The sequence below is a fragment of the Cupressus sempervirens genome, chromosome 10, assembly GCF_028749045.1.
Source record: "Cupressus sempervirens isolate cs-2001-9-10 chromosome 10, ASM2874904v1, whole genome shotgun sequence".
Classification (NCBI taxonomy): domain Eukaryota; kingdom Viridiplantae; phylum Streptophyta; class Pinopsida; order Cupressales; family Cupressaceae; genus Cupressus; species Cupressus sempervirens.
In genome coordinates this window covers 388,011,138-388,155,316 of record NC_143127.1, presented here as the reverse complement: position 1 = coordinate 388,155,316, position 144,179 = coordinate 388,011,138, and the positions used below count along the sequence as shown (strand labels likewise).

Below are 144,179 nucleotides of genomic sequence, written 5' to 3'. Positions count from 1 at the left end.
GGGGATGGCCAAAAATTTTACAAGACATCATGCTTGGATGCTACATGCTTGTTTTGTGGTTCTTTGCAACTTTTATCAACTTGTGAACATATGGATAGTACACATGCAACTAAAAATGAAATAGTAGATTAGAAAAAATATAAGATAGCACTTGATATATGCTCTAAAAGATGGGAAATAAGGTAAAAGATGTGATTTAGTCTTTGAAAAGATTCAAATGTATGAGTTCATGAAGATTTTTCATGAATAGATTATTTATGAGTATGCAAGGCATACAAATACAGCTCGATGGCTAGATTTGTAATTCAAGTTGTGCAAGGATGCATTTTCACTAGATACCATTGTTTCGGTTGTAGACTTCATAGAGAACTACACGGTACAACCATAAAATGAGGTACAAGAAAAGTACTATACTTCTCAATAAGTTTCAATATTTGTTCACATAACATTCATGCATTTACCTACAAGTGTAGAAGATGACAAGAAGATTTTGAGGGAGTACCATTTTCACATCAACGATGATCAATCACATTCTATAAAGTTTAAATATGGTTGTTTTCAACTATTTTATGGAGATTTATCTAATAGAGACATACCATATCATCAGCATATTATTTGGTCAGACAATTGTGCATCTCAATTGAAGAATGCACAGATGTTTTGTTAGTTGAGCAAGATGCACAAGTTGTCTAGAATTCAATATATGTGGAATTTCACAAAGGTTGGTCATGGAAAGGGAGAGTACGATGGTGTAGGCACATGCATCAAAAAAGCCTTAGCTCATGAAGAACTAAAGTACAAAGATGGAGCAATATTGACAAATGCAAAATTCATTGTCCAGTGGTGTAACACTACAATGGGTCCAAGTAAGGAAGGTGAGTCTATAGTTTGTAGATTTTCTGAGTTGATAGATAATATTAACATTGCACCATATGAGGATTATTGCACATTAACAAGATCAAGTGAGTTGCACTCTTTTAGAAGCTCTAATGCAGGTTCGTGGAGTATCCAAACACGAAAAATGGCATGCTATTGTCAATCATGTGCAAAGGAAAATTGGGATGAGTGTGAGTTGACTGAATAGGTGGACAAATGGGATATATGGATTTTGGACCCAATTGACACCTATCATCCCCACAAGCACTGGAAATGGTAAAGATGGATTCATCCATTGAATTTGATCGCTTATCTAATCTAGTGCAACCTGGTTATATATATATATATATATATATATATATATATATATATATATATCTTTGTAATTTTAATATGTAACTTTATAACTTTTACCTAAGTATTTTTTGAATTAATGACCGCACTTTGTACATTTATCACTACAAGCCATGTTTTTGTTTTTATTGCACCTCAAGACAATGAAGGAGTGATAGATTATTATTTGTGTCATTGTGTCCAAGCCAAAAAAAATTGGATCACTTGGTTATAGATGATGAAGGTTTAGAGTACCATATCAGTGTGCTGCTAGTAACTGACATATGGCTTAGATGATATTCTAAGAAGAACCCTAACTTGTGGTTATTCTAGGATTGGAAAACAAAGAGGAAGATTCTTCATTATTTGAACCTTGTTGTTGTATCAAATGTCCACTTGATAAAATATGGTGGAAAACCACATAATAAGACTCTTTGGAAGGTTCACGAGTCAGACCACGAGGCAATACTTGAGACATTAAAATGTAGAGCAAATCTAGCTGGTTCATTAGATTGAATAGAGAGAGAGAGAGAGAGTAGGGGATGCATCGAAGAGATGCTACTCTTGATGAGACGTTGAAAAGACACAACCCTACAGTAGGTAATAAACAATCATTTTGAGAATCTAAAGCAAGTGCATCCAATAGAGAAAAGGTACATCATTGAAGGATATATATGCATATATGAACATTAACTAATAAAAAATATAAAGGAATACCAATATTGAGTATTGTATACAACAAAGATTTTTCCAAACCAAAGGCAATAAGTCATTCATAATAGTTAGAAAATTAAGAACTAGATATATGTGAACCAGATTATTCTTACATATGTATACAATATTATTGACAAAATTAGAATTAGCAAAATGATATTACACATAATCTCCATTACAACAACATGGAAGCTTTGTGATATTAATAGTTATATTCTTTAGTCGCAAAAATGGACATTACAGATATTTCTCACTAATCCTTTACAATAGAAAATATTTATAAAAAATGGCATGTACTTGTTTGAAGACATTATATATTACAGAAATCCCACACCGAAGCAACTAGCTAGCCGCTCAAAAAATAGTAATTGAACGCAAGTGGGATCATAAAGATACCTTAGTAAAATAGTATCCCCTTTACTCAAGCAACATCTTGGTCATCTACTTGACTGCGACATGTTTGGGAACTAACAATCTCCATTTAAACTCAAGTCTTTGGAAGCAATTATAGATGATAGTTGGTCATCGAAATGATAGATGAAAATTTGTTAGGATTTCCACTTCTCTTTGATTGGGATACTCTTTGATCATGGACCTCCTGGTATTTGGTCACCTAAATGATAACCTTGAGATTTATTAGGAACTACATGAAAGAAATCAGTACCTTGAGAAGCTATCCATTTGTTAGCTAAATTAAAACTTTGGATTATAGATGGTTAGCCTTCATTGTAAAAGGAGTAAGACTGTCTCACCAAAGTTGGCAATGGGATTTTTGTTGTTCTATTAAGATCATTAATATATGTTTGAGGGATCATGCCCAGCTTGAGTATCCTAGCTTCCCAAGTCCTGTAAATGCAAGGCCATTGATGAATAGGCATTTCTAAGTGGTGTTAGAATGAAGTGTGTGACTAGATTCTTTGCCTACTAATGAGTCAATTTGAGGCTTCACTTCACATTGCTCCATGGATGATTCTATAGCACTTGTTACTTCTCTATCTAAAATTTTTGTGTCTATGTACATGTGCACTCTTTCCCAGTAGCTATAGGTTTTTTCTCTTTATCCTTAGTAATTGGCATACCCTGGATGGCACCAAGATAACCATTTTCTTCTGAAATCTCCTTTTCTCTCAGATTATTCTCTCTATTAAGAAAGTTTTCTATATCTTCCTCTGTATATTTAATAGATGTAGTTTCAATTCCTCTATATATATTCCTTTGTAAATTAAGCTTTCCTCCATAGGAATGAGAAGGCATGGGAAGTCAGGCCAATTATTAGTCACTATATTGAAAAAGTAGTTCTTGGCCATGCTACTGATGGGAATCATTTAAATCTTATTTTTAGAATCACTACCTCATTGTCTTGAAAGAATAATATATTATTTTCAATGTCTTTGAAATATTTGTGGATGGTAGCCAATTGCTTATTCACTTTTTTTTCTTTCATTACATAAATATCAAGTGACATTTCATATCACCATTCATTTTACAGTTACTATCAATTCATCACCTTTGAATATTCATGGGAAACTAAGGTATTTGGTTACCTAATAGGTCCTAGGAATCTTAACTAGGGTCCTAGAATAGTCCTAGATGGAACCATTTGAACTAAATATGTAAACAACAAAAATTGCTCAAAAGTTGCAAAGTTGCCCAAAAAGGTGCTTGAGCAACTTTTGCAATTTTTACAAAAAGTTTAAAATGGAGGTTTGGGAAGTTGTAACTATCCATGCTCGGGTATATGAGCATGGGAAACATATTTTGGAAGGTTAGAAGGTTTCTAGTTAGATTTGCATTTTTAAGCAACTTTTACAACTTTTGCAATTTTGCACAAAAAATGCAACTTTTGCAAAGTTCACTAGATTCCACTTCTAGGACTTGGAAAAGGTTCCAAACTATTAAAATGGCCTAGGATATCTTGACCAAAAACTCAAAAAAACCCAATTTTTTCTAATTCGCAACTTTTGCTTATATCTTGCACTAAATGGCCTATGCATACATATCTTGCTCATATCTCTCTTACCATTTTTCATGGGATCAAACTATCTATTTTGTTAGCTCTGAGTGCCTAGATAAACCCTAGTCCCAAGATCATCTCATCCCGTTGAGTGCCCAAATTTTCTTGGGCATGTCAAATCAAATTAACCCTAAGAGTCACTAAATGCCATAGAGCAGCGATCTTTGACCATGTTTCCAAGACCTACACTAACCTCTCTCACTTTTTAGAGATCATATTCCATTTTGATTTTGTGGCCCCATCTCAAGTGATGCTAAAACTTGTAGTGTTAGCCAGTACAAAGTTGCCAACTGTCAAATCCCTCGTACCATTTGTCGTGGGATCAAACTATCTATTCTATTAGCTTTGGGTGACCGGTTAAACCCTAGTCTCAACCTTGTCCTATCCTTTTGAGTGCTCAAATGTTCTTGGGCACATCGAACCAAATTGACCCTAAGAGTCAATAAATGTCATAGCATAGTGATCTTTGATGGAGCATATCTCAGAGCTCGTGCATGTTATAGATGTAATTCTAAGTGTTATAGGACCATGTTACTTGGACCTACAATAACCTCTCTCACTTTTTGAAGATCAAATTTCGTTTTGATTTTGCAACCCCATCTTTGATGATGCTAAAACTTGTTGTGTTGGCCAGTACAAAATTGTCAACTACCAAATCTCTCTCACCATTCACCGTGGGATCAAATTATCTATTCTGTTAGCTCCAAGTGGTCAGGTAAATCATAGTCTCAAGCTCATCCCATCCTGTTGAGCATTCAAACTTTCTCGAGCACACCGAACTAAATTGACCCTAAGAGTCACTAAATGCCATAGGGTAGCAATCTCTGATGGGGCATATCTTAGAGCTTATGCAAGGTATGGATGTGATTCTACATGCTACAAGACCATTTTTCTGAAACCTACAATAACCTCTCTCACTTTTTGGAGATCAAATTCTATTTTGATTTTGCAACCCCACCTCAGGTGATGCTAAAACTTGTAGTGTTGGCTAGTACAAAGTTATCAACTGTCAAACCTCTCTCACTGTTCGTCATGGGATCGAATTGTCTATTGTGTTAGCTTTGGATGGTCAAGTAAATCCTAGTCCCAAGCTTGTCCCATCCCATTGAGCACTCAAACATTCTTGGGCAACCCGAACCAAATTGACCCTAAGAGTCACTAAATGCCATATGGAAACAATCTTTGATGGGACATATCTCAAAGCTCGTGCAAGGTATAGATGTGATTCTAGGTGCTACAGGACTATGTTGTTGAAACCTACAATAACCTCTCTCACTTTTTAGAGATTGGATTCTATTTTTTATTTTGCGGCCCCATTTCAGGTGATATTGAAACTTGTAGTGTTGGCTAGTACAAAGTTGCCAACTATCGAATCTCTCTCACCATTTGTCATGGGATCAAACTATCTATTTCATTACCTCTAGGTGGTCGGGTAAACCCAAGTCTCAAGCTCATTCCATCCTATTGAGTGCTCAAACATTCTTGGGCATGTTGAACTGAATCGACCCTAAGAGTCACTAAATGCCATAGGGCAACGATCTTTGACGGGCATATCTAGAAGCTCATGTGAGATATAGATGTGATTCTAGCTGCTACAAGACCATATTGCTGAGACCTACAATTACCTCTCTCTTTTTGAAGATCAGATTCTATTTTGATTTTGTGGTCCCATCTCGAGTGATGTTGAAACTTGTAGTGTTGGCCAGTACAAAGTTGCCAACTGTCAAATCTCTCTCACCATTTTTTGTGGGATTGAACTATCTATTTTGTTAGCTCTGAGTGGCTAGGTAAACCCTAGTCCCAAGCTCATCCCATCCCATTGAGCACTCAAACATTCTCAGGCATTCCAAACCAAATTGACCCTAAGAATAACTAAATTCCATAGGGCAGCGATCTTTTGATAGGGCATATCTTGGAGCTCATGCGAGCTATAGATGTGATTCTAGGTGCTACAAGACTATGTTGCCAAGACCTAAAATAACCTCTCTCTCTTTTTGAAGATTGGATTTTGTTTTGATTTTTTGGCCCCATCTCAGGTGATGTTGAAACTTGTAGTATTAGCCAATACAAAGTTTCCAACTATTGAATATTTCTCACTGTTCATTGTGGGATCAAACTATCTATTCCATTAGCTCTAGGTAGCTAGTTAAACCCTAGTCCCAACCTCATCTTGTCCTATTAAGCACTCGAACATTCTCGGGCACATTGAACTGAATTGATCTTAAGAGTCACTAAATTCCATAGGGAAACAATCTTTTAAGGGTGCATATCTCATAGCTTGTACGAGTTATGGATGCAATTAAGACTTTATTTCCGAGACCTACAATAACCTCTCTCATTTTTTGGAGATCATATTCCATTTTAATTTTGCGGCCCCATCTTGGGTGATGCTAAAACGTGTAGTATTGGCCAGTACAAAGTTGCCAATTGTCAAATCTCTCTCACCACTCATCGTGGGATCAAACTATCTATTTCATTACCTCTAGGTGGTCAGGTAAACCCAAGTCTCAAGCTCATTCCATCCTATTGAGTGCTCAAACATTCTCGGGCACACCAAACAGAATTGACCCTAAGAGTCACTAAATGTCATAGGGCAACAATCTTTGATGAGGAATATTTCGGAGCTCGTGCAAGGTATGGATGTGATTATGGCTACTATAGGATAGTGTTTTTGAGACCAACAATAACCTCTTGCTTTTTGGAGATCAATTTTTTTTAATTTTGCGGCCCCATCTCGGGTGATGCTGAGACTTGTAGTTTTGGCTAGTACAAAGTTGCTAACTGTCAAATCTCTCTCACCATTAATTGTGGGATCAAAATATCTATTCCATTAGCTCCAAGTGGCTAGGTAAACCCTAGTCCTAATCTCATCCCATCTCATTGAGCACTTGAACATTCTCAAGCATGCTAAACCAAATCGACCCTAAGAGTCACTAAATGTCATAGGGTAGCAATCTTTGACAGGGCATATCTCGGAGCTCATGCAAGGTATGGAAGTGATTTTAGGTGCTATAGAACTGTGTTGCCAAGACATACAATAACCTCTCGCCTTTTGGAGATCATATTTCATTTTGATTTTGCCGCCCCATCTCAAGTGATGTTGAAACTTGTAGTATTGGCCAATACAAAGTTAACTGTCAAATATCTCTCACCGTTTGTCGTGGGATTAAACTGCCTATTCCATTAGCTTTGGGTGGCTAACAAAACATTAGTCCAAAGCTCATCTCATCCTATTGAGTGTTTGAACATTCTTAGGCATGTCGAACTGAATTGACCCTAAGAGTCACTAAATGCTATAGGGATGCGATCTTTGACGAGGCATATCTCAAAGTTCGTGTAAGGTATGGATGTGATTTTGGGTGCTATAGGACCATCTTGCCAAGACCTACAATAATCTCTCTCACTTTTTGGAGATCAGATTTTTTTTTGATTTTGCAGCCCTATCCCGAGTGATGTTGAAACTTGTAGTGTTGGCTAATGCAAAGTTACCAACTACCGAATCTCTCTCATCATTTGTCGTGGGATCGAACTGTCTATTTTGTTATTTCTAGGTGACCTGGCAAATCCTAGTCCCAAGCTCCTCGCATCTCGTTGAGCACTCAAACATTCATGGGCACACCAAACCGAATTGATCCTAAGAGTCACTAAATGCCATAGGGAAACGATCTTTGATAGGGCATATCTCAAAGCTCATTCAAGGTATGGATGTGATTCTAGGTGCTACAGGATTGTGTTACTAAGACCTATAATAAACTCTCTCAATTTTTGGAGATCAAATTCCATTTTGATTTTGTGGCCCCATCTTGGGTGATGCTGAAACTTGTAGTGTTGGCTAGTACAAAGTTACCAACTATTGAATCTCTCTCACCGTTTATTGTGGGATTGAATTGTTTGTTCTGTTAGCTTCGGGTGGCCAAGTAAACCCTAGTCCCAAGATCATCCCATCCCATTGAGCACTCAAACATTGTTGGGTACACCAAACCGAATTGACCCTAAGAGTCACTAAATAGCATAGGGCAGTAATCTTTGATGGGGCATATCTCAGAGCTCGTGTAAGGTATGGATGCAATTTTGGGTGCTAAAGGACCGTGTTGCCAAGACCTACAATAACCTCTCTCTTTTTGGAGACCAGATTCTATTTTGATTTTTTGGCCCCATCTTGGGCGATGCTAAAACTTGTAGTGTTGGCTAGTACAAAGTTGCCAACTATTGAATCTCTCTCACCATTCATCGTGAGATCAAACTATCTGTTCCATTAGCTCCGGGTGGCTAGGTAAACCCTAGTCCCAAGATTGTTTCATCTTGTTGAGCACTCAAACATTCTCAGGCATGCCAAACTAAATTGACCCTAAGAGTCACTAAATGCCATAGGGATGCAATTTTTGATGAAGCATTTCTCAGAGCTCATGTGAGGTATGGAAATCTTCCAATCACCTATCAATACTAAACTATAAACTATAAACTCTCAAGGAGCTCAAACAAAAAAACTTCAATACTCCATTACCTTATCAAAACCTTTCCAACTACTGACTTTCAGGCTCGTAGTCATTGAGTTGAAGGCAGATTCTTCAAACCCTTGTCTTCAAAGCCTTCCAACACACATGCAAACTCTAACCAAACCACTGTCATGTTTTCAATTATTGATTCTCTATATTTTTCATGCAATCAGAAGGTATTTACTTATTCTCAACCATATCCATAATAAGAAAAAAAGGTATGGTGTCAACTTATAAGATGGTGATCTAAAACAACCAAGGGAACCATTAAATCTTCCTCCACTTTATATAGAGATAACATACAGATACTGTGATCATTTAACCTGAAGAAGCATGTAGTTTACTGCTCAATTTGTGAATACAAAGAACTTTGTGAGATAGTTGAACAATATCTTGGACGGATGGAATAGATGAGAGATTGAAGTTTGTGAATATTTATCTTATTTAGCAAGGAAACCCTCATTATAAAAAGGGTTTGGAGGTTTCTATATCTCCTCAACAATTAGGACTTCAAAAGTCAGAAGTTTGTAAGATCTTGGTAAGGTAAAATTATAAACAAGTTCATTTGTTATTTTTATTTGAAAGTTTAATGAGTTGGGAGTTAGTCAAAGGTATGTTTTAGGCCTATTTGTCTAGATTTGGGCCTGGAAGTTATATGCTTTATTAAACAGTTGGGAGTCTATGTTTTTGGAATTTAGTCAAGCATAGTATTGGGTATCTTAATCCCTCATTGGTTTTGGTATTTTTTTGGAGAGATTTTGATTTCCTACCTTAAAATCTCAAAGGAAGGGCTACAAGAAAGAGCCTCTTTAGGTTTGTTTGTGAGAATTGATGTTTTGAAGTTCACTAACGTGTATAACACCTTATGATGTTGAAACCTAGAGGGTGTAAGGTAGTGGAGGTGTTGGGTATTGTGAGAGGTGGTTGGTTGAGTTTGTGAAGGGTTGGGTAGAGACATTTGAAATAGGCAATTTTCCTTAAAAGTGTTCTTCTTGGGAATCCACTAGCTTTTGGTGTGACCACTCTACATCATTTTGAATGCAAATTACAATAAAATGAAAAACATGAAATGTACTTAAAACGTAAACGAAAAAAAAAAGATATATATTATGATAACCAATAATGTCATACATGAACAAACATATACTATATTATGATAATCAATAATGTCATACATGAACAAACATATAATATATTATGATAACCAATAATGTCATATGAACAAACATATCATATATTATAATAACCAATAATGTCATAAGTCTAATAATGTCATGCATCAAATATATGTCACACATCAAAAATAAAATATCATGTATACATCAAATGTATGTTGAATATGTCCACTAACATAAAATCCAAGATATATGTCCACTAATGCCTATACATGTGTGTCTATCCCTATATATTTTCCTTCCCATGAGGTGAAGGAAACAAATTCCTAGAGGTCTTTGGTCGTTGCATTGAGGGAGATGATGGGGTCTTCCTCAGATGCTCACTCGTCCTCTTGTTTAGGCTCCTCTCTAACTAGAGCTGATACAAATAAAGTAGATATGATTCAATAATTATTGTAAATTGAAATCAAATATATGTACACACAAAATAAATTATTTTCTGACCACCATCAAATAGTCACTCTGTACATCCACCTCAAAGGCTTGCAAACCCTCGGGTGTAACAAGGCCCTACAAAAATTCACTCAATATAATCACTTATAAATAACATTTGACATTTCTATACTAACTATTATAAATAACAACTAAAACTAAGAAAACTCTTTCATACCTTGGTCAATGGCTCTGAACTAGCCATCGCGGCAGCAACTCCATGATCGATGGACTGGCAAAGATGAGGAGTTGTCTCTAACATGAAAAATTGCATGTCATATAATACTATTTACATGAAACATGAAATATGAAACAAATATAATCAAATGAGTTAAATTAATATAAAACAAATGTACCTCTACAAAGCTTGTATCATGCCTAGGCTCAAAGTCCCTTGTGAATGTTGATGATAACTAATGCATAATTTTTTTTCTCAATCCTTCATATGATTACTTAACAAATATATGTATTAATTTAAATGATTAAATAGATACATACCTCTCGGCTCATCAATGAGATGTAAGATGGGGTCGGGGAATCTGTACTAGGGTCATCAATACTCTTACCCTGAATTTTGAACAATGTCAAGACATGATAATTAATTAGTCATTCACTGTACATACAAAATGTGATCAAATTAGTTTATTATAATTGTAATTTACCAGTGTGTCAATGCCAAATGTGTTGCTTAGGAACTCATCAGTGACCAACCCATCATCCATATTATCTCTAACATGACTGCCAAATGTACATAAGGATCCACATGATGTGCACATGTGACCATGATGCAAAGAAGGCTCCTCCTCAACTAATGGACTAGCTCAATGAATGAGGGTCTGCATCAAAGCATTGATAGTCCCTAGAGTACTAGTGTCTACATGTCCCTTCACAACTGAAGGAATAATCAAATGCTCACCCTGTGGCCTAACAATAGGTTCCCTAACTATATTAGGGTCACGACATGCCCTTGACCTCTCAAATGATGATCCCCCACCTCTACCCTGAGATTCTAACATATCAAAATAATTGGAGATCTCCCCAAGGACAAATTCACAATACAATTTCTTTACAAAATACATTGGAACCTCGTGATTATTGCAGGGAGGGGCATCAAAGACCATTCACGATCTATCCCAAAAGTTATTTCTAATATCATCATATATGCACCAATGGATGGGGAACCTTTTAGTTGTATGTTTAATAGTGTCTTGTTCTCTAGGCATTTTAAACAATGCCCAAATGCTACCTTTTGCTATGTCCTTTTTTCTTACATCTTTATAGGATAATTCTTTTGCATAATATCTTCTCTGTTATTCTCTCTTAACATGCCAAATATCCAACTAACCACTAACAAAAGCTACATGTCTCATAATGGACTCAAGGGAGGATGCCAATTGTGCTCTCATAGGATTGGTTTTTCCACAAGCTTTCAACCTACCAATGATTGCTTCTAATTCATTTTTCCCTCTTTCTATTTCATTCATTATGTTGTCTTGGGTGCCAAGAGGAGGTATTTCAATTGGTGGAGGTTACAGAATTTCTTGCTCTTCTTTTGGAGGGTTTTGATTTTCATCTTATGGAGGGTTTTTAATTGGATCTTGTGGAAGGTTTTCATTTTGATTTTGTTGATTAGGCTAGGGATTTGGCAGTTGATTATACACATTTCCTTATAAGAAACCAATTGCATTCTAAATAAATAAACAAATTTTAAAAAAAACTAAAAAGCCTACAAAACAATGTAAAAACTTACAAAACAATACAAACACATATAAAACAATGCAAAAACAAGAGTAGAAAACATAATACGTGATCCTGATCTTGATCTCCGACTATGAGAAGACATTTTGAGGAGGCGAGTGAGAAAATTCTTCAAGTTTTACAAATCATGTGCATGTTGTTGAGGAGAAAGAAGGTAGCAGCAAAAGGAAATGGAATCGGTCACAGGTTTGTAGCCCATATATGAAAACTTGTAATTTAAAAAATGGCATGCGTGCTTTTAGAATTTCAGGATTTTGTTTTTTGTGTCATGTTTTTGGCACTACAACTTGGTGCATCAACTCACATTTAAATATGAATTTTATGATGATACAAATCAGGCTAGTACAAGTCAAAGACCAATGATAAATCATATTAAAGAACATGATCAATTCTTTTCATATAAAAGAACATGATCAATTCTTTTAATTAGATGATGGAATATAGGTATAGATTGAAGAACCTATAGAAGAGAAAAGAATACCAAGATATGTTGCAAGGAACTATCCAAACAAATAGATCGTTAATAATGCTAGCAGAGGAGTAATCATAAGAGGTATGGCAAGAGAAAAAAATTCTTTGGTTTCACAAGTTGAACCTAAGAGTATTGATAAATCATGTAAGCATGAATTTTGGAAAATTGCAATGAAACAAGAGCTTGAGCAAATAAAATAAATCATGTACATGGGAATCAATCCTATACCTAAAGATAAGACTGTTATTGGTACAAAATGATTTTTCAGGAACAAAATGAATGAGCAGGTGAAGTTGTAAGGAATAAGGAAAGGTTGGTATGTAAAGGCTATTCACAACAAGAAGGTATATATTTTGAAGAAATATTTTCCCATGTTGCAAGATTAGTGGCTATAAGAATGTTTTTGGCTTATGAATCTAACAAAAATTTCAAAGTGTATCAAATGGATGCCAACTCATCTTTCCTAAATTGTGAACTTGAGGAAGAGTTTTACGTTGAAAAACCTAATGATTTTTTATAAATTGAAGACAAGGACATGGTATGCAAGCTAAAGAAGGCATTGTATGAATTGAATCAATAACGTAGAGTTTTGGTGTGCTAGATTGGATTAACATTTATTGAGTTTGGGTTTTAAGAAAGGAAATATAGACACTACCATGTATTTGAGAACTAATTTTGATGGCTTGTTTTTAATTTAGGATAAAAGAAGGTTTTGAGGGGACCTAAAACCTCAAAAAAATATTTTAAAGGGGATCTAGAACCCCACCAACAAGAATCTCTGCCACCAGGTAAACAAATAAAGGTCACAGTCCACTACAATTTGATGAACAATAACCAAGAGAGACATAACAAAGATAGACCAAGGAAAGAAGTCCCAATCAACCATGAGGAATAGAAACCCTCAACCAAATAAAACATGGAAAACACAAGAAGTTTCCTTTACCTCCCTTCTTTTGAGAGAAGATATTCATATCAAAATGAGGAGAGGATTTCTTATGATGTTTTCCAATAATAGGGATTCACCCCTCCTTAATCAATGTAATCATCACCTATGATTCAAGAATAAGAAAATATGTTGTAGAAGAACTAGTAGAGCCAACAGAGGGACTGGCTCTGATAGTGACAACTTGGGTTGCCTCTGTCAACATAGAGGAGCACACAACAACATCTGAACTTGCCACCTCACAACCCACAGAAACACAAGTAGCAATAATATGAACATGATCATGGTCAAGAGAAATAGGAGAAGAAGACTTTATTGTGGGGTAAGCCTAAGAAAGCTTCTTAAAAATAGTATAGTGTTGAGAAGAAGACCCCTTCCACCAAGAATAAGCTTTATTAGGTTTTTGGCTTTTGTAGATGATAATGAGATTATTTATAATTGAGGTATTTATTAATAATATTATTCCGATGACTTGTTTAATTTTTGAGGTTTTTTTTTTTATATTTTTTTTGGTGGAAATGACGAGGCAAGTAAAAAGTTTTCTAATGAGATGAAAAATGAGTTTGAGATGTCTATGATTGGTGAGATGAAATACTTTCAGGCATCGTGAGTAGCGTAGCTTAAAGATGGAATATTAATATCTCAGAATAAGTATCTTAAAGATTTTTTGGTGAGATTTGGTATGAAAAATTGTAACTCTAATGGAACACCTATGGTAATTGAATGTAAGTTGTCTGACTTAGATTATTCACCTAGCGCTATAAAAATAAGGTATAGATCTATGATTGGTGGATTACAATATTATACTCATAAAAGACCATATACTGCTAACACATTTGGAATTGTGGAAAGAGTTTAAGTACATCCTAAAGAAACACAATTTGTAGTAGTAAAAAGAATTTTCAGATATTTGAAGGAAACAATACATATTGGCTTATGGTATGATAGATCTAATTATTTTACATTGTATACATATATTGATGTTGATTTAGAAAGAAATGTTGATGACAAACAAAGAGTATGTGTAGGATCATGGTGGGCCAAACTATACCCCTACGTGGTAGTCTAAAATCAGCAAACTAGGTTCATATCAACTTGACATACAACTTTGAGCTAGTTATGAAAATTATATTAAAAAGTTGTACCAATAGAAGTTGTAGAAAATTTAATGTAGTTTATAAACTATTAGGCTTTATTTGAAAATAATTTAATCTAATAGGTCAAAATTTTGTATTTTAGTGCAATAGTGCAAAAATTCCAGGACAAAAATAAGTAGGTGTATTGTTTACCACCTTAATCACAATAATATAATAATATTTTTTTATAAGATTCTAGATATAAGTAGACTTGTGCATGGATGTGACGCATATTTATGGGTTATTTTATTTCAATAAAATAATTAATTATGAATTCTCTACTACAACATTTTGAGAAAAAAGGCTTGTGTCTGACCACCTTAACTAATTCAAAACATTACTATATTTATTTATTTTTAAAATATTGTAGTAGGCAAAGCATAGAACGTGACACATCTTTCAAATTCAAAAATCTTTTACGATTTTAAAGTTATAGCCATTTTTCAATCAATATGTAAATCGAAACTTTATAGATATCTTCATTTAAAAATAAGTAATGATTACCTATCGAACTCATATTTTAACAAAAAGTATATCATTGGAAAGCTGAGAACATCCTCAAGCAATCATTTTTGTTTTAACAAATTCAGTCATATTAAAAGTCGTCAAGTACCTCCTCTAAGTCTAGAATTCACCTAAATAGGGAGAAATCATGTTTTTTGAGCTAACCAAGGAGGCATGATAATTACCAAGCCTAATCGGATACCTGATATATCAAGTATCCAATACTTCCCGCCTAAATACATAAAGGAAACAAACTAAAGATGGAGGGAAGGGATTGAAAGTTAAGGAAGGTTCCTCATTATCCCATCCATGATCCATGTGGAGTGTTTTAACTATTACAAATGGTATTTTTGTTTGTGTATTATAATATATATTCATATTATACTTTATTAAATTATATTATATTAAATTATGATATATTACATTATATTATTATATTTTATACTTTATATTTTAATATAATATATATTATAATATATTATGAATTAAATTCTATTATATTCTAATATAAAATAAATTATATTAAATTATATGATAAAACATATGTCCCTAAGGGTCGACTCCTAGGGACATACATTGTCATGAAATGTGTCAAAAGGGGTCATAGGTTAACCTATGACCCATTTTGATCCATACAATCAATTAGAATATGTCCCTAGAGTCATTATGACACCTAGGGACATATGTTGTCATAAAATGTGTTGAAAGGCATCATAGGTTAAGCTATGACCCCTTTCAACACATATGATCAATTAGAATATGTGTTGTCATGAAATGTGTCAAAAGGGGGCATGGGTTAACCTATGACCCCTGTCAACCCATACGATTAGGGACATGTTGTCATCAAATGTGTTGAAATGGGTCATAGGGATATATGTTATCACGAAATGTGTCAAAAGGGACCCATACAATCAATTAAAATATGTTCTTAAGGGTCCTAAGACCCCTAGGGACATATGTTGTCATCAAATGTGTTGGAAGAGGTCATAGATTAACCTATGACCCCTTTCAACACATACAACCAATTAGGATATGTCCCTAGGGGTCCTACGACCCCTAGGGACATATGTTGTCATCAAATGTGTTGTAGGGGGTCATAGGATAAGCTATGGCCCCTTTCGACAAATATAGTCAATTAGAATAATCCCAAGGGTCCTAGGACCCCTAGGGACATATGTTGTCATCAAATGTGTTGAAAGGGGTCATAGGCTAAGCTATGACCCCTTTCAACCCATACGATCAATTAGAATATGTCCCTAGGGGTCCTAGGACCCCTAGGGATATGTTGTAATCAAATGTGTCAAAAGGGGTCATATTAAGTCATGACCCCTTTCAACACATACAATCAATTAGAATATGGCCCTAGGTGTCCTAAGACCCCTAGAGACATATGTTATCATCAAATGTGTCGAAAGGGGTCATAGGTTAAGCTATGACCCCTTTTGACCCATACAATCAATTAGAATGTGTTCCTAGTGGTCCTAGGACCCCTAGGAGAATATGTACAATCATCAAATGTGTAGAAAGGGATCATAGGTTAAGCTATGACCCCTTTTGACACATATGATCAATTAGAATATGTCCCTAGGTGTCTTAGGACCCCTAGGGACATATGTTGTTATCAAATGTATCGAAAGGGGTCATATGTTAAGCTATGACCCCTTTAGAAACATATGATCAATTAGAATATGTCCCTAGGGGTCCTAGGACCCCTATAGACATATGTTGTTAAAATAATACCATTAAAAATAGTACAAGATATTGAAATATCAATTTTTTGAAATGGAGCAAAGACTAACCAATCATGGCTCAAATAGGAGAATTATACAAAAGATTCAAAGGAAAAGGAAATGCCATGACATGGGATTACTTCAAGAGCTTCCAAAAGGAAATGAATAAAAAAGAACAGATACCCACAAGCCTGGTGGAAAGCTACAAGGACAAGATTTGCTTTTTAGCAAGCACAAACAAGTTTATTTTGTGTTTGACACAACCAAGAGTCCTATGGCTAACACCCTTTGGACATGAGGTAAAAGATGAGGATGCCAAGTCCTACATAAAAGAGTTATTAGCTTTAGATGAAATAGTTATCCTACCAAGGTTTGGTACTTTGTGCAGAAATAAGAAACATTCTACTCCTAGAACAAAAGGCTACACAAAAACCCACACCGCAAAGAGTAACAAGGAGTCAAACACCAAAGCACTTTAGAACTATATCATTGAATGCAATGAATGTTAAGGAAATGGAAGAAGAGTTAGAAACCAATCCACCTCACATGGGTCCAATACTAGAGAGAAGAGAATCATCCTTAGAGGAACCGGAAGCTGAAGAAACATAATCTGATGATGATGCAACAAGAGAAGTTGTAATCATGCAGGTGACTAAAGAAGGAGCAGAGGCATCACCAACACCACAAAAAGGTAAGAAGAAATCTAAACCAATTGCTATCGGTGTAGTTGTGAATACAATTGTAAAGAACCATGATTATACTAATTTGAAGGATAGATTTGCAAGGTTTTCTAAAGAAAACAAAGCAAAACTCTTTAGTGTTGTGTTAACTAGCTTAATGATAATAGAAAGAAGGCCATATGATGTCGAGTTGCAATTGCCCAAAGATTTGAGAAATATCTTGAATGATAAGTGGAGTACAGGAGTGAAAGACTATTAGAAAATGATAGAAGACTCCCTAATCAAGATGGGACTTAGGATAACTGAGTCTGAAAAGAAGACATTCATAGAAATATACAAAGGTATAACAACACAAGGGATATAATAGACCTAATAGTTGGTCGCATGAACCAAACCCAAGTCAACATAAGCCAAAATATGAAGGAACTTTATTCAGATATGGATGCCTACCTAAAGACAAGTCAATTGCCAAAAGGCATAGTTGAATCAACTAGTCTAAAGGTCAAGGGAACAAATGGGAGTGAGCTAGCAGAGACAACAACTAGCTCTGTAGTTAAACTAGGTAAAAGAAAAGCATAAAGGAGGGAGGAAAATCCTAGTCCTCAAAGAGAGGAAGATGTGTCACAAGAAGAGGTACAAGGAACAATCAATATGACTCAAGAGGAGTCAATTGTGCCCAATGGAAACTTATGCAGAAAGGTCTAAAAGTGAAGCAAAGAAAGATGAACAACTAATCAATGTCCCACCAGTTACAAGTTTTGGTGAGCAAACAACATAGGAGCGAGTCAAGTCACCACAAGGCATGACTCAACAACAGATTGATGAGACTATCAAAACTCTGACCATATATGTTGACTCATCGCCAGAGAAGGATAAGGAAAATAAAATTGAATCAACTATAGTGGTAAAAATACTAGATGATGAACCTCTAGACGAGAAATCCCAAGAAATGGAGGAAGATATAGAGTCATCAACCAAGCAAGGTAAAGAGGAAGCGAAACCTAAAAAAGAAAGACAATAGGCATAATAACAATTCATGCATCTTCATCAAGAGTGTCTGAGAGTGAGACACATAAACATGGAAGTAGAAAGAGAGCACCAAGCATGTCTAGAATAACTGGTAGAGAATATACTAGAAAGAGAAGAAGGTCAATCAAGCACATGACGACATCATCATCCTCATTGTCTTCATCCTCATCTTCAAGATCATAAGATGAAGGAGAATTTTATGAAAAGGATGTGGGACTAGCTAAAGGAAAGATCAAACTAGATGTTCTCATAGTTGAAAAGAGAAAAAGGATGAAAGACATATGGATCTAGAAGAGATCAATAAGTACAAGAAGCACATGAAAAAACAAGGAGAAATCAAAAAGGAATAATGCGCTAACAAAACATCATTGCAAAACTAACGGCTGATGTCCAATATGATCCTAATATGGATCTCATTAAACAACTCTCTACATTGGTTGTTAAGTTCAAAGACGAGCAAGGAAGTGTTGAAGCACTAGTCGAGAAGAAGCTTGAGACCAAAAGAATGAGCACATTGCAAGAACAAGTGGCAAAGAACCATATGACCATATAGGAAACTAAAGAAAAGCTTAAAGAAACTTTGCAAGCTTTAGCCCCAGTCATAAAGAAGTCATCAGATCCATGTGCCCTATCACTAGATCTAGAACAAAACCCACAAGAAGCTACAAAAATTGAAAGATAATTACAATGTAGTCACTAACTCTGCAGCTAAATATCTGTCCAAAAATCAAGGGATATTACATCTCATACATGAGATCAAGGAAGAGCAGAAAAAGTGATCCCTCAAACTCATAGAAGTACAATGCACACTGTCACCAATGATAGACATCATCTAGAAGAAAATTGTATATATAGAAGTCGTCATCAACCAACCCCCAAGAAACACCTTGACTGAATTGGAAACACTCTTGAGAGAGATGAAAAGTGGGACCATTGCTCTCACAGTTCTGAAGGGATCCTGGGACACCCATCTTGCCACCATATAGGGCCAATATATAGATATATTTAGCAAGATGTAGTGACCCGACAAAAACCTTTGTCATTGATGAAAAAAAGGGGGAGGATAAGAAAATAAGAAATGACAAAAGACAAAATGAGAAAAGGACAAAGAAGGGGAGAATGACACAAAGATAGGGCAAGCAACAGAAATAAAAATAAAAATAAAAATAAATAAAAAGGAGAGATAATAGATGGTGAATATATCGAAGGGGGAGAATACATCAAAAGGATATGAAAAGCAGCAAGAAAGAAATAGGGGGGAACATGAACACAACAACAAAATGGAACCATAACAAAAGAATATACAAAGAGACAGACATTGTTAGGGGGAGCATCTAACATAATGTGACCAAGTCTATCTATCGGCATGGTCTACAAGTACACACAAAGATATTGTAAAAAATGTTATCATGGAAAAAAATGTACCTAGGTGGTGAAGGTTATTAGGTCCTTTGATTGTTGTAGTATGTCATGTTAATACATAATTATAAATGACATATAATTTATGTGTGTTAATTATATTTGAGATATAAGTTAATAATTATATGAGAGAAATATATATATATATATATATATATATATATATATATATATATATATATATATATATATATATATATATATATATATTTGTTATTATACTAATTATCTAATTAACAAATAGATGTCTCTTCATGGCTTATGCTCATTATAAATACAAGAGGTTGTTGCATTTGGCAAGCATATCCAAATAGACAGTGCTTAGTACATTTGTAGTGATCCTAAAAAATGACATTGTATTAACACATGACTACAAATGTAAGAAAGTAATCTATAGCCAACAACAAAGCCTAACTGATACGAAGTCTTATAGTGAACCACTGTATCCCATCTAGCAACAAGAAAAGAATCACATAGAGTTTGAAGATGAGGGTACATGGATAAGATGGGAGGATAACCATCCCAAGCATCGCTCCAAAGCAAAGCCTCAAGCCTCCCTTGCATATCTAGAAAATGCCCCTCTTAACTAAATTAGCACTAGTCTTGAGAGTATGCCACACCATAGAACCATGACCTTCAAGAGGAAGCACACAAATGGAAAAAGGATCAACACCTCTAAAATACTTATACAGGCCCAAAGTTGATTTTTTTCCAAAGCATCGTCATTTGATTCTTTCCAAAGCATCGTCACCAATAAAGCTTAGCGGATAATGGTTGGCTACTCAAGATAGTAGATTGTAGACCAAGACTGCATGCCTTCTTAGGTCTGCAAACAATCTCCCAAGTGATCAAGTTCCATTTAGAGTTACGCAAATTACCACTCCAAAGGAATTGCCAAGAAAGAGCGTCAAACTCTAGCGACTCTTGGCATCTTGTTTCTTTCTTAATGTCAGGTTTATGTTGTGTAACCTTTCACTACACTTCATAATTGTTGACAATTCATAAGTATAATGAGTGTTGTTTTTCATATTCTCTCGACATGAGCTTGGTTGTATTGGTTCAAGATAGACAAGCAATCATGCCTTTGAAGAGTCTCTGAAGCTCTCTTTATGCAGCATTAATTAGAATATGGAAGACATTGATGAACCATGTGTAAAAAATTTATAGTGTGTTCACAATTTATTGTGTTGAGACTCTACAATATCAGGCAAGACCTCTAAGTGTTTGAAGAAAAAAATCTACGACGTCTCTTCTACAACAGTCATGGGATAATTATAAAAAGACCATCACACGGACTTGAAACTCATAACATGTCCTTCCCTCGTAGCAAACTTGAAACTCATTATTCGTAATCTTTTATTCTAACCAACCCCGTCTCATTCAAATCGAAAACTTAATTACGACATTGTATTCCTTATTAAGCCTTCTCTCATAGGTCTTGTTTTACTTCATTCCTAAAACATTTTTAAAAAACAAATTTAATTTAAAATAAATACAATTTAACATTAAAAAATAAAATTAGTAGATTATTTTTTCAAGCCTTTAGTAAGATCCTCACGACGTCTATATATTCATATCTTATTAACCTTCTTGTCGGAAAGGAAGCCTTTGTGCTCATTACAAACAAAGAACAATCAGAAAACATATATACACATTTAAGGCAGGGGGATGCTAGAGAAAGCTTGGTAGAAGCCAAGGACGCAAGCAGACTGAGTTCCAAGTTACCTTGCTTGAGTTGTTTGAAGAAAACAATACTGCACACCCAAGTAACGCTTACATTTCTTTCCAGTAGACAAGCAATGTTGCTTTCATACCTTCTTTATCATATACGTGCAAAATGGCTAGCATGCTAGTTTAGAAACTTGGAATGTTAAATATATAACAGAAAAGGTTCAACAAATATTTCATGTTAATGTTTCTTTGAAATTGTAATTTCATAGAATATCTACTTCACTTTCTTGTTAAATCGATTCAATTTGGCTCCAAGATCTTTAATAGGAACTTGACGTTAATCCAGATTTAACCTCTCTTGAACTCCTGATGTTGTTCACTGTTGTGTCCCCATGAGAGTAGAAGAAAACAAAATTATTGTTCTAGTTCTTCCTTGGTATCTTGTTCATAGGTGATAACTAAAATTGGAAATTTCAGTGCCAAGATAAGCTCTCAGGAAAATTTGCTTAACGTCTTGAGTTTTGGCAATGCCAATTCTACAACCTAGGATGAGGCCACGACAGCTTACTCGAAGGAAGAATCTTCAACTCACGGAAGATAAATCAACTCACATGCTTGGAATTTGTAAAGATAACTAGGGACTCAAACCTTAAACTTGTCTAAATTTTGCTCCATCTGACAATAATATATATTGTCTAAACAGACGAATAATAAGTCAAATATAGCATCAATATATATTAGCACTTGCACCTTTGAAGGGTGCAAGAGTTAAGTTGATAGACTTGTATACTTTTGATGATGCCCTTGAATAGTTATTACCATGTTTCTAGTTATAATTAAGTCTTGTAATTTTAGTAAAATATTTGATAAAGCATTTTTACTTTTTATTTTTTTGTATAGTTGGAATAATTAAATTTTAAATTTGAAGTGCAATTTCCTCTTTTCTTTATATAATCCTATATAGATTACTCTACATTTTGGAGTATATGTCAAAGTTGAAAGTGGATCAAATAAAATTATCGTCTATTATTTCACTCTAGATATCACTATAAAAGTTGGACCTTGTCTCTTAATTGTTCCAATATCCACATTGTATTTTGTAGCATAAGCCCTTGGAATTGATGTATAGTGATAGCTCAAGACACGATGATTGGAAGTTGTCTTCGATTTCCCAAAGTGATAGTTACTATTGGTAAACATTTAGGATCTTAATGGTTCCATGGTGACCCATTGTAGTTCTCAAAAGATGATACAACATACACAAGCATGTCTAGTGGCCTACAACTTGACTTGTAAATTGTATCAATTATCTCACTTGTAGTTCTATAAACAAATCTTGCTTCTATCTAAATATTTGTGTAAGCATAATATGTCACCCTGTACAAATGAGTATATATTTCTCTAATAGCTCATCATGTATTTGTTTGCACAATTTATCATTGTACTTATTGTAACTAGGAGATTCAATGATTTTTTACATCTTTTTATTATGTAACTTTACTGCTTCATTAGTAACAAATAAATGTATATATCTATCAAATTCTTTGTTGTCGTCGAAACTTAAGTACACAGATCTATACGAGTCATTAAAAGCCCTCAATCATGTTGTGTTGGGTTTGCATCTTGTATGTACTATTGTAAACTAGTCCCATAGTAACTTCTCATTTGAATGTGATGTGTAAATTGACATTTCCATAACATGGGTTAGTTGTGGTAGTTGACAAAAAAAAGTTGATACTCCTCCAAAGTGTAGTTGTTGATGCATAAAAGCCCTTCCGTCTCTCTCTCCTTCCAAACACCATTTTTGTATAAAAATACTCTTTATTTATTCGCTCTTTTCACTTTAATCTTAAGGCAAAACTTAATTAGTCTTGCTAATTATTATAGATATTTATAAATTGATAAAAATTTATAAATTATAAATTTAATAAAGTTCTTGTCAAAAAGATGAAAATAAAGAATGCAGACTTAAGAAATAATAAGATTTACCATATATTAAATATAAATATTTCTTATATATTATGAAAATGTTTTTAAACCATCAAAACAAGATTTATTCTCAAATCAAACCTAACATAGTTTTAAAAAATATGTCAATTATTTTTTATTTATTTTTAATATAATCATAAATAATTTTAAAACACATTTTTTGTAAAAACAAATCAAAACTTAGATATCTACTAATAATAAAATTATATAACATTTTTATATAAAAAAAATATTGACATTGATTAAATGTTTAAAAGAAAATCTCATTTATACGCAAAAATATTTCTTTAAAATATTATATAACTTGATTGACCTCACATAAACTCATTTGATAGAACATAAATGTATTGATTTTTTTAAAGGAGCATTTTATGATTAAGTTTTTTTTTTTTAAATAGTATATACTACATTGTAGATATAAATCCAATAAATAAAATGGGTCGGTTTGTTAACTCTGCTTGTAAGGGGAGGTGGATACAGCAGCGGTCACAATAGCATGTGGACTACAAAAACCACTCACAGATTTCTATTCGCCCATAAAAATCTTCGCCACCGTATTGTCTGCCTCTTGTTTTAATTTCTGCCCAGAATGCTAAATTACATTTATATTTATATTCCTTCCGTCTTCTCATTATCTATATTTACATTACCCCAATACTCTCCTAATTTGTCATCGCTGAAAAGAATGGGTATTTCGAAGGCATTGGTCCCAGTGATTGTTGCTTTCGTTCGTGGATTCAGAGATTGAGGCATTCATTTCAAACATTCAAATAGCAAGATGACTGAGCTTTCATTTGGTGCTTCTTCCTTTGTTTTACTCCACCACCATTCTCATGGGAGGAAATTAGCGAAGAAGTAGAAGCAAAAATCAGATAGTGAGGACTCGTTAAAGCGTATAATGTACAACTGTTAATGTTTAAATTTTCAAATTGAATCTATGTCCCCTCTCTATAATTGTATATTATTCTCTTCACTACCCACTGGAAGCAAATATATTGTAGAATAATATCAGTTGACATATTACTCCAATCCAACTAGCACTAATTTTGTAATATTTTGTGAACAAGTTAACAGATTACATTCATCTTCGTTTCAATTCATTCCATTTTAACTGCTTATGTAATTTCAAATAATATTTTTGTTGATAGAGTGGATCGTCGAACATGCAACATTAAGAAATTTACTAAAAATCTCTCCAGAGTAAAGATGAAATTTTGAAGCAAGTAAAATTGAGCTTATTCATTCTAGCAAACGCATGCAATAGAGTTCTGCACAAAGATAGCTTTCTCTAAACACTATCCTTTTAAGCGATAGACACATTGCATTTGCATTGCCCGAAGATTCTCAGATTAAAAAAAATTGACCACATTTATTTTTCCAAGCGTCTGACAACATCAAAAAGTCAGAACATTTTGATGGCATTCTTGCTAGGAATAAGCCTATCAGCTTAATAATGGAAAACATGAGTGACTACGCATGATAGGGGTGGGTTACAATTAATCCTTCCTTTGGTGACCATTAACCATACCAAATCTGGTAGAGGAAAGCACTCGCAAAGAGAAAGCAATAGGATTGTTAAAATCTCAACCTTATATAAGGATTCATATAGGAACAAGGATCCTCAGAACATTGGATCAGGGCATTCAAATTTAATACCAGAACCGTAAGTAGAAACTAAATTTGTATAAGAGAGAAGAGTGAGATGCTAATACTATCTATTAAAAAATAGAACTTGGCCAAGGCACGCTACTAGATGTTTCTCATAATGAGATCATCAGATATAGTCGGAGTCAAGTGACACATAGAGTTGGTAGATGAGCTAATGGGTATCAACAACTAAAAGTGTAAATCGTCTTACACCAGATCCATATTCTTGTCGCAACTATTCACTGTCCCTTGTGGAGGATCGGGTTTGTTTTACGAGTTGAAGTAGGCAAGGGGGTCAAGTGTGATCCATGGTTAAATGGATAAACGCTCGAGTGATACCTTTTTCCCATTATTTTTTGATATCTGCAACCAAATCATCAAGTACACTCAAAAAATTCCAAGTCTTGTAAGTTTTTATATCTTGCTTAGATGAGAAGCATTTCATTTCAGTATTTCATTTTGTTTAAAAACAAATTATACCTTTACTTGCAAAAAGTTTAAGTTATAAATGTAATGTTCCTTTAATTCTTATTGGCATGATTAGATTTTTATCAAATGCAAAGTAGACTAATTTCTTGTTATAAGTTATGATGGAGGAACATCTATCTTGGATTTTGTGGAACTTATGTTTTGCACGGTTAGGGTTGTGTTTGAGGCATATTGGTGGACCTTGTCCTATGTGTGCATAATGATAGGAGTGACTATATTGAATTTAGAGCCTTATAGTGGTTGTTGGTAACATGTTGCTATGTCTTGGGTAGGCTTTGGAGATTGTTTTTTATTGCTTCGATAAGTGGGATTTGACTTATATGCTTTTGGATTTGGATCAATGGATGGCATGTGGACCTATGTCTAAAGGTAGGTGTGTACTTTTATGATGTCATATGAATTAGTCATGCATTGTAAACCTGGGGCATTTCCTAAGTATTTATTATTCTATCTATCAGATTGACTTGTGGCTAAGTGTTTATTTACTGTATCTTGTTAGGCTAACTTGTGGCTTGGTTTAGTATAAGTAGAGAGAGGGTCTTGTGATGTCTAGACTCATTCAGTTCAACATGGAGTAGCTGAGAAGAGCAAAGTTTTAGCAGAGCTTGTAGCTAAGTGGGGGTTTGAGAAATGAGAAGGTTGTTTGGTGGCTTGCGAGCACAAGTTTAGATTCTTCTCGGGGTTTCTACCTGATTGTGGTTCTCGACTAGCTAGTGTTGGGATTTTGCAAGGTCTTGCAAAATTGTTATTATAATTGTTTATGTATTTGGCCATAACCCAGAAGGCCATACAGTTGGACATGTTGGATGTTAATCTATTGATTCTATTATGAAAATATGTGTTGCAATTGAGCTAAATCTCTAAGTTATTATTATTCTTTCGTTGTGTGGTTATTTGTTGGGGGCTAGGTTATCTCCTTTGGGGATACACCTACCTTGCACTGCATCAAGTGGTACCAGGGCTAGTTGATATTGTGGATTTGTTGCCTTGTATTTTTGAAGATTTTGAAAGATGCTTTCGAAAAGATTGGACCTTGGGGAGATCACTAAGAGGAATCCATCTTGGATTGAAATTATTACGAGGATATTGAAGCCTTGTTTGAGTTGGAGTCTACCAATCAAAATGAAAGTTGTTTGGCTAGTTCAGAAGATTGTGCAAAGAAGAAGATAGATCGTGAAAGTACATGATAATTATGTTGAAAATGAAGAGGTAGGTGTGGTTGGTTTTGTTGATCAGTTTGTGGAGTCTAATATAAAAGTTGTAGAGCAACTTGTGGTTATTGTTGAGATACATGAGCTTACCGAAGAGGTTCCTAACCTTGTTGAGACTGGAAAGTATATTTGTTTTCAAGAGCAGATGGATGGATCTGGCATGGAAATTACAGAGGTTTTGAGCAATGAGATTGATGATTATGAGGATTTGTATATGGATGAGGATTTGCATATGGTTGTTGATATGGATCTGAATTCATATGTTGGTGTTGAGATGATTGAGGATGTACTAGTTACTATTGATATGGTTTATCTAGATTTTTGTATTGTTGTTGATGTGAATATGGTTTTGGATTCACATGTTACTGCTTCTATGGTTGGAGATTTTGTTGTTGATGTAGATGTTGCTACTGATATGTAGTTGGATTTACATGTTGTTGATGTAGATTCACTTGTTAGTGATGTGGTTGAGGATCTACATGTTACTATTGATTTGGATTTGCATGTTGTTGATGTAGATTCACTTGTTACTGATGTGGTTGAGGATCTACATGTTACTATTGATTGGATTTGCATGTTGTTGATGTAGATTTTCTTGCGGTCGACATGGTTTAGAATTTACATATTGCTTTGGGCTTTCATGTTGCTAATTTGGTTTTGGAGTTACATGATGTTGTTGACATGATTTTCATGTTTGAGAATGTTAATTTTGTTGGTTGTGATTAGTTACAAAGATGGTTTGTGAAGCATTGTGTTGTTCAGTTTGTTCCTGGTAGTGACTATGTTGATTAGGTTGCTGATATTCATTTGATTCTTATTTTTGAATGGATGAAGCAGAGATGGTTAATGTGCAAATATGTCTAGTGTCCTTGATGGATTGGAAGTCTTTAGTGAAGATGAAGTTGAGTGCAGATATTTCTTGACATCAAAGTGTAGGGCACACTTTTCTATTTATATGGGGAGTTTGATGCATGAGCATCGAGCTTGGATTTTGTTGACCGTATGTTTCACTCAGTTAGGGTTGTGTTTGAGATATACTGGTGGACCTTTTCCTATGTGTGCATAATGATTGGAGTGACTATATTGAAATTAGAGCCTTTTTGTGGTTGTTGGTAATGTGTTCCTATTTCTTGGGCAGAATTTGGAGATTATTTTCGCAAGCTTCAATCTTTTGGATTTGGCTTATGTGCTCTTGGATTTGGATTGTTTGATGGTGTGTGAACCTATGTCTAAGGGTGCGTACTTTTATGTTGTCATATGAGTTAGTTATGTATTGTATACTTGGGGCCTATCCTAAATATTTATTATTCTATCTCTCAAGTCAACTTGTGGGTGTGTGTTTATTTAATGTATCTTGCTAGGCCAACCTATGGCTTGGTTTAGTATAAGTAGAGGGTCTTGTGATGTCTAGTCATTCAGTTCAGCGTGTAGCTGAGAAGAGTGAGCAAAGCTAGTAGCTAAGTGGGGGCTTGGGAACAAGAACGTTGCTTAGTGGTTTGCGAGCACATGTTTAAATTATTCTTAAGGTTTCTACCAAATTATGGGTCTGGACTAGCTGGTGTTTGGATCTTGTGAGGTCTTGCAAAACTGTTATTGTAATTGTTTATGTAGTTGGTCGTAGCCCAGAAGACCTTACAGTCGAGCATGTTGGCTGTTGATCTATTGATTCTATTATGAGAATATGTGTTGCAATTGAGTTGAATCTCTGAGTTATTATTATTCTTCCATTGTGTGGTTATTTGTTGGCGGCTAGGTTGTCTCCTTTGGCAATACACCTACCTTGTTTTGCATCAAATTAAAATTGACTTATTATTGTTGGTTAAACTAGCTGTTGTTTGTTCAAAACATTTAGTCATGTTACATTGATCTTCATGTGCTTTGATTAGAATATGTGTTGCAATTGAGGCAAATCTCTGAGTTATTATTATTCTTCCATTGTGTGTTTATTTGTTGGGGGCTAGGTCATCTCCTTTCGAATACACCTACCTTGTACTGCATCAAGTTAAAATTGGCTTATTATTGTTGGTTAAACTAGTTGTTGTTTGTTCAAAACATTTAGTCATGTTACATTGATCTTCATGTGCTTTGGATTACAATATGATTGAAAATGTCCATTTCTTGTAGTGAATTCCCAAGCTGCCGGGTGCTTGTCTCATCATGTTTCTCCTTTTTTTTATCAAGGTATTTATTAGTAACATATATAATATTTATTAACTATCATTCATATTGTTAGAGTTTTAAGTGACTCTACAACACCCCAAGAAGAAATGAAAGACCAAGATAACTCACACAAGAGATTGGCAAGACAATTGCATTAAGGTGTAAGATCGATATTATTAATAATGGAATTCAATGAATATCAATGAATTGATTAAAATGTACATAATAGGCCTCCTTATATAGGAAAGGCGATAAAGACAATGATAAGGAGAAGATAACATATCACCTACACAAGGTGGAATCAAATGTTCAAGAAAGGTAGATTATCCTTTCTTATGCAATCAAGTATATACCATCATGAGTATGGTAATGTGATATGTGCACTAAAGGTGGATTGAGATAAGAACTATCACCACTTAAAGTAAAATTCTCTTAGACCATGTGCTTAATTGAGGTGCAAACTCCTAGGTGTCTCAATGACAAAGTACTATGAAATGCATTATCCTAAATGAAATTAAGTAAAGAGTAGTTAGTGAATACTTAATTACACTAACACACATAATTATTTATTATTAACTATCATTGATTAATGTATGTATTAGTATAAAAATTTAAATAAAGAATCAATTATATACTTATTTGAAACAGTGCATATTTTAAACAGATCATATGTGCATTAAAATATATTTTTCATATATTGATTACAGCTCATGACATACACCTTGTGAGCAACAGATCAATGTAAACTCATAGATTTGTATTGACAGTTCAAATATTTATCAAATCCATGTTATACATATAAGAAATGATTGTGACAGGGTAACTTCATCACTAAAACGAGAGAAAAACATTCCATTAGCCATAGTCAGCTCAACAGCACTTAACTTCATAATGCCGTACCAAGAATGGTACAATGTTTGCACAAGTATTTATTTTTAATTCATAAGTATTTCTTTTTTTTCCTGCCATATTTTTCTAATAAAGTACCTTTCTGGATTTCTTGGTATATGCCTGTTTCTAAGACTACTTAAAAATCAAAACCCCAAGCCATAGATGCACATGTATTTATCTTTCCAGTTTCCACTAGAACTCAAAAATACTTTTTAAGGGATGACAACATATTCAAACTGAATTCTTCTTAATCTACTTTGCAGGTCAAACTTGACAGAAGAAAACATAATCCATTACTGTAAGAAGGTATTGATTTATCTTCTTTACATATTCCTTCGAAGCAAAGGCATGATTCTTTAGTCTATGTTGTGGAGAATTTGCTTGAAACAAGAAAAGATGCAGAAGAATGTGTACCACAAAATTCTGCATTAACAGTTCACTTGGCTTGAAAGTTAACATAAATCAATGGCATATATTTTTCAATGAGATTTTTAAGAAGCGCAATAGTTGTTTGGAGAGATTTTTGTAATTTCTCATTGTGAATTACTCCATTGCATCCCCTTCAATCACTTGCACTTGCTTTCTCAAAGGGATTATCTTGGTTGACAGAACCTCTGCATTACAAATGGTAAATATGTTCAACCAAGAAAAGTCTAACAAATCTAATTTTAACCTATGAATGAGAAAAAATTTACAAACATGATATTTGTTAAAACACTTCAAAGACAAAAATCAATATTCAGACAAAATCTTGATGTGGCATAGCCCAGCTTAGCAGATCTGTTTTCATGACACGTAGTTTGAAACATGTACTGTAATTGGTGACTTGCGGTAGAGTATACCCGTTACAACAGTAGCTCAAAGAAACTACAGAATAATTGCCAGCTTTAATATTATCAGTGCCTTGTTTCCATAAAATCTCCTTTGCTCACATGGCTAATTTATACTGGTACTTGAATCATATGATTTCAATCTGACCACTTTGGAACTACCACATTTAGTTACATTTACAATGTTTTGGTGTTTGTCACTTCTTTAGACCCTAAGATTCTATTTTAGTACTTCATGTCCTAATTGACCTGCTTTCGTCTTTTGTGAACATTGATAGAATGTATTTGATTCATAATTCTTTATTCCTAATAAACAAATTAGACAACTTTAAGACACGATTAGTGAAAGTCTATACAAGCACTTTGTCATTTCTTCAAAGCTCAAACAACTCTCAACTAGACAAATACATGCATGCGAGATAGAGCAACAGCAGCCAGTGATAATGTGTCGTTGATCATTTACTCCAAAGATACCTCTCTGTTAGGATTATCCAATTTAATACCTTGGCTTCCATGTGTGCAGAAATGTCATATGCTTCTACAATGCTTAATCAGAATTTTTTTTTGGGAAGTGTTTATATCCATATTATCTGCATGACTCACTATGAGGGTGTATGACATAATGACTAAAATTATTGAAATGTTTGAGAGTCTGAATGCATTTGAATAAGTTTAATTGTTTCTAAAGATAGTTAAAGATACCCTCTGTTGGATTAAAAAGTTATTGATGTCAAAATATACAGATTCATTCTATATATGTGAACAGGTTCTGCATATGTGCGGTTCGAACAGATGTATATATTCCGAAATTATCATTTGTATATATCTCAGAAGGCTAAATAATCATATACTTAGGACAATATATTGTAGATAAACTGTAAGAATGAATATGAAAATGATCTTATGGATTAACAACAAAGATAAATATGTTTTACATATTTGTTTATTACAAGGGCAAGACTTACAATTGTTTTACTCATCAGAATCTTCTGAACCACCTTTGCTTCATATGAGTTTATCTGTGTTATCACAGTTCGATTTGTGTTTCACAAACTTTCAGGCCAGTCTGTATGTCGACGGAACTTTTAAAATACTGCCTACAAAATGAGAAGAGTTGGGTGACGAGTGTTACAATGTCAGAATCAAAGTTTGTGTCTGCACAGTTATCAGAGTTAGTGTCAGCACAGTTATCAGATGTGGGTTATGTGTTAAACTAAATCATCTAATAAGACAAATAAATAATTTTGTCTCTACATGTATGCATCCAAATTAGATTGCTGACAAATGTTGAAGGTTGTGTTTTGAGGGAAGGTTATCGGGCAGACAGACCAACATAGAGGTCATTTATGAAAACTTGAATTTGTGTCTTATCGGGCAAAGACAAAGGTGATTAAAATAAAGTTTGTCAGCATCAACAAATTTTAACTAGCGCTTGCACCCGGAGAGGGTGCAAGAGTACAGCCAATAGGGTCAAGCTGTTAAGTTCGCTCATATATGTTCAAAAAATGTGGCACTAAAAGTACATTTCAGAACTTTACATTTCCATTCAACAGTGGAATTGTTGCAATGGTGAGTGGATTTTCGAAGAACGTGCTCAAACTCTTCTTGAGTAATGGGGAAATGACTCCAACGCTAGTTTCAAAGAATAAGGACTTAAGCTACAGAAACTCGTATCGTATTCAATGCATTCCATTATTACTATTTTTAGTATTGATTATGAATTTAACATTAGGCAGAAAGAATATATAAGCAGTGCCAGCTTGAACAGGGCAAGCACACCACTAAACCGCTAAATGATTTCTCCATACACCCTAACAATGCACCAAGCGGTAGAAGAAAACAGGGCAACCCAGATACTGTTGGTGAGCTACCTACTAGGTAAGATATAACAAAATGGGTTCAAATCAATAAAACTTTCTAATTTCTGCAACTCAAGAACACTGTTCAAATTGCCACAACAAATTTACCACAATTATAACTGAAAATGCGCTCGAAGCCCCCACAGTTTAAGACTCGTTGAAAGCTGCAATGATTATTTCCTCCTCGAATTCAAATGTTCTATGCGGTCCTGCAGGACCCTCATACTCCAAAGAAAACGCATGGAAATTTAATACTTCATGTTAACTTCAGCAGAGACGATCGAGACAATCAAAGGCAGCAGTAAATTCATGCTAAATTTTCCTTCTGGCAAGGGGTCAATTGGGCATATTGACTCCGTTGTGGTTTTCCTTGAGCCGGCTCTTTCTCTCCCCCTTCTCTACCATACCTTTCCCTACTATTAATCTACCCTTCATCTTCATTTCCTCTTAGACTTGTGAAAACTAAAGATGAGAATGGAAGGCCTGCTGCCTTGACCGAAGGTTAACCATTGAGGTTGACAAGTTCCAGGGGGAAAAATAGTAAAAAATTGCACAGGAAGAATTTTGTTTAACCATCACAAAACGGAATTGGAGCTGTAACACTAGGGGTTTGAATGATACGAGGAAAATGGTGATTTCCACCCTACCTTGTATTCGTCGGTTCTTCACCTTTTCCTATCAGATACCCTACCCCTGCTATTAAGGTGATAGCGAATTTATAGGGGGCTCTGGCGGTTCGTTGGAGGTAATTGCAGAGGTGGTGGCGGTCCGGATAAATCTGGGTAATACATTGTTTACCCTAACAACAGACTCGTGGCCCCTCCATCAAAGCAGCTGTCTGTCTGCATGCGATGCTCATTCAAAGGGCGCAGTTGTAACCAGGTCTATGGTGTGGACATGCCGGCGACCGAAAGAAAAGTTCGGCACAGGCGAGAAGCAGCAGCGTGAGGAATTCACGGTGGGCTATCACCCAAGTGAAAGCCTATTGGCTAATAACCATACAAACCTTGGTAGAGTAGCGCTGGATATTATCAGGTTCTAGTATGGTTGTCAACACAATGATTATTCTATAAACAAAAGAACAATGATATCATTAAATAAACTAATTTGTCCACCTGTAGAAGTTTAGTTGAATCAGTTATGTGACATAACTTATGTCTTTCACAACCATAAATATGTGCTTGTTCATTCACTCAGTGAGCGACAATAGATGATTGGAGTGAAAATATATTATTGTTGATAACAGGAGGATGAAGAACTGGTGTTGGAAGAATTTTTGTGAAGAAGAAAAACTTTGTTGATGTAAAAAGATGTTGAAGGAAAGAAACATATATTCAGACAAATACAGTAAAAGGATTCAGGTATATATTTCTATAACTTTGTTTTGATATCCATTACCCAAAGTCTCCTAGTTATGCACAGTATGTTCTTCAAGCAGTTGCATTATACATTCAAATTTTCAATCCATGATTGCAGAGATTTTTTCAGTTTATGTTCAGGATATAACAGAGACTGTTCAAGTTATTGCTTTTCAGCATTTGCGATTAATTTGCTTCAGTTTGATTTGAAAAAGTGGTATTCAACGTTTACATGTCTGAAATTCAGTCCGAAGATAGTTCATAAAGACAAGACAAATTGTTCTAGTTGAGTTAATGTCCCAATTCATTCAGTAACTGAAGCTACATATTTCAACACTCCCCCTTAGCTAGGGAAGACAAAGTATATATATATATATATATATATATATATATAGATATATATATATATATATATATATTAATTCGCCTTATTTGAAAGAGTGATATCACCAAACTCGTGATATCAAAGGATATAATATGCTTAATATGTATATCCAAGTTATGGTATGTGCACTAACATCAAGTCACATGATGTCTACCATAACTGATCATGGCATATCCATGGATGTTATGTCCCATAATATCCACCATGATTATCTCATATGGGAGCATAGTGATCTTCAACTGATATCAAGTCTCATGATATCTATCAATATGTCCAAGATGTACAAACTATCATGACATGTCCAAGAGTATCAAGTCTCATGATATTCATCATGACAGTGAACTAATCATTATAATGTTTAGAAACAAAAGTTCATTATTAGAAAGATTGTCACATTTCAATAATGTAGACAAGGTAAGGACCATAAGTCACAAAGTCACACATATGCCAAAAGAGTTTACACTTTAAACATCTTTATTTATATTAATACAAATTAAACACTTGAGACTCAATTTCAATAACTTACATTTCAAACATACCAAGTTTCCTTCTTAAGTGTTCAACTTTCACTCTGGGAAGAGGCTTGGTGAGAATGTCTGAGGTTTGATCGCATGTATTAATATACTCCAACTGAATCACATTCCTTTCCACCATATCTCTCACATAGTGGCAAGGAATCTCTATATGCTTTTATCTATCATGAAGTACCGGATTCACTGATAATTGATACAACTTTGATTATTGCAATGAATGATAGTAGGCTTCAAAGGCTCACCAAATAGTCCCACAAGCAATTTCCGAAGCCAAACCACTTCTCTTGCTCTCGTTGTGGTTGCAATGTATTCTACTTTAGTTGAACTTTGAGCTACTGTAGACCTTTTCTTGCAAATCCATGAAATTGTAGCTGATCCCAAACTGAAACAACACCTTGATGTGCTTTTCCGATCTGTCACACTTCCAACCCAATCGGAATTAGAGTATCCATGCAAGTCCAGATTGGTATTCTCATATTTAAGTCCATATCTTATAGTACCCTGAAGATATCTCAATATATGCTTCACAGCCGCAAGATGTATCTCTCGAGGTTCACACATAAACTGGCTCAAGGCATTCGTTGCATAGCAGATATCCAAGCAAGTGTCAACCAAGAACATCAGTGATCCAATTATCTATCTATATAAAGTAGGATCTGCAAGCCTAGACTCTGCTCCTGCTTCTTTTAGTTTATGTAGGTTGGTTTCCATAGGTGTTGACATAAGTTAACAATTCCACATTCCAAATATTTTCAAAATATCAAGTGTACTTCCCTTGACTTAGAAAGGTGCTCCCTAATTCTGCCGAACTTCCAATCCAAGTTAGTAGTGTAGACTGCCCAAATCCTTCATGCCAAATTCACAAGCCAAGTCTTTCTTACATTGATCAATAAGGTGATCTTCTCCTCTAATTAGAAGGTCATCAACATATCAGCATTAGTTACCTTAAAGTAGAGATTAGGGTCAGCATCATTATTAGAGAATCCAAGATCCAGTAGACAGCTGTTGATCCTTTCATAACAGGCTCGAAGAGCCTATTTAAGTCCATTTAGGGCTTTCTTCAACTTACAAACATATGAAACTGCATCATGAATCACAAAACCTTCAGGTTGCTCTAAATATACTTCTTCAATGGTTCCATTTAGAAATGCAGTTTTCATATCCATCTAATGGATTTTCCAACCTTTAGTGGCTACAATAGCTATCACTACTCTAATTGAGGTGTATCTAGCAACAAGGGTGAATGTTTCTTCGCAATCAATTCCTTCCTTTTGTGAGAATCCTCTAGCTACAAAGCGTGTTTTATGTTTCTCAATGCTACCATCTGCAGCATGTTTAATTTTGAAGAGCCACTTGGATGAAACAATAGATTTCTCTTTTGGTCTAGGAGCAATGTCCCAAACATCATTTTCGGAATGGATTGATACTCTTCTGTCATAGATCTTTGCAAACTTGATGCTTGATAGCTTCAATAACATCAGCAAGTTCAAAGTCAAGAATCTCACACATTAATGCATTATATGTTAATTTGAGAGCTCTTTTACTTTCTCTAAATGTCCCTTTAGGCGGTGCAAACTGGTCTCCTTCCTGTATTATCTTCCTTGCACAAAGTGGTCTCTTAGGATTATTATTTTGAATCTCTTCTTGAATCTCAGAAGGAGTCTCACATTCATTTGTAGTCACTTCTAGATACTCCCTCTGAATCTTGGGAGTGGGAACCTCTTCTATGGTTTTATGTGAATCCTGAACTTCTATTTCACTTGGACCTTTTTCTCTTTTGAAAGAAATGTCTTCTTCAAATATGACATCTCTACTAGGTTCTATTTGTCTTTGTCCAAAAATGTATTGTTACATCCCAAATTTTGCTACATTTAAAAATAATCTTCTAGTTGTTCGAAATTCATGTGAAGTTGGTTGTTCGGTAGATTTGTTGAGATAATTAATTCATGTGAGATTGATCTATCGATAAAGTTGTTGAGATATTTGATTCTTGTGAAAAGGAATTTCAGTTATTTGTTATTATTTCATGTGACATGTTAGTTAGTCGTTATGATGGGAATTGGAAAATGAGTATCTTAGAAATTGAAAATGATTGTGATATTTTATTATTATTTCAAATTATGGGAATATGTTATTACCCCGAAACCATTTCCTTTTTGCAAGAGCACGATGAAGGGGGGAACTGTTGCCAAAATGGGAGTTAGGAATGGGACACCCAAATCCACTGTCAAACCATCAGGTATGAGATCTAACCACCTGGATCAAGGATGAAACAGCTAGACAAGCAAGAAAGTACAAAGGATGATCATGAACTAACCAGTTAAATTATAACATTATAAAAAAATGCAAATAAGAAATATTACCTTCATTATATGGATGATCTCAGTACATCTTGCAAATTCTATCATGTCTTAGTATAATAATATCGTGTCTATACTCATAGTGGTGTCGGTATAAAATGTGTACGTATGTATACACACACATATATGTATGTGAATCTTAAATTTAGTGCACGTATATATATATACACATGTATATGTATGTATATATATATCAGAGTAACAAAAATCGCGCTGAAATCACGTGAATCGCCGATTCAGCGATCAAATTCATGCACGCCGATTTTTTTGGTGTCGGAAATCGTGATCGGCGATTTCATCGGGTGAATTGCCTGAATCGCATGTATCGGCGATTCACTCAAAAAATCGCCTGAATCGCCATTAGAAATCAGCAAAAATCGACTGGCAGCAACAAGCATGTTTAGTTGGAAATAATAAAAAAATCACTTATGTTTTTTGCTTTTTTTTTTACCTTTCCTCTTTGTTATAACCCTAAAGGGCCTTCTAATGGTTAAGCATGACTAGAAGAGAGGAGTAGAGAAAAGAAGAACCATAGGTTATATATTAAAAAAAAAAAAAAGGACGACAAATAAAAAATGTTTAGAATGCATAACGAATGATGCCCAAGGGAAGGGAAAGACATAATCAGGTAGTAAAACATCAGCGGTTCCCAGAAAGAGTGTGGGATCAGAAGAAAATCACAAAAACACTGTGTTCCATGTAGTTTTGTGTGGGTTTCAGAGTGCTAATTTGGTCTTGGCGGCGGGGGCGCTGCCCCTCGACCTCGCCCTGTATCGCGACACGGCTGCCCTGTATCGTGACACGAAGCGCGTCTGGGGCGCTGCCCCTAGACCCCCAGTCGCTGCGGTTATCAGTCGTGGGAAGTCTAACCAATTGATGAGACCTGAAGCTGTTGCAGGCATGGAGTGTCTGTGGTGGAGAGAACAACAGAGCAAGCCTTTCGAGAGGGGTGATATGCTTTGAAGCACTTGGAGTAGGTGTTGGATGTGAAGCTGTCTTATAAAAACTCTTTACCCCATGTGGTAAACACAAACTTCCATGTTTATATATGTTAAGTTTCAACTTCTATTTGATGATGTTATAATGTGTTTAAGTTATATTCAATAAAGGGTGCATGAAATAAGTCTTAAATTGTTAAAATCTCTACATTTAAAGGGTTTTTTTCAAATTTACCGATTCATTGCCGATTCACCGGCGATTCACCCCCGATTCACAATTCGATTCGGCCGTGCCGATTCCGATTCTCATTACTTTGATATATATATATATATGTGTTTGTGTGTGTGTGTGTGTGTGTGTGTGTTAAGGCTACTCAAACAAGCATGCATATAAAGGGGCGATATTAATATATTAAGGCATGAACGAAGATTTTGTTGCCACCCTTATTTCTTTTATTTCGAACCTTGGCTATTATTTAAATATTATTTATTTAATTGCCTTGAGGGGCCACCTTTTTCATGTCTCCTTTTATGGCATCTAGCTATATGTCTTTCCTTTTATTCAAATATGAAATTGGAAGGCCTGTGCGAACGTTTTTGCCACCTCAATCATTCTTGCGTAACTAAGCATGCACGCAAGTGTCTATTGCTTATCTTGCTCCCCTCTTTATGGATGCATTATATTTTGCCTCTCACCCTCTCGAGCGGTTCTTCCACACATTTTGCTTCCACAAAAATTCTAAATTGTTTATGCTATATTTTTATCTGCTCATTTCTAGTAAGGGTGTAAATATAATTAGCAACTACCTTTGATTTTGTCGAGCTTGTGAGATATTACAGTATTCATTTTTGTGGACGGAATTGAAAGCTTGATAGCGTAGATGGGTGGCATCTACCTAACACCGATACCATTCGTATTTTCCAAATCGTGCCTACAAAATCAGGTCATGCATTACATTTATATATTGTTTATTGTGATTAAGTCATGCATTCTGAACTTGCCACCTTGCCTTTTCGAGCATGCCTCTGTAATTCTTTTCCCTTGAAAATCCAATTTTGAGATGCATCATTTGAAGTATTCTTCTTCTATTACAAACTTGTTACAAGAAAGGAATTGTCTGATTACCAAAAGGCTTTACCTATGCTAGCTTTTGAATTTGAAGCACATATGTTTTTTGTCAAAGAGTACTATCACATATAGAGATATGATCAATATATCTCTAAGATGGGGTGCTACTACATATGATAAAGGAACAATCAGAATGAAGGCTTAACTCATTAATGATACCATAAGCCAGAACTAGCATGAAGGATGGCAATGTTTGAGTTCTCTATGAACCAACTATCATATAAGAAAACTCCCTAGAATTCATCCATGAGGACTAGCATGGTTGAGATGAAGGGAGAGAGTGGGAATAATCTTGCAAAGAAAGGAAATTATAATTAGTTTTAATAATCAAAATCAATAACTTAGCTCATGGAAATCCTTTGTATAAATTATTGTTGTCAAGTCGAGTGGTGGGTGATCAAGCATCTAAGTTGCCCATTCGAAATCCTTGGCCAAGGTAGGTTAATGGCATGATTGCCAATGTGATCACCAGAGGTCAGAATGCTAGCAGTTGTGAGATAGGTTGATTACAAAGTGTTCACAACCTCATCAACTAACTAGTTGACAATCTAACACCAGGATGCTCGGTGGCTGGACAGGGGTGTCCCAAACCAACTCCCAGGGTAGGGAGGGTCTTTCTCAATGGAGATTGTGTGGGGATATGTAACGTCTGCAATTGGGAGGTTAAACCTATAGCAATGCTTCTCCTCTCTTCTAGATGCCAAGGCTTGCACAACACAGAGGGACATCATCTGCTTATTCTCTGGTATCTATTTCATGTTCTCCTACTTCATTTGATGAATATATTGCTATATTGTATTTTAAATGTTTCCTAATGTCAATAAATTAGTTTATGAAATGCAAGTGAAATCATAGTTATTCACTGAATGTCATGTGAATCTAGTAGTTGAATTGGTTGTTACTCTCCAGTTATTTCAAAATATAAGTTATAGTTAACTCATATTTCCCCTTCATGTGAAAGAATAGAATAACTAATTTAACTGCATCTCCTTTCATTCGATTAAGATTGTGATGCTTTTTCATTATTTAATTAGTGAATTAGATTTCAGATTTTTAGCATGTTACATGTACACTTTGTAGGCCTTTGATGTTTCACTATAGCCAACAAGGATTCCTTTCCTTCTAGTAGGTTTTAATTTTGTCCTTTTCTCTTTAGGTACATGGATGTAAATTGGGCAACCAAATATTCTCAAATGGCTAATGCCAAGTTTTACACCTGTAAAGGCTTCTTCAAGAATTTTGCTGTCCAAATGTGAGTGAGGGCATCTGTTTTGAATGTGTACAGTTGTATTTAATGCTTCAAACCAAAATGACATTCAAATTTTGATCATATACCATAGCCCTCGCAGTGTCAACAATAGTCCTATTTTTCCTCTCAGCAACTCCATTTTGTCCAGGATTATAAGGTATAGTGAACTCCCTCTTAATCCCAACATTTGTACAAAATTCTTTAAATATTTCAAAAGTGTATTCTTTTCCATTATTTGTTCTTTGAATTTTAATTTTCTTTCCTAAAGAGATTTTAGTAATTGCTTTGAATTCTTTAATGTTTCTAAGAATCTCTTCTGATTCCTTGCACTTTAGAAAGGATATCCAAGTCTACCTAGAGAAATCATCAATAAAGATTACATAGTACAAAAATCCTCCTAAGGAGGGTACTGACATGGGTCCACATAAGTCTTAGTGGACTAATTCAAACACAACTTTAGTTTTACTCAAACTATTAGGAAAAGAACTTTTAGTGTTTTTCCCCAAGGTACATCCTTTATAAGACTCGCTATGGGATTGATTTAATTTAGGTAGCCCAATTACAAATTTATCCATAGAAGTTAGGGCACAAAAGTGGATTTGACCTAATCTTCGATGTCAGATCTCATTTGAGTCTAAGGTCTCATAAAATAAGAGCTTGGTTTGTCTTAGTGCAAAGTTCGTATTGAAGTCCTTGTCTCATGCCTATAGTTTGAGCCTTCTATATAGTTGAATTCTTTGACCATACTAGGACTTTACCCTCCATGAATGTAACTCTATATCCATCAACTTCATGAGCTGATATAGATATTAGATTTCTTCTATTACTTAGCACATATAGTACTCTAAAGAGTTGAACAAAGTTTTCCTAATTCCAATTTGATAGTGCACATTCCAACCCCTTTAAAGAAATGTGTGGAATCATCCCCAATTGTAACTTCCTCATTTGATTCTACTAGCATGGTAGATTGTCTCGGTATCCTGTGATGTGCCTCGATGATCCACTATCAATTATCATTGTATTGGATTTGTTTGACACTTGATTGGACAATGCTGAGTAGAAAGCAAACTTCTCAAGATCTTGTTCTATGTTTGTCTTATCAACTTTGGCAAATGAAGCTTGTAGTTTTGTTAGGATAGGGCAACTTATTGCATAATGTCCATATTGATCACATCTAAAGAATTGGATTTTAGACAGGTCTTTCTTTTGTTTGGATGATCCCTTTCCATGAAGATTTATTTTTCTTTTAAAGTTCTTCTTGCCCTTCTTATGAGAGTTGGTGTTAAGAATATGAATGTCTTCATCTATAGGTTTTTGTTTTCCTTTAGTCAATTGTCTCAACTCTTCTTGTAGATAGTCATATATTAACCGATCCAATTTTGGAAGTTTCAGTCTCGCACTTATACCCTATAAAAATGATTCCCATGAATTTGGTAGACCACCTAAGGCTATTAGGAATAACTCTTTGTTATCAACTCTGTATACAACCGATGAAAGTTGATCCCTCACTTCTTGTTATTCTCGTGAAGAATGCATTTATAGATTCTCCCTTATTCATGCTTATATGATTCATTTGTCTCAAGTGTTTTGCCAGTGTTATTTATTACAGATGCATCTTTGAAGGCTTTGAACATGCGGTATGCAGTTTCATGTTTTCCTACAATAGGTACTATGTGATCTCGGATTGCATCCACTATAATTTTCATGGCCTTCTCATTGTTCTTGATCCATTGAGTTTTCTCCAAATCATCTTTTGGTTCTTCCTTTTCTTCTTTCACAAATGATTCTATTTTGTTCTCTTTTAGCAGCATCGTTATTGAAAGCTTCCAAGATACAAAGTTGTCAACACTTGCAAGATGGTCTTCGAATGAAGAATAATATGACTGCCATATCAAAGTATAAATCTGATGTCTCAAACTTAATAGGATCTTCCTTACCTATGCTCTGATACCATGTGAACGTTTATTAAGTTTATTTCAGATTTACAGAAAATATGTGTATGTTTTCAATTTCATTGTCTTGCTGTCTAATGACTGATTTATTGCAGGTTCAAACTTCAATTGCTATGGATCTGATTTACTTCGTAGATCTGTATTTATACTGCACTGATAAGAAAGAGATATCCTCCAATATTTATGATACTTTCGATGCTACAAATATGCTTAGGCATTTATTGATTTCAATGCCTAGCAAGATCGGGTTGTTTGAATATATATGACATAAAGAGGAATGGAAGTCAATGGGCATGTCTTTGATTGGAGACATGACCATTCACCACCATGTCCTTTCGTTAGTAATTAATTCATAGCAATTCTTAATCACAGATCAGCGACTACTATAGTGCTGTTTCAAATGAATATTACAGCCCATGCATTATATCTTGCAAATCAAAATTGTTTATGAACAAATAACGATCAACTTCTACATAGAAATGTGATATTATCTCAGATGGCAATATATATATCATCGGTTAAGATACAGTGATCAGTATTTGCAGCATATGGTTCAATTACATGCATATATATATATGCAAAACACATATATAGATATACATGTATATATATCATAGTTACGGGACTTGGACTCGCCTCTAACTCGGAAAGTCAAAATCCAACACGGACTCGGACTCGGTGACCGGACTCAACAAGGACTCGAAAAATTTAAAAACCCGTGAAATTCAAAGATTTTTAAAGATTTTAAGATTGTTTCATGCATTCTTTAGTCAATTAACATCAAATACACAATAATTGAGATAAATAGAAACTACTTAATACACATACATAATTTTGCATAGATCACATAAGTATAAAAGCGAATTTCTGAAGGAAAAAAACTGAATAACACAATATAAAGTTATAAACTATAAAGTATAAACTTAAAGTAATAAACATAGTGTCAGCCCAATGTCAAAGACTCAAATGTCTACAATATTCATGGATTACGAAATCCATGGTATCAAAAGTTCAAAACATATATCAAAATAACAACTAGAAGACTAGGGCTCATAGTAGTCTATGTCCTCCTACGAGTGCGCCTAAGATAAGTCATGGAAGACTATAGAGCCATCCTCTCTCCCTGTGTCTAATGCTGAGCCTGAACCTCATCCTCATCCTCATCCTCATCCTCATCATCATCCTCATCCTCACCCACATAATCCTCGTCATCAGACTAGGATCTATCACTCCTAGCCTTAGGGTCTTGCACTCTGTCTCCTCGCACTCTAGCCTCCTCAACTGCCATCGCTACTACCTCAGCCTCCCAATCCACCTGATCTACCCACTCCACATCTTCATCACTGAAGATAGGATCAGCCATCTCTGTGTTCCACTCTACATGAGGATCAACATTCTCTAATACAATCGGTGATGTATCGGTGCCAAGGATCTGTCTATGGCGAAGGCGAAGATTGTAGTGAACAAAGACAAGATCGTTGTGATATGAATATCAGGATTTAACTGTGTGATTTTGAGTCAAACTCAATGACCCATATTTCATGAGTAGTGATTCAACATGAATCCATCTCTCATGAGAATAAATGGAACACTTAGCACTCATTGGATCTAGGTGATGCTCATAGGGGTGAAGCACCGGGACTTCCCGGGAGGTCACCCATCCCAGTACTACTCCAGCCTGAGCGCGCTTAACTACAGAGTTTCCTCCATAGTTAAACCCAAAGCTTGCAACCCCATTTGCAAAACCTTCACCAAGTGTTGTGCCTTATGAACCATTCATTAGAAAGCCCCTTAAGCTCATCAATTGATAAGTAGGAGATAATTTCCACAGCTAGTCAAATTGTGATATGAATATCAGGATTTAACTGTGTGATTTTGCAAATGGGGTTGCAAGCTTTGGGTTTAACTATGGAGGAAACTCTGTAGTTAAGCGCGCTCAGGCTGGAGTAGTACTGGGATGGGTGACCTCCCGGGAAGTCCCGGTGCTTCACCCCTGTGAGCATCACCTAGATCCAATGAGTGCTAAGTGTTCCATTTATTCTCATGAGAGATGGATTCATGTTGAATCACTACTCATGAAATATGGGTCATTGAGTTTGACTCAAAATCACACAGTTAAATCCTGATGTTCATATCACAATTTGACTAGCTGTGGAAATTATCTCCTACTTATCAATTGATGAGCTTAAGGGGCTTTCTAATGAATGGTTCATAAGGCACAACACTTGGTGAAGGTTTTGCAAATGGGGTTGCAAGCTTTGGGTTTAACTATGGAGGAAACTCTGTAGTTAAGCGCGCTCAGGCTGGAGTAGTACTGGGATGGGTGACCTCCCGGGAAGTCCCGGTGCTTCACCCCTGTGAGCATCACCTAGATCCAATGAGTGCTAAGTGTTCCATTTATTCTCATGAGAGATGGATTCATGTTGAATCACTACTCATGAAATATGGGTCATTGAGTTTGACTCAAAATCACACAGTTAAATCCTGATATTCATATCACAATTTGACTAGCTGTGGAAATTATCTCCTACTTATCAAAAGACAAGATCATTCAATTTTTTTACTACCAACCTATTGCGCTTCTTTGAGTGTATGTGCTCAAATAGACTCCAATTAAGTTTGCATCCTGATGCACTAGATGACTGGCTCAAGATGCGAATCGCAATCCTCTGTAAATTTGGCACCTTTGTGCCAAACATTTCCCACCATGCATCTAAAACCAAAAAATTTTGAATCATATCAATAACTTTGAATTTATCAAACTAAAATGGTAATAGAATTAGAAATTAGGATGTAGAATCAACGATTTTTACCAGGCATCAATTCCATCCTATTTTTCTTGCATAACTCCCGTGCAAATAAGTCCCCTTGAGCTTTCTTAAACAACTCAATCTCACAAACTACAATTGTTCCAACTATTGAATCAGGTGACATTCTCTCTACAACATCGTAGAGGCCACTCCACACCTCATCATCAGCCTTGAAATGTGGGCTGAATTGGTATGTTGAATTAAGGAAGCAGGTCGTTGCATGTATAGGCCTGTGAAGTAGATTATGCCAACGTCTATCAATGACATCCCATATAGGCCCATACTTATCTCGATTCCCTGTAAAAAAAGAGCGAATGGCCTCCTTCACCCTATCCATGCCCTCATAAATGTAGCCCATTGAGAACTTTTCTCCATCAGCAATTCGTAGGAGAACAAGAAGCGGCTTTACAAACTGCAATCATTATGAAAGTTGGAAGAAAAATAATCAGCTTTAAGTTTTTTCTTTAAAAAATGAACAATAATTTATAACATAATTTTATAAACAAAATAAAGTTGAAATAAGGACAAAAAGAAAAATTACCATCACAATATCAGCAATCAGTGTCCAAAAAGAAGCTTCGTCAAAAACATGATCAGTTGCATCAATCCCTGCAATGGTCTTTGCATATGATGATGCAATCCACTCCTCATTAACAAACATGTGTCTCAAACCTCCCTTTGAATCAAGCAAAGATTTCAATGTGAGAAAATTGGTTGCAAATCTAGTGACCCCTGGACGAGACAACTCTTTTTGCTCATTGTGTTTCCTCGTGAGGTTGAGAAATCATGTATGATTATATATGAATTTGCATACACTCCTTCCTTTCTCTATAATTGTTTTTATCTAAGGGAGTTTACCAAGATCCTCTAACATGAGGTCAATGCAGTGAGTAGCACAAGGGATCCAAAATATGTGAGGGTGTCTCTCCATAAGAAGCTTTCCTGTAGCAACATAATTTGCTGCATTATCTGTAATTATCTACACCACATTCTCCTCACCCACATCCTTTATCACTTCATCCATTACCTCACAAAAATATTCAACATTCTTTGTTTTTCCTGAGGCATCAATTGATTTCAAAAAAACTGTAGCACCTGAAGAAAAAGAAACAAATTAGTATAATGATCAATGATGAATCATAATTTATAAACTTAATCACTTAAGTACAAGTTCTACTTCTAAATTTTTAATATCTAAGTACAATTACAGTTTACCTATGAGGAGATAAGAAAGTTGAGGAGTGTTCTACTCCTTTTATCAGTCCAACCATAGTTTTGATGGTGCAAGCCTTCGTCTTCCACACCTCACGCTACTCCTTGACACCTTCTACATCATCACCCTTTGATTCAAAATAGGGCCTCCTAGCTCGTCAACACTAGGGGTTTTGAACCCCGGACCACAAACAACAACGACATCAACTCCAATTTGCCAATAAGGGGACCTAAAACAAATTAAATAAAATTTAAAGTTAAACAAATTTGTATATTATAAATAAATTTGCAAACAAAATATAAATTAAAATAAACAAAATAAGCATATTATTGTCTCTTGAAAATTGAAAGTTGAAACTTTGAAAGCAAGAGAAGACATAAATTTAAATTTAAATAAATAAGTACCTTGCTACATTAAATGAAATGTTGTTGTAGATGAAGAAGTCTCCAAGTGCCAATTTCGCATAATCATGTTTCTCTTTGTTCCAACCCATGCTCTCAAGCGATGGTTGTGCACCTAGAGCCATGCGTGGAGCAAACATGGAATCAAGTGTTGATCTTTTCTTATGAATGCGAGGCCCAATGGTCACACTCGTAGAAGCAGTAGCATTCGTAGGTGGAGTAGGGGATAATGGAGAGCAAAAACTAGAAGATCCCTGTTGGGCTAGTTGTGCTATTTCTTCTTGTTGCTTTTTTTTCAATTCTTTTTTCTCCATTTTTTCCTCTAGAAGAGTTCGCATGTCTCACATAACATCTTGGAGTACATCTTTTAATTTTTTAGCATCACGTCTAAATATATTTGCTAAGTGATACTTCAATCTATTTATTCCTCCCCCATTATATACTACACCGCAATGCCAACATGTAACAACTCCCTTTTTGTGCCCCGAGATGGCATGTTTCCAAGCCCTATCCCTTGCTATTGCACTTGGGTCTGCATTAGGGTTAAATGCAAGCCTAGTTCCACTTCCCTTACCCTAAGGCATTATGTCAAATTTCAATGTGTTTGCCGCTAGCTTGCTGCAATATGAATATATTATAAATAAATAAAAGTTAGCATCAAATCAGATTTTTAAACTTTAGGACCTTTTTACTTTGTCATCAACATAAATTAGAATAAATCTAGATTCTAAATAGTAGATAGTAGTAGTAGAGACCAAACAAATGTAAACAAAATGAGAAGTAAAAAATATGAATGTAAAAGTTTAAAACATATTACAAAACAACACAAAGAAATGCAACTTGTAGCTTACCTCTTTAAATTTGCACAAAGTCAAACAATGAAAATGCAAGTTTGTAAAGACCTCCAAATGCTCCCTTAAGCTCCTCTCAATGTTTTAGTGCAAGCTACAAAGTTGCACAAACCATCAGCAATCGATATGGGAGAGCCAACCGGTTTGCTGATTTCTCTCTCAAAACCCAATATTCTTCTCTAACTCTTTCCTCTCTCTTGTGAGCATAAGCAAATGGTGGAATGACCTTTTTAGGTCAATTAGATGTTATAAACACCGAAAAAAGAAACTTAAAATAATAATTTTTTAATTTTTTTCACTTTTTATGTGTTGGCCACTGGCGAGAGTCCTGGGCTTGGGACTCAGCAAGTCTGAGTGGACTCTGCCAGGACTCGGCCGAGTCCGAGTCCAAAGGCAGATTGCCTCGGAAATGGCGATTCTAGCTCAAACTCACAAAGTCCTAGTCAAATTCGTCGAATCCCGTTACACTGATGTGTGTGTGTGTGTGTGTGTGTGTGTGTGTGTGTGTGTGTATTCTGATTTTATTGATCACAGAGATTGTCTAGACGAAGCTACATATTTCAACAGCTGATAATTAAAAATTTATGATATGGTCAAGAAATTATGAATGGTTGATGCACGCAACTATGTATTGAAGTTTTTCGATATAAAATTATGATTGAGAAAAACAATACTTTAATGAGTTTGTCCATATAAGTTATCATTTATGAGTTCTCTAAAATCAATTTTAAGAATTATCACAATTTATTATGCATATTTTGTAACATTATTGTACAAATGTCTCATAACATTTTATTTTTCTGTTTAAAAAAATTGCTGGATTTTCAGAAAGTTTTTACCAAGTTTTGATGATAATTTTCCACGTAGCAAATTTGGTTCTGCCGAATTTAACTGAGTCATTAATTTTTGAACTATAATATTTATATTTGGAGTTTTTAATGCAGTTTTCCATGTTGATTCAATGGACACATTGTGTTTAGTAATTTACACAACTTTACCCAAAACAGTAAAGACTTACATAACCTGTAAGGTCTAATACATTTTCTTTTGTAACATATTTTTTAGTACTATACTGTATTTGAACTCCTGTCACCAAAGTTGGGTTCATAGTTTCCTGTCCCCAGAACCCATATCTGCATCCGCCATTTAAAAACCCAATGGAACATTCCCTTTATGTATATATATGAGCCAAGAAAAAGACTGTGAACCACTTCTGGAATGACTCAGTCAATCCAAACTCAAAACATGGCACAGCAAATGTGGCAGGTCATGATTACTTGATATCAACTGCGAATATTTATAGTGGAATGCCATTATGCTCCTCACTAAATGTTGATATGTTATGAATGCCATTTACATTTTCAATCTTTTTAATTTGCATTTTTTCTGTAGATTATATGATTTATGCGCTTGAAACAAACTGAATTATAATTCCATCCAAGTATTTGAAACCTTCAAGGAACGAATAAGCACGGCTAGATGGTCAGGAATTAAAATATACAGGAGTATTTTTAAAAGTGCTCTTGAAAGCTGATCAATTGAAAAATTTTAACATGGTTAACATAATGTCCTACAAACAACAGCAAAAGCTACTAACCAGTTTGTCCTTCAGCAAATGAATAACCTCTTGAACTAACATATGTCCGTGGATTTGGCAGTTGATGGTTGCGTAGATATTCTGTTTGACCCTGTTTTTTAAACCACCAAAGTTTAATAACATACAAGCTCTGACAAATAAAATCTACCAAAATTAAATTAAATTCAGTTTAAGAAAACCCCTCTTGTAGCCAGGCTATCACATCCCAACCTTTGTGATTACACAAACATCCACATTACTGCCACTTCCCAAATCGTTGAAGATTCCAGAACGAATAGCTTCACAAACCAACAATATTCCCTCCTCCCTCTGCACAACAGATCGATAAAAATGGATTATTACACTTAACATCGATATACTTGTATGTTTGAAAATAAAAATATCACCAAAACTAAGTACCATTAGCATTTGGAATATTTCTAATGTAAGTTACAAATAACCGATTTCATTTCTAATGACTCCTATCCCTAAGACAAGAAAAGCATAACTCTTATTGATATGAAAATCCTAGACTGTGTATGATGTGCTCAAGAGAAAAATAAGAATGCTGGAATTCGTCAATCAATACCTTTAACTCAGAATCTCTACTTCCTAGAACTATACAAATCTCGGGTTTTGGATTACAATCAAGTCTCACAATAATTTTAGCAGAAGCCATATTTGGTAGACATCATTATGTCTTGTGCCCATGAGCAACAACATATATCACAATACAAATTCAAAAAATATAGAAAGACACATTACTTCTAATAAAATTAATTATGATATGAATAATAAAAAGACCCAAAATTATCCACTGAAAGGCAGAACATGAGAGACTCCGCTGCCACCCTCTCTTCCACTGAATTCTACCTGGCATTAGACTCCAAATGGTTTGAATGCATTGAATCTAATGACTATCAAAGATAAACAAGGGCAACCAAATGGATCATGATCTACCATAAACCACAATGGAAATATTATTATCATCTACTCCACATATTGAACTACTTGGTCAAGAATGAAACCAAATTTAATTCAAAATAGCATTCTTTTGTTGTAATACTGAGATTGATAAGCTGAAAATAGAAGGGCATCTCATATTAGTAATTTATTATATATAACTTAACAAGTGGATCAATGGGCAGAGAAATTGGAAGACCTTGCAGGTAAACGCACAAGTATAATCTAAAGTTTGAGAAACCGGCATGTTTTTGGAAAATCCAAGCAATGTTTTACCAAAAATGGAGTTCTTTTCAAGTTGGGACTGTAAAGAAGGATCTAATCAATTCTTAGAGTTTGACATAAATGCTAATCACCTCTCAAAACTATGGAGCCAAAATAAGGAATAATAGTATATACAACTACAATTTTGCCTAGCCTCATTATTAGTTAGTAAAAATGGTAGCTTAAGCAAGTGTATAAAACAAGGAGGGACATATTAATCTATTTTAAAAGGTTGCATTTCAATTCAAAATCTCTACCCTATTTGTTTCATCTTCTAAGAATGGAGCCCTCCTACAATCAGCACCTAATAATACAGAAGAATCTGCCAGCCTTTGCTCTAGAACCAGGCTCCTGAGAAGCCAAAAAGAACAAGAAGGTGACCATGATAGAAAGTCGTGCACATGAGAAATGGTTAAAGATAACAGACAATATGGTGGACCTTTAGAGTTTCAGACCATGAAATAATTTTTTGCTCGAGAATCATATAATAAATGGTTGAACTTGAAGGTCTATTATTGTAATATTATAAATTTATCATTAACTTTCAGGTTCTAATCATGAGTAAAAAGCACTGTTATCCTTCAATCGATAGTAGGTTATGAATACCAAGTTGGTAAAGTGATATTTGTTTTTGGTCCCTGTAATGGTAATTGTATATTGATTATGAAAATGAAGTTAAGACTTTTGGCCATAAAAGCATAAAAGACAGACTTCTTCTGCTTGGTATGCTCTGCAACATGGACATTCTGCTGAGACAGTTTGTTGGCCATAAAAGGATAAAAGACAGATTTCTTCTGCTTGGTATACTCTGCAACATGGGTATTCTGCTGAGACCCTCCTTGCTTCAACTATTCAACTGCCAAGCGTTTTTTTCATTCTTTCTTCATATGACCATACTTATAACAGAAATTTTACCGAACATTCTTCTTGGGATTCTCCCAAGATTTATCTTGTCCCTTCTGCTGGGAAGACTCGCCTTTACCTCGGTCTTTGTTTGAGGCTTGGCAGTAATGGCCTATTCAGTAGAGGATGTGCTAGTGATACTTTCAAACTGTTGTTTCCACCAATTCTATTGTAGAAGCTTGTTGCAAAGACAAATCTTAAATCAGGAAACTCTTTTACAAGACCGCACCGATTCATAGAATTCAATACCAAGAGGTCAAACACATTTTGACCAAACATTTGCTTGCTCCTGAATCTTCTCCATATGCTGTCCTCAAATAAAGTTATGCCAGATCATTACCTCCAAGTGTTCATCTACGTCACTGGATCACAACCGATTCCTCTAGATTCACTGCAACCTTAATACTGGTTGTTGGTAAGTCTTCAGTTTTGCAAATTTCCTTAGTAGATTTTCAAAAGATTTTCTTTAATTCTTGGCCTTGAGATCCTCTCCTTTCTCAGAAAAACCTAATTGTGAACCCTAGGTAGGAGACACAAAACCCTTTTTATATTTTTCCCTAGGTCCGTTTTGATAAGCGGGAAGTCGTAAGCTTAATTCAAAATTTTCTAACATGTATACGATCTTACGGTTTAGGGTCAAACGTGGAGTCGTAAGTTGTTTTCTGAAGTATCCCACAGTTACATCCAAAGGATCAAGCATATGAGCGCAAAAGTCATTTATCAAGCCTCTCAACCTTACGATTATGCTGAAAGCGTACCATCGTAAGTCTCTTTCTAAAAGTTCATTGGTGTTTACAATCTTACAAAGAAGGGGTTTAGCGTGCAAGTGTAAGGGAATTGGGCATGTGACTTAAAAGGTCTCTGGAGATACGATTGAAGGAAGATCGTGGGATAGCAAGGCATTATATGAAAGCTTCCGAAGTTACAGCTTAGGGTTAAGCACAAGTTCAGAGGAGTGAAGGAAAAGGACCACCGATGCTACGATAGGTGCTAGACGTATGATTGGGAGGTTAAGTCAAAAGGTAAGTTCAAGCTTCCGGAGTTGCGACAAGTTGTTAGCTAATTGTCAATGTATGGTCACGGATGAAAGTAAACATAAATGGCTAAGGCTTCCAATTTCACAGCAAACTAAAAGGCGTAAGGCCGTAAGACATGTGAAGAAAGCTTTCAATGTTGCGACAAGGGCTAATCGTAAAGAAGTACGAACTATAAAGGAGGATGCCACGCAGAAAGGTTACAAACAGCCAGCGTATGTTCGCGGCTTAAAAGCAGACATGGCAAATAAGATCTTCAATGCTACAGGGAACTATTAGGCATAAGATCGGATGGATAAGTTGTCATTCATACGGGGTTACAAAAAGCCAAATTTTCAATGAAGTGTAAGATCATAAACCCTAAGTTGGTGTAAAACACATGTTTGCTCTTTCTAAGCTGGAAAGGGACAAGGGGTTCAGCCAATCAAATCTTTGAGAAGACAAAGCTCACAGTTGTGGACAATGAAGAAAGCCTTAATGCTTTGTTACAGTCAACTAAAATAGTCCCAAAAGAGAAGAGGGGACAAAAGAGGAGTAGACAGGAAATACCAACCCTTGATGTTGAGACAAGTGAAGAGCCTAGAGCTCAAACTGGTTTGAGGATATATCAAAGAAGAAGAATGGGCGAGAAACCTATTGATCCCAACATAATTGAAGTCCCAAGTATGCAAGCAATCATAGCAAAAGATCCTGAGAGGAAAACTCCATCTCCTAACTCTCCCAGTCCACCTCCTATTGCTCCTCATGCCATAGAAGCCCGTGTTGAAGATGTATCCCAAGGAAAGGAGATGCAAGCCCAAGGAGAGAAGCGTACAAAAGAAAAGGAGCATATTCAACATATGTGTTGTGAGGTTTTCACATCATCGCCCCAAAACTTTCGGGGACCCCCTTTTTTTCAGTTGCCTTACAATTTTTTTGGAGTTGTCCAGAGGTTTTCGATTTGAAAATTTTACACCTTGGATGCCTTCGGGCAAGGAGGGTTTTGATTGGATTTGCTTTCACCTAGTGCTAAACTTGATTTTCTAGAGTGTGAAATTTTGTCCTTAGGCCAAACAGAATTCAACAACAACATTTTTCGATGGTTAAAACGAATACTTGGCAAGATAAAATTGCAATTTTTTTGGGACTTAGATGGATTTTTGAAAATTTGAAATAATTGTATAAGCTTGAGCATTTTCAAAATGAATTTGTTAGATTTAGTCATTTCGGAAAATCTTGAATTTTTGGTGAAAAAGGAATTTTTTTTTTATAGTGAAATTGATATTGGAAAATCGATTTTGACTACTAGAAAAGGGATTTATTTTGTTTAAAAATTAAAATTGTAATTGCAAAATTGAAAGTGGACTAAATTGTAAAATCTCATTAATTTGGTTGAAATTTTGCCTAGAAGATTTTAAAATGATAAAGAAATTTGGTGAATTAGAATTGAAAATTGATTTTAGCTTACTTGATTTGATTTTAATGATATTTTAATTGCCAAAACGTTATTAAATGAAAATTTTGACATCTCCTAGGCTTACCTTGTTTCTATTTTGCAATTTTTAATCAAAACTAGCAATTAAATGGGCCAATTTCACTATGGGCTAAGTAAATTTAATGTTGCATCTAAATCTAGACCATTAACTAAGGGGCTAATTTAATTTTGTTTTCCCTCCAGGCAGGTTGGCCCACTTGGAGAGGCAAAGAAGTGTGGTCTAAGAGGGGCTTCCTCTCCTCTTATTTTCTCATTCCTTTTTCCTCCTCCTTGGATGTGCAATTTTCTTCTAGAGGCGAATTTTAGACTTGGGCGATTTTTTGGGACAGATTTCTCCTTTTCTTGGCGGCATTTTTCTCCTTCTTGATTGGGCGAATTTTTGCCCTAGGGTGATTTTGGAGCAGATCTGACATTTCCCAGCTTGGGCGATTTTGGTTCGGTCTGATTTCTCCATATTTGGCAGCGATTTCTCTTTCTAGAATTGGGCGATTTTATTTGGTGAAGAGGTTATATGATTCAAGGTCTAATTTTATGGCAAGTGTGGGTGATTTCAAGCAAGTCGAAATTCTAATTTTTGCTAAGGCATCATTATTTGTAAGGAGGATTGAAATTTCTAAGATCTGATCCGAACTTGAAGAGGGCCCAGTTATTGGTAAAGGCAGATTTAAGGTAAAATTCTATTCATTTTTAGAGGTGAAGATTGGTAAAACGGATTTTATTCCTTGTTCTTGCTTGGTTCGTTTCCCTTATATTCTTCTTGCATTCATCATCCACCACTTCCTCATTTCATTGATAGGCTGAAGTTGGGAGATATAAGTGTAGATTTCATGATAGGACACTTAAAGAGGCAGAAATAAACTAGACCACCATTGGATTGAAGTTGGGAGATATATGTGTAATCCATTCTAAGGTAACGAAGAGGCAAAACTAAGTGGTAGTCCCACCCCTAGGAAAGAAGTTTGGAGATTGACAAGTGAAGAGATAGGACTTGGAGAGGCAGAAATAAGCTAGATTCCATCCATAGAAAGAAGGTTAGAGATTGATAAGTGTAATTCATATCATTTAGAATGAAGGGGCAAAAATAAGTGTTTAGGGTGGTAGATGTTAGTGCAAGCAAGAACCCAAAGGGAATGAATACCAAAAAAGACAAAGAAGACATGATGCCTAAGACCACCTTCTTCTCCAAAGTGAGGCGAATAAGTGATACCAATATTAGTACAGTGAACATGGTATAGTTGAAGGACAGATTGAAGCAAGGACAATCCCCCATGGCAAAGAAGATCTACAAGAGTGGAATTGTACACGCGGTGGCTTTCCCTCCTACCTTGCCTTGTTCGGAATTGGTAATGGAATGTGCATCCTGATTTGATATTGTTACCAAGTCCATCATTTTTTATGAAGGGAAGAGAGTGTTAGACAACATCGACGGACAAGTGGTCTAAGAAGTATTTAATATTGCCCAGTATAAAAACATGACAGTGGTAATGATGGATCAGGCGACTAAGTTATTTTAGGATAAGCAGGAGGCTTATTTCATTTATCTAAAGCAGAATTGGTTACACGAAAGCAAGAAGGGAGTTACCAAGTCATCAAAACTCACCAAGTCAGATTTCAAATCAGAATATGGTGATCTTATTGTACTTCTCAACCGAATCATGGTCGTGGCTCAAGGTATGCAATTCGAGAACTGGATGTATTATTTTATTGATGAAATTGAAAATGGAAAGAAAAAGTTTGATTGGGCTAGAATTATAAGTAAAAATTTAGAGTTGCAACTCCGGGCAGTGCAAAATCAAAAACAATTCTATATGGGGTCCTATCTCTTCTATCTAATTGTGAAACTATATGAAAATCCTGGACTTAAGGCCTTAGGAGTGATTGGCAATAGGTCGGAGCAATATTTGGTGCATGAGTGCTATCCACAGCTTCACTCACACAACGCCAAAGATTATAAGATGTTTTATGACGCCTTTGCCAAGAAAATAGTAAGGATATTACAAGGGACACCTGCTAAGAGGCTCTCGTCAGAAGCGGAAGCAAAAGCTAAGAAGTATGGGAGTTGGTTCATCCAATTTCCGTAATTTACATATATTAGAGTGGCAGGAATTACAGTTTGTCCCAAGAGACTTCCAAGGTACCCACCCAACAAGGTAGTTTTGATGGAGGTGGATAGGCAACTTGAGCATTATGACAAGATGATGAAACTATAAGGTGAGACAAGGATTACCTTCTCATTTGGAATAGGCAATGATACTTGCCCCAATCCTATCGCCTTTGCAGCTACGAAGAAAGAGTTAGAATGGTATCATCTAGGATAGTATAGAGCAAGACAAGGATTCGATCCTAATGGTCTTATGAAGGCATCTCACGGAGATACATTCAAACATATTCCTACTATAGAAGATTTTTGGGGCAATGCACACGATGACTTTCATGTGTGGAAGCTAGCTTTCTCAAGGTTGTCAGTGAGCATGATGAGGGCAATCAGATGGAAAGGCCTTGATATTCTCGATCAACTAGAAGATGATGAAAATGTGCTAAGGATAGATTATAATACAGTGGATGGAATGGAGTTGAATCTAGTGGATTGGGATGATCATCAAAATCCTTCCTTAGAAGCAGTTACAAGGACAATTGATCTACACACCGAGTCGTGGTACAATGAGAAGTTAAGGCAATTACAAAGTCAAAAGGTACGCCTTATGAGATGATGAAACCAGATGAAGGTCCAGCAGAGTCAGTCAGACAGAAAGGTGAAGGCAATAGCTAGCAACAAAGAGCATTTAAGAGCAAGAAGAGAAATTTGGAGGTTGAGAAAAGTAAATAACATAAAAAACCTCCAGCAAAGAGACAGAATGCAAAATCATCAAGGGAGAGCATAATTGAGGCTAGAAGCCAAGGGGATAATACAAGTGGACAAGAGGTCGCAGTAGAGGTGAGCTCTAATTCAGAATCAAGCAGTTACAGCAACAGTACCGAGTACTCTCCTCTCTCGGAGAACCAACATGGAGATGATGTGATAGTCACTAGTGAAGAAGAGGATAGGCCAATTGATATTGAGGAAATAAGCAAGGTGCCCGAGGCCGTTGGTGATGATTTGCTAGTCAAACCAAATCCAGATTTGGGAGATGCACTACACCACTATGGTTAAGGCAAATGCTTATGCCAAGAGGCGAAGTGGTGATTGTCTGTACAATTGAAGATATTCAAGGGTTAGTGGAAAAGGATGATAGCGAGAAACATAAACAAATTACAAAAATGATGGCAAGAGTAATCAAGAGAGATGATGATGGTCACCGAAAAGTTTAGATTGCTATACCAAAGGTTAGCAAGGCAGTGGATGAGATTGGAATATGAGATAGTAGAGCATAACTCGGGAAGAGTCAGGGATGACATGGAATGTGAGGAGATCCAAGAAGGCATGGTTTCAATTAGAGAATGGTTGAGGAAGGCAAATAAGAGGATTGTAAAGTTGGAGGCCGAAAACAAATATTGGAGAGATTGCCAACCTATCCAATAGTTGCATCAGGCAGCCCTTCAATAAGACAGCGGGAGCAATATAGAAGAGATGTTGGCTCAGTGACGCGAAGTCAAGGATTGGATCCATGATATAATTCAGGATGGGCGAAATTTTTTGCCTTCCTTTATCTAGACATTCAGGTCATTGGTGGCTATTAGAGACAAATTCAGAACATTTGAAGGGGAGTGGAAGGATTTCCTTCTAATCAAGGAGTTAGCCATTTCCAAGCTACAGGCATTTATCGAGCTACCGGAGAGATATTTGGAAAGAACCAAGTTGGTAGATGAAGGAGGAATAAGCACAATGGAGTCTTGGTTTGTTGCCTTAACCATCAGATTAAGGATACTTGAAGAGATACGGAATGAGATTGCATAGCATAGCCCAGGCGTTGACACTTCTATTTCAACCATGATGAGCGATGTTGGGGCTGCACTTGATTTTGAAAATACTAAAAAGGAGAACGTCAACGAGGCAGAATTTGGGTCAAGATTGGATGAGTTGGGGAAGGTTTCCATCAAGAAGAAGCATTTGGGCACCCTTGCCTCCCTCAATGCCTTTATCGGATATGTGAAAGAGTATGAGAAGGATCATGAGAAGTGGCGAGCAACATGATGAATTCAGCTGAGCTCAAGATAAAGTACACGCTTTGCCCTCCCATGAAGGAAATCAACGACAAGCTAGCCAAGTTCATTGCTTTGGCTAAAAAGATGAAAGAAAAGGGTAGAATTATTTTAGAAAATCATTTGATGTAAGCCCAAGTGGCAAATTCTCCTTCTTGGGCAGGATAGGTGTCTGATTCTGATTGGCTACCATTTTGGTGCCTTCTCATTGGTTGCCACTTTTCCTTTTTTTTATTGGTCCATTAATGAGGTGGCATCTTCTCATTCGCCGATGGAGTGGCAACCCTAATTAGGGTTTCTGGGATCCGATTTGGATCGTTGATTTTGCCTCTTAATCTCTACCGTTGGTTGTAATTTTGGCCCCTATATAAGGCCATTTGCTCTCATTTGTAAAGGGTTGAAGAAAATTGTTGCTTAAGATAATACCAAAATTGCCTCTCTTTATCATTGTTGTGACTTGCATGGTGATTAAGAACATTTGGTGTTATTGCATGGTTTCTACTTCCAATAGTTAGAGTTAGTTTCCATTGAAGTTGTTAAAGTAGATTTTATTTCAAAAAAGTTGTTAAGAGTAAGAGTAGATGGATAGTTGTATGGTGATATTAGTGGATGTTTGATAGGGATCTATAAACTAGGCCACTAGCATCCTAGCGGCCGATTAGGAAGCCTTGCATGGTAATCTAGTCTTTTCCCTTGAATCATTGCATCTATGGAGGTAGCGCCGCCGGTAAGCTTTCATCAGATTTGATCCCCGTCCATTTGCTAATCTTTTCATTCACAAGAGGAGTAAACCAGCAAGTAGTTGAGTAGTCGGATTTCATTCTAAGCAAGTGAGGAAGCCATAAGTCATTTGAACACGCACCCTCCATCATCACCATCAACATCATTTAGCGCTCATATACTTTACCAAACCAGACATCATCACCATCACAGCGAGAGTTCGACAATCATTGAATGAACAACATAAGGCTGCCTACGTGATTAACCAGCAAATCACATTAATATAACTAAGTTAGAATCCACAGGTGTAAGGAACATTGGAGTTTTTCTCATGTCTTCGTTAGTACTAACTTTTCAAGAGAGGGATTGAGTGTTTGATATTCCATATCAAGTATTCAATTGCTATATGTTATGTAGTGGTACAAAATTGACATCAAAATTATCAACAACCAAGGGGAATAAATTTGCTCTATGATGATGATGATGATGAAGAAGAATATCTGTATACCCCTGACCAGTTGCTGAGAGAAGCAGATCCTCAAACCCCCACAGCCCCTATTTCTAACATCACAATACACAAAATAGAAGGCATTGTCCCTAGAGAATTGAAAAAGGAGGCCTCTAATGTGAATGTTGAGGATGATGAATTTGTGAAATCAATAGCTTTTTCGCAATTACTATGGCAATGCTATAGAGAGGATTCGCTGAAAAGGGTTGAAGAAAAGAGGAAGCAAAAACCAAATGTTGATCCTGACGATTTGGAATAGGAAGTAAAGAGTGAAATGATGGTCATGTTTGAGAAAATCACTCTAGATGAAGGGAGGCAGATAGTTAAGCAAGCAGGGGTCCAACTGGCACCTAATCTCAAGATTGTTGATATCATTGCATTTGATGCAATTATGAAAAATATGAGATTGAGAAGACCAGATTTAAAAGCAAGGTTGCATGGGTACTAGTACCCACACCCCTGGCACTCATACCCACGTACCCAAGTACCGGGTACACGTATCCCAGGTACCGGGTACTCGGTGGAGAGCATCGTAGCTAAGGACCTTGATTAAGATTCTGATTTTTTTTTTGGTTTTTTTATTTTTGTATTAGCTTGTTGTTTATCAAACTTAATTCAATACCAAAACAGTTTGAAGCTTTGATACTCATTAACAATAAACTTTATCACTGTTCAAGTCATAAGTTTATCATTTGCAATATGTCATTGTCATATGATTTAGGATCTTCTTGTTCATGTTTAAAGTCTGCCTTCTTTGTTATGTATCTAAGCATTTATCATGTATTATTATTTCAAACATATAGCAAATCTGAAACTGAAAACAATACATTACATTTGCAAACTTTATCACTATTCTTGTTTTGAAAAACCATTGTCATGACTCATAATTTCAGATTTTTTATAAATATAAAAGTATAATTTTTAAATAAGTTTGACATAACCAAGTACCCCCGTCCCCTGTTATGAAAAATAATTTAAACATTAAACATTCAGCAATAGCATATATATATATATTTGACTTATGGCTCATATTTTCAAATTTCTTGTTTTGAATGCTCAATGTCATGACTCATGACATATATTTTGATTTTTATATTTTCTATAAAATATTAATTATATAGAAAAAAATTAGGCATACACACGTACCCCCATCCCCTATTTTGAAAAATATGCGTACCCGTACCCGTTCCCGTACCCGTTCCCGTTCCCGTACCCACGTACCCATGCAACCTTGTTTAAAAGGATTATAAGATATGTCAAGTGGCAGATACTATAGTAAAGATTTAGGTGCTTCAGCAACATGGAATCTTACTACATCTGGATTAGGTAGAGGAGATGAAACAGGTACTAAAGTTAGAAGAAATATCATTATACAAAGGTTAAAGGATGCTAAGCTTTTTGATTCAACCATGAGTGTGGAAGAGCAAGTTGCTTATCTTCATGATGTTGCCCTTGACAAAGAAAAGATATATGAAGACTTGCAAGAACTGTACAGACATGTCTTTTCTGCTTATGAGCAGAGGACAAAAGAGATAATTGACATGCAAAACAGAATAAATTTGTTAGAAGGGAGAATATCTGAGTTAGAAGCTGTCAAAGTCCCTACTATTGCTGAGCCATCTGCAAGGAGTGAGTAAGAGCCATCCAAACAGTTGAGCATCGTACCATTTTCTCAACTAGCTTAGTTACAACAAACCAAAATTAAAAGGAGCAAAAAGGATGCTGCATTATCAAAACAAGTGGTGGATTTAAAGATGCAATTAGAAAGTAGTCAAGACAAACATGATTGTGATAGAGAAATCATAGTCAAAACTACATTGATGGTGCTACATGAGAAGATAGACACAAAATTATTTAATCTCTATGAAGCATGTAAGATATAATACTTGGCAATTAGCAAGTTGGAAGATGACAAACATTGGTTAAGCCCACCTATCAAAAATGGATTACCCAAGTGCAAAAAATGAAGAAGGTGGAACTATGTGCAAGGATAGACCCTAATGCTTTCCAAAATGCTATGCCAATTGCTAAAATTGTCAAGTCCTTAAAGAATTTTTCAATGTTACAAGAACATATTGAAAATGGATTCATGGAATCAAAAGATGCCATAGAGAGTTACCAAGACACCTTGGTCTCACCAATTCTAGATATGAGTAAGAATATCAAAGAATTTACTAACTGGAAAGCAGAGGCTATTACTGAGGTAAGTAATATGGTGAAAATTATACCAAAGGATATGAATATGACACTTTTCCAAGAATGTATATCTAAATTAGTAAATTCTAGCACCTTCTATGAGAATTTTGAGAAGGAGATTACTCAGGCTACAGTAAAGTACAATTCCTACAGAGAGGTGGCAGATCAGATCCTCGAGCATGCATGGCCAACAAGTGAAGAATATCATGAATGGGTAAAGAAATATCATCCTGATGATGTATCAAATCACGAGGACCCACTAGACTAACAAATTATGAAATCAATTTCCTTATTTATAAAGAATATTCTGTATAAAGGTGGTTGTGTCTCGCCTGTCACATCAAGACAATTTGTAATTTTAGGAAATTGATTGTATACTGATGTAAGTCATGTTTTAGTTGTAACAAGTTAAATTGTCAAATCAATAGATGACATGTGTCTCTTTTGTGCCTGAAGCTTGTTTGCAACTCACCAATATAGTGAGTTCCCAAGGCTTTCAAAGGGTCCGAGAATCTTTTTTTGTTGAACTAGTCTTGTTCAAATTTTTGAGTCAGTCCATGTATATTATATGATCATTTTTGAAAGTTAGAAATAAAAACTGGTTAACAGTACTGAGTCTAGTTGAGCATTCATGCAAGAAACTGATATTGAATTGTATATTTTCAAAGAAGATAATACAAAGGCATTAATAGAATGAATTTTCAATCTGAATCTTGTCTCTTCTGTGTAACTTTTAATTTTTTGAGATTTGATAGCAAAGTTTATTGAGTTCCAGTTATAGTTCTTTCTAGAAGTGTATTTCAATCTGTGTTTTGCTGATAATCCCATGGATTATGTAAATGCTTAATGTGGGTTGAGAGAATTACTGGTTATCATAAGAAGATTTTGATGAGAATGAGATTTCTGATTGAGTATTGATTTCTTTTCACAAAGTGTAGAGATGGATCTTGTAAGTATATGTCAGTTTTCTGTGAGTTAGCAGCCCAATGGATAAAGCGCTAGCCATCACCAAAGTGGATATAACTTGGAAGTTCATATGGTGTATCAATTTATAAAATCAGATTTTATTTTTGTTTTGTTGAAAGCCTGAAAGTAAGCCTGTACTTGATTCATGGAGTCTTTGAGCTCTTGATAATCCTAGAATTAGAAGAAAATGAGGCAGTTATCTGTTATATTGGGATTCATATTAAGATTTGAAAATTGGAGAGAGAAAGTGAATTCCTAGGTAAACCCACCTGAATTTTGCAAAGTTCAAAGTGGAGAAGACATTACAGAGTCTTGCCAGTTGGTCCTTTTAATTTGTTTCTCAAAATGCCCATTATGGTTTCTAGCTAACTCTTAGGTATTCTCATCTTTTAAAAGGTAGTTTAAATTCGGTCAAATCAGAAGCCGATACTGGTCACAAATCTTCATCTAACAAATTGTTACTCAAGAACTCATTCTTCTTTAACTTGTTCATCAAACCTATCACTGCGTCACCAGTCACCTTTCCATCCTAGAACTGCTTTACCTATAATGATAATGAGTTTCTATCATAATCACGTCAACTTCATTGACTTCTTCACTCCATCCTGCAATTACTCCTCTATTAAACATAGATTTAACAAACCAATCAAATCACCTATCGATTTTCACTAACTATTCTAGTAGTTGCAATGTTAATTCACCAATCACCTTTAATCTTTACTTCAGCAGCAGTGGTCACCATATGCACTTCGAGAGACATTCCTACTGATCACACCCACCGAAACTTACTACAACACTCTACTCTTCATAATTATGCTTGACAACATATTAGGAAAACTAGGTCAATAGTTGACATCAATGAGAACACAATAACTGATTATCATGCAATCCAATATGTACCATTACATTACTAACATCACTAGTCATCACACCATCAGTTATATCAGTAGTGTCAATAATCTCCCCCTTCGGCATTGATGACATCACCTACTACATTTCTCTTTTCAATGTGCACTAACCTTTTCAGCAATAATCAACACTAGAAACAAAATGTTTCGATTTTTGTCTTTCATAACTTCATCAAATGCTCCCCCTTCCACTAAACTTATCTCCCCTTACATACTCCCCCTTCCACTGAACTTATCTCCTCTTACATACATTCTCTCCCTTTTTCTGTACATTCTTCTCCTCAACTTGATCAATACATTCTCTCCCCCTTTGACAACAATGCCAAAGGTGTCAATATACACCTATCGTCTGTTCTACAAATCTTGACTTACCAATACTTACTACAACTGCAATTGCTTCCCCTAAGGAGTAGCCTCCAAACATCAATTCAAAGCATAAAGATAGTCAATGAGTACACTTGAATTGATGCAACTGCATTTTCTTCTAATTCAACTCAGTTAAGAGAATGACCCATAACCTACCCCTTAGATACTCAAAACATATCCTTAGACAATGGCCAGGTTACACATACTCCAACCTTACTTCCTTTGCTTGAACATGTTCTCTAAGAAAATGATACTTGATGGCTATGTGCTTGGCCTTAGAGTGCATCACTAGGTTCATTGAGATGTTAATGGCACTTGTGTTATCACAGTAGATAAACACTGGTTCAGTTCTCTCCTCCTGAATTCCTTCAAGAATCTGCTTGAACCATATAACCTACGTGCAATTAATTGCAGCAGCCACATACGCAGCTTGAATTGTTAATTGAGATACACAAATATGTTTCTTGCTTGTCCATGACACAAGCCTATCACCGAAAAAGAAAGCTCCTCCACTTGTGCTCTTCTGATCATCTACTTTATCTGCCCAATCAACATCAGTAAGTGCATTCAATTTGAAATCACCTTTGTGTCCATATCATAGACCATAACCTTCACTCCCCTTGAGATATCTAATAGATTCTCTTAACTGCAATTAAATGTGATTCTTTGGGGTTAGAGGAAAATCTAGTCACTAACCCAACTACTTGAGCTATATTTGCTCTAATGTGCACAACATATTGTAGCTTACTGATCATAGATGCGTATAGTGTCTCATCCACAGTTTTAGAATCATCTTCCTCCAACATTTTACAACCTATTGCCATTGAGGTACTAACAGGTTTTGAGTCCTGACCCAAATGTCTTCAATATCTCTCTCATGTACTTAGTCTAACTTATGTAGATGTCATCTTTGAGTTGATATATCTGCAATCCTATAAAGAACTTGATCTCACCGTTCATAGACATCTCAAATTCTTTCTTCATTTCTTCTAAAAATGCAACACTCATTCCATCATTTCCTCTAAAAATGCTATCATCTAAAAATGTTTTTGCAATTAACATCTTGTCATCACCTTCGGCCTTCAGGGTACACATTGTTAGAACTTAGTATCACTTGTTCTTGTGAACCCAATCTTGATTAAGTATGAATACAACCTTTCATACCATACCCTCAGTGTCGTTTCAGTCCATACAATGCTTTTTGTAGTTTGCTCACCATGCTTTTGCCTTTTGGATTAGCAAATCCTTCTAGTTGTTCTATGTATAATTCTTCTAAGATCCCACTCAAAAATGTTGACTTAACATCCATTTGATAAACTTTGAATTTTTTGTTAGCAGCGAATGCAAGAACTCTTACCCCTTTAAGTTTGGTCACAGGTACAAATGTTTCTCCATAGTTTAGGCCTTCTTCTTGCACATATCTTTTGCAAAGTAGTCTTGTTTTGTTTCTGACCACCTCACCTGTCTCATCCATCTTGTTTCTGAAAACCCATTTGATGTCAATCACATTCTTGTCCACTAGTTTGGGCACTAATGTCCAGGTTTGGTTCTTCTCAATCTGTTCCAATTCCTCTTTCATGGCTTTTACCCAATCTTCATCCTTTAATGCATCCTTTACTGTTTTTTATTTAACCTGAGATAGCAAACAAGTACTTTCTCATCTTGTGTTTCTTCTTGTCAATATACCAGCATTTTTATCACCAATGATTTGATTTAGGGAGTGATTCAGCTTGACATACATTTGAAACACTAGTTCTCCGCTAGGAGCTTCTTCAAATGCTTGGACCGGTTCCCGCGCATTCACGTGTTCTTCCATCAGTTCTGCTGGAACATTCTGATTAACCAGTTACATGTAGACAAATCCACAATAATCTTTTGGTTCCCTTTTGCTAGATTCATCGTTTTTTCTCTGAATATTCGTCAATCCTGACATTTGCACTTTCTACCATCTTGTTTGTTCTCTTAATGAAACACTTGTATGCTTTGCTATTGGTGGAATAACATAAGAATATTCCTTCATCACTTCTTGAATCAAACTTACCCGAATGATCATCTCTCTTTATATAGCATCTACTTCCGAATACTTGGAAATAACTCACATAGGGTGATCGGCCATACCACAATTCATAGGGTGTTCAATGTGTAGATTGTAGTACTCAACGCTTCTTTCCATAAAGTCTAAGCAATACCTTTATGCAACATTAATGTTCTTGCATAGTCAATGATTGGCATGTTATTTCTTTCAAGAATAACATTCTACTAAGGTGTCATGGGAGCTGACATTTGCCTTATGATTCCTTGTTCTTCACAGTATACATACATGCACATACATTATCAATACAATCAGTTATCCTTGTATCTAACCAAAGCTACTATATATCAACAGTAAACACCTAATTTGTGTACAGTTCAAGAATTATTTTTACCCCTTTTAGTGTATTTGCATGGTAGCACCTCATATGGCACTTATGGGTGTCTAAATTCAGATATGGGTACTCCATTGCTTTCATCTTGCTTAAAATCGGGGCTGGTCCTTATTCTCGGTGTGCTCCTCTATTTTTTATCCAATACCACAGTTCATTCCACTCATCTAGGCCCTATAGCTCTATTTGTGGCCTTTGTGATCTGCCCTGACTTCGGAGTTGTAATTGTAAATCTTGCAAATGCCTTATTCCTCTGGTACCCAATTCAAATCTTGGGCACATTCTCCTAGGTATAGAACAGCCATTGGCATTTTGTCCCTCTCTACCAGGATTTTAGGGGGAAATTTTGTCCCATACTTGGCTTGCTAAATTTTAACTCCTCAAAATGATGTGGGATATATATAAACTCTCTATCCCTCCTCATTTTGGAATCCATTATTAGCATGCTATTATCGAGATCTAGTTCTCAAGTGCAAGGAAGGAAATCAAGAAAATCAAGAACCATTAAGTTCAAGCATTCATTCCTCTCAAGCAATCAAGGCTTTTTCTTCCATAGATCTAGCTTCTTCACCCCATTGGAGGCTAAGCAAAGGATTTTAATATCAAGGAAGAAGATTCACATCCATTCACCTTCATTCAACTCTTCTCTCTCTTCTCCTCAATCAAACATTGGGGCAAATTACGACATGTGTTTCATCAGGTTTTGTCTTTCATGATTTTCTCAAACTTTATCATTCATGAATTTGATCCGTTATTTTTCCATGCCAAACTTGAAAATGAACACAAACCCAATTATACGCACACACAAAAGCATGTGTTTAGCTATCCAGCACCAGTTCTCAGTGGAGAATACAAACAAATGCAGATTCACAAAAGAAGGCTTGATAAAGCAAGCACTCCCATAAGATATATTACAATCTGAATTGAAGGATTGGGCACTTCACTAGAACAAGTTTCAGCCAAGCTTCTGCAAATGAATAAAGTTACCTGCAGTGCAAAGAAATGCAAATGCAAATAACTCTTTGAACTTACATTTAGCCCTTCTTTGTATCATGATTCAAACATTGCCATAGCCACAAGAGATCCAGAACCCATTGTGGCAAAAGGTAGAGTATCTGTTGATCCATGAGGATATACCTGCATCCCAAAGAAAAAAAATTCCAAAGAATATTTCTTTTAACTCATGCTCAGAATGAAAATGCAATATATATCAAAGAATGGCAATTACAAATTTTGATTGTGTATAAGCTGCCTACCATATGTAAGTTTGGTCCAGTATTATCTACCCCACCAAGCACTACAGCTGCACTCACGTAACCTTGGTAGCTACAACGAAGGCAGTAAAACTGTTAAAGCAACCATAAAGACAGAATAAAATACTTTAGTCCTGAAAAGCAATGTCAATGAAAAGTAAAACAAACAAAAATGGATACATGTTAAGAATATGGAAAATCACCCGAATAGATGGGATTTCAGAATAGTGAGGGCACAAACAACCTGTGATTCTCGACCAGTTGCATAACGATGCAGTTCCAGTTGGGAGCTAACCATATCTGCCAACAAAAAGAGAAAATGTTAACTCATCATAACCACAAGAAGCATTTCCAAGTGGAATGGAAAAATTAAGTAGCCTCCAAGTACTGAAAACTCATTCATAGTGGGAGCTCCAGCCATGAAATGAGTACTGATACAACTATTCTCTGAAGAATAATAAAGAAATAGAAATAAAAGCTGTTACTGCTTCTGTATCTGCAGCAGTTCCAGCACCACAGCAGTATATATTTGGTGCAATATAGTGTATCTTTTCACAGTTCTTATCACACACTATTGGACCTTCAGTGGCTCTCGTGTCTGCCCCAAGTATGACTCCATCCTAAGTTGGAAACATTCTAGTTTAGTAAGGCGATTTTTATATTGCAATTTGTGTACAAACTCTGCTCATACAAACACCAATGTGAGATCAACACAAGCTCCTTGCAAGCACACACAATAGAAACCTACAATAGAAGACCCACAGTTACAAATTATAAATCCACCTCTAGTTATCACAACCACAGAAAATGACAACAATAGAAGACCTGGAGTCACAACTTAGATATCCACTTTAACATTTTGTTAAGATCAAGACTTTTTAAAAAATACAATGCAACTGAGTGGCATCAGATATCAGTACAAAAGAAATTAAGTCTAAGAAAAGTCTAAAGCATGTGGGACATTTTTATTTAAGGTAAAAACACTTATGAAACAAGATAAAAATCTAAGTTACCGATTTGGATGTGGATGCTGGATGCGGGAAAAAAAAATCTGGGTATGGATGCGTTTGGAAACGATATATATATAGGAATTGGAAAATCCAGATGAAGATCTAATCAAACAAATCTGGCTAGTCTAAACAGTCCACAACTGGTCAGAATTAAACCAAATCTGCTTGGATTGGTAATCATGTCAGATGAAGATCTTGTGCTTCTGCATCCACTGTTTCCCAGCAAGTATTGGTTACCTAGGATGCATATAAGAGCTTGAGAGAATGGATATTCTACTCTAATAGTGATTCATATTGCAAGTTTGTTGACAACTGTCAACAACTGATCCTAATGAATGTGAACATGATGTAGTCGTAAGTTGAACAACTAATGTCCTTACTGTCTTTAACAATGATGAAGTGATTGGAAAACAAGGTCGTTTATGATCCTAAAGTGTCAAAGTGTATGGACAATAAAATTTTGTGTGTTCTAAGTGCTGTAAGAGAAAAAATATATTTAAAAACATCTTTCTTTCTTATCTGGGCGACCGTTTCTTACACAAGCCTGTGGATGGCATCCGAGTGGCCTGGGTGGCACCCACAGGGCATCCATCCACCTCCACATACCCGTATGAATCCACTTCCGTATCCAGGGCTACAGGGCACGAATCAGTATCAATGATAACTTAATTGCCGATTCAAAAGCGGATGTGAGAAGCCAGTGCAGGATGTGAGTTTTTTTTTTTTTGGGGGGGGGAGGGGGGGGATGCGGATGCATATGGATGCTTGTGTGTGTGTGGATTATCATATATATAATATATGTATGTGTAAGACATAATATATTTATTAAATTTAAATTAAATACTAGATTTGTTCGATTTTACATGTAGTTTAAAATCTAAATTAAATATTTTGAAATAAGAAAATTCAAATTATAATGTTAATATAAATTATATAAAATATAATAAACTGATAGAAAATGTTAAAGTTAATAGCAATTTAGTTTAATTAAAATAATATTCAATATATCATATATGTTATGTTTTAAATATGTATTATTAAACATTTATAATAGTTGAAGTTTATAAATGAAGAAAAATGTTAACAAAATAAAATAATAGATCATATATGCTAAGTTAACGATTAAATGTTAAATTTTTTAAAAATAATTTAATACACCAAGATAATATGATATTAGGAACATACATGAGAATTCAAATTACTTAATAAACGTTAGAAATAAATAAATAAGAAAGAGGAGCTTAAAAAAATTCCGGAGGTTTGCTTGGTTGTGGAAGTTGAGAGAAAAGGCAGGCGAGAGCTGGAAGAAAAGGCAGACAGAAGGTGCAACATAGACACTGGCAACAGATGACAAGACGGAGCCCGTGCAGAAGTGAGAGATTTGGTTTTGCAGCTCACGAAAAATATCAATGGACGGGCAAAAATGGGATTAATGCCTTGTTCATTTTCTTCTGCTGTAAATTTGCATGGGTTTATAAGGAAAAACACCTCAAAATGCTTTCCAAAAACCCTTTGAATCCTACAGCAACGCATCCTGTGTGCACCACAGCACATCCGCTTCTGCAGGCATCTGCTTCCGCATTCCAGGGATAGGCAGGCACATTGGTATCTAAGCTTTAAAGTTAATGCAACTCACTCTTTCACTCTTCTCCACCACTACTAAATGTAGCACATCCTTTATTCAAATCACATAATACAGCTGGTAATTACCTTCAAGCAACAAAAATAAATTGTGAAAAAAATAGAAAAAACAAAGATTCCTTAACAGACAGGGGAATGACAGAACTAACCTTGAAAAAAAGACCAACAATCGTTGTTCCTGTTTTGCGAAACTTGGGCACTTCAACACCTTTCTTAATAAGCATTTCATTTCTTTTACACAAATCAAAAGAGAATCCACCTTTAACGGGGATGTCAATTTGACTGCTTGCCATAACTTGACACATTCAAAGAAACCCCTGCCAAACACTACCAGAAAAATCAAAATGGTGATCTCTTCAAAGTTCCTAATATAAAATTTATTTCTTAATTTTCCACATTTTTAAAAAATTTTGAAGAATATTTCAAGTGTCATCCTGTATTGTTAAGAAGCAACTACATAAGGGGAGTTAGAGTGGCTTTAGCATCATTCCTTTGAATCTATTCAGAAGTTAATAATTTATTATTTGATTGACAGTCAGGGAGTACAGAATGTTAAGATTAAAGTAGGAGGAATAATAGCTCTTTTCTGGCGGTCTATGGTTTAGTGGGTCATTGTTTGTTCGTTTATTTTCAGCATCTCAAAGATTTCATAAGTATTCACCAACTTAAATAGGTTGAATGGCACAAGCTACACAGAATGGAAAAGGATATAGTGGAAGATGGAAAACGACCAACTATACCTAGTGATACTACAGATAAAGGCCACATTGGATTTGAAATATCAAAAAGCACTCACAATTTTTCAATGCTCTTGCACATAAGAGCCATATTTTCACACACTCATCAACAACTAGTTGAGAGACATGGCACACACTCAATGGTTTGAATGACAAGCAGGCACAAAAACATGCAGATTGATCTAGTGCTAGATTTTACAATCAAAAATTGCAAAAAGAGAAGATTAGTGAATATTTCTGCTGCGCCGAACAGAAAACATCCCTTAGTTTTTTATCTCTGATGAGCAAATTGAATAAGTATGGGAAAACAAACTATTGAGACTCATCAAAACTTTGTAATTCTTTAGCTTGATGTTGATAAATTTTGTACATGAATCTGGTGTAAGGCCATTTTGTGCACATAAAATGTCAGAGTAGAATTTTGAATAAGAATGGGAAAACAATCTATTGAGACTCATCACAACTTTGTAATCCTTTTGGTTGGGATTGATAAATTTTGTACATGAATCTGGTGTAAGGCCATTTTGTGCACATAAAATGTTAGAGTAGGTTTCTGGTGGATATTCATATCATGAAGAAGCCTCATAATATTGCATTCTTTCTAAGTAATTCTGTGCTTTTTCAACTAGCTCCAGAAGTATTCATATAGAATATTCCAATAGAAAACGTTTGTTACACAAATAGAAACTAGATGAGAGTTCCACTGATACAGAATCATCATGTACAGTATTGTGTTGGCAAATTCAATAAAGGTTACAACAAAATTGGCTAAAAACAACGGCATCTAACTCTTCCATAAAGAGTCTTTAAATGTAGTTTAGGAAATCTATCCATAATGTAATCTAAAATATGCTGCAAACTCTCTTTTGATTAGTCCTTTAAATTTCTCTATCACAAAGAGATCCATGATATATTGAGCAGAATAGCATTTGATATTTAGTCATGAAGAATGAAATATCTGCCTTAAAAATAGTGCATTATTCCATTCTCATCATATCCAACTATAAGGAACAGCTAAAAATGAAGATTAAGTCATCAAATCGGCCCTAAAAATAATGGATTGTTCCATTCTCATCATATCCAACTTTAGGGACCAACTAGAAACGAAGATTGTTCTCAATGGTTTAGTAGAGATAATCTGTAAGATTATTAAACATTTCCAAATATAAGATGCAAAGCATCTATAAAGTAATTGAACACAAAGCCAGATTCCTTTCATAAGTAAGAAGCTAACCAGATGCACAGGGAAATAATCATTAATACATTCAAAACACAGAGGTTGAGACTCGGTGAACTTGCATTATTTTGTATTAAAAGGATAAAAAATATCTATGGGGGGTGCAGAGGGGGAGGGGGAGCCGATGGTGCTCACCATTCTAGTTGAGGACCTACTAGAATAAGATTGTAGTGATGATCTAAATTGTCACCACTATTTAAAGAATCAAAAGACTGAAAATCCCAGAGGTAACATCACCCATGTACCACTGATAAATAGTTAAAAACTAATACCAACACACAGAGCTAGGCAAAGACCACTCAAAATGGACAGGAACATAACTACAGTGATTCTATAAAACCATAAAGCCTGCAGGACTCAAATCATGTTTGAGCGCACTATATGAGTTAATCAACCTGTTATCCTATGCTGCAATAATTTACACAAATTCATCAGTGAATTATAAACAGCCTAACTCTAATTTAAACTACAAGTTTTTTCTTTCTACTTATAAAATATCATCTTTTGCAGATAATACAAAATGCACGACACGATTCTAAGCATGCTGATAGCACTTTTGTATGGATAATGGTATAATATTAAATATCGAGTTGCTCACTAAAACCTCTATGCTATACCAGTTTTCATTATTGTTGGGGATTATGATGATATAGGAACCAAAGTAGTAAGTTTTGCAGCACCTGACTGCTTCAAAAAATCTCATTTTCAGCTTCAGTCTTTCAGATATACTGATTATAATCCCATAAAAAATTGAGATGTAATACAGGAATTTATACAAATCAAATAAAAGGTGACAACTTAAGCCTAACCCAGACGAAAAGAACAAATGTGTTTGCTTATGGATTTAATGCAGATCACTTCCAACAAAATTAAGCAAAGCCAAAAGAATGTTGAACCTAATTAAATTTTTTAAGAGACCACTTCATACAGGATGTAGAATAAATTAAGGTACAAATATTTAAAATTTTACGCCTAAGACAGAAAACCCTCTCCCAAAAGCAGAAAAGGCCATTATGATGAGAGAATCCATGTGATGTGTTCCCCTTTGGCGACCTCCTCCTTCATCCTCCTATGCAAATTTTAGGTGTTACCTAAAAGGTAACTCCTAATGAAATTAGATTTTGAAATACCCTAAGAGGTTCCAGTATGAATGTCCTTACAAGAAACTGTAAGAAACTCAGTGTGGTTTCTAGTAATGTAGCCAAAGCTTTAGCTATCAAATATTTTAGTATGGGCATGGACTCCATGATCAAGGTGAAAAGATAAATGGCTCCTCAAAAAAAGGCTAGTTATATGAGGGGCACGCCAAATCCATAGAATAGATGTCTTCTAGCATCCAAATTTGGTAACATCTTTTTCAACCATGTAAAAATGTCTGCCACTGAATGCATTCAATAAATATCCTAACTTGGTCAAATAACTCCAAGTCGATATTGTTATTCTAGAAGAAACTGAATCCTTATTCTTCAATTGACCCTGAAAACCTTAGGTTAGATATCACATCTGAGGATCTAACCAATGATTAGGCTTAAGTATTGAAGAGGAAATGTGTATTATTATTGTAATTGGTCATAGCTAAGTTTGTTGTCTGCTATATAGTGGTATTTGGTCTTACTTATGGTTGTCCCTTTCCCCATTCTTCTTGCATTCTCCCATGAGTTTACTCTTCCATTTTGCATAATTAAGCCATGAAAACTCTTGCATTAGAAGTTATTTGTTCCACCTGTTTCACTTAAATGCTCCATGTTGACTCTCACATTTATCAGTGTCTGGTAGTTTATTGCATCTTGTCAACATCATCTTTTCTATTTATCATAGACCTCTATTACAGAGGCAAATGGTGTAAATGATTCTCGACAAATAAGAGGTCCCTAACTTTTGCAGAAAAAGTGACTGGAAAGCCTATTCGTTCTGTGAGGGTGTATCCTCAGTGATCTGTTTCATTTGCAAAATGTCCTCCAGGGGCTGGGTGAGTTTCAATTTCAAGCTTATATAAGAACTTGTGCATGGGTCTAATATGAATGTGCAGGAAAGAGTTCAAGAGATTTGAGTTAGCCTAGTTTGCATTTCACGATGAAGGAGTGAAGTGAGAGTATTTTATTTAGCTAAATAAGTCTTAAAATGTTTAGATATGCATCAGTGACTTAGAACTATCTTCCATCTCATGCTAAAGTGATTAGGATGCTTTTGTAAATAAAGCTGATTTTTGGAAGATCATATTTTTAGCTGAATTAGTGTAAAGATGGGAGCAAGATTGATGATTGTAAAGGCTTCACAAAAAAAATTGAAGGACTGCGAAACTAAAGTTATAAGCAGTTTTGAGTTGTATCACTTAAGGAGATTTCCTTTTAAGTTTTTCAAAGGGATGGAAAACAGATTTAAAGGTGTCATTACTTGTATGTGTTTCCACATTTTGAAGTTTTCATTCGTGTGTGATTTAAGCTAAGTTACCAGATTCGTCCCTTTCTAGGCAAACTCGACATTCGATTCACAGGAAAGTCGAAGTTGATCCCGGTTCTGTTCACATTCGTTAATTGCCTGATGAATTCGCTGCAGATTCTTCATTTCGCATCCTAGACGAATGTTGGAGGATTTACAGCGAACTTAGGAGTTGACAGAAGAGCCCGGGCAGAATGCCACCAAATTTGGGCAGACAACAAAAAAAGAGTTGACTTTTTAATGCTTTAAAAAGGCGTTTGCTATTTTATAATAATCTATTTCATCTCCAAAATGACGCCAACCCTAAAACAATGGCCGCACTCCCTCATTTGATGACAGTTTCTCATAACGCAACCTGTATCCGCACTTCCTCATTACGCCTGTCTCTGTTTATAGTTGTTTGTGTTTGCAGGAGCTTTGCGTTTACAGCTATTTGTGTTCGTGTTGGAGCTTTGCATTTACATTTTGCAGCTGTTTGTGTTCACTCATTCGCCTTCATTCCAGACTCAGAGGCACCAATTACTCTTAAGTCTTGAGGCTGAGGAAGCAGTTTATGTGTGATAGCATCATGATTCATAGCTAATAACAAAGGCGACGATTTCTTTTGCAACTCTAGAGATTTAAAAAAGGTAGAAAAAATTGCATGCAACTTATTAAAACATCAGAGTTTGATAGTCGATACCACTCTTAGGTTCTAATTTCTTTAATCAAACTGGTAATCAAATTTGAGATCATTCTGAACTTACTAATAAATGCTAAGTATCTATTATAGACTATTACACTTTGACAGTTTGTATACATATTTAGCTTTATTCATTTTTTTTTTTTTTAATTTATTTGTTGTATTTTTTTTGTAGATTCTATCATGGTTGCAAGTGCATCTATTGCCAATAACCCCAATTTCAAACTCGACAGATGTTCCCCACTTTGGAGACATGCAAATGATTCGATCGATGCTAGGTGCAAGAGGTTATGTGTGGATTTGTAGCCACTGTAGAGAGGAATTTAGTAGCTCTTAGAGTAAAGTAATAGCACATTTGTGCTTTATTCCTCAGAAAGGCATCAAATTTTGTACTGGGAAGCCAAGAGTAAACGGAGTGCTACCTAAAACTTTCCTTCCAAATCACATCGTAAACAAATATATTCAAGAACAAAAGCAAGCAGAGGAAGCTGCTAGGAGGGCAAATTCTTCACATCCGTTGGAAAGTGGTAGGCCTTTAAAAAAAGTAAAAGCATCATCTATGTCTTCAACTACCACTCCTAGTGAGCCACATGTAGAGGACCATCCATTCTTGTGTCCTCCTCAACAACAAATTGTAAGTAAGAGAGTAGAGCGACCCTTGGAATCATCATTCCAAAATGAAGCTAGAGACATTGTTGATCAAGCCATAGCCAAATGCTTTTATGCAAATCGATTATCATTTAATGTTGTTCGCTCACTGTATTGGCAATACATGGTGAGGGAAATTAATGAGGCTCCAAAAGGGTTCAAGGGCCCTGGATATGAGAAAGTACACACCACTTTATTGGATGATGAGGTGGCCCGTGTAGAGAATGCAATGTTGCCCATCAAGGATGCATGGATCGAAATAGGTGTGACCATAGTATTAGATGGATGGAAACATGCAAGGAACCGTCCTTTGGTGAATGTTCTTGCAGTGTCTACAAGAGGTGCAATGTTTCTAAAAGTTGTGGATTGTGAAGGAGAGGTAAAGGATGGTCCTTTCATTGCAAACATCTTGATCCAAGCTATCGAGCAAGTTGGCCCTCATAATGTTGTTCAAGTAATAACTGACAACGTGAAGAATTGTAGGGTTGTCGGCTTATTGATTGAGGAGCGGTATGAACACATTTTTTGGACACCTTGTGCTATGCACTCACTCAACCTAATGCTGCAGAAAATTGGCATTAAGGTTCAGTGGATAAAAAAAATGTATAAAGAGGCATAAGAGATCCAAATGTTTGTCATGAACCACCATATGACGCAAGCCATATTCAACAATTCTCGAAATTGGAGCTCTTGAAGGTAAGTTGAATTGTTTAAAATTTAAACATGTTTTAGAAATCTAGCCACTTTAGTAAACTTTCTATGTTTTCAAATTTTTAATCTATTACTATTTTGATTTTAAAATAGGTTGTTGAGACCCGCTTTGTCTCCAACACCATTGTTTTGAGGCGCCTTATCAAGGTTAAAGATGCATTGACTAGAATGGTAACTAGTGCTAATTGGAGCATATGGAGGCAATCTAATAGTGATAAAGCAACTACCATAAGGGGATTGATACTAAATGAATCTTGATGGGATCGTGTTGAGTAACTTCTGAAGATCACCAAGCCTATATTGAGCATGATTCGATACACTGACATGGATAGGCCTTGCTTGGGTGAGGTATATGATGGCATTGACTCCATCATTGAGGACATTAGAAATATCATAAATGAGAAAGAGCAAGATCCTAATGAAAAGTTCTTCAAGGAGCTACAGTTAATCATGATAGAGAGATGGAACAAAATGACTACCCCTTTGCATCTAATTGCCTTTGCATTGAGCCCTAGGTTCTATAGCCAATCGGTCCTCAAGGGGAGTGCCACTAGAGTTCCCCCATACAGAGATCCTAAAGTTGCTCAAGGGTACAAGGCAGCCCTTCAAAGACTCTTTCCTGAGCACCTACAACCTACAGTGAGGTCTAAATTTATGAGTTTTGTGAGCACCAATGATTGTGGTCTTGATGCTTTTGAAGACAAGAACAATGCTGATGCTCATAAATGGTGGTACTTCCATGGGCAAAAATACCAACACTTGCAGCCCATTGCCATCAAAATTTTATCACAAGTTAGTTTTTTAATCTTAAGATTCTAATTACTAGTTTCTTGTTGGTAAATATTTAAAACTCTAATTTCTAGTTTTTTGTTGGTAAATTTGCAAATCTTGATACGTTGCTAGTTCATCATCATCTGAGAGGAATTGGACCACATACTCCTCCATCCACTCGATAAAACACAACCGACTAAACTCCAAGAAAGCAAATAACTTGGTGTTTGTGCATTCAAACTTGAGGCTCACAACTCACAAATAGAATACGTACAAAAAGGGGGAGGCAAAACAATGGGATATGGAACCAAAGGCCGCGGAGTTGGAAGTCCACTTTCATGCACTTGCAATTGAAGATGGTGATCCTGAGATACATAGTATTGATGGAGCTGTCCTGAGACTATAGCTCAAACTGCTGACACTAGTGGCATTAATTGTGCTTCCCATCAGCAACTGCCTAATGATGATGAATTCTTTGATGATTTTTGATGATACATTGGCATTTGATCACATATGAGTCTATGACTGATTACTGATTACTGATTAGTAATGTTAAGATTGTTGCTTTAAAGACTAAAGTTTTGAACAGAAACATTCATATGGTGGTATATTTTGACATTTCGTCATGCCATTCGAACAAATCATTAATATATGTGGTGGTTGAATTTGCTAAATTGTTTTAGATTAGCATAGTGGTGTATGAACTGGTATGCTGCAGCATATTTTTACACACACACACATATATATATATTGAATAAAAAGAAATTCTTATATGGACGAACCCGAACCTATAAAATTTTGATCGAATTTCAAACCCAAATGTCGAACCCGCATCCGAACCAGCAACTTAGGATTTAAGCAATGTTATTTAGCATTGGGACATAATCAACGGGTATTTTGAAAATTCTTCATTGTGAAGAGCTAGGAATCTCCACAAAACCATCCTTTTTAAGGCAGAATAGAGATATCCACTTAAGAACAAAAAAATCATCCATTAATGAAGACAGACCATAACTTGCACACATTGTGCCATGTTGCAATGGACTTTGATGTTCAAGGTTTGTCTATTTTTTCCTCAAACCTATTAATTCGATAGGCCATCACCATAATTGTGACATCATCAAGTCATCCCGTGCACAAGAAAGACGGATTTGGGACAAATGCAAGCTAGTGCTCATTAAACCTGAACACTGCCCATGCCTACAATTGCACCTCTTTATGTCAGAATGATTGGAGTGTTGATTTAAATTCTACAAAAGCTATTCCTCCAAGGAGTTGAACAGTGTTGAGCCTGTCCACTATATGCATCTTTGTAAAGATATCTTGCTCAACCAAAGAATAAGTGGCCTTCGCAACTCAGGCAAAGTTCAGGACATTCACCACATTCTTGTTTGCAAGTTAAAGACATGCGTCAAAGACTGGATCATTCTTATTGATTACCTATTTTATTTTATTTTAAATATTTGAATATACATTATGTTATAAGTACACAAATACAACCATACCGAGGGAAGAAAAAAGCTGCAATATCAGTGTACCCATCTCTAAACCAACAAGTCAGGGTTTGTTATAAGGCAATTATTATGATAGGCCTTATGACATGAGTTTGTGGAAGTATCATCCTCAACTATGCGTTGATCTAGGGTATTTACATTAATTCTAGTGATAGGCGTATATTCATTATATAATAATGATTCATGTGAATCGTAATTATGCAATGATTCCAATTCATCGATCCTTCTAAATTATTGTGGCTTCCGGTTACTGACACGTTGCTGGTAACTAGACTTGGATGGATTATGCCCATTAGAATTCTCAATGAACACAGAATTTTGACCTCGTCTGAATTTTCAATGTTCTCGTCCTTCTTGTCGGAGCGTTCCTTCAATTTTATATCGATTTCATACTTGTTCATGAATTTGTTCTCATCATTATCTGAGCAGCTTTGCGAATTCTAGTCATCATGTGGATGCAACTTTCGACATTGATTCATGGCTCCCGAGCAAGAACTAACATATTCTTGATGTGTTGTTATAACTAATACTTTTCTCCTTTATAAACTAAAATGACCCAACAGAAAAATTTCTTCCAAAACGGGACGAAAAATAAGAAATAACACGTTGTAGAATACCACAATGGTTACATACCTGAGAATGAAAGATAAACTAACTGAGCTTACATACAGGACCCTGAGCTTTGAACCACCTGCAAATGAAAAGCTTCGAAACAGGGGAGTGAAGTATTTCGGAAAGATCGATTAAAAGGTATGTTAAATTTAAACGTACGATTTGTTAAACCCGATTGATTTATAATTTATGAGCTTACGAAAGAGCTAGGTAACCCTGGGGTCCCATGGGGGCTTGGGCTCTTTATTTAAGGAGCTGGAGGTCCCATGATAATATTTTTGGGGGGCTAAAGTTTAATTTCGAATATTTTCCTATTAACTAGGAGCCCCTACTTTTTAGTTGAGCGATGCAAAAGGGGGGCTGGAAATAGCCCTTACTGTTTAGGGGAGAATTTTGCCACTGGGCAAGAACCTACCTTTCATTTTCCCTCCAAATTGAAATCATCCTACCAAAAATTCTAAAAACAACAATTTATATTTTTAATATTTCCTTCAATTTAGGAGCTAATTTTTTTAAGCAAATTTAAATCTCATGCCCATGAGACCGCTCCCCTTTAAATGTTCCTAAAAAAGTTCAGTGGCACTCGCTCTATTTTTAAGCAAGCGGGTGGCCATGGGACCCTAGCCAAGCATGTGCCTCAAGAAACGATAGCAGCTAAAATTAAAATATTTCTAATATTTAAAATATATAATAGAATATCACAAATGATACATGATAAATAGTTTTTGATAAAGTGGATAATAGAGTTAGTAGGTGTTAGCCTTATTAGTTCTTTTTAATTTCGTAATTTTATATTTTGATATTAATTTAGCAAGACTAGATAATATGTCAAAGTTTTTATATTTTATTTTATTTAGTGAGGAGTACTTGATTGTAATGGTTCTTAATTCTAACTAATATCAAATTATTAGTCAAACTCAAATCATTGAATTTCATCATGTTTTCAAATGATATTAGAAAGTTTTTATATATGATATAGATTAGGAGAAAGGATTAAATCAAGAATTCTTTTCAAACTAGAAGAAAATAGTTTTGTAGGGATATTCAAGACTCTTTTGAACATAATGTGGCAATATTTCAAACCATAAATCCTTTCCATATAAAAAATATTTAACTTAAAATATTCTACCAGGTAGATTATGAAAATACTTTAAACAAGGGTGTTTGAAACACTAGAAAAATTAATGCATACAAAGCTTTGTGGAATTGTTATACATAGTGTTGCCAAGCTTTCAATCAAAAGATACAAAGTAATTCTATTTTACTGTGATTACTCACATGGTTTTGAAATATCTCATTACTTTGTTGGGGCTTTCCACAAGTTATAAAAACTTTTCAAAAGCCCACAATATTCCCATGGTTTTGAAATATTTCTCATTACTTTATCGAAGCTTTCAACGAGTTATAAAATCTTTTTTTAAATCCCATAGTACATTATGGCAACATATTTTATGATTATAAAATCTCTTCCTATTCTCAAAATTAAAAGTGAATTGTTCATTAAAAGTTTTTAATGATTCTATAACCACTCTTTTACAAAACTTCAAGTTATAAACCTCCATGATGCCCTTGAAATACTTTAAAGTGTAGTGTTTGTCTAACTAGATAAGTTCTATAATCGATGTTGAAGCTTGACAAGGTTTCAAAAAACCTCTTTAATTGTCAATGAACCTTTCAAACCAAAAAAGAAATGGCATTTTTGTTGGGCACAAACACGAGAATTAGGAGAATAAATTCTCTAGTAGGCATGTATGCTAAATACAAGCTCAAATCATGTGCATAATATATCTAACAAATTTCTTTAAGGAGATGTAAATCTTATAGAACATAATGAATGTAAATTACATGTGAAATGGATCTATTAAGAAGGATTAAAAAATCTTCAACTAAAATGTATTCAATAGTTATAAATATCAATTTCATGTCCTCTAGTTACAACCCTCTTACATGCAATGTAAAATAGTCTATGTACATCCATTGAAACATAAATAAAGGAGATTGTCTATCAATTGTTGCAATTGAAGATCTAATAAAAACTATAGAATAAGGAACATGAACTATTTGATATAATGTCTAAAAGAGAGTGATGATGTGATTTCCAAATCTACAATATGATGTAGGAATGTAGAAGAGATATATCTTGTATCGATCACGTTTCATGTGATTTATGAGTGTTTGGCATATTCATTAAGCCTCATAAGAGGAATGTGATGACATTATATATAACAAAGTTGGATTGTTTTCTGAGTGTATAAAAATTATTCAATCTTTAACGAGAATAATTTATCAACATGACTCCCTTATTTGCTAAAATAACTCTTGCCTTCTTAGAGTATAGATTTGTACCTCCTCTTCAAAGTGCTAAAGTAAGTCCACAAGAACTAATGTTATTCTAAACGGATATTTCTATAATCAAATACATGGAAAGTAATATAAAAAGTCATCTTTAGTTAAAGGATTTGGTCACTTATATGACAAATAAGAGGTAATTACTAGAAAATGTGTAGGATCATGAGGGGCTAAAAAGTGGTGATTTAAAAAACATGTGTGTTTCAACTATGTAAAAATACGAAAAATCCATGTTGACTTTTTAGTAGGCCTAGGTGTTATTAAACTTGGCAATGGTAAATGTCTAACCATATTAGATATTCAACACATTTGTGTGTGTGTGTGTGTGTGTGTGTGTGTGTGTGTGTGTGTGTGTGTGTGTGTGTGTGTGTGTGTGTGTGTGTGTGTGTGTATTATATACAGGTAAAGAAGCATGATTTGAAAAAGATAGACATCAATAATCAAGCGGAATTGCGGTCCACAACTTGGTGTGACCCTACATGAACATTTGGGGTCCCACACCATCCCACCTAGCATCTTTTTCTCTTGGGGAATCACTCCTTGCATTTTTTTTTAGTTTTTATTGTTTTCCTTTATTATGCTTTTGCTTTCTTACATGTTGGTTTTTCCTTTAATTCTCCCTTATTATGTGTCAGGTTTATGTGCTCTTATCATGCCCTCGCATTTATGTCATGACATTCTAGTGCCTCTTAGAGTTTGAGCCTGACTTTTTTTTAAGTGTCATAGGCATGTTATGGAAATTAATGCATAACTACATTTTCATAAAGAGGTAATTAACGTTGGGGGAAATAAGTCCTATAAAGAAGATAATGGTGTTAGTTGCATGCAAAAGGAACCCATTGGTGGAGAAGCACCGGTTAAACCCTTGTATAAAGTTATCCTCACAGAAAACTCAAAGTGTTTTTCTCCACCCTTTTTTGAATTCAATGGATAGATGGTGGTGGCAATAACTAAAGGAAGAGGAGTTTTGGGAGGTGGTGCCAATGGAAGTAGAGGTAGTTGTAGAGTCAACCCTTGAAACCCCAAAGAAGGAAGAGATGGTAAGGTCTCCAATGATATCTATAGGACTCTTCTTCTCTTCCCAAATGGAGACATGAAGGTTTTCATTAGAAATTTAAAAACAAGGATAAAAAGGGTAGCTATTTCCTTTGCTATGATGGATTTTAATTTCATATCCTCTAGAAAATTCTTTGATGATTGGTTGCATAATGTTTGGGGAAAAAATAGGTATTTATTTCAAATTTGCAAAATACTACAAAGGGTTTTTTTTCATATATATATTTTTTAAGAATTACTCAATGTGAGAAAGGGTTTTAAAAAAATTATTAAATTATTTTGGAATGTTGGAAAATCCATGTTTAGGGATTTCCCATTATCTATTGAAGGTAATAAGGAACAAGTTATGGCTCATTCATCTCCATATTAGTTGGAAGTTATGAATCTTCAAGCATAATTCCTGTACATCAAATGCTAAAATCCTTGGGGTCGATTATTCAAGTTGAGGAATCAAATTTACCCTTCCTCATCTGAATGCAAGATTCCTTGCTTTTCTTGCTCCCGAAGTGAATATCCCTAATAAATTATCAGTGAATTTAGAAGATTCTCTATTTGAATGGGATGTAGTTTTACTAGAGAACTTAAATACATGTTTTCACTATAAGAAGAGTGGTTATAGCAGAAAAAATTTCCCTGGAACTAATTTTGGAGTGGATGGCCTTAATATGACTTATACTCACAACCCTAGTAATATTAATAGTAATAATATTGATAAAGTTTCTACAAATGATGTTGAAGATATCTTTGTTCAAAACCAAACACCCAATTAGCACATTATTTCCATACCTACAATGAAATGCTTGATGAAAAGGAAAGGGGTGCACTAAAGCAATTCATGGAAAAGAAAAACATCAATATAGAAGAACAAAATAGGCAAATCCAAAAAATATCATGTCCTCGATGCACCTAACTAGGAAGCCAATCCTAAGATGCCTTGTTTTGAACCTCCTACCAATACAAATGTTATAGATTGCAACAATAATGTTATTAGTCCATGAGATCGATTCATACAACCAAATCTAACCATGTTCTTTTTTATGTCTAAATGATATAATTATTGTATTTAAGGTTTTTTAATCTAAACTCAAGACATATCAGTAGGTAGGTGTATTGAGGTTGCTGATACAATTTATTCAACATTTGACACTGTCAAATGTTTTTTCTCTATGTTTTAAATGATGTACTAGTGACATTTTCAATATTTAATATAAAAGATAATATTATATATAATAATAAAATATAGATATAAATAAAATTGTAATTTGGTGTGACCCTAAGAAATCATCTTGGGCATCATACCAATTATGCCTAGCCTGCTAGCTTTTTAGACATTATCCATTGTTTATGTGTTTATTTGTTTGTGTGTTTGATGTTTCTTGTTTTCTTTATTTTTCTTTTTCATTTTTTCAGTCTAATCCTTAACTCCTTTCATGCTATCTCATGTGTGAGCCCTTCTGGTACCCCTTGGAATTCGGCTCTTCAAGCATAGTTCTAGTTTTAATAAAAAAAATTATTTCAATGACATTAGCGAGGGAGTAGAGTAGATGAAGATGATATAGTTGGGGTCACAATTGTTAAAGAACAAAATGGTATCGAGGAAAATTTGCAACCTAAGAAAAATGGAGAAGAAGCAAAGAAAGCCTCTTATAAATTAATGCTTATAGAAGAAGTTTTCTTGTTTTACCCACCTTCTTTTGAGTTTGGTGGAAAGTTCATGGTGGCAACAATGGAACAAGGAGGAGGTTTTGGGTCTGACTCTAATGGATGTGGAAATGGTGGCAGAATCAACCCTACGAAAAGAATACATGGTAAGTTCCCTTCTGGTGCTTATAAGACTCTTGTACTTTCTCCAAATAATGATATGATGATGGTCGTTAGAAATGAGAGAGAAAAGCTTAAACATATTTATATTTTCTTTGTTTCCATGGATTCTGATTGACATCTATCAAGAAGTTTTTTTTATGAATGGTTGAAAAATGTATGGTGTAAGAAGTTAGGCATCCATGTGAATTTCTCTAGAATGTTGCAAAAAGGATTTTTTATTATCTTTTTTAAGAATCACGATGTACAGGGAAGGGTGTTGAAAAAAAAATATAGAACATTGGTAAATTCCTCTTTAACGGATTATCATGGTCTCCTAAGGGCAATGTTGAACAAGTTATAGCTCATTCTTCACCGAACTGGGTTGAAGTTTAAAACCTCCAACTAGAACTTTGGCCATTTTTTCTCATATTTTGAAACCTTTGGGTTCTATGTTGTAGTTTGAAGAGTCTAGAATTAATTTATTGCATTTGAATACATGGGTTCTTATTCTTATTTTCCTTTCCCCTAAATTTTGCATTCCAAATAAGATTTCAATGGACCTAGAAGGTAGTCTTTATGAGTGGGAACTTACCATGCTCGGTAATTTTAATGCTTTCTTTTACTTCAAAAAGAATGACCATAATAGAAATAATTTTCATTGTTCTAATGTTGTTTGTAAAGGTCCTAATATAGTGCCTAAACAAAATCCAAAAAAATCAAATCATAATAACCCTAACAATACTACACAGGCCGATATCAATAATATTTTAACGCAAGAACAACATCTTAATGATATTGATAATCCTAAGATTGATAGATCTATAGAAGAATGTGCAAGAATCCTTGATGGATCCAACATTAAGGGAAAATTTGTCTCCCTTGCTAATCCCCTCTTTAAGAAGACTATGAGGTTATTGCTCATTTTGAACCAAACAAGTTTTATCCCATTTCTCTAAACCTAGGTCAATCTAGTCTACCTACTTAAGACCAAGCATTCCCAACCAAGAAGAGTTCCCAAAAATTTGAAATAGATACCATTAATGACATGGTGGATAAAATGAGAAACTCTAAAGAAACATGTTTGGAAAATAAATACATTCCTCTTAATATGACACTTTATATTGGTGAAGGAAATATGGATGAGTAGTTAGAAATTGCTAATAAATATGTGGAAAATAGTAATGAGGATGGATTCACTCAAGCGATTGATAAAAAGAAGAGGAAGATGAAGGATATAAATTATATTTCTAATAATAGTAATCAATTTAATTAATGAAAGAAACTAGAAGTGTTTGATTGTTCCAATAGGCTTCATAGACTACAAAAAGCATCTTAATCATTTATTAATGACAAATTTGTCTAGTTGGAATGTGAGAGGCCTTGAGATGCCTGATAGGAAATATGTAGTCAAAGATAGGAGAAATAAATTATATAATTTTTAGTTATCTTTCTACAAGAAATTAAAGTAATTTCTTATCACTCTTTCACTATTATGAAATTCATCTGGAGTCAAGTTAAACACTATATATCTTCTTATGAGAAGGAAAAGGAGTAGTTGTTATTCTCATTGATACTAAATGGGAAGACCACATAATTAGCAATGGTATTTCACCTTGTAATAGGGTTGTGTGGGTCTCCCTTAAGGGACAAAACAAAACGCATGACATATGCATTATGTATGCTTCTAATCACTAGAGAGAGAGAGAGAGAGAGAGAGAGAGAGAGAGAGAGAGAGAGAGCAACTCTTTGGGATTAGTTTGTCATGGCTATCCCCAAGGCCCACTACATAGTTTTTGAACATTTTAATATGGTGGAAGTAGGTGAAGACAAATATGGAGGAATTATTTTTTTTGGAGGGACAACAAACACTTCTTTTGGGAAAAATTCAAAAGGAGACTAAAAATTATTGACCCAATTAGTAGGAAAAAAAGATTTATTTTCTAAGATATCGTTCACTTGGTCAAACAATTAATTGAATAGACAAAGTGTTTATTGTCAATTAGAAAAAGTTTATATTGATGCTTTAGTATTTACTTTTCCTTCCTCAGAGGGTGTCATGCCCAGATTTACAACCCAACACAAACAATTTTTTTTAAATATATAAGCAACTCTAAATATTTAAAGTTTACAAGTGCTCAAAAGAAAATCACAATATGAGATGCATCACAACTAATGTTTCAATCCCTATCAACATAATATATCAATTAATGAGAGTAATGTGCATATGCAAAAGCCATGATGGTTTTGAGGTAGGACCTTACACACAAGATTGAGGAAACAACTTCATAAATTAATTTCCATAATAGAGATAATATTTATAATGCCCAAACTTGCCAACAATTTCGTCCATGACTTTAACACTTTGATGCATAAATATTAATATTAGTGTTAACCCATTTTACTATTAAGCTTATCCTTAATGATACTATTGTTGGTTTGCTAATCTTAGCACCATCATACTTGTTATATATCATTAGCCATCATTAATGTATATCGTTGGATAGTGAGGTTTAAGATTTCTTAGACCTCTATGAGTATCCAATGCAAAGTGCATTTTCCTCCAAGTATCTTGTGTGTGTGTGTGTGTGTGTGTGTGTGTGTGTGTGTGTGTGTAATATCATGTAAATGTGCATATACTTCCATTTCATTACATTATATTAATGGCTCAGCTTATTTGCAAAAGAAATTATACCGAACTTTTCAAAAGTTTAATAAATCCAATCATATTCCCTTCTATGTAAGGACTAGCATTCTATCACATAATATAGAGGGTCAGTCCAAAATGGATACAAAGGACTAATGAAGACTACTTTTTTTATTTAATAATAATGCATGAGGTACTAGATAATTAAATTTAAATAAATCATAAAGGAACTTGCTTAATCACGCTATTAACATGAAAATAAGGAACCCAATCATTTATGAAGAAAGATACATAAATCACATCATAATTGCTAATGAAACTAGGAATATTGTTATCATAATAAAATCAATTGATTAACTAACTTTAATAATCTAATGAAAGCATATTATAGTTGAATTAATTCTCCTAAGAACCTGATCTTACAAGTCTTTTATGGAGTGAGGTTTTATAGAGGGTATATCCCCTATTAGGGTCACTCCTTTCAGATAATTTTCCTATATGTTGTACAGAGACTATTGACAACTTTACTAGTGCATATGCCAATAAGAGACAAAAAGGTTTCTTTAAGATTAATGTCCCTTTTACTAAAGATTAGGATATGGTTGAGGTAATTGAAATGGACTCATACATCCAAATTCTTGAATGAGAAAATAAATAACAAAGATAATTGGAATATCCTCACTAACTTATGGAAAAGTGTGTTCAAATTGTGGGAAAGAAAAAGGTCAAGGACAAAATCAAGAAGAATCCTTTTCGTATTCTAAACTTACTTCTCTATAAAATATCTTTAAAAGGTAGAATGATTCTGAAAAAGTTGTGGAAGAATTTAATTTAACCAAAATGGAGTTGAGGGAAATTCAAAACTACCTTCAAGGGCTAAAAACTAGAGCAGGAATGACATGGTCCCATGAAGGGGACAATGGGATGAATTATTTCTTTAACCTCATTAGATCAAAACAAAAAAATGAATGTATTGAAGAAAAATAAGGAGAATTGAGCCTCACCAAGGATATAGACACCAGGGATATAGAGGAGATCAATGATTTTTTTCAATTACTATGAAAATATGTTCTCTATTGAACACTCTACTCAAAACAATGAAGCCCTTAATAAATGTCTAAGATTAATTCCTAAAAATTCCCTAAGATAATGAAGAAATATTTGGAAACTAATATCACTATTGAAGAGATTGAAGAAGCTATAAGAGATATGGCTAATGCAAAATCTATGGGGATAGATTGACTACCAACTAAGTTTACAAGAAAAGTATTTATTTTATTAGCTTTGAACTTCTGGAACTCTATAATAAAGCTTTTGAGAAAGGAACTCTAGGCCCTCACATTAATAGAGGAGCCATTAAGATTATCTATAAAAGTGAGGATAAACATCAAGTTAAGAACTATAGACCTATAACCCTCTTCAATTTATCCTATAAAAATATTTCTAAGCTTCTTGCTAGAAGAATATATTTGACTTTCTAAATGAAGTTGTTTATGTTACCCAACTTTCCTTCATCAAGGGTGGATATATACTAGAGAATATAATCACAAATTGGGAAGCACTTCACAAGGAAAAAGAAGATGGAAAAATCACTACCATTATTCTTTTGAATTTTTAAAAATCATATAAGTGAATAGAATTGCCATTTGTGAATGAAATGCTTAAGGCACTTGGATTCCCAACTTAATTTTGTAAGTGGACTAAGATTCTATTCAAGTATTCTTCAACTATAAAAGAAGTTTGTGGAGAAGTTTTAGAACCTATCTCTCTACAAAGGTTGATCAAGCAAGGTTGTTCTATAGATCCATCCCTTTATGTCTTAGCTATAGATGCCCTCTTTTACATTATTAGATCTTCCTCTTTGGGACTTCATGTTAAAGGAATCACACTTTCTTATCATGAAGAGATTCTTAACACTCAGTTTGTAGATGATACAACACATTTTGTGGAGGTTAATGAACCAAAATTTGATAATATGGTTAATAGATTCCAATTCATTTGTTTGGCTTCTAGAACAAAAATTGATTCGTACAAGTCCATAGTTATAGGTTAGTATGAGGAATCACCTACTTGGTTGAAAGATAAAGGATGGTGTTGGCATTAAGTTATGTTTTCCATTAGTGACAACACTCATTCATAATTTTGTATGGTTACCGAGTTCATCATTCAGTCTCCAGTGTTTACTGAGCATTCAATGGTTGCCAAGTAAGTTCAACAGTTTAGTAGTTCACACCGAGCATTCTAGAAGCTACCGAGTGAAAACAGATAGTGTGCAATCTAGCAGTCATCACCAAGTAGTTAGTAGTTACTGAGCTTCATAGTATTTACCAAGTCATCAATTACTTTGATGTGAAGCCAATATCTACCAAGTGATGGAATAAGCAGTGTTTACTGAGTGTAGGCAAGGTAAACATAGTGTTCAGTTTCTACCAAGTTACACTATATCTACCAAGTCTCCAATGTTCACTGAGTTTGAAGCTATGTTGAGTGACTAGTATGGACCAAACCTCTACTTCTACTAAATGCATGACGATGCCAAGTAATGCAGTGGATGTTGAGTATTAGAAGGTCACCAAGTTAGCTATTATGAACCCAAGTTTCCACATTTGGGCTGACTCAGTAATATTTGTGTTAACTTGTGTTTTGGCTAACCTTGTAAATATGAGAATTGGAATGGTATATATGTAATTTATTATATCATACCCAATGTATGTATGCATGCATGATGATAGACAAGTAATGTTTTGAGAAGAGTGAATGCGAATTAGCAGCAAAGCAGAGTATTCAACAAGGTCTACAAGGAGCAATAAAGTTTTATCTATCATAAGAGGTGATCCACATTTCAAGGATCTAATCAGCAATCAAGTTGTAAGTCAGATCTACTATTTCATCGTAATAGGTGAATCAGATTCAAATCCTTTAACAGGGTAGACTTAACAGTCTTTTCACTAAATCTCCTAACAAAGTTCATACTTCATTGTATGTTTGTAAAACCTCTAACAAGGTGGACCTAGCAGTCCTAATTGCTCCTAACAAGGTAGATCATCAGAAGTGATCATTGTAAGCCTTAACAGACCAACTTTATACTGTAGTATTGAAGTTTTGTGGGTATCATCCCCACCCCAGTTTTATTTTCTATGTGGAAGGTTTTTGGGTCACTAAATATTGTGTTCATATGCTATGAATGTTTATTTCAGTTTCTCATGCATGCAGTAGATTAGATGATTAAATGGTGAATGAATTATGTTGATTAAGTGTTGGATCTATTAAAAGTTTTGAAGTTACTGATTCACCCCTCCCCTCTTAGTAACCTAGCTAGTCTTGATTATTTCCAACAATTGGTATCAAAGCTTTGTGGTTTTCAGGATAAAGTTTGATAGCTTGAGCAAAGATCAAGGACAATGGAGATATTCAGACTTGACAAAGCTATTGACAATTAGAAGCTAGATTTGGAGATGACCATAGCTCAACTGAAGGAAGCAAAAGAGCATCTTTCCCAATCCCTAAAAAGAAGGAAGGAACTTGCAAAACAAATCAATGACCACCAATATGTTGAAGAAAAAATTGAGGACTTTTTCCCTTCAAGTAGTTCAGATGAAGCTAATGAAGCAATCAAAGAACTCCTAGAAAAGAATGGCTCTTTGCAAGAAGAGGTAAGAAAATTGAAAAGAGAAAAAGAAATTCAGTTAACAAGAATGTGTGAAATCTTGGAACAAAGGAATAAGGAAAGTGAAGACTTGGAGACAAGGAACAATGAAACTCAAAATCAATCCCTTCAGCAAGAAAGTCTTATCAATCAAGTCTCCAATGCAAATGAGAAAATCATGAGTCTAGGATCCAAAAATGAAAGGTTAAGAAATGATTTAATCATTGAATGACAAATCAATGAAAGATTGAAAGCTTATCTAAATTCTACAAAGCAACACAATGAAAGAATAATGAAATCCCAAGCAGACATGGATCAATTGAATCAACAAAGTGAGCAGAATCTGTATAGGCAAAAAGGAAAAGTATGACTTGGATACAAAGAAGAAGGTGAATTCTCCAAACAAGGTGCTCAAAGGAATCAAAGACCTACTTGAAATCATTGTGGTAAGATAAGTCATACATCAAATAGATGTTGGAGCAATGGAAAGGCAAAATTCAATGGAAAATGCTACAACTGCAGGGTAAGTGCACAAAGTTGTGGTGCCAAAAGGGGGGTATAAGTGGACACCTTTTTCCTGAAATTAGAAAATTTTGGACTTCAACAAGAATTTGAAGATAGTTACGCTCAAAATTTTAAGATATGACAAAAACAAAAGTCGTAGTCCTTTGGATCTAGTTTCTAAACTACTAATTTTTTTTCAAAATGGTTTAGTTTTAGGTCCTCAAAAAAGGGGGCCACAGAAAGTGGTACTGTTTATTCCAAAAAAAATAACATAGTACAAAGTGTGGCCCCCCTAAAATTTTAACTTTTTTTTTGAAATTCTTTAATCGCTCTAGTCAAAAGTTACCTAACACTATGTAGTTTATCCCAAATTTTTCGGGTAATTTTATAATGTGTATTTTTTTTTATTGAATTTTTAAATTAGACCCATCCCAAAAACGTGAAATATCTATGTGCTCCCCCTAGAAATGATTGAAAACTAATCTAAAATCAAAACTTATTTTTTTCAAAGCGTGTAGAATGGAGTCTAGTTTCTAAAAAACTAAGTTTTTACAAAATTTGATGAATGAGCTAAAATCTACAGCCCAATTAGTACATGGTGGTTTTTGACAAAAAATGAACATACATTCAAAAGAAATTATAGATGAAAGACTTAAAATAGTTCAAATTAAAAATAAATTATATGGTTAGATAGCTAACACAGAGACCTATAATGTTATGTAACCTGATCTTATCGATACCCAACCACGAAGAATCTTGAAGGGGAGCACACAAGAAAAATCAATCTTTTTTGTATGTTTGTTAGAAAACACGTCTCATACCTGTTTATAAACTCCAAACCTTTGGGTTGGATCTCCAAGGCAAAACCAAGCCTTAGGCTTGGTTTTAATGCAAAGCTTTGAATAGTGTGTGTGCCCTATAGTGCGCACGCCCTATTAAAATGCTATTGAATTCGAGGTAGTGCGCACGCGCTATAGTGCGCACACACTATTGAGACCTAAATTGCAAACCAAAACCAAGAGAGAGCTGGGGGGTGGGGCGAGGGAATGGCTATTTGTGTGTGTGAGAGAGATAGAGAGAAAGTAGGGGATGGGAGAGGGGAGAGAGGAAGTGAGAAAGAGTAGCGGTGGCAGAGAGAGTATAGGATAGGAGATAGAGGAAATGTGAGAGAGTAGGGGTGGCAAAGAGAGTACAAGATGCAAGAGAGAGGAAGTGTGAGAGAGAGAGAGTAGAGGTGGCAAAGAGAGAGTATGGGATGGGGGAGAGAGATTGAAAGTAGGGGATGGGAGAGAGAGGACGTGTGAGAGAGAGTACAAGTTGGGAGAGAGAGATTGAGAGTAGGGGATGGGGGAGAGAGAGAGTAGGTGGTGGGAGACAGAGTGGGAGAGGGGGAAGATAGAGTAGCTTGAGAGAGAGTAGGGGATGGAAGAGAGAGTAGGTGATGGGAGAGGGAGTGGGAGAGGGAGAGAGAGAGGGGGGATGGAAATGTGTGTAAGAGAGAAAGAGAGAGAGTGTGAAAATGTGAGAGAGGGTAGGAGGTAGCAGAGAGAGAGTAGAGAGGGGGAGAGAGAGAGAGAGAGAGAGAGAGAGAGAGAGAGAGAGAGTAGGCAGTGGGAGAGGGAGAGCGAGTGAGAGAAAAAGTAGAGGATGGGAGAGGAGAGAGGGGGGATGGGTGTGTGTGAAAGAGAGAGAGTAGGGAATGAGAGAGGGGAGAGAGAGATAGAGAGAGTAGGGGATGGGATAGAAAGAGAGTAGGCAATGGCAGAGGGAGTGGGAGAGGGAGAGAGAGGGTGGATGGAAGAGAAAGAGATTAGGCAATGGTAGAGGGAGTGGGAGAGGGAGAGAGAGGGGGGATGGAAGTGTGTGTAAGAGAGAAAGTAGGGGATGGGAGAGAGTGTGAGAGAGAGTAGGGGTGGGAAAGAGAGAGAGAGAGTAGAGGATGGGAGAGAGAGGGAGAGAGAGAGAGAGAGAGAGAGAGAGAGAGAGAGAGAGAGAGAGAGAGAGAGAGAGAGAGAGATAGAGAGAGAGATAGCAGGCGATGGGAGAGGGAGTGGGAGGGAGAGAGAGAGAGGGGGGGAATGAAAGTGTGTAAGAGAGATAGAGTTGGGGATGGGAGAGAGTAGGCAATGGGAGAGGGAGTGAGAGAGAGAGGGGGGGGGGGAATGGGAATGTGTATAAGAGAGATAGAGTAGGGGATGGGAGAGAGTGTGAGAGTTTGAGAGAGAGTAGGGGGTGGTAGAGAGAGCTTGTACAGGATGGGGGTGAGAGAGAGAGAGAGTATGAGAGAGAGTAGGGGATGGAAGAGAGAGAGTGAGAGTAGGGGTGGGAGAGAGAAAGTAAAGAGGGAAAGAGAGTACTTGAGAGAGAGAGAGATAGTAGGTGGTGCAAGAGGGAGTGGGAGAGGGAGAGAGAGGGGGGATGGGAGTGTGTGTGACAAATCTAGAGAGTAGGGGATGGGAGTGCATGTCTATGAAAGAGAGAGAGTAGGGGATGGGGGAGAGGGAGTGGGAGAGGGAGAGAGAGAGAGGGGGAATGGTAATGTGTGTAAGAGAGACAGAGTAGGGGATGGGAGAGAGTGTGAGAGTGTGAGAGAGAGTAGGTGGTGGCAGAGAGAGCTCGTATGGGATGGGAGAAAGAGAGTGAGATTAGGGGATGGGAGTGTGAGAGAGAGTAGGGGATGGGAGAGAGAGAGAGAGAGAGAGAGTGAGAGTAAGGAATGGGATGGGAGAGAGAGAGAGAGTAGAGAGGGAGAGAGAGAACTTGAGAGAGAGAGATCTAGTAGGCGGTAGGAGAGGGAGAGGGAGAGAGATAGGGGGGATGGGAGTGTGCGTGACAGATGTAGAGAGTAGGGGATGGGAGAGAAGAGAGTGGGGGGATAAGAGTGTGTGTCTGTGAAAGAGAGAGAGTAGGGGATGGGAGAGAGTGTGAGAGTGTGAGAGAGAGTAGGGGGTGACAGAGAGAGAGTACGAGATGGGAGAGACAAAGTGAAAGGATGGGAGAGAGTGAGAGAGAGAGTAGGGGGCGACAGAGAGAGAGAGAGTACGGGATGGGAGAGACAAAGTGAAAGGATGGGAGAGAGTGTGTGAGAGAGTAGGGGATGGGAGAGAGTGTGAGAGAGAGTTGGGAATGGGAAAGAGAGAGAGTAAGAGTAGGGGATGGGAGAGAGAGAGTAGAGAGGGAGAGAGAGAACTTGAGAGAGAGAAATAGTAGGTGACCTGGGAGAGGGAGTGGGAGAGGAGGAGAGAGAGGGATGGGAGTGCGTGTGACAAATCTAGAGAGTAGGGGATGGGAGAGAAGAGAGAGGGGGGATGGGAGTGTGAGTGTGTGTGTGTGTCTATGAAAGAGAGAGAGTAGGGGATAGGAGAGAGTGTGAGAGTGTGAGAGAGAGTAGGGGATGGCAAAGAGAGAGTACGAGATGGGAGAGACAGAGTGAAAGGATGGGAAAGAGTGTGAGAGAGAGTAGGAGGTGACAGAGAGAGAGAGTACAAGATGAGAGAGACAGAGTGAAAGGATGAGAGAGAGTGTCAGAGAGAGTAGGGGATGGGAGAGAGTGTGAGAGAGAGTTGGGGATTGGAGAGAGAGAGAGAGAGAGTAAGATCAGGGGATGGGAGAGAGAGAGAGAGTAGAGGGAGAGAGAGAACTTGAGAGAGAGAGAGATAGTAGGTGGTGGGAGAGGGAGTGGGAGAGGAGGAGAGAGAGGGATGGGAGTGCGTGTGAGCGATCTAGAGAGTAAGGGATGGGAGAGGGGAGAGAGAGAGGGGGATGGGAGTGTGTATTTGCAAAAGAGAGAGTTTAGGGGATGGGAGAGGAGAGAGAGAGAGTAGCGGATGGGAGTGTGTGTAAGAGAGAGTAGGGGATGGGAGAGAGTGTGAGAGAGAGTATGAGGTGGCAGAGAGAGAGAGAGAGAGTAAGAAGTGGGAGAGGGAGGATGGGAGTGTGTGTGAGAGATCTAAAGAGTAAAGGATGGGAGAGGGGAGAGAGAGAGAGTGTAGGGGATGGGAGAGGGGAGAGAGAGTAGGAAGAGAGAGAGAGTAGGGAGAGAGAGAGTAGGGAGGGTGGAGAGTGATGTGTTCTCATATAGTGCGTACGTGCTATGTGAAATCACCTAAAAACGGTCAAAAAGCAACTTTGGGGCCCGTTTCATTCATTCTCTGCTTTTGTTCTATTCTGAACTCTGTTATCCCAACAAAATTCATGGGTTTCAACACAACAAACATTCTTTCAAAGTGGCAAACACTATTTCAAGCTAACAAACACTATTTCAAGGTGGCAAACACTTTTGGAAGCTAACAAACACCAAATTCAATCATTGGATACACGATTTGAAGACTTTTTGAATATTCCTTGTATAGAAAAGGTTAGTGCAATCTATTTTAAATATTGTTTGTTGATATATAGATACAAATTTGATTATAATTTGACATGTTTAATATATAGTGAGTTCATTGAAATTTGTATGTTTCAATGAAATGTTATTTCGAAATGGTTAGAAATTTGACAAGTCGTTTTATATATATATTGTGTATTCATTCAAATAATTATAATTTTTATATATATTTGAATAATTTGTAATTTACACATTTTAAGTAATTCAAATGTTTGAATAATTTGACATGTAGAAATCATCATCATGCCAAGGAAGAAACCAAAAAATCAAACAAATGAAGATAGGGAGAGAGATTTGGCAATTAAAAGAGATAAAATGAAATTACTACGTGAGCAAAGAAAATTGCAAAGCAATAATGAAGAATTGACTTTCGAAGAGGATCAAGAACCACCGGTACCAAGAAACAAAGAGGAAGAATTGGAAAGACAAAGAGAAGGAATGAGACTGTTACGCTCAAGAAGACAATTGAATTGTGAAGCTACACCATCTTCTAATGTTGGAGTCATATTGTCCGCTACACCATCTTCCAATGTTGAAGTCATATCGTCCTCCCATGTTGAAGAGACACTGATTTGTAGATCCGACGATATACACACTCCATCATGTCATGTTGAAAGCACAACATCAACACATCAAGTAGGTGATATTCCATCTTTTACATCTTATTGCCAAGGCACATCATCTTCGGTTCAAGGTACGCAATACACTCAACCTTATGTTGATGTTCAAAATGTTGAGAGAATTGAAGAGATTATAACACCTTCTAGAATTCGTTTTAGAAGACCAAAATATTTGATTGATATTGATAGTAACATTTTGAAATCAATGCCTGACAAGATTAGCAAGCATACTTGTCAAAAAAAAGTTAATCGTATGTGGAGATTATTTTTTGATGAATTAAATATTATAGGTCAATGCCAATTATTTGTTGAAATGATGAGAAATTTAAAATTTAGGCCTATCATGAAGATTCTTGGGCTAAGAACGATGGGTGATTCAAATGAAAAAAATATTGTAAAGAATCTAATGAATGCTTATGACAAAGTGGGTTCTAAATCACGCACCAAAGATAGTAATATCGCAAGACGAGTACTTACATCGACAATAGTAAGTAGCCAAATGAAGAAAGCTCGACTCATGATAAAGACAAGCAAAACATTAAAAATTGGTAGAGGTACTCTAAGGAGAGCCATGCTAAGGCGTGAGAGATTGGAAGATCCAACAAAAAATGAGTTATGGACATTTAGTAGTAGACTACCGCGAAAGGATAAAAAAATTAGTGAAGCCTTGAAATCATTGATCGAAGATTTTTGGAAAAATAACACACGTGTTTCCCCTAATCAAAGAGATGTTGTAAGAAGGAGGATTGGTAGCCAAAATCGCGAGCCACATGCAAAACATTTTTTGGACACAACTCAGACACAATTTTTTGCAAAATTTATTGGTATGTATCCTCAAATTTGAATAAGTCAAAGATTTTTTGAGATGGGTAAACCTTTTTATGTGAAGATAAATCACACACGCACAACTTGTTGTTGTAGGATACATATTGAATTTTCTAACCATTTTGATGTTTTTAGGCATATATGCATAATTTTGCATTCTCAGTTTGTTTTGCAGGACTGTGACATAAATGAGCCACCAAGATCTTCAAGGGAATTCATATCCAACATTTTATGTGAAATAAGGGACGACCAACAATTTTACAAGACATCATGCTTGGATGGTACGTGCTTATTTTGTGGTTCTTTGCAACTTTTATCAACTTGTCAACATATGGATAGTACACATGCAATTGGAAATGAAATAGTAGATTATGGAAAATTTAAGATAGTGACATATGCTCTAAAAGATGGAAAACATGGTAAAATATGTGATTTAGTCATTGAAAAGATTCCAGTGTATGAGTTCATGAAGATTTTTCGTGAAAACATTATTTACGAGTATGCAAGGCATACCCATAGAGCTCGATGGCTGGATTTGCAATTCAAGTTGTGCAAGGATACGTTTCCACTGGATACCATTGTTTCAGTTGTAGATTTCGCAAAGAACTACACACTACAACCACAAAATGAGGTGCAAGAAAAGTATTATACTTCTCAACAGGTTTCCATATTTGTTCACATAACATTCATGCATTCACCTACAAGTACAGAGGATGACAGGAAGATTTTGAGGGAGTACCATTTTTACATTAGCGATGATCGATCATATTCTACGAAGTTCATACATGGTTGTTTTCAACTATTTTATGGAGATTTGGCTAACAGGGGCATCACATATCATCAGCACATTATTTGGTCAGACAATTGTGCATCTCAATTCAAGAATGCACGGATGTTCTATTGGTTGAGTAGGATGCAAAAGTTGTGTAGAATTCAATACATGTGGAATTTCATAGAGGCTGGTCATGGAAAGGGAGAGCACGATGGTGCAGGCGCATGCATCAAAAGAGCCTTAGCTCATGAAGAACTAAAGTACAAAGATGGAGCAATATTGACAGATGCAAAATCAATTGTCCAATGGTGTAATGCTACAATGGGTCCAGGTAAGGAAGGTGAGTCTACAGTTCGTAGATTTTTTTGGTTGATAGATAATACTAACATTGCACCATATTAGGATTGTTGCATACTAACAGGATCCAGTGAGTTGCACTCTTTTAGAAGCTCCGATGCAGGTTCATGGAGTATCCACACACAAAAAATGGCATGCTATTGTCCATCATGTGCAGAGGAAAATTGGGATGACTGTGAGTCGACTGAATGGGTGGACAAATGGGATATACGGGTTTTGGACCTAATTGACACCTATCGTCCCCCACAAGCACTGGAAATGGTATAGATGGAATCGTCTATTGACTTTGACCGCTTGTCTAATCTAGTGCAACCTAGTAATATATATATTTATATATCTTTGTAATTTCAATATGTAACTTTATAACTTTTACGCAAGTATTTTCTGAATTAATGACCGCATTTTGTACATTTGTCACTACAGGCCATGTTTTTGTTGTTATTGCACCTGAAGACAATGAAGAAGGGACAGATTATTATTTGTGTCGTGTTCAAGCCAAAAAAAAATTGGATCGCTCGATTATAGATGGTGAAGGTTTAGAGTACCATGTCGGTGCGATGGTTGTAACCGACACATGGCTTAGACGATATTCTATGAAGAACCCTAACTTGTGGTTATTCAAGGATTGGCAAACAGAGAGGAAGATTCTTCATTATTCAAATCTTGTTGTCGCATCAAATGTCCACTTGATAAAATATGGTGGAAAACCACATAATAAGAATCTTTGGAGAGTTCGCGAGTCAGACCACGAGGCAATACTTGAGACATTAAAATGTCGAGCAGATCTAGTTGGCTCATTAGATTGAATACAGAGAGAGGGAGAGAGAGAAAGAGTGATCAACTGGATCCAAATACATTGTTGCAACCTCTTCCCCAAGACTGTCCACATGACTAAGGTGGACCGTATTGTTATGATGCGTAAGTGATGAGATTTAGTTTAAATCATAGATTTTATGTTTTGATTTGTTTAGAATCTAGATTTTATGTTTTCATGTCTCCAATTTTTTTAAAGCTAGAACAATATTTTTCATATTTTCTTATTGTGATGATATTTTTCTTTCATTGCATGTTCTCTTGGATGACAGGAGGGAGAGAAGAAAAATAAGTAGATTTCCAAACAGCCAGCCACCCTTCTTCATGTAATTTATTCATTTAAGGTAAAAGTCCCATTTCCTTTGTTTGGCTTTGGTATTTGGTTATTTAAAGTCATTATTCTAGTTGGACCTTCGTATGTTTGAATTTGGGATTGTTTAGTGTCTATTTGTTATGATTATACTGAATTATTAATTCTACGATGTTTCTATTATTTAATTATTTAAAATAAATTAAAACTTTTTGTATAAAATTATTATTTTTTATTTCTATCTATTTGTTATGATTATTTCTATTATTTAAAATAAATTAATTCTATAATATCTCTATGATGAACTATTTATATTTCTAAACTTTACATATTTTATGCCATGACCAACAATCAAACTATTATAACAATACAAATACATTTAAATAGTAATGTAAGAATGGTTTAGTTCACATAAAAAATAAGTCTATCTTAGATATTCTAAATACATCACAAAACTTTATCGCTTCAAAAAAATTGGAATTTCTCCCATCTACTTGAGTTCCCATCAATTGTCCATAAAATTGGGAAAGGGAATAGGTGCTATGCTCCCAATCCCAACATCCTCCTGTCCACTACTAGGAGATGTGTGTAATGTAGGATTCAACTCCATCAACTTAGTCATTTTTTTCACTAGTTGATTGGGACTCTCACCATTTTTTGCCAACTATGGTGACAATGCTTGGGGTTACACTTATTAATTAAGAATATTTCCTAATCTAGGGATTAGAGCATTGAACATATCAGAATGTGATTTATGCTATGGGAGAAGAGGTATGTTGGGCATACTAATTGATTCTAGGGCTAGTGCAATTACATCTCCTTCCACTAGTGTTGTAAATATAATTTCTATAGTTGTTGAAGGTGCACCTCCAATATTTGGTCTATATCTCTTTCAAACATTTAGATTATCCTCTCTTTCTTTCCTCTTCTATTCCTTTAGTGCAACCTTCTTTGCAACTCATTTTCCCCTCTCTATAGCATATAAGATCTCATTTCTTGCAATCTTTTCCTCTCTCCCATCTTTCCTATCCTTGATCTTCTCCTTCATGTAAAGTGCATTAGCCTCAAATAACTTCTTAGTCTCTCTTGTTCCTTATAATTTTGTATCCTTTTCTTTGGTAGCTATAGGAATCTACTGAGTAAACCACTATGTTGTTTTCTGTCTAGTGGCATGTAACGTATAAAATCATCATCTCCATCATAGTCATTTTGGGCCTGGGTATCAAAAAATTGTTAACTATTTATTTCATCATGGTTGCCACCATTTGCAAAGCATTAGATGACATCCTTGGGGTCAACATGTGGTGGGGATGGAATTAAAAGGGAAACATTTTCATCCCCACAAGTATTTGGTTACCCAAGGTTTGTGACAACCTCCTACAACCAATCTGGTTGTGAATCTTGCATTAGCAAGCTTAATCTAATATCAATGTTTGTTGTATGCTCAAGGTTTTATCTCCTATAATAGTCCACTGGCTGGTTCAAGTTTTCTGGTTGGGTATTTTTAGGTGCAATTGTACCTAGTCCCTTGATATTTTGTCCATAACTCCTCAAAAAAGTGTTAATTGGTTCATCTAATAAGCCATTGATTTTTAGGAAGGATTCAATAGTTATTTCCTCCCCCTCGCTTTAAAACTCATCAATATTTGCATCATCTATAGTAGTTGTTTCTTGCAACTCAACTCTTACACTTTCTCAATTTTTCCTCTTCTAGGCTTGTTCCAACTAGCCCTTGCCAGTCCTAAACTATTGGGTGATTAAAATACCCTTTTCCTCACTCTTAAATATACTCCAAAACCAACTACACTTGTTTTGTAAAATATCACTCAAAACTGGCTATTTCAGTCTGCCAACTAGGCCTAGTTTGAGGCCATTTACAAAGCAACTCACAATCCCTTGACTTTTGGAACTCCCATGACCCAAAAAAGTCTTAAGACACGACTCAAATGCAAGGATTCTTTTATTTTTTTGGTCTCATGATCAACTTTACAATGGTTTTTACAAAACCCTCCTTTCTAGCCCCTTTACCCTAGGGCTTTCTAGAACTCTTACTTTGCAACGTCTCTAGAACCCCAAAATGGTTCAACCACCTTCACTTTGGTTATATTAGATGACTTCAAACATAAAATGCAACTCTTGTTTGGAGAAAACACTAAATCCACCTTGGGAGCAATCACATACCCCTTTTTATGCACTCAAATTTTAGGGAAAACTATGCAAATACTTCTTAAATGGTTTCAACACTCAACTTTTCAGATGGAAATGGTTATTATAGACTCAAACCAACAAGAAAAATCCCAAACTTGAGGTTTCTCAACACTCAACAATCAAATTTCAAAACTATTACCAGCACTTACTACTAGGACAATTTCTAGTTTTAATGGTCAAACTCCCAAACCATACAAAGGACCCCCGGCTATTTTTTCATTTTTAAACACTCTTTTTGGAGACCTAAAATAATCTCTCTCACTTTTTGGAGATCACACTCTATTTTCATTTTACGACGCCATCTCGGGTGATGCTGAAACTTGCAATGTCGGCTAGTACAAAGTTGCCAACTGCCAAATCTCTCTCACCTTTCCTCGTGGGATCAAACTGTCTACTCTGTTAGCTCTGCGTGGTCGGGTAAACCCTATCCCCAACCTCGTCCTATCCCCTTCAGTGCTCGAACGTTCTCAGGCACACCAATCCAGAATGTCCCCAAGGGTCACTAAATGCCATAGGGCTGCGATCTTTGACAGGGCATATCTCAGAGCTCATGCAAGGTATGGATGCGATTCTAGTTCCTACAGAACCGTGTTGCGAAGACCTACAATAACCTCTCTCACTTTTTGGAGATCAGACTCCATTTTTGTTTTACAACACCATCTCGGGTGATGCTGAAACTTGCAGTGTGGGCCAGTACAAAGTTGCCAACTGCCAAATCTCTCTCACCTTTCGTCGTGGGATCGAACTGTCTGCTCCGTTAGCTCTGGGTGGCTGGGTAAACCCTATCCCCAACCTCATCCTATCCCCTTTATTGCTCAAACGTTCTCAGGCACGCCAATCCGAAATGTCCCCAAGGGTCACTAAATGCCATAGGGCTGCGATCTTTGACGGGGCATATCTCAGAGCTCGTGTGAGGTATGGATGGGATTCTAGTTCCTACAGGACCATGTTGCGGAGACCTACAATAACCTCTCTCTTTTTTTGGAGATCACATTCTGTTTTCATTTTACAATGCCATCTCGGGTGATGCTGAAACTTGTAGTGTTGGCCAGTACAAAGTTGCCAACTGCCAAATCTCTCTCATCTTTCGTCGTGGGATCAAACTATCTCCTCCATTAGCTTCGAGTGGCCGGGTAAACCTTATCCCCAACCTCTTCCTATCCCCTTCAATGCTCGAACGTTCTCAGGCACGCTGAACCAGAATGTCCCTAAGGGTCACTAAATGCCACAGGGCTACGATCTTTGACGGGGCATATCTTGAAGCTCGTATGAGGTATGGATGCAATTCTAGTTCCTACAAGATCGTGTTGCGTAGACCTACAATAACCTATCTCGCTTTTTGGAGATCACATTCTGTTTTCATTTTACAACGCCATCTCAGGTGATGCTGAAACTTGTAGTGTTGGCTAGTACAAAGTTGCCAACTGCCAAATCTCTCTCATCTTTCTTCGTGGGATCAAACTGTCTCCTCCATTAGCTCCGAGTGGCCGAGTAAACCTTATCCCCAACCTCTTCCTGTCCCCTTCAGTGCTCAAACATTCTCAGGCACGCTGAACCAGAATGTCCCTAAGGGTCACTAAATGCCACAGGGTTGTGATCTTTGACGGGGCATATCTTGAAGCTCGTGCGAGGTATGAATGCAATTCTAGTTCCTATAGGACCATGTTGTGGAGAGCTACAATAACCTCTCTCACTTTTTGGAGATCACACTCCATTTTTGTTTTACAACGCCATCTCGGGTGATGTTGAAACTTGTAGTGTGGGCCAGTACAAAGTTGCCAACTGCCAAATCTCTCTCACCTTTCATCGTGGGATCGAACTGTCTGCTCCATTAGCTCCAAGTGGCTGGGTAAACCCTATCCCCAACCTTTTCCTATCCCCTTTAATGCTCGAACGTTCTCAGGCACGCTAATCCGGAATGTCCCCAAGGGTCACTAAATGCCATAGGGCTGCGATCTTTGATAGGGCATATCTCGGAGCTCGTGCAAGGTATGGATGCCATTCTAGTTCCTACAGGACCGTGTTGTGGAGACCTACAATAACCTCTCTCACTTTTTGGAGATCACATTCTGTTTTCATTTTACAACACCATCTCAGGTGATGCTGAAACTTGTAGTGTTGGCCAGTACAAAGTTGCCAACTGCCAAATCTCTCTCATCTTTCGTCGTGGGATCAAACTGTCTGCTCCATTAGCTCTGAGTGGCTGGGTAAAACCTATCCCCAACCTTGTCTTGTCCCCTTCAATGCTTGAATGTTCTCAAGCACGCCGAACCAGAATGTCCCTAAGGGTCACTAAATGCCACAGGGCTGCGATCTTTGACGGGGCATATCTCGGAGCTCATGCAAGATATGGATGAGATTCCAATTCCTACAGGACTGTGTTGCAAAGACCTACAATAACCTCTCTCTCTTTTTGGAGATCACATTTCGTTTTCATTCTACAATGCCATCTCGGGTGATGCTGACACTTGTAGTGTTGGCCAGTACAAAGTTTCCAACTGCCAAATCTCTCTCATCTTTCGTCGTGGGATCAAACTGTCTACTCCATTAGCTCCGGGTGGTTGAGTAAACCTTATCCCCAACCTCTTCCTATCCCCTTCAGTGCTCAAACGTTCTTAGGCACGCTAAACCAGAATGTCCCTAAGGGTCACTAAATGTCACAGGGCTGCGATCTTTAACGGGGCATATCTCGGAGCTCGTGTGAGGTATGGATACGATTCCAATTCCTAAAAGATCATGTTGTGGAGACCTACAATAATCTCTCTCACTTTTTGGAGATCACACTTCATTTTTTTTTTACAATGCCATCTCGGGTGATGTTGAAACTTGCAGCGTGGGCCAGTACAAAGTTGCCAACTGCCAAATCTCTCTCACCTTTCATCGTGGGATTGAACTATCTGCTTTGTTAGCTCCAAGTGGTCGGGTAAACCCTATCCCCAACCTCGTCCTATCCCCTTTAGTGCTCAAACGTTCTCAGGCATGCCAATCCAGAATGTCCCCAAGGGTCGCTAAATGCCATAGGGTTGCGATCTTGGACGGGGTATATCTTAGAGCTCGTGCGAGGTATGGATGCAATTCCAGTTCCTACAGGACCGTGTTGTAGAGACCTACAATAACCTCTCTCACTTTTTGGAGATCACATTCTGTTTTCATTTTACAACACCATCTCGGGTGATGCTGAAACTTGTAGTGTTGGCCAGTACAAAGTTGCCAACTGCCAAATCTCTCTCATCTTTCATCGTGGGATCAAACTGTCTGCTCCATTAGCTCCGGGTGGCTAGGTAAACCCTATCCCCAACCTTGTCTTGTCCCCTTCAATGCTTGAATGTTCTCAGGCACGCCGAACCAGAATGTCCCTAAGGGTCACTAAATGCCACAGGGCTGTGATCTTTGATGGGGCATATCTCGGAGCTTGTGCAAGATATGGATGAGATTCCAATTCCTACAGGACTGTGTTGCAGAGACCTACAATAACCTCTCTCGCTTTTTGGAGATCACATTCTGTTTTCATTCTACAATGCCATCTTGGATGATGCTAAAACTTGTAGTGTTGGCCAATACAAAGTTGCCAACTGCCAAATCTCTCTCATCTTTCGTCATGGGATCAAACTGTCTGCTCCATTAGCTTCGGGTGGTCGGGTAAACCCTATCCCCAACCTCTTCTTGTCCCCTTCAGTGCTCGAACGTTCTCAGGCACGCTGAACCAGAATGTCCCTAAGGGTCACTAAATGCCACAGGGCTGCGATCTTTGACGGGGCATATCTATGGGTTGTCAATACTTCGACTATACTTTAAGTCAATGATTATCAATATGTGAAAAAATGGAACTCGTTGTATTTTGAAGTACTGAGAAGATGGCCTTGCCCTTCACCAGGAGTTTCAGAAATGGGAGACATTAGGTAAGAGAGTGAAAATGTTACTATCACTTCAACGCACATGACGCAATTGGAAATGCAAATTTTGATGGTAATCATTTTGTGATAAGGGAGAGACTAGGGATGATCATTGTTACTATCTCTTTAGTAGTGGAATTTTGTTTTCTCTTGAATTTGGTGGTGGGGGATCAGTGGTAAGACTCCTTGGATATTCCTTCTTATGATGTTAGTGGCAAGTGTTGCTCTTTGAAAACACTTGTACAATCTTTTATAAATTATTAGATAAAAATAGAGAATTGTAAGTATTAAACATGATTAGCATTTAGTTCCTAGAAGATCTTTATTTCCCCATCAATGCATTTAGAAAGTTAAGTTTGAAGAAGATCATAAATAGAAAAAATTAGAGAAGCGATTTAAACATTTATATTGATTGGAAACATGTGAGTCTTGAGTTTCCTCTACCTTTTAAAGAACGTTCCTTAGCTAGCAAACCTAATTCCACATTCCATAAGACTGTCATTGCGCTAAAGATTTAGGAAACCAACTGCTCTAAGATAAAGCTTCCCGGTCAATAATAATCTAGCCTATTGAGGTACATAATACTTCTCAATTAAACTTGTGTTAATTCAGTATTAATTTTGTAATTAACTACAATTTCAGTATCTGTGTACAGGGGGTGACTGAGAAAACTATTTGAGGTCCAATTTGAAAATATATTTGTAAGGATCTCGACCAAGGTTCACAACTTCGATGATTAATACATTCATTCAGGCCAGAACCTCACTACAAAAAAATAATATATAAAAAAGGTAGTGAATAACGTCATGTCTAGACCCAAATCAACCAATGAAAGTCAAATTAGCATAATGTGGAACAACAATATATGCATTGAGTGGGTTGTCATAAAAAAGCTTCATAATAAAATTAATGTCTAGAATTAAAATACCTTAAAGAACATTTATGCTTGTAACACAAATGGCCATTCAAAACTGAATATGATTACAATATGTGAAATAACATTACAAGAACTTGTCATGCTCTTGTGAACATCATGTTAATTCTTGTAAGAATCCCTAAGATGCTTGTTATACTCAAAATTTTGTTGAAATTGAATTAATTTTTATCCTGTCGGTTAATTGGCTTAGGGTGATATATGCTTCTTGGATGGAATAATGAGTTCGTGATTAACTCTGTATTAAGATTCATAGCATCTTCTAGTTATTTGCAAAGGAAATTTATAAATTACTTGCTAATGTCATATGGCTTGCTTGAGAAAGATGTCTGTGTTCTTATTGATGGGTACTAATGACTATCCACATTTAGTTCTTTAATATCCTATTTGACAAGCTTTCCATAGACATTTCTTTGCCATACTAAGTATTTTTGAAAACATATTTGAGTAGGACTATAGTAGATACTACCAGAAACAGCTTCTTTGCAGTTTTTGAGAAATACTAATAAAGCAAAAAAGAACATCTACTAGTTGGTAGACATAATGGCAACTCTCTAGCAATTGAGTTTAATTTCATACATGCACATATCTAATTTAATGTCATACATGAACATATCTAATTTAACGTCATACATGAACAAACATATAATATAAAATGATAACCAATAATGTCATATACATTAACAAACACATAATATTATATGATAACCAATAATGTTGTATATGAACAAACATATCATATATTAACCAATAATGTCATACATCAAATATAGAATGTCATATGTACATCAAATGTGTATCGAATATGTCTCTCAGATGCCTATATATATACATGGGGAAGGAAACAAGTATCTATATATATGTATCAAATATCTCAACTACATCTTTTCCTTCCCACGAGGGGAAGGGAACAAGTCTCTCGACGTCCTCTGTCGTGTGGAGGGAGACAGTAGAGATGACAGGGCCTTCCTGACACACTCACTTGACCTCTTGTTGAGGCTCTTCTCCAGGTCCAACTAATACAAAGAAAGTAGATATGAATAAATATTTATTATACGTTGAAATCAAATATATGTACTCACAAAATCAATTATTTTCTGACCACCAACAAATAGTCACTCTGTAAGTCCACCTCAAATGCTCATGGACGATCAGGCATGACAAGACCCTACAACAATTCAATAAATATAATCACGTATAAATAAAATTAGAAAATTTGAGATTAACTATTATAAACAACAATTAAAATGAAGAAAATTCTTTCATACCTCCGTCAGTGGCTATGAGCTAGCCACAACTGCGGCCACTCCACTATCAACAGACTGTCGTAGATGAGGAGGTGTGTCTGACATCATGAGCTTCACATCATACAATACACATTATATCTAACATGAAACATGGAATAAATATAATCAAATGAATTAAATTAACATGAAACAACTGTACTTGTGTGAAGCTCGTATGATGTCTCTGCTCTGCGTCTGTGGTAAAGGTTGAGGGTCCTGTGGAGAACTGATGCACATGCATATTTTTTTTGGTCAATCCTTAATATGATTACGTAATAAATATATGTATTAATTAAAATGATTAAATTGATACATACCTCAAGACTCGTCGAAGGGACAAAAAATGGGCCTGGAGGATCACTGCTAGGCCCAGGAACACTTTGACCCTAAATTTTGAACAATGTCAATAAATCCTAATTAATTAATCATTCACTATACGTATTAAATGTGATCAAATTAGTAATTTACCTATGTGTCAATGCCAAATGTCTCATTCAGGAACTGATCAGTGACAAGCCCATCATCTGCACCATCTCCGACATAAGTGCCAAATGTGCATAGGGATCTGCATGAAGTGCACATGTGACCACAACGTATAGAAGGCTCCCCCTCAACTAATGGGCTCGTGGAATGGATGAGGGTCTGTGTCAAAGCATTAATGGTCCCTAGAGTGCTAGCATCTACATGTTCCTTCACAACTGAAGGAATAATCACATGCTCACGTTGTGGATGGACCACGGGTGCCCTAACTACATTAGGGTCACGACGTGCTCCGAGCCTCTCAAATGATGACCCCCCACCTCTACCCTGGGAGTCTAACATATCAAAATAATTGGGGATCTCCCCAAGGACAAACTCACAATATAATTTCTTCAAAAAATACATGGGGACCTCGTGATTGTTGCAAGGAGGGGCATCAAAAACCATCCACCATCTATCCCAAAAATTATTTCTAATAGCATCATGTATGCACCAATGGATGGGGAATCATTTAGTACCCTCTCTAACAATATTTTTCTCATCGGGTTTTCTAAATAATGCACATATACTACCTTTTGGTATTTCCTTTTTTTTAACATCTTCATATGACAATTTATTTGCATAGAATCTTTTTTGTTCATCCCTCTTAGCCCGCCAAATATCTAACTGACCACTAACTGAGGCTATCTGAGTGTTAATGGATTCGAGGGATGATGCCAATTGAGCCCTCATTGGATTGGTTTGTCTGGATTCTTTCAACCGAGCAATGATTCCTTCTAATTCAGTTTTGCCTCTCTCTATTTCATTTCTTAGATTTTCTTGTGTGCTTGGTGGAGGTCTTGCAATTGGTTCGGGTTGTGGAATTTGTTCTTCTTCTTGAGGAGGGTTTTGGTTTTGGGGTTCTTGAGGGTTTTGATGTTCTTGTGGATTTTCTGGTTGATTATGAACATTTCTTGATAAAAAAATCAATTGAAATTCAAATAAATAAACAAATCTAAATGAAATTTGTAAAAACCCTACAAAAGAATATAAAAAACTTACAAAACAATATGAAAAATATATCAAACAATGCAAAGTTAGGTTTATATCACTTACAGCATCGTCGTGGGTGCGCTTGTGGTCTTGGATTTCATCGACGAGGAGGCATTTTGGCAAATGGTGGTGCAAATGTTGAGTCTTCAACTCATGTACACGCTGCTCGCTATAGGAGTAGAAGAAAATGGTAATGAAAATGATGGGCTGCAGGTTTGCAGCCCATCATACATACTTTTTATTTTTTCTATAGCGCGTACGCACTATGGCTTGGGTTTCCCAAGCCATAGTGTGTGCGCGCTATAGCGTGTGCGCGCTGTTTAAAATAGGAAAAAAAAATTTTGTTGTCACCTTTTTGGCACCACAACTCAGTGCATATGCCCTGCAGTCAACATGGTTATAAAGCTAATGAATGCAAGGAGAAACCAAAGTTTGAAGGTTAATGTCACAAATGCAAGAAACAAGGTCATAAGGCATTTGAATATAGATCTAAACCATTCAATCCAACTGAATAGTTTGTAAATGCAATATTTGGTTGGGACTACGACAGTTGGTGTAGATGTCATTACTGTGGAGAATATGGACACATTGGCATAAACTGTGCAAGGCATCACTTGAGAAAGAAGGATACAACAATAAGATGTTACACATGCACTTAACTTGGTCATATAGCTAAGAATTGCATGAATATAGGTAGAGTTGAAGATGTTAAGAAAGCCAAAGCTGATAACATTAGGAAGTAGATGAGACAGCAATGGATTCCCAAATCTACTAAACAAGCCAATTCAAATGATGGCCATGTCACTCAAGAAGTGGGTGACTCCACCATTTCCAATTAGGTTCTTAAGGAAGAACTGGAATTGTATCTTCAAGCCACAGCTTAAGTAGTTCTAATGAAAGAAAGGAAAGATCCAAATTAGTATTGTAGATACAGAGGGATCATAGAAAGTTTAGCATCAGTATTCACCAAGCGAGGTCAGGAGTAACAAGTTTTGTTTGGTCACCGAGTTACAAGGTTCTACCGAGTTATCTAGACAAATAGTGGATGATAACTTTTCAAGCACTATGTCATTATAGCTCTCTTTATACTGAGCATTAATGGAAGGTTTTCATCAAAAAGGAAGAATTATGACTTCATTTTCATCGTGAATTTAGTCTATCTAGAGTAGAGCAATTTACAGAGCATCCAAGCGATCTTGAGCATAGTTTGCAGCAAAATATTTGAAGGAGATTTTATCAATCTACTGAGCAATCATGGCATCCACTAGCAGTAGTAGCAAGGCAAAGAAAGGTTCAGAGATGTTGGTACATGGTGTTGAATGGAAGGCTCCAAACTTCAAGCTAGTGCCATCAATTGTGGGATCACTCAACCCTAATGGAGCTCAATCTCAAATTCTAGCGAAGGTATGTCTCATAAATGACATTCATACTCATTTTAAATGTGTTGTGCAAGAAATTGGAACCCTAGAAATGGATAATGCCTTAGCTGAATTGTGTGTGGATGGAACCCTAAAACTCGAGCATAAGCACTTAAAAGAGAAAGGTCTAACCCACATTCTGCACCTACTAAGGAACTTCTAAATTAAGTGGATTAGGTATATTTTGAGCTAAGTGCACAGTGGCCAGTTATGGTTAGAACAACCCATCTTGATAATGAAGAAGATGATTTGCAGAATCACGAGTCTCCCCATGCTTAACAAGGTCAAGGTCACCAAAACCCTAGGTCAGGATGAGCTACAGAAGAAAACACTAGCTGAATGGGATGGTAGAGGACTGAAAATCAATAATGCATCTGACATGGAACTTAGGGTTGGTATTCATATAATTTCCCATAAGATATATAGCTCCAACAGATTGAATAGTGTGCCATGTGAGGCTGTGGACTTAGCTTACAAAGTTGTGAAGAAGAATTTGGAGTATGATTTGGTAGATTTGATGTTGAAACAACTTAACAAGAACATGGAAAGCATAAGGACTTCAAAGAACAATCTATGCGAAATTGGTTCCTTGTTAACTTGTTTGTTCTTTTATGTACAAAAGTTTTTCCCATCCAAAGGATCAGTGGTATGGAGAAAGGATACTCCAATTCTGTATCAAATCAATGAGTTTATTGTAGAAATAGGTGAAAATTGATAGTATTATGGACAATTATTTTGAAGTCTTTAAGGTGAAAATGAATATTAGGTTTTGGATTCCACCTAAACTAGTTGATGACTACAAGGACAATGTTTTTTTCATGGTTGATTGTGACAAGGTATACATTCAAGCAGTTAGGCCTAGAATTGTATGGGTAAAACCTCTTCCCTATGAGGTTAATATTGATGAAACTAAAGAAATAATTGAAACCCTAGTGAATGAGCTAGTAGATCCAAAGTTACCTATCTTTGGAACATATGATGATGCAAAGGCTAGAATAGAGCTTGAGATCAAGCTACCTTAGGTAGTAAGCAAAGGTAAGAGGAAGATAGCAAAGCTAAAAATTGCAAGTGATCCTCTTATTCTTACTAAGGGCAAAGGAGAAGATAATGAAGAATCTGAAAAAGAAGAGAAAGAATTTGTAAAGGAGGAAGAGCCTGTGAAAAAGAAAGGCAAGGTGATTATCATCAAGCTACCCAAGGCCTCCACAATTGTGTTCACAAGAAGATCCAAGAAGAAAGGTGGTAGTGAGATTGTGTTTAGTAAGCCCCCACTCACCTTCCAAGAAAGACTAAAGCAATTAGAAGAAGGTTTAGACATCACAAATTTCAAAGCTTTAAAGTATGAAACAAGAACTAATGCAGAGAAAATGCAGATTGAGGAGCTAGTGCTAACTAAGATGGGAAAATGGAAATACTCCTTAGATCAAATTGCCCCTCAGATTTCCAATGAATTATTGGCAAGGTTGAAACCTAGATGGGAATCAACTGCGCAGCTAGCAAAAGATATATATGAGCAATCTCTGAGACAATTGCTACCGAGTCTTACTAATGCAGAGGTTAAAGCAACAATGAAGGATAATGAAGGTAAAATGATGATCATATTTCATACCTATTTGATTTTGATCAAAGATATTGAGCATGTAGTTAGAGATGCTACAAATATGTGGAAAAATGTTTATCATCTACACAAACCAAGTGAGGATCTAGTGGAGATCAAAGATGATGATGATGATAGTGACAATGAAGAAGATAACACACCTTGTGTCACTATTGATGCTGAAGACTATCAGGTAGTGATGAAGGATGGTGAAGAAGATAAGGAGGAAGAAGCTGAAGAGGAAGACAAGGATGGAGAAAAAGAAGAGAATGATCCAGTAAGGATAGCTGCACAAGTCATAGCCTCCCTTCCTCACTCTCCACCAAAGACTGCTACATCATCTGGCATGGAGATAGCTTCAACAAATGTGATTGCAACCATAATAGACACATCATCTATTCAATCACTATTTGCTACCTCTCAGCTCCAAGTATCAATAATGGAAGTGTCTACCACTTCATCCATTGAGTTGCAACCCTCCTCTTCTTCTGCTCTCGAGTCAGGGACGTCAGCAGTGAGTACAACATCAAGTTCTACAATTTTGTTTACTTCAATTTTGCATGCTCTTGTAAGTACTTCATTTGTAAATATTTCCACTAGTGCTCCTGTTGTATGTACTTCATTCAATGTTCCACCTATTATTTCTTCAATTTTGGATTCTGTTAGCACTCCTGTTAGTATTCCTTCAGTAGGCCCTATTCAAGTTTTCATAGTAAGCCCTACTATTTCTATAATTGTTTCTATTTCTAAGTCCAAGGCAATAATATTAGAAGTAGAACCAAGGACACCCCTAAAACTTCTGATTACTAGAAAATAAATTGATGAAGATATAGATTTGGACAAAGAGATTATAATTCCTAAGTTGGATCTTGACAATGCCATTGTGGAACAAATGAGATTGGTTAACCAACTTTTGGAACAGAAAGCTAGGAAAAAGCAACATAGAGAGGAAAGGGATAAAGAGTTTAGGATAATTGATAGTGCAAAGAATATTTTGATAGAAGCTATAGGCGTGGATGTTGATTCATCTCAACATATTTTGCTACAATTAGAGAAAGCAGTTAATAAATTCAATGAGGACACAACTGGTCAAGAAAAGTTGCTAGAGAAAGCTAAGAAAAAGTTTGACAATAAGGTGCTTGAGCACATTGCTATTAACCAGGTAGAGCTTTCCTCAATTTTGAGTAATCTTGAAAATTATTTTGCAAATGTAACATCTCTTTTTGCCAAACTTTTTGATGTTACCAAGTACACAAAAGAAATCAAAGAAAAATTGAATAAAATTGATGAGGATCTGAAGGCCAACACCCAAAAGTTGCAGCTTGACCCTATTTCAAGCTTTGCACATCAGATTAAGGTTAGATTTTGTCACACATGCAGGCTGAATTGTTGAGAGAAGAAGCAAGGATTAGGTCTACATTAATAGACATCCAAAACATGATCTGCCAATCATGGACACAATGTAGAAACATATTGCATATTCAAAAACATTGATCCATGATAATAATTTTTCTATTGCAGATCATATGATTCAACTTTTAACAGAAGTTCAAGTGGCACTTCATACCTACAAAATTTTGCAAGAGAACTAGGATAAGACATTAGCTCTTATTCTCATGGTACACTCTGAGTTTCTCTCACATTTTAGTGTCTCTATATAAGTATGGTGTAAATAAATGTTTGGCATTATTGTCAAAAGGGGGAGAGAAAGAGATATTTGTGGAGACATATGTATAGTAGAAAGACTTGTATATATAGTATGGTACTATGCCTTATATAATATGTACATTGTATGGGGGAGATATGTGCAATGTATATACAACAGGATTAAAAAGACAAATTTTGAAAAATAAAAAATCAACATGTCACTGTACATATATTTTTGGCTAATAAGTGTTTTTGTCACTAATGCCAAAGGGGGAGATTGTTGGCATAAAGTTATGTTTGCCATTAGTAAAAACACTTATTCATAATTATGTAAGGTTACCAAGTTCATTATTTAGTCTCTAGTGTCTACCGAGCATTCAATGGTTGCCAAGTAAGTTAAGTAGTTCAGTAGTTCACACTGAGCATTCCAGAAGCTACCAAGTGAAAATATATAGTGTGTAGTCCAACAGTCATCACCAAGTAGTTAGTGGTTACTGAGCTTCGCAGTATTTACCGAGTCATCAGTTACTGTGATGTGAAGCCAATATCTACCAAGTGATGGAAAAAGCAGTGTTTACTAAGTGTGGGATAGGTAAACATAGTGTTCAATTTCTACTAAGTTACACTATATCTATTGAGTCTCCAATGTTCACCAAGTTTGAAGCTATGTTGAGTGACTAGTATGGACCGAGCCTCTACTTCTACCAAATGCATGACAATGCCAAGTAATGTAGTGGATGTCAAGTATCAGAAGGTCACCAAGTCAGCTATTCTGAACCCGAGTTTCCACATTTGGGCTGACTCAGTAATATTTGTGTTAACTTGTGTTTTCGTCGACCTTGTAAATATGAGAATTGGAATGATATATATGTAATGTATTATATCATACCCAATGTATGTATGCATGAATGATGATGGACAAGTAATGTTTTGGGAAGAGTAAATGTGAATTAGTAGTAGAGCAGAGTATTCAGCAAGGTCTACAAGGAGTAGTAAAGTTTTATCTATCACAAGAGGCAATCAACATTTCAAGGATCTAATCAGCAATCAAGTTGTAAGTCGGATCTACTATTTCATCCTAATAGGTGAATCAGATTTAAATACTTTAATAGGGTAGACTTAACAATCTTTTCACTAAATCTCCTCACAGAGTTCATACTTCATTGTATGTTTGTAAAACCTCTAACAAGGTGGACCTAGCGGTCCTAATTGCTCCTAACAAGGTAGATCATCAGAAGTGATCATTGTAAGCCTTAACAAGCCAACTTTATGCTGCAGTATTGAAGTTTTGTGGGTATCATCCCCACCCTAGTTTTACTTTCTATTTGGAAGGTTTCTAGGTCACCAAATATTGTGTTCATGTGCTATGAATGTTTATCTTTCAGTTTCTCATGCATGCAGTAGATTAGATGACTAAATGGTGAATGGATTATGTTGATTAAGTGTTGGATCTGTTAAAAGTTTTGAAGTTACTAATTCACCCCTCCCCTCTGAGTACCCTAGCTAGTCTTGATTATTTCCAATAGATGGATCTAGGCATGGCCCAATACTATTGCTAGATTCCTTGTTATCCTATTTGTAGTCTCTCCCTCCACTAAAAACATGTGGGCATTAGTATACTCAAAAATTGAAAAGAAGCATCATAAATGGAAAATTTGTTTGTTGTATTTAGCTGGAAGAGCTCAAATTGTTTAAAAAGTTTTTCGTGTTACAAAGTAAAGTCCATTGATATAATTGAGAGGGGGTGGGAGGGTGAATTAGTTATCAGATTAATATAGCTTTTATCAACCTTATTAAACCTTAAGCATGGAACAATATAATCAACAACCATAAGAAGATACACACACAATAACACTAGGTATGTTAACCAGGAAAACCTTGATTAGAGGAAAAACCCTAGTGGGGATGATATCTACAAAATGATATACTAATATAAAAGTTCCTTGTAAGAGGATGGACCCTATTAGGAGTCAATGAAATTATACATTTAGTACATATCAGTCCCTATTAGGAGACTTTGAATCCCTGTTAGGAGATTCCAACCCTGGATATAAAGTGGAATCTCCAAATATTTCATCCACTTTCACTCCAAATGCTTGGAGTTTCTTTGACTCCAAACTTTTCATCCACTTTCACATTTGTGCACTCAACAATAGTCTTAGTTCTTTGATTAAAACATCTATAAGCTTTTATTTTCAATGAATAACCAGGAAACATACCTTCATCACGTCTTGCATCAAACTTACTAATATCATCATCTCTCATTATGTAACACTTAGTTCCAAAAAATATGAAACACTTCACTAAGGGTGCATGTCCAAACCATAATTCATAGGGAGTCTTGTTTGTACCTTTTCTAATCTACACTCTATTCATTTTGTATACTATTGTATTGACTACTTCTCTCCAAAATGTCTTTGATACATCAAACCCAAACATCATGGTTCTTGATGCTTCTATTATAGACCTACTTCTTCTTTCAACAATTTCATTTTTCTTAGGAGTCTTAGATGTTGATGGTCATCTCTTAATGCCATTCATTTCACAAAAGGTGTTAAATTCATTTGAGGTAAATTCTACACCACTATTTGATATTAAACATTTGATCTCCACCCTAGATTCATTCTCAACTCTATTGTTAAACAATTTAAACTTCTCAAATGCCTCAAACTTCTCTTTAAGAAATGCTACCCAAATAATCCTAGTAAAGTCATCAACAAAAATCTTGAACTAACTTTCACCGTAGAATCCTCTTGTCCTAGTAGGACCACTCAGATTTGTAGGAACAATCTCCAATTTTGTTGTTGTAGAGAACTTCTTGCTAGGAAAAGAGATTTTCTTCTTCTTAGTCATAACATATTCTTTGCACACAACATTAGAAGGCTTCATAATTTTAGGTAGATCTCCAACAACAAATATACTACTAGCCTTCACAATATTATCAAAGTTTATATGACAAAACCTTCTATGTGACAATCAACTACTATCCACTTTGCAACCAAAAATGTCATCTCTATAGGGTTCAACTAAATTTTTTAAACTCTAGATCTTGTACTAGTGTCAATCAACTTACCATCTTTGTCCTTGATAATAGATGTCTTCTCTATGAATTTTAATAGATATCCATTATCAACTATCTATCCAACACTCAATAGGTTATGCTTTAATCCATCAAAAAAGTAGACATCATCTATGTTAGTCTTTCCATCAAGAGTAATAGATCCTATTCCCTTGATATGACAAGCTGCATTGTTACAAAATTTGACAATCCCTCTATCATGACTACTAAAATTAACAAATTTATTCATGTCACTAGTCATATGATGTGAAAAACCACTATCTATGATCCAATCAACTTTCTTTTCAACCTATGAAACTAGGGCTTTCTCTTCACTGACTTCTTTTATAGCTATGAATCCTAACTCTTCATCACTTTCACTCTAAACTCTTTCATTAGATTCATCATCTTCACTTGCATACAAACAATCTCTAGGCCTTCTTGACTTGAAATTCTTCTTATAATTTTCTCTCTCTTTTAGGACACTTAGAAGCATAATGACCGAATCCATTGCAAGTCCAACATTTGATTATCTTACCGTTTGGTTCTCTCCTTACAAGCAAGGAAATTCCTTCTTTAATTCTCCTATCCTCCTCAGATTTGGATCTACTGCTACTAGCATAGTCCCCACTGGTGCTTGCACTTCTTGACAAGGAAGCGCGAACACTTAATACACTAAAAGCAATTTCCACTCTAGGAAAATTACTTCAAGCTCACTTTTGTTGCTTCCAATCATCCAAGAAAAATCTCTCTAGTAAACTTCTTAGTTCGTGGTATCACTTGTTCAATCATTTACATTGTCTACTTGAATGGTGGTGTCAAGGTTTTCAAGATCTTTCAAATAATCTCATCTTCATCTTTAGATCCATTACAAGACTATATTCCTACAATAATTTTTGAGATTCTACCAGTACAACTTCTTACAGATTCATCTTCCATCATCTTAGCATATTGAAACAAACATATCCAATTATGTAATTTGATTATCTTAGCATGCACATCACCTTCAAATATAGATTCTAAAGCTTTCCAAATTGCATGAGATGTCTTTAAGGATTTTACTCGACTGTACTCATTTTTAGGAAGGGTTTAAAATAATGCTTCTCTAGAGAGCATATTACACATAAATAGATCTCTTTTAGCTTCACTGTATTCTTCAAGTTTACTTTCTTCCACAATCTTCTTTCCATTATTTGTCATTAGCCAATATCTTGGACTCATACATAGCACATGTATCTTCATCTTCTCTTTCCAGCTATCATAGTTAACTCCATTGAACTTAGGACTTTCTCTTATGAAATAACTTGCCATTGATCTCCTTAAGTTGTTAAGCTTTTCCTTCAAGGACCTGATGCTCTAATACCAATTGTTAGAAAGTAAAGTCCACTGAGATAACTAAGAGGAGTTTGGGGGGGGGGGGGGGGGTGAATCATTTATTAGATCAATATCACTTTTAACAACCTTATTAAACCTTAAGCATGTGAACAATATAATCAACAACCATAAGAAGATACACATACACAATAACACTAGATATGTTAACTAGGAAAACCCTTGATCAGAGGTCAAACCTCAGTGGGGATGGTACCCACAAAATGATGTACTAATGTAAAAGTTCCTTGTAAGAGGATGGACCCTGGTAGGAGTCAATGAAATACATTCGATACATATCATTCCCTATTAGGAGACTTTGAATCCCTGTTAGGAGAGTCCAACCCTGTTAGGAGTTGTACAAGGCAGATTGACCCATTGTCCAAATAGCTTCAGGGGCAAGACCACCGAACTTACTATCCAACTAGCCTTTGTATTATTCCTTTTAGAATAATAGAATGAAACTGAACTCTGCAACTTGAACTCTTTGCCTATCCTCTTACTGTGCTAATACCACACCAAATACCTTCTCAGATCTGAATACTAGATCTTCAAACTCACATCACATTGATCTCTTTGATCACTTACACACATTTACCAACTTCACATATCCAATGCAAGTGTGCTTACTCTTTTACACATTGCACATTTCATCACAACAAAAATAACCTTCCTTTATACCATATCCTTAAAATAATTTAGTGAGCTGGCCTTTAGACTTTCCCAATTAATTATAAAAGGACCTCATTAAGATATTACAAAACATTACATCTTTTCATAATTATAAAATATTGTTTTACAATAAAAAAAACTTCTCTTATGTGTGACCTTTGACCTCATGCACTCTTTATGTCATCATTAGGTTGCCTATTGTCACTGTCTAACTATGCTCATCACAATTCTATCTTTGTTAAGAGATACAATCTAAACATCAGAAACCACTTCTCAAGAATTCTATTTGCACACTATCCTTTGTGATTCTTTAACAACTTTCACATGTCTTCCATTCTCTAGATGCACGCTCGTCCACTTCATCAAGACACAATGTAGATCATATCCTCAACTATGCTTGACCTCTTCATCAATATGCAATCCATACAACCTCATTCTCTGTTTTCTACTGTGTTAGTCTTTATAGAAACAGTGCTATGTTGACATCAATGACAAAAAAAATCATTAATGCAACATGTCAATTTCCTCAATTGCTCTAGCACTGCTTAAGATACTCCCCAAAGGAATATTATCAACATTCATGCTAATAGGTCATCCTATTCCATATATTTTACCTCTTCTCATCTATTTGATAGGTTTTAGGTAGAGAAACTTGACATGATTATGAGAGATTTTCTTTGGTCATATGGCCAGGTTATTAAGGAAAGGCACATTATTAAATGGGATTTATGTTGTATGCCTAAGAAACTAGGAGGATTGGGGATGAGAGATCTTAGAGTCATCGTATGGCTCTAGCCTTAAAATGGATCTTCAAATCTATAAATAGCAATTCCCCTTGGAAGGTATTTATGAGAAATAATATTGTAAGGTCTTCTTTTAAGAAAGGTAAGTATTGGATAAACTTTTCACTTCATTACATGATTATGGGTGACTTTGATTATTATTATTTTGGATCAAACGTGTTTGTTTCTCTTTGGAAAGCATGAATGCAAGTGAGAATTTTTATGTTGCAATTTTTTTGTTGATGGCCCATCTCACTCCTCTATCATTGATAGATCTGTTTGGTGGGGAGTGAAATCAAAGGGTAAACCCCTTGCTCTTACCCAAAGTTGCTCAATGAAATAGTGGAAAGACAAAGACATCTTGTTCATTAGTCATATCTTGATTTGACAATAGGTCATAACATGGGATGATATTAGGGATGAATTTGGGATTCATATACTTGTAAGAAGATATATACATTGATTAGTAAAGCAGTGGGCACTTTTTTCCTAGAAAATTTCTTACTAGTTTGGAAATCAATAATATTAAGAAATGGAAAGATAGTATTGTTGAATACAATTGGTTAATCATGTATTGTCTTTGATGTTATACAAAATGTCATATCTTTACTAATCAGTGTATGTCAAGCTCACTCAGATGATGAAGATATTTTCCTATGTCTGCCAAGCATTCCAATGATTTCCAAGTTCAAAAGACAGTGTCCACTGAGCTCACTCAGGTGACAAAGAGAAGTTCATAGAAGTTGAGTGTTAACCGAGCTCACTCAGTTAACAAAGGAAAAGTTGGATGGAACCAGTGTTAACCAAGTTCACTTGGTTACCAAAGGAAGTTTGTGAAGATGTAGTGTTAACTAAGTTCACTTGGTTAACATAGGAAAATCATTTTTGAGTTAGTGTCTATCGAGTAGGGTCGACTAATGAAGGATTTTCTAGTTTTGGCATATTAAGTTAACAAATTTGTTTCTTGGTTCTAGTCGACTAAGGAGATGAATATTAATTATTCTAAGTTGTATTCAAGGTGACTTGACAATGCATAAGATATGAGTATAAGGTTAAGTTGAGGATTGAATGTGTGCAAGTGTACATGGAAGAATAGAAGATACTTAGAGAAAGCGAATTAGAAGAATAAGTAGAATATCCTTGAGGAGCTGCAAAGATACATTCGATCAGGAAGGATCAAGCATTCAAGCTAGAATTGAGATTTTAAATCAACAATATAGAACTGCATCAAAAATTAGGTCATCTCATTGTTACTCTCTAACTATTTTAGTAGTGATCTAAATCTCTTAACAGAGTTGGCTTAACAACTATTTGTAAATCCTCTAACAAGGTGGAATTTCTAGACTGAAGTGTCTAAAGACCTCTAACAAGGCCACTCCTAACAGGATGATTAAATCCTCTAATAGGGTCCCACCTAATAGTGTGTTTTATAACCTTTAACAAGGTTGGCTCCTAATAGGGCTCACTTTATAAGAGTGAAAATTAGTAACTGGTTACAATTGGTGGTTTTTCCCAAATTGGGTTTCTACGTTAAATCTTGGTGTCACTTATGTTCATGTTATTTCTTTTATGTGTATGCAACTAAGTTAATTAAGGTTAATCATAGATAATATCTTAAGATTTTCATGTTAATAATTTACTGAGTTATAGTTTTTATTTCAATTTTTATTGAGTTACAACATATTATCAGTATTAACCGAGTGATTGTGTGTTTGTCGAGCAACAATATTTTTTGTGAAGTTTATGTTCTGTGTTGAAATCTAAGGGATCTGAGATTTATTTTAGTGGTAATTGATTCACCCTCCCCTCTTATTTACTCCTCTTATATTTCCAACAATTGGTATTAGAGCTTTTGGTGCTTACAGTGAAGGTTTCAAGGACCTAAGCTAAAGATCAGGATGTCTTATAGAAGGGAGGTCCCTAAGCTGAACATAGATAACTTCAAGGCATGGAAGGAACTCATGAGACTAAATTTGGCAACCATTGAGGATTCATGCCTAAATTACTTAGACACAAAATATGTGACATGTGTTGGAACTATGATTGTTGAAGAAATTGCAGAGAAAAAGAGTCATAACATCATGATGATTGATATTGCTTCATCTCTCAACTATGCCAAATTTGATGAAGTCAAAGACTGTGGAACTTCTTTTGAGATGTGGATCAATCTGAAATCCATCTATGGAGGAGATGACACTATAAGAAGAGCTAAAGTTGAAAGTCTTAGAGGACAATTTGATCAGATAAAGACGCGAGAAGATGAGAACATTGCAAAGTAAGGTGACATAATCAAAGTCAATGTTTGTGCAATCAAACTTTAGGAGGAAATATTGAAGATGAGACAATGGTAAGTAAGTTTCTTAGAACACTTCTTCCTATATATGCAATTAGAGTATCAACAATTCAAGAAATAAGATGCAATCTAAAGAATGATATGACATTGGATGCAGTAGTTGGAAGATTGACAACATTTGAGCTAGATAACTATGATAATTCTGTTCCTAGTTCTAGCAATCTTGAGTCTACATTTGAAGCCAACTTGTCACTCAAGAAGAAAGATAAAAGATCAAAAGGAAAAGAATCTAAAAGTGAAGAAGAAGATGGTTCTGATAGTGATCTTGAAACTATTGAAGCATTACTTGCAAGAAGGTATCCCAAAGGCAAAGGAAAGTATAAAGGTAAAATTCCTTTAATTTGCTTTTCCTATGAAGAAGTTGGTCACATTACTGCAAGGTGTCCAAATAGAGAAGACAAAGATGAAAATAATCACATCAAGTACAAAGGCAAGAAGGATTTCAAGAACTTCAAGGACTAGAAGGATAAAGGTAAGAAGTCTTGTTTCATGGCTAAAGATTCAGATAGAAGTGATGATGATGAAATGGCCTATATTGTTGTAAAAGATGAATACGATGATAAAGAAGATAAAATGACATTTATTTCTCATTCTATAAAAAATGATATATGGATTATTGATAGTGGGTTTTCACATCATATGACTGATGACAAAACAAAGTTTGAACGTATAGAACATTATGATGGTGGAAGTGTGAGATTTGGAAACAATGAACCATGTTGCATAAAGGGAAAAGGTTGTATTTCACTAACCAATGAACTTGGATGTGATAATGCTTATTGGGTTGAAGGACTAAAGCATAATCTACTGAGTGTGGTACAATTGAATAACATTGGATTCAAGGTGGAATTCATGAATGGAAAGGCCAAGCTACTAGATGGAAAAGGGAATCTAGTTTGGTTTGGTAACCAAACAAAAGGTAACTTATTCTACCTAGATCTTAGTGAAAGTTCATGTTTCATTGCTCAAGTAGAAGAAAGATGGTTATGGCATAAAAGGTTATGTCATGTGAACTTTGATAATTTGATCAATATAAGCAAAAACAAAAGAGTGAGAGGTATTCTTAGTTTGAGGAAACCTAATATGGGCCTATGAAAAAATTATCAAATTGGTAAGATGGGCAAGACAAGTTTTAAAAGCAAGAACTATCATTCTCAAGAAGTCTTGGACCTAGTTCATATAGGCTTATGTGGACCTATTGGAATTGAGAGCTATAGTGGAGATAAGTATTTTATTCTTTTTGTTGATGATTATTCTAGAATGGTAACTGTAATGTATCTAAAAGATAAGTTTGAAGCTTTTCAAAATTTAAGTGGTATCAGGCAAGAGTAGAGAAGGAAATTGGAAAGAAGCTGAAGTGTTTGAGGTCAGATAGAGGTGGTGAATTCATTTCTAATGAATTCAATGAGTTCTTCATTGAAAGAGGAATCAAAAGACAAGTATCAGCCCCTGTTACACTACAACAAAATGGTATAGCTAAAAGAAGAAACATATCCATCATGGATTGTGCAAGAACTTTGATGATAGAAAAGAATGTTGCAATCAGATACTGAAAGGAAGCAATCAGTACTATAGTGCATACCCTAAATAGAGTATAGCTGAAGAAAGACTCAAATCAAACTCCTTATGAACTATGGTATGGCTACAAACCTAATGTAAGTTACTTGAAAGTATTTGGTAGAAAATTTTATATCTTAAAGGAATCTAGGAAAGGTAAATTTGATGTCAAAGGTGATAAAGGCATATTCCTAGGATATTCCTACAGAAGAAAAGCATACAAATGTTTGAATTTGTCTACTCATAAAATCACAAAAAGTGCACATGTGAGAATTGATGAGTTTGTAGAAAAGAGTGAATAACATAGCAACAAAGAACTTGAGGACTACAGAAACTTTATCTACATTGAACTTGATACATTGCTAAATCTAATTGGAAGTCAACAGACTTCACCTCTTAAGTCCCCAAAATCTCAAGAAGCTACCAAGTTGCATCCAATGCAACCCGAGTTATAGTCTGAAGGACCCGAGTTGTAGTCAAAAGCTACTGAGTTGTAGCCAGATCAAATCGAGTTTTTAGGACCCGAGTTACAGATAGTAGGACTCAAGCTTGATATAAAAGATCATGGTGAGGAAAGTGGAACACATTCTAAATCTAAAGTACATGTGTTATGGAACAATGACCTGAAAAAAATTGAAAGGTACATGTTTGCTTGTTGAATTTGAACCTAGATCAGTTAAATATGCTTTGGATCATGAAAGATGGATTGAAGCAACAAATGGAGAGATAGAATAGAAAAAAAGAAATAAAACTTGGACTCTTGTTCCTAGACCCAAGGATAAAAATGTAATTGACACAAAGTGGGTTTTTAGAAATAAGCTAAATAAAGATGGAGAAGTTTCTAGAAACAAAGCAAGGTTAGTATGCAAAGGCTATTCTTAAGAAGAAGGTATTGATTATGGTGAAAATTTTGCTCTTGTTGCAAGATTAGAAGGTGTTAGGACCTTACTTGCATATACTGCACATAAAGGATTTAAAGTTTATCAATGGATATGAAATTTGCATTCTTGAATGGAATTCTTGAAGAAGAAGTTTACATAGAACAACTAGAAGGTTTTGTAGATCTGAGCAAAAATGATATGGTTTGTAAACTGCACAAAGCATTGTATGGACTCAAGCAAGCTCCTAGAGCTTGGTATGAAAGACTTCATAACTATTTCATGAAGATTGGTTTTCAAAGGACAAATGATAATAACAACCTATACATCAAAGAAAGTCTAGACAAGAAGATTGTGTTGTTAGAAATCTTTGTGGATGACACATTGTTTATTGGAAATGATGATTTGTGCAAAGCTTTTTCAAAAGAGATGAGTAAAGAATTTGAGATGTCCATGTTTGGGGAGATAAAATTCTTTGTTGGATTATAGATTCAATAGAGGAAAGATGGTATCTACATTACTCAATCTAAATATATCAAGGAGATACTAAAGAATTTTGGAATGGAAGATTCAAGACTAGTTGGAAAACCTATGCCTAGTGGACACAATCTTTTCAAGAATGATGATTCCAAGGAAGTAGATCAAACCACATATAGATCAATGATTAGTAAACTGCAATATGTAGTGCATACAAGACCTGATATTGCATTAGCAGTTGGTATGGTGGCAATATTCTTAGCAAATCTGAAAGAAAATCATATGATGGCAATCAAGAGGATCATAAGGTATCTAAAGGGAACTGAAGTCTATGGATTATGGTACAAGAAAGGAGGCACTTTAGATTTGAAAGCTTTTACTGATGTTGATTGGGCAAGAAGTGTTGATGATAGAAAGAACACCAGTTGTGGAGCGTTCTTTCTTGGTAACAGACTAGTATCTTGGACAAGTAAGAAGAAAAATTGCATTTTTCAGTCTACAACAGAGGTAGAGTATGTGGCAGTAATAGTTAATTGCTCCAATGTTGTTTGGTTCAAGCAACTATTTGTAGGTATGAAGGTCGAGATCAAGGATCCAGTGGTTATCTTTTGTGATAACACTAGTACAATTAATATATCAAATAATCATGTGATGCATGCCAAGATCAAGCACATTGTAATAAATATCATTTTCTGAGAGAATTGGTGCATGATAAAGAGGTAAGATTGGAATATGTGAATACTAAAGAACAAATTGTAGACATATTCACTAAGCCATTACCTAAGGATGCATTTTTATATCTAAGAGGTAAGTTAGAGGATATTGCCCTATCTAAAGCTCACTAAATGAAGTTTAGTGATGCATCAACCAATATGGGTTGGAAATCAGTCAGTTGATGCAGTATTGAAAGGGTAGATTACATATGAATCAATACATGAGGTACATTGATATTCACTGAATATTGTCTTTGGCATGAGATGTTAAAGAGAGATATTTTGCTGTGTTATATCATAGAATTTTTCTTAAGAGGGAGAGTTTGTTGTCATATCATAGAAATTGTACTTTAAGATGACAAAGAGGGAGAGTTCAGTCATACATCAGAGAAAGAGATGTCAAAGAGGGAGAATGAACTTGGTTTGATATCAAAGAAGGAAAGTTTTATATCAGAAGAAGATGTTGAAGATAGAGGTTACTGATAGAGGGAGAAACTAAAGACAAAGGGAGTTCACACTGATAGAGGGAGTTCTCATGGATGAGAATCAAAATGAAACTAAGGATATTTTCCTTACTTTATTTTTTCTCTAAAATTTCATTGTATTATGACATGTAGTATCAATGCCAATAGGGAGATTGTTGAATACAATTGGTTAATTGTGTGTTGCCTTTGATGTTACACAAAATATCATATCTTTACCTATTAGTGTATGCCAAGCTCACTCGGATGATAAAGGCAGTTTCTTGTGTTTGTCAAGCATTCCAGTGTTTGCTAAGTTCAGAAGACAATGTCCACTGAACTCACTCGGGTGATGAAGAGAAGTTTGCAGAAGTTGAGTGTTAATTAAGCTCACTCAGGTAACAAAAGAAAATTTGGATGAAACCAGTGTTAACCAAGCTCACCTAGTTACCAAAAGAAGTTTGTGAAGATACAATGTTTACCGAGTTCACTTGGTTAACACAGGAAAATCATTTCTGAGTTAGTGTCTACCAAGTAGGGTCGGCTAATGAAGGATTTTCTTGTTTTGGCATATTAAGTTTAATGGATTTGTTTTTTGGTTCTACCCGACTGAGGAGATGAATACTAATTATTCTAAATTGTATTCAAGCCAACTTGACAATGCATTAGATATAAGTATAAGGTCAAGTTGAGGATTGAATGTGTGCAAGTGTATAGAAGAATAAAATATGCTTAGAGGAAGTGAATTAGAAGGATAAGCATAATATCCTTGAGGAGCTTCAAAGATACATTCAATCAAGAAGGATCAAGTATTCAAGCTAGAATTGAGATATGAAATCAGCAATATAGTTGCATTAAAAATTAGGTCATCTCATTGTTACTCTCTAACCATTGTAGCAATGATCTAAGTCTCTTAACAAAGTTGGCTTAACAACTATTTGTAAATCCTCTAACAAGGTGGCATTTCTATATTGAAGTGTCTAAAGACCTCTAACAAGGCCACTCCTAATAGGGTGATTAAATCCTTTAACAGGGTCACACCTAACAATGTGTTTTGTAACCTTTAATAGGGTTGGCTCCAAACAAAGCTCACTTTAGAAGAGTGAAAATTAGTAACTAGTTACAATTGGTGATTTTTCCCGAATTGGGTTTTCACATTAAATCTTGTTGTTGCTTGTGTTCATGTGCTATTTCTTTTATGTGTATGAAACTAAGTTAATTATGGTTAATCATAGATAATATCTTAAGCTTTTCATGTTAATCATTTACTGAGTTACAATTGTTATTTCAGTGGTTACCAAGCTGCATCATATTATCAATATTAACTGAGTGATTATGTGTTTGTTGAGCAATAATATTTTTAGTAAAGTTTATGTTCTATGTTAATATCTAAGGGATTTGGGATTTATTTTAGTGGTAACTGATTTACCCCTCCCCTCTTAGTTACTCCTCTTATATTTCTAACAGGTATACCCTTAATGAAAGTTTCTACAAAGAAAGCTTATGGTATGATTGAAGGTGATTCTTATTTTCTTAATTTCTTGAATAAAAAAATAGGGCCTTGAATTTAGTTAGACTCCAAGTGGCACTTTATCTTATATTTCCTTTGGCACCAACGTAGTGAACATAAGAAACTTTATTTTAAATGGAATCTTCTCTTTAAAAAGATTGTTATTAGTAATGTTTTTCTTTCCCTCAAAATAAATCCTTCATTTTTTCCCGTTTTCTTTCACAAGGAACTATTGAACATATATTCTTTAATTGTAAATTTTTTACTTTAATTTGGTCCCTCTTTTTGGTGGACCCATTCTCTAGAATTCTCCCTCTAACTTCTCTTGGATTGAAATTCTTGTTGGTTTTGTGGATGTTTTTTATGCCAAGATTAGTAAGTTATGGTATATTTTTATTGGTGAAGTCCTTTGGTTTATTTGGAAAAAAAGTGAAATAAAGAAGCCTTCCAAGTCATTAAAAGGGAACTTATTGGGTTTTGTAAAAAACTCATAGGTTATATTATCATGTCACAAGTATCTACTATTTTAGAAATTCCAAAGAGAAAATTTATGATTTATGGTCACAAGTATCTACTATTTTGGATCCCTCTTTGTCAATCCTCATACTAGACAATTAGTTGGACCAAGTGTAAACCCAAACAAAAATACAATAAGAATAAAGGAAAAGACAGGACCATTGATATTGTGCAAGTTATCAAAGACTTTGCCAAAGTATGGACTAAGAAAAGGTCAAAGGATACTAAAGTAAAGATTAGAGAAGCAATAAGCTCACCAAAAAGTGGTGAGGCTTCCCAATCAAATTAATCTAGTAAAGCTTAAGATGGGTTAGGCAAGAAAAGATAGTTTTAAACTAGTCCCCACACTCGAAGTGGGAAGTCATGACAAGTAACACATTGAAGACTGGTCATGTTGTTACCTACAAAGCAAGGATATGTTGTCTCCAAAATATGACCATGGGTGAACATTAATACAACGTTTATTTCTCAAAGGTAGAGGTAGGTAAGAAATGGCATTTCCATTAGGGCCTCAATCTTACTTTTTAGTAGGATCTATAAATAGATATATCATTATGCAAATATCATTTTTCCAAACTTGAGATCCAAAGAGCTTTTATTCATGAAACCCTAACTATCAAAAGAAAAATATTTGCATGAATCTAAGTGAAAAAAAACTAGTATGTTAGCATAAATGTTGATGGTATTCCTTTGTGGGAGTATCCTAAGCATTTCTAGAGCATGTGGGATATTGTTAGCATGATTGACATGTTGCATTCATGATTGTGTTTGTCATTGATGACAACATAGTAGTATTTCCATGAAGATTGGTAGTAGCAGAAAGAGAACAAGGTCATACAGAAATAGGTTTGGTGATCAAGTCAAGCATGGTTAAGGATGTGTTCTACATTATGTCCTGATGATGAGGTTAAGTGCACATGAAGTAAGAAGAAGATATGTAGAAGATATACTTGATTTACAGAGAGTAGTATATAGACAAAGTTCCTGAGAAGTAATTTTTGATGAATGGATTATATCTCCTAGCATAGATAGACTATGATATGTGAAGTTACAAAATGATAGGAGACAGTCTGATTATGATGTCAGTGAATGCACAAGGTTTGGAGTCATACATGTAAGAAGTTGTATTGACTGTGAGCCGACAATGTTGTGTAATTATAATATAATTAATTTTCTTAATATGGTCCTATTATAATTAATTGGGAAAGCCTCAAGACCAACTCAAGGAATTTTTATGAGGACATGGTATAAAGGAAGGTTATTTTCCTTTTGGTGAACTATAAATTTGCGAAGACATATGTAAAGTATTTGGTAAATGTGAGTAAGTGATCCAAGGGATTATTGAATGTAGAATTGGTGATCTGGTATGGAGATCAGAAGAAGAGAAGTCCAATGGATATGATAGATAAAGAGGAAGTACAAGTACAATTCATTTCTATTTTTTTTGCAAGGAATAATACAAAGATCAATTGGACAGTGAGTTCAGTGATCTTGCCCTTGAAGTTATTTGGACAATGGGCCCATCTTCCTTTACACAACTTTTAACAGGGTTGAAATCTCCTAACAAGGATTCAAAGTCTCCTAATAGGGAGTAATATGTACTGAATGTATTTCATTGACTCCTCATAGGGTTCATCTTCTCATACGGAATATTTATATTAGGACATCACTTTGTGTGTACCATCCCACTGGGGTTGTCCCTCTAATCAAGGGATTTCCTAGTTAACATATATGGTAATAATGTATATGAGTATCTTGTTATGGTTGCTGATTATATTTATCATATGGTTAAGGATTAATAAGGTTTCTAATTGCTATAATAGTTGTATAACTAATTCACACCCTCCCCCCCCCAGTTATATTGGTGGAATTTACTTTCTAACAATTGGTATTAGAGCCTCAGGTCCTTGAAGATAAAGCTTAATAGCTTTGGGAGATAAAGTCACTTCAGAAATGAAAGTCCTAAGTTGGATGGAGTTAACCATAACAAAATGAAGTAAAATATGAAGACTCATTTTCTATATATGGATCTAGGATATTGGCTTTTGATAAAGAAGAAAATTGTGGAAGAAAGCAAGGTTGAGGAATGCAACAAATAAGAAAGAGATATGTTTATGTGTAATATGCGAGCTAAAGAAGCATTATTGATAACTCTTCCTAAAATTGAATATAGTCAGGTAAGATCTTTGGAGAGATCTCATAAAATTTGGAAAGCTTTAGAATCTACTTTTGGAGGAGATAAGCATGCTAAAAGAATGAGATTACAAAATTGGATGTGTTTGTTTCAAGATGCTAAAATGATGGAAGATGAATCTATGAGAAGCTATATTGGTAGGATATTTGAGATTTTTGTAGGAAGTAAGTCTTGTGAAGGATCTAAAGAAGAAGATGATATTGTATGGAAGATTTTGAAAAATTTGAAACCACCATTCAAGCAAATAGCACAAATGATTGAAATTTTGATACCCTATACTGAGAAGTTCACTAGGGAGACTTTGCTTGGAAGATTGGAAGCAATAGAGTCAAGTTTGAGGTAGTCTAGAGAATTAGCAAGAGTGGAGACAAATTTTAGTTCTTTAAGTGTTCATCCTTGTTTATCCAAAAGTGCAAACACCCATGGAGATTATGCTAGTAGCAATAGATCTAGATCTAAAGAAGACAACAAGATTGATAAAGGTATAGCCTTTCTTGTAAGAAGAGAACCAGATGGTAAGAAAATCTTTAAATTTTGGACTTGTAATGAATTTGGTCATTATGCTTCTAAGTTTCCTAAATGAGAGAAAAAATATAAGAGAAATTTCAAGCCTAGAAGACCTAGAGATTGCTTGTATGCAAATGAAGATGATGAATTTGAGGAAAGAGTTCAAAGTGAAAGTGATGATGAGTTAGGATTTGTGGCTATAAAAGAAGAGAGTTCTAAAATTGAAATTAGAGAAGAAAAATTGCTAGTTTCTCAAGTTGAAAAGAAATTTGATGGGGTTATAGAAAGTGGATGTTCACATCACTCAACTAGTGATATGAACAAGTTTGTTAAGTTTAGAAATCATGATAGAGGAATTGTTGAAGTTGGTAACAATGAATTTTATCCCATCACAGGGATAAGATCTATTACTCTTGATGGAAAGACTAACACTGATGATGTTTATTTTGTTGATGGTTTGAAACATAACTTGTTGAGTGTAAAATAGTTAGTAGACAAAGGCTATCAATTGCAGTTTACATAGAAGACTTGCATTATCAAAGATAAGGATGGTAAGCTAATTAGAATAGGTACACGATCTGGAGGTAATGTGTTTTAATTGAATCCTATTGAGATGACTTGTTTGGTTGCAAAAGTGGATAACAATTGGTTATGACATAGAAGGTTTTGTCATATAAACTTTGATAACATTATGAAGGTTACTAGTATATTTGCAGTAAGAGATTTGTCTAAGATCATGAAGCCTACTGATGTTGTTTGTAAGAGATGTATAATGGCTAAACAAAAGAAGGTTTCATTTCCTAGTAAGAAGTTCACTACTATAAAGAAGTTGGAGACTATTCATACAGACTTAAGTGGCCCCACCGTAATAAGAGGTTTTTATGGAGAAAGGTACTTTATGATTTTTCTTGATGATTTCACTAGAATGATGCAAGTAGCATTTCTTAAAGAAAAATCAAAGGCATTTGAGTAGTTTAAAATATTTAAGAATAATGAATCTAGTGTAAAGATTAAGTGTTTGAGATCAGATAGAGGTGAAGAGTTTACTTCTAGAGAGTTTAACATGTTTTGTGAAGAAAATGGGATTAAGAGATAGTTATCATTATCCAAGGCCCTTGAGAGAAATGGGATAGTAGAAAGGAGGAACACATCTATATCAGAGGTAGCAAGAGAAATGATGTTTGAGAATTATGTATCCAAAACATTTTTGAGAGAAGTAGTCAATACAACAGTATACACCATGAACATAGTGCATATCAAAAAAGGTACAAACAAGACTCCTTATGAATTATGGTTTGGTCATACACCCTTACTAAAGTATTTCAAAATTTTTTGGAAGTAAGTGTTACATAAAGAGAGATGATGATATTAAAAGTTTGATCCAAGAAGCGATGAAGGTATATTCCTTGGTTATTCATTGAATAGAAAAACTTACATACGTTTTAATCATAGAGCTAAGACAATTGTTTAGTGTACGAATGCGAAAGTGGTTGAAAAGTTTGGAGTTAAAGAAAGGATGATGGATTATAACTTTTATGAGGAAGAAGATAATCCTAAATTTGTTAGAGAGAATATTGAAATTTTCTTTGAAACTAACAATGATTTGTAGAATGATGTAAAAATTATTAAGAAAAGAGGAGAACAAAGAACAAAACCAAGAGAAGAGATAAGAGTTGAGATAGAAACTCCTACACATAATAGGAATTTGGTAAAGAATCACCCTATATAGTAGATTATTGGAAGCAAAGAAAAATGAGTGATGACAAGAAATAAAGTGCATGAGGAAATATGCTTGATTTCTCAAGTTGAACTTAAGAGCACATATGAGGCATGCAAGGATGATCATTGAATTCAAGCAATGAAAGAAAAACTAGATCAAATTGTGAAGAATGAAACATGGGAATTGGTTCCTAGGCCTAAAGACAATAATGTTATAGGAACAAAATGAGCATTTAGAAACAAGATGAATGAACAAGGTGAACTTGTGAAGAATAAAACTAGATTGGTATGTAAAGGATATTTACAGGAAGAAGGTATAGATTATTAAGAAATATTTTCCCCTATAGCCAGAATGGAAGTAGTAAGAATGTTCTTGGCTTATGTAATAAATAGGAAATTTAAAGTGTATTAGACAAATGTTAAGTCAAAATTCTAAATGGAGAACTTGAAGAAGAAGTTTACATTGAGCAGCCTGAAGGATTTCCTTTGGCAAAAGAAAAAGACATGGTATGCAGATTGAAGAAAGAACCATATGGTCTAAAGCAAGCACCCAAAACTTGGTATCTGAGATTGGATAAGTATTTGGAAAAACTTGAATTTGCTAAAGGTATGACATATAGTAACTTGTATTTGAAAGAAATTGAAAATGGTTTGTTAATCATTGTGATAGTTGTTGATGACATAACCTTTGGAGGTAATGATGAAGTGAGTGATAAGTTTTTTGAAGAGATGAAGAATGAATCTGAGATGAGTATGATGGGTGAGATGAAGTTTTTCCTAGGATTATAGATTGTCCAAAATAATGATGGTATTTTCATATCTCAAGATAAGTATTTGAAAGACTTGTTGAAAAGATTTGGCTTGGAAAGTTGTAAGCCTATTGGTACACATATGGTAATTGGTCACAAGTTATCTAGCAAAGATGAAACATCTACAATTGAGTAGAAGAAGTATAGATCAATTATTGGAGGTTTACAATATATGACTCACACTAGACCAGATATAGCAAATACAGTTGGAATAGTAAAAAGATTTCAAGATGATCCTAAGGATTCTCATTATGCAGTAGTAAAGACTGTATTCAAATATTTGAAGGGTACACCTAATTATGGATTATGGTATGATAGATCATGTGATTTCACTTTGTGTGCTTATATTGATATAGATTGGGAAGGCAGTATGGATGATAGAAAAAACACCAGTGGTGGAGCATTTTTCCTTGGAGGAAGATTGGTTCCTTGGCTGAGCAAGAAACAAGATTATATTTCACAGAGTATAGCTAAAGCAGAGTATGTGGTAGCAACAAACAATTGTAATCAGATCATGTGGATGAAGCAAATGCTAAAGGATATTAAGATAGAGTTTTTAGAACCTATTATTATACATTGTGATAACACAAGTACAATGAGTATGTCTAAGAATCCTGTATTGCACTCTAAGACTAAGCATATATCTATTAAGTATCATGTTTTCAAAGAGAAAGTTGCAGAGAAAGAAATCAGATTGAACAATGTAAGTACAAAAGATCAGATTGCAGATATCTTTACGAAGCCTTTGCTTAAAGATGCATTTGAGTACTTGCAAGTTATGCTTGCGGTTATGCCCCTCCCTACTTCTGAGTAGATGATACATAGATTGCATCCCTCCAGTGGTACAAAAGCACTATTTTTTGACTAGATTGAATGCCAATGCTTCTTGTATGAGGGAGTATTTGAAATGAGCAGAGTCATCAACAACTCTTAGTAGTTGGAACAATGTCTTTGGACACTTGACATGATTGAAAACTTAGAGCAAATGAGTGACATAATGAAGCCTTTGTTATTGATGACAATGGGGGAGAATATGCATGAAAAAAATCTCCTATATATGAATGAGGGAGAGATTGCATGAATGGGAGAGATATTTACTAATGGGGGAGAGATTGAGATCTCATATGTATAAGGGAAAATATTATTGATGTCAATAAGACGATACAATGTATTGGGGAGAAGTTGAGAGTTATTTAGTGTGGACAACTGATGTCAATCCTAAAGAAAGAGATGTAGACATAGCGATATTCCAAAGAGTTTTAGATTTCATTGATGAAGAGAATTTGAAAAGAAGAGAACAACAAAAGTTGCAAAAAAGTGTTGATTTGGTATTCTTGGTACTTAGAAATTTTTCATTTATGTTGCCATCAATGCTAAAGGGTGAGATTGTTAGCATGAATGTTGATGGTATTCCTCTAGGGGAGTATTCTAAGAATTGTCAAAGTATGTAGGATATTTTTGGCATGATTGACATGTTGCATTCATGACTGTGTTTGTCATTGATGACAACATAGAAAATTTTCTATGAAGACTGGCATAGTAGCAGATAGAGAACATGGTCATATAGATAGAGGTTTGATGATCAGGTCAAGCATTGTAAAGGACATGTTCTACACCATGTCATGATGATGAGGTTAAGTGCACATCAAGTAAGAGAAGATATACAAAAGATATACTTGATTTGCAGAGAACAATCTATAGGCAAAGTTCCTGATAAGTAGTTTCTTGATGCAGGAGCATCTTGCATCCAAAATAAAGGGGAGGCATGTTGAATGTAAATTAAAAAAAAAAAAAAAAAAAAAAAAAATCTAGAGGAGAGAGAAAGTGACAAAAATTAGAGGAAACAAATAAATAAAAGGAAAAAGGAGAAAAGAAAGAAAAAGGGGATTTCTATTTTTGAGGTGCATAGGTGGCTTACGAGAAAAATAAAATAAAAATGTTTGTCATTCCATTTATCGAGGTGTGTGGGTAGAATTCTAGAAAGTTGTGGATATTGTAGAAGGTTATGGAAGTTGTAGAAGGCTATGGATATTGTGTAGGTGGAATTCTAGAAGGTTGTGGATAAGTCATGTATTGGTTGGTAAGTGCCTATTTAAGCAAGACATACGAGCATTTCTAATCAAGCTTGAGAAGTAGAAGCTAGAAGGCATGAAGACTTCAAGGTGCATAGGTGGCATAATAGAAAAATAAAATAAAAATGGTTGTCATTCCATTTATCGAGGTGTGTGGGTAGAATTCTAGAAAGTTGTGGATATTATAGAAGGTTATGGAAGTTGTAGAAGGTTGTGGATATTGTGTAGGTGGAATTCTAGAAGGTTGTGGATAAGTCATGTATTGGGTGGTAAGTGCCTATTTAAGCAAGACATATGAGCATTTCTAATCAAGCTCAAGAAGTAGAAGCTAGAAGGCATGAAGACTTCAAGGTGTGAAAGCTCTAAGGTGTAGCTCTTCAAGTAGAAGTTCTTGGTGAAGCTCTTGGTGTGAAGACTCTTATTTGGGATTTCTCTTATGTTGAAGAATTTGTAAACTTCTTGTTGAAGAGGTCATATCAATGATATCATCTTGTGGATGTTGTAAGGATTTTCAAGTATAATAAAATTTCTTGTGAAGCATTTTTTTAATTTCTCTTGGTCTCCATATTGTTCCATTCTTGGTTATGAGTTGGTAAGGGTGGTGTGGCCCTTCATCATTTTTGATAAATGGATTATATCTCCTAGTAGAGATAGAATCATGATATGTGAAGTTAGAAAGCGATAGAAGATAGTCTGATGATGATTTCAGTAAGTGTACAAGGTATGGAGTAACATGTGTGAGAAGTTGTATAGAATGTGAGCTGACAATGTTGTGTAATTATAATATAATTAATTATCTTAATGTGGTCCTATTATAATTAATTGGGAAAGACTCAAGGCAGACTCAATGAATTTTTTTGAGGACACGGTATAAAGGAAGGTTATTTTCCTTTTGCTGAAGTGTGAATTTGCAAAGACATATGCAAATTATTTGGTAAATGCGAGTAAGTGATCCAAGGGCTTATTGGATACAAAGTTGGTGATGTGGTATCAAGATAAGAAGAAGAAGAGAAGTCTTGTTGATAGTTTAAAGGAAAAGGAAGTACAAGTACAATTTATTTCTATTATTTTGCATGGAATAATATTGAGATTAGCTGGATAGTGAGTTCAGTGATCTTGCCCCTAAAGTTGTTTGGATAGTGGGTCCATCTACCTTCTATAACTCCTAACAAGGTTGGAATCTCCTAACAAGGATTCAAAGTCTCCTAACATGGATTGATATATAATGAATGCATTTTATTGATTCCTCATAAAGTTCATCCTCTAACAAGGAATATTTATATTAGTACATCATTTTTGGGTACCATCCCCCCCAAGGTTTTCCCTCTGATCAAGGGTTTCCCTAGTTAACATATCTAGTGTTATTGTGTATGAGTATCTTGTTATGGTTACTTATTATATTGCTGATATAGTTAAGGATTGATAAGGTTGATAATTGCTATAATACTTGTATAATTGAGTCACACCCCCACCCACCCCCCCTCTTGTTTATATTAGTGGACTTTACTTTCTAACACAATAAACCTAGAACCAATTAAAGTGCAACAAAGTGTGTGAAATAAACTTCATAAAATTTGAAAATAATAGAAGTAGAGTGCTCTAAAATCTTTAATTTTGAGCTAGCAGATGCTAAAAGGAAGGATCTTCTAGCCTACAAGTCGATCCTAAAAAGAACTGATGAGAAGGATATGACAAGAGCCCTATCATTACTCCCAAGTAATGTGGTGTTAATCAAAGATGTGATAAACTATTAGAAGGTAAATATAGTGGAACTAGGAGACAAGGAGATAATATTGAAGTATAACAAGTTTCATGATGGTGAAAAGTGAAAATTAGGCTTCAAAGATCTTGAAATAACAACACTAGCATGTGAAATAGACATCCCAAACTTCTTTAGGGATGAATGGGTTAGATTCGTGCTTCATAGGGTGCATGATGAGTATATGTGGCTCAATAAACCCTACAAGATGATGAAGGAAGTGATAGAGAGGGTTATATAGTTTAGTAGAGTTAGAGAAGAATTGACAACCCTCAAGCATAAGACAATAACAATGGCAAAGCTAACTGAATGTCATCAAGATGGAAAGATGTGTTCATTAAAGGACATCACAAACAAAAAGGTAAAGTTTTTAGTAATGATAAATGTTCACCAGCTATATCATTCAAGTTAAATAAATAGTGTTCCTAGTGGAGTAGTGTATAGAGTGCACCAAATAGAAATTGAGTACACCTCACTTAACTTGACTGGGTGGCTACTTAGGTAGATGATGGAAAATGTGAAGAAAATCAAATGGGATAGTACTATACACATATTCAAGTATGGTGCAATTTTGGTAACATATTCTTCTACTTCAAAGAAGAATACCTTGTCCATTCAAAAAGTTTCAATGTAAGTCAAAGAGATACATCACAACTCAAATAATGAACATGTATACCAAGGAGAGTAGCAATTCCCTCAACAAGATTGATAGGTACTTCAAGCAACTTCAATCTAAAATAAAAATAAGAAGGAGAATCCCAATAAATTTGATGAATGATTATAAAAGTGACATTTTCTTCTTAGGGAGAACTCACAGGTGCATACTACAATTAGTCAAACCACAAACTCATTGGTAGAACAAATTGCCTTATGAGATTGAAAAAACTAAATCAGAAAGTACATTAAGCAACTACTAGCATTGCTCATTGATAAAGATCAACAAAGGTTTGACATAACTAAAGAGAAGATAAAAGAGATGAAAGAACAACTAGAGGAGATCTCAAAAGAGAAGAAGCAAAAGAAGACAAAGAGCACATAACATGTTGTGTAACATGCTGAACAAGAGGCATCACATGATTATGAGAAAATTCCACAACTGGACACCAAAGGTGATCCTTCACTTGAACCTGAATTAGAAAAGGAAAAGGAAACATCCAACAAAACAAAACCTCCTCTTGCCAAGCTTCCAATAGTGGATACATACAAGAGAAAGATGATAGAGAAAAGATAGAAGAAAAATACTCCTATACCACCAAAGGAAGAAGAGTTAGAAGAAGAGATAGAGACAAAGAGTCTCAAATCAGCAAAGGAAGGTAAGAAGCTTACCTTGAAGAACATTTTTGATGATATTAAAAAAATGAAAATGGTAATTATAATACATTAAGGGAGAGATATTCTAAGCTTACTAAACTCAATAAAACTAGAATTGTGAAAGCTATACTTGTAAGCTTAAGAGTGTTCAACAAAACACCGTCAAAAATTGAGTCATAGGTTTTAGGTGAATTATTTGAGACAGTTAAGGAAATATGGTCCAAGGCCATACTAGAATGTAAAAAATTATCTAGTCAAGATTAGACTTAACCTAAGCAAAAATGAGATAAGAGAGCTAGTTGAATCATCTGGAAAAAATATTAATACACTAGATAATGTAACTCTTATAACTATAGGTCTAAAGAAGGATGCCTTCAAAAATGCAAGGAATTTTTGGTCACAAGTATATGAATAGGAGAAATACATCTTAGAAAAAAATTAAGGCCAAGGCATAAGGAAAATGAGATGCCAAGAGAGAAGGAATTAACCAAAACTATAGGACTAATGAGTCCAAAGAAGAAGATAGGAGAACAATCTACTGCACCAACTAGGAAACAGACTTAAAATAAATCAAGATTTGAATAAAGAACCCAAGGAGAGAACAAATACACAAAAAAGGGTCTCCAAGGTAGCACCTATGACACAAAAACAACAAAAATATGACATAATGACAAGTGAGGAAAACCCTGGTGTTATTGTCATGACAATGATGGACTTTGATCAAAATGATAGAGAAAAAGAAGGTCATAGTGTAACAAGTTTCACTGAAGAAATCAGACAAGGAAAGAAGGAAGGAGAAACTAAGGAAATAGAGACATATGATGGGATGGGTGACATTCAAGTGACTACAATGGAGATCCCTAAAGATGACACAAGATAAGAAACCAAAGAGGAAGAATAGGAAAAAGAAACTTAGTAGACATAAAGGCAAGAGGAATTTCCATCAACTCAATAGAAGAAGAACCCTATAGAGATCAAACCATCACTAACATTATCTAAAGGAAAAAGGAGTGTTAAGAAGCTAAAAAAGGAGTGTCAAGAAATTGAAAAAGGTTAAAGATAAGAGGAAAAGATATTTAGAGAAATTTGAAAGAAAGAAGAAGAGCAAAGGGAAATAAGAAACCCTAGATCTAGTAGTGTCATTCACATGAGAGGAAGAAGGTGAACTCTATGATGCTAATGTAGAGGAAGCTATAAAAAATCAAGAACTATGAGAGAGTTAAAGGAATGGACAAGCTTGTTCGACAAATGAACACAAAAAAGATGAATAAATATACCAAACTCATAGTAAGGTATAAACTAATGAAGCTAAACAACAAGAGCTATGATCAAGCTAACATACTAGTATATGCTCATGGCATACAAAAAGGACTTGTAGAAGGAACATCATACAAGGATGATGATGATATGATCAATAAGATCAAAGATATAGTAGACCATTTTCATCATAAAAAAAGGAAGATTCCTATAATCATGGAATAATTAGTTCTAGTGAAACACTTTGAAGAGGAGAAGAGGCTCATTATAGAGAAGAAAGGGAATCTAACAATGCTTAAGGATGAGTTGTTTGAAGCACTGAAAGAAATAACCCCAGTATTCTAGAAATTGAGTATGTCATGCACCTTTGTGGGTGATTTGGAGAAAAGGAGAACAAAAGCTCATTAGGAGCATGATTAAGCCACCCAAGATTTTGATCCACTCTCTAGATCTTCCTTAGAGCATAGTACAAAGATTTAGGATATAATGTATCTGTTACATCAAGTGAGAGAGAAGGAAGAGCAGAGAGCTATCTAATTGAGATAACTTCAATGTTTCCTAGCCCCACTAATAGGGGTCATCAATGAACATCTTAAGGAAGAAAATGGTCATATAGCCATCCACTGACAAAGACATAAAATGCACTTTAGAGGAAACTATAAGATCTTAGGAGTTCAATATTGGCACTCAAACACATGAAAGAGTTATAGGAGACTCTATTGAATACAATAATAAATTGATACAAGGACATCTTTGAGAAGCTATAAGACCAACACAAGAATGAGAGAATAAAAAATGAGGAGAATATATATGTAACATAACGATACCAATTATTATTGATGACGAAAAGGGGGAGAAGAGTAAGTGAAAGGGGGAGACAAGTAAAATAGAAGAAGAAGATAGACTAAGGGAGTGAGAAACCTAGGGAGAGAAAATACAAAAGGAGGAGAAGAGTAAAAGAGAAGACCACAATAGAAAATGGGGAACGAGAAACCGATGGGGAGAAAATACAAAAGGAGGAGCAGAATAAGACATACAAAAACAAGAACATAAAAGGATGCCTCTAGAAAGGGGGAGTAGACTCAAAATTTCCAAGGTTACAAACAAGCAAAAATAAGTCAGGCTAGCATAAACTTGTGAATGAATGTAGTTCTTGTTAGCCTACAAATTTATTTCCAAGTACAAAGGTTTTGCGATCAATGCCAAAGGGGGATAGTGTTAGACTAAACTACATTGACATGAATAACTAAGAAAAATAGTGAGTAAAGAACTTAAGCACTGAGTAAGTGTCGATGTGTTGTCATTGATTGGCAATTGATTAACAACAAGACTAGAATATCGGTCTCAACAAATAAAAGAAGATGATAAGCTTATGATAGGTAGATAAATGTGGAAGCATGAGGGCTGCAACCTAGTCACCATTGCCATGCACATAAAGAGAAGTGACAGATGTGATAGAAGTAAGAAAGGATAGGTACCTATAGATAGGTAGTCATTAGTGTCTTGTGGTCATGCTCAATATACAATCCAAATTTCAACTTGATAGTTTTAGTGCAAAAATTTTAGAGTTTCTACCCATGAACATAACGAGTGATTTATGGATACTCAGAGTTGATTTTTTGAAGTTTTTTAGGTCATCATTATTGTCATTGTGTAGAGAAAGGATCTATGGAAGCAAACTAGAATAGTTAAAAAAATAGCATAGCAATAGACTGATGCATAAGCACCAGAAGGAGGAAGTGAACAGAGAAAGTTCACCAAGATAAGCCATAACATAGGAAGAATATTAGAGTATCTTCAAGGAGTTTTCACAAAGGATCTACTAGGCAAGGTGTGCCAAATATTTAGATCTATTCTTTAGTTTTCTTTCTTACCATTGTAGCTATTGCACGCCTTTGGCAGGGTAGACTTGTAAAAAGTCTTTGAAAACATCTAGCAAGGTATCTCTTAGAAAGAGATCAAAATCCTCTAGTGAGGTATCCTTAAGAGGCTATATTATAATCCTAATAGATTATATGCATTCCTAATAGGACGAGTTCCCAAAAGGAACAAATGTAAGCATTTAACATGGCACCCTTTTACTTGCAAGGAAAGGCTAGTGGGTAAATTACTCCCACTGTGGGTTTTACCCTCACACTGAGGGTTTCCACGTAAAAATATCTATGTCATTGATGCATGCATCCTTGTGTAATCTTGTATGGTTTTACTGCAATTATTTTGGTCATTTTATTAACTATAAAGGAGTTAGTAACAAGGTGTGTGATTAAACTTGCTGTATTGATTGATAGAATTTATAAAAATAATAGTATTGATTCACCCCCCTCCCTCACCACCCAGTACTGGTTGGGACCAACATTAACATGAATAACTCAAGTCTATTTGTTCACTGAATTATCAAAATAACCATATAAACTAAAAAATCAAAATGCATGCACCAATGTACCATAACATCATTATTATAAGTACTAGAATCAATTATAATAACAACATCAAGTTCCTTTCAATTAGGGTCTAAGTCTATAATGCATCAAAAAAATGTATCTAATAGGAGGCCTATCATGAAAGTGAGTGAAATATTATAATGACTTGGGATAGGTCCTCACAATACAATAACGAAAGGAAATAATTCAAAATGTCAGATATGGAATACAAGAATCCTCAATACCCTATTAAAACACAATTTTATTACATTATCATAAGAAGAAAAATATATGTATGTGCATAATTCTCATCTAATTTCATAAGGAAAACTATAATATTATTTCCATTAAAAAACTTCATAACATACATTTAACTTAAATATTCCTTTATTAAAGAGACACATTTGTAAAATTAAGAGTTTATTAGATACGTGAGAGGAGGGGTCTTACAATAGGCTAACTGTTTCAATATTTCTAATTTATAAATCTAGAAGAAGATTAATAATGGTCCCTATATAATAATTAAATTCTAAAATATGATAGAGGTGCTCAATAAGTGAATCTAATCTATACATGTTCTAGTACATTATAAGGAAAACCAATAGATTTTGGATTGACATCTTGATGGTCAAGATTTTTTTAAATTTTTTATTGACATGGAGGAAGAGAAATCTAGCTAATTTAAACTAAGATTTATATCAATACCAGTAAGAGTGTTAAAATATATTACTATTTTTATCATCTAAAATAGGCACACTTTCATTTTAAGACCATTGAGCTCTGTTTCCATAAATTATCTCTTTGGATCATGGATAGGCCTATGCTCAACCTCCTTTCCTTCTATTCTCCTCCATAATTCCACCCTAGCTCTTTAGTATCTACCCCTTCTTTCTATGACACTCAAGACTTGATCTCTAGGACCAGATTGACGCAGGTCAACCTAGTCCTCCCAGGTCAACTTGGTTCTAGACCAGGTCAACCTAGGTTGACCTAGTCCAGATAGTTTTGGAGCTCAGGGCTTGAAAGGCCTTAGGGGTTTAATTAGTTTTCTACCATTAAGTAGTTGACCTATATTATTTTTTTATACATAGGAAATATTGAGAGGTTGGGGGGGTGGGATTAATCAATATTTGATAGACTTTAGCCCAAAACTGGATATCTTTAACAACTTTATAACACACATAAGAAAGTAAAGTAGTTATGTTGAACAATAAAAATAACCATACAATAAGAGAACTCATAGCACCATATTTTGTTAACTAGGGAAACTCTAGCCAAGGGAAAACCCTAGTGGGGATGGTACCCACAAAATGATCCACTAATCAAAAGTATCTTCTGAAAGATATTGACCCTGGTAGGAGTCTATTACATCCATATAGTGTCTTGGTCGTTGTTAGAGGACTAGGTCTTGTTAGAAGCCTCAAAACTGTTAGGAGTTTTTATATGTAAATACAAAATGTATGCATGATGAGCCCACTTCCCAAACATGCAATGTATAATATAGTTCCTTTAATACAAAGAGATATATATATAAACCTCTTTAATTGCTGCTAATATCTTCAAAATTTGTTATTTCTTTTGCTACTCATCGCATAATTCACATTCCTCTGATAATACATCAGAGTTTTCATCACATAGAATTACATTGATATCACATTGCATTACTTCATTCACTCTCATAACTTTGAATTCACAATATTTCCTTTATACCTTGCTAATTTACAATTATCTACCCAGTTGACCTTCATGCCTTTATACACTTTACAAAATAAAAAATTAACTTTTTTTCTCTTAGGGTTAACATCTAGGATGTCATCCCTTATTAGTTAAGCAATTATTTCATAAACAAGATAATTCTTTAACCCAAAA

The 144,179-nt window shown here is 35.4% G+C and overlaps 1 pseudogene across 1 annotated transcript; it reads right to left on the bottom strand.

Annotated features, from left to right (window-relative positions):
* Nucleotides 1-29,997: 29,997 nt before the first annotated feature.
* On the bottom strand, nucleotides 29,998-79,488 carry LOC149534293 (proteasome subunit beta type-7-B-like; annotated as a pseudogene). Its single transcript, XR_016356735.1, has 9 exons — nucleotides 79,355-79,488; nucleotides 70,132-70,309; nucleotides 67,813-67,951; nucleotides 67,535-67,634; nucleotides 67,335-67,404; nucleotides 67,111-67,215; nucleotides 49,445-49,543; nucleotides 49,235-49,325; nucleotides 29,998-30,383 (listed from the first exon to the last, which is right to left on the bottom strand). The product of XR_016356735.1 is annotated as a proteasome subunit beta type-7-B-like (transcript).
* Nucleotides 79,489-144,179: the final 64,691 nt, after the last annotated feature.